At 49.9% G+C, this 142,502-nt stretch overlaps 3 protein-coding genes across 3 annotated transcripts in view; 1 reads left to right on the top strand and 2 right to left on the bottom strand.

Moving 5' to 3' along the window:
- Positions 1-45,793, bottom strand: part of CFAP221 (cilia and flagella associated protein 221) — a 69,496-nt gene extending 23,703 nt beyond the window's left edge. Inside the window, exons 1-14 of the mRNA XM_040979175.1 lie at positions 45,658-45,793; positions 42,824-42,924; positions 32,626-32,712; positions 32,341-32,439; positions 30,093-30,193; positions 14,186-14,289; positions 11,464-11,623; positions 9,656-9,776; positions 9,459-9,570; positions 9,171-9,279; positions 7,400-7,487; positions 5,620-5,709; positions 4,459-4,557; positions 1,049-1,154 (exon numbers count right to left, since the gene is read on the bottom strand). Of these exons, the coding sequence (XP_040835109.1) occupies positions 1,049-1,154; positions 4,459-4,557; positions 5,620-5,709; positions 7,400-7,487; positions 9,171-9,279; positions 9,459-9,570; positions 9,656-9,776; positions 11,464-11,623; positions 14,186-14,289; positions 30,093-30,193; positions 32,341-32,439; positions 32,626-32,712; positions 42,824-42,924; positions 45,658-45,793 (1,513 nt within the window). The remainder of the gene's footprint in view (positions 1-1,048; positions 1,155-4,458; positions 4,558-5,619; positions 5,710-7,399; positions 7,488-9,170; positions 9,280-9,458; positions 9,571-9,655; positions 9,777-11,463; positions 11,624-14,185; positions 14,290-30,092; positions 30,194-32,340; positions 32,440-32,625; positions 32,713-42,823; positions 42,925-45,657) is intronic.
- Positions 45,794-58,435: 12,642 nt separating this feature from the next.
- Positions 58,436-109,663, top strand: SCTR (secretin receptor). The gene is given in 13 exon segments (XM_040979158.1): positions 58,436-58,492; positions 64,832-64,952; positions 76,646-76,753; positions 79,694-79,797; positions 84,081-84,178; positions 85,428-85,560; positions 87,403-87,553; positions 99,824-99,884; positions 101,444-101,513; positions 102,884-102,975; positions 106,477-106,603; positions 108,693-108,734; positions 109,487-109,663. Coding segments are annotated over 13 exon segments (1,341 nt in total).
- Positions 109,664-112,598: 2,935 nt separating this feature from the next.
- TMEM37 (transmembrane protein 37) lies at positions 112,599-117,886 on the bottom strand. Its single transcript, XM_040979174.1, has 2 exons — positions 117,813-117,886; positions 112,599-113,418 (listed from the first exon to the last, which is right to left on the bottom strand). Exons 1-2 carry the CDS (start codon positions 117,831-117,833, stop codon positions 112,858-112,860), a joined length of 582 nt encoding a protein of 193 aa, XP_040835108.1. The 5' UTR covers positions 117,834-117,886; the 3' UTR covers positions 112,599-112,857.
- Between the last annotated feature and the right edge of the window lie 24,616 nt (positions 117,887-142,502).

Below are 142,502 nucleotides of genomic sequence, written 5' to 3'. Positions count from 1 at the left end.
ATCCTGCACCCACATGGGGAGTGAACCAGCAGATAACATGATCTACCTCTTTGTTTGTAGACCTACCTTTCCAATAAAAATGAATACATCTTTTTTAAAAAAAGCAAAGCAAAAAGAAAGACCCTTTGTAACTATTCACACATAACTCACTTTTTAAAAAATAAAAAACATTGCTTTGTTAGAAACTTTTCATATCAGAGACAGAAATAATACAGGAGAAAAAAAGTAAGTAATTTAAATGCTATGGACATTCTGGGAAAAAAAAATTACACAGGCAGATCGTGAGGGAGGAGTGGGGGAGGGAGTGTGGCTAGCCCCCTTGGGAGGACACAACAGTGTAAGGTGCTGGCTACGGAGGGGAGAAGACTGGGGAGGCCCAGAAGGGTCAGGTTGGCCCAGTGATGGGAAACAAGCCCACCAGGAGAAAGAGTAGGGCATGGCTTCGGGGCTTCTGGAAACTTCCAGAGACACCAACTGCTCTAAGGGTGGGGGTGCTGGAATTGTAAACAATGTGGGATGACCAAGAGGTCCCCATGCCACAACTTGGGGAATCTGTGAATGAATGTGTGTGTCTCCACCTGGTAGAGCAAGAGTTTCATGGGTGTGACTTCGGATCTGGAGGTGGACCAATTGCTCAGAGTGGTCCAGGCGGAGGGGAGCCAGGGTGGTCAAAGGGTCTGGATAAAAGGGAGGAGAAGGGGAGGAAGATGCAACTGGTGGCCGAAGCACTGGCATGAGAGTGACTGAGAAAGGGGTCACCAGCCAAAGAGCACCAGCCACCTCCAGATGCCGGCCAAGGCGTCCCGAGCCCCAGCTGCCCACACCCAGGCAGAGGTCAAGATCTTTCATCTCCAACAGTGAGACTATATGCTCATATTGCTTTATGCCATGACATTGGTGGTGACCAGATCCTGCGGTAACAGAAAATGGATGTGTGCTGTTCATGAGAACATTTTGTGTCTCTATAGCTAACATGCCGGGGCGGTGGGAGGGAGTGGTGGAGACAACGGCACCCAGTCCTGTGGTTCTCCACAGCCGTGTACATTACCTTTCTCCAGAGACTGCTTTTTCTTATTGAGCTTTCTCACCATGCTCTCTGTGACCATCTCACGAATAGCTGCTAGCATGGCCAACAGGCGTCGCTGAACCATCACCTGGAATGGCGAACAAGAATGACTTCCCATCATGGGTGGGTGGTTGCTTATGTTGGTCCTCACCCCAAGTATCTCTTTTCTGTATTCTGATCACAATGAAAGAGCCTAGATCACCACTCTAAGAAGTTACCAGGAGACTGACAGTGGGCTGCTCGGGACCTAACCTTGAGGTCTTCAAGGTCTGCGACAACAAAAGAACAAGCTGTCGTCTGGCCTTGTCACCACTCAATTTATGAGAGCTGCTTTTCTCCTAATTCCAGGATGGAAAGAGTGACTCGTTCTATATTCGTCTCTTCTGGATCGAGCTGAATGGACACACTTCCGCTGTGTTATTTTTGGAGGCAAAGGCCAAGTGACACAAATGATTCTGTCACAGCAGGGTTGTGAGAGAGAGGGCAGTGCCACCTTCATGCCCCTGAACTTTGTGCTCACAGGACTAGGACTGCAGGAGCGTGCCACCTGCTCACAGAGTTGCAGCTGAAGGCACCATGTGTTCAGGGACTCATACTATTTCCCATGGTATAAGCAAGTGTAGGCTTAAAAAACAACTTATGGACCCAGTACATGGCTCAAGCGCTGGGATCCCATGTGGGCGCCAGTTCACGTCCCAACTGCTCCACTTTACATACAACTACCTGTTTGTGGCCTGGGAAAGCAGTGGAGGATGGCGCCAGTCTTTGGGACCATGCACCCACATGGGAGACCCAAAAGAAGCTCTTGACTACTGGCTTCAGATTGGCTCAGCTCCTATCATTGTGGCCATTTGGGGGAGTGAAACAGTTGATGGAAGATTTTCCTCTCTGTCTCTTTTCTTTCTGTAAATCTTATTTTCCTTTCCAATAAAAACAGATTTTTAAAATTATTATTAAAAAGGAGAGCTCATAGCACAACGGGATTCAAAGATTTGTCCGGGTGTGTGGCCCTTTGGAACCCCACACAGCGTTAGGTTTCCTTGGCATGTGCTGTTCCATGATCTTGTAGAGGGTTTCCTTTGCATTATTAAGCAGCTCCCCCATGCTCAGTGCTAGACAAGACATCAGACACACAGTGGCGGAGTCACCCTTCACCAGCACCTGCAGCAAGCACCTGGATGGCTAAATAGGGTAAACAGGCATGGAGCAAACCAAACCAGAACAGAGGCATGAAGAGGGGGCTGGGAGGGCTAGAACCAGGGAGAAGGGTCTGCCCACTTAGGTGCAAATGATGTAGGGCTTTGGGGAGAGGCTCTCGGACAGGTGAGATCTGACCCAGATGATGAAGGTACAGGTCTTGGGCGGAGAGTTCTGAGGACCAGGGCCTGGTGCAGGAGCTCTAGGGGCAGGTGCGTAAGGGAAAGTGGAACAAGCACACTATGGCAGCCTGAGTACATCTGTGCATTTCCCATTGGAAGCCTTTGGAAGGTTCCAGAAGGGGAGGGTGTGGGTTTTTTTAAAGTTTTGCAAATGCTATTGAGGTGGTTGAGTGGGGCCTGGAAGCAAGGAGACTGTTTGGTCTGGTCTTGGTTGTGGTCTGGGTGGGGAGAGTCTGGGGATCTGGGCTGTGGTTAAAGCTGGGGAGAGGTCAGGAAGTCATTGGGCTGGGGACGTGGGAGGGGACTTCAAAAAGTGTGTGGAAAGTAGAAGTCCAACTAAATTCATTTTGTTGCAAGAAACAAAAACAAAAATTCAATCCACTCAGGTTTTGAAAAGATACATTTTTATGAGCTTTCTGAAGAACCCATATATGCATGGATTTCCAAACTGTTTGGCACCAGGATAATTTGATTTTCAATTCTGTTTCCTAGGACTTTTTTTTTTTTTTTCTTTTGAGACCTTTCACATTGACACTTAGGACTAATGGTCCTTGCTGAGGCACATGAGGACAACATGGAGCCAGCATGCAGAATCGACCCCATAAACACTCACCACATTTGTTGCAGGCTGTGGAGTTGGCCCACCTGTAGCAACCTGGTCAGCCAGACTCCCACTGGTATCTGCCTGCTCTCTGAGGCTGTGCCTTCCTCCCATGGAACACAGCCTTATGCTGCCAGTGCCCAGCATTCTGAGCCTCTTGGGGCTGCCCCCTCCCTGCCCATCAGCACAAACCATCCAGGTAGAACCCCAGGAGGAGACTGGAGCTTGGGTGAGGAGGTGGTCCCTGGCTGCAGTGGGCATGCTGGGTGCAGACTGAGAGTCCACCCACAAGCCAGCCTGTTTGTCCCTTACCACTCTGCTCACTCATGCCATCCTCACACCCACCCTAGGAGACAACCCTTCATAGTTCCTCCCAGGGTCTAGAGGAGCAAGCTGGAGCACAGAGGTGATGTCACTGGTCAGGATCAGAAGGGTCAGGTAGGCTCAAGGGTAGAGGGCAGAGGCCTGGCTTCTAGGAACTGGGTCTGAACCACCGCACTCCACCTTCTGGAAATGTGGCCCCACCTCCCAGGGATGAGATTTTTCAGATTAAACCTCCTCCTATACTGCCAGCATCCCAGATGGGCACAAGTTTGAGTCCTGGTAAACGCATTTCTGATCCAGCTCTCTACTAATGCACCTGGGAAGCAGTGGAAGAATGGTCCAAGTCCCTGTGCCCCTGTACCCACTTGGGAGTGTTGGATAAAACTTCTGGCTCCTCGCTTCACCCTGACCCAGCCCAAACTGTTGCAGTCATTTGGGGAGTGAACCAGTTGATGGAAGACTCTCTCTGCAACTCTGCATTTCAAATAAAGAAACATTAAAGAAAAGAGGGAAGACAGGGATTTGGACAACATACAGTACAAATATACAGTACAACATATGACACTGTGGACAGTTTAGAGGGTCTCCTTATTCCATCAATTGGCAGGTGAAGCTCAGGAACCTTCATCTGACCCTGACGAAGAGTGAGGAAATGAAATGGGAGAGTGAGGAAGCCACTGAAGGGGGGGGGGGGGGTGGACGTGTCAGAGCCATGACCTTACAACTCTTGCCGGGAGCCTAAGTTGTGTTCTCTAGGAATGCAACAAATCAAAATTCCATCATTTGGGAGGGACTCTGTGACCCAGCTGTTCCATGCTGGAGCACATAGACTCAAGAGAGCTGAAAACTTGGGTAATACAGCATTCACAGCAGACTTGTGCCTAAGCTAAAAGATAGAAACTACTGAAATTGCCATTGACCGACGAATACCTAAGGAAACTATGATAGATCCAGACAATGGAATACTAGCTGGCCAGCAAAAGGAATAAGGATGGATGCAGGCTACCCCACAAATGAAGTCTGAGAATTTGTGATGCTTGCATTGATAATGGAAGAAATCTCCATTTCAGCAGGGAGCTGGGACTCACCTTGCGTGCCGCCTGCTGAAACCGTCTTTGTGCCCGGAATCTGTTGACCCAGGTGTTATTAATGAGTGGGTCAAATTCAGGATGGAATTCCTTGGGTTTCTGTGAAAATAGGATACAAGCATGTTGTGTGTTTAAATGTTAGCTCCTGGCATTGCCATGGAGTCCAGATCCAATAAGACATGCACCCTCAGTGAAGTCATTATGTATGTGCTCTGCTATTTGGCAAGCATTTATTAAGCACCTTTAGCATACTTAGTATTATAAGCTCTGCAGTTAGAGTTGGGAAACGACACTGAAAGACCAGATTTGGGTGGCTAAGATACGGATGATCTAGCTGGGGAACAAGCATTGGGGACCACCCAAGAAAAAAATACATCACTCAAGATCAACTCCACAGGCAGGGGCTGGCATGGCATACAGAATAGAGGGGGAAAGGATAGACAAAGACTACTTGGATTGATTAAGTGTGAGACATGAAGGTTGAAGCCCAGTGCGGCCTTGTATGTAAGAGCTCCTAGCGAGACTCTGTGGCCAGATTCAATGAGGGGGAGAGAACAAGGGGGAAAGATAAATTCAGTGTGGTTAACCCAGTGCAGAAAATGGAGAGAGTGGTGGTGGGAGGTTAGAAAGGTGTTTTCATGGTTGAGATGAAAAGGTGGAGTTCCAAGCAGAAGGCATCAGTGACAGAGGGCATTTGGGTGGAAGAGGTACCACTGTCCCATGTCACGTTGTAAGGGTCATTAGGACAGGAAGCTTGGCATACCCCACGTTTGACCTCTGGTCTGGCATCCTTTATGCCTGTTTGGAGGAAGACCATGGATTTCCTTGCCATCCTCATACCACCCTTGAGCACCAGCAAAGAGGCTGAGAGAAAAGGAAGAGAGAGTGGAGAAAGGACAGAAAGGAGAAGCCAGGGAATGTGACGGTCTCAGCTTCTAGAAAGAGGCATATTTGTGGCGAGTTCTGATGCTTTCCTTGTAAATACACCACCCAGGGTTGGGTAGGGGGGTGGAAAGAAAAGTCCATCTGAAAATTCTCGTGTTATCAAGGGTTAGCGGTCTCTGAGTAAAGTGACTGCCCACAAAGTGTTCTTAGCAGTTCAAGAATAAGCCCCAAAAGAGCAGCCCATGGTAAAATCTCAAGCAAGGCAAGGTCACCCACCTCTTGCAGATTATGCACTACACGCTTCTGGCTCACTTCCGTCTTGAGTCGTTGAAACTCCTCATCCAGGACAGGGTCACCTCTGTCGAGCTGAGATTGACCAAACAGCAAAAAATGTTACAGTGGAATGTAGGGGCATCCAATTCTTGCCCCACCCGAAGAACTGGTGGACAGCAGTGGAGCATGTGGGCAAACCTGGCTGTACAAGTTGGAGCTGGGAGTGGTGCACACACACAGCAGCAGCACGGACTCAATTCCCTCCTTCCAAGGCATTCAAAGCCCACCAGTGGGGTGTCAGGGCACCAGGAAACTACAGGAGTCTACAGCTACAAATTTCATTGGAAAGGAATTAAAATAAGCATCCTTGGGGTCGACCATCTAGTGCACAGTGATTCTTTTCCACTTCCTGGACGGTTGATGTTGAGAGATGGTTTTGGGCCTGGAAGACTACCTGTTCCTTCCCTGGACTAACTATCCCCTCAGTGCCCTCCATCCCTGGCTAATCGCTCTTGGCCTCTTCTCCTTGAAAATCTGTACTCAGACACACAGAGCAAAGCCCATGTAAGGACATGGTGGGAAGATGGCCATCTGGGCTGAGGGTCCTGCCCTGGAAGAAGTCAGCACTGCCAGCTCCTTGATCTTGGACTCCTTCTGACCATGGGAATTGTGAGCAGTGCATGTCAGCTGTTCACAACCTCCAGGGCTGGGGTGATCACTACTGTGGCCTATGCAGATGCTAGGTGCTAATGCTGTGTATCCTACACTCCAGTCCAAACTCCTAAGACGTCAAGTCCCAGCCAAGGGCCAAGCCCCTATGTGGCCTGGGATTCGGCTACTACGGCCATGGGTGGTCCGAGCATCCTCTGCCCTCTCCATTGCCTGGAACTATCAGTCCTTCAGCAGTATAGGAAGGCCATGGGGTTGCTCAGCACCATGGTTCCCATCACTGAACCTACGTGTGCTGCCTAGGTGTTCCTGGGGGCAGCTCACCTCCCTTTCTCCGCTCAACTCCTCTGAGTGTCTCTGACAGGGGACTGTGGCTTGGGTCTGGCTCTGCCCAGGGATCCCCCAGTTTTCCACCTTTGGGTCTCTCTTCATTGTACCTTCAGTGAATAAACATACAAGGGCACCCCAAAGGATCTAGTGCAGTGGCTCAATTAGCCAACTCCTCCCCCTTAAGTGCCAAGATCCCATACGGGTGCCGGTTCGTGTTCTGGTTGCTCAATTCCCCATCCAGTTCCCTGTCTGTGGCCTGGAAGGACAGCAAAGGATGTCTCAACTCCTTGGGACCCTGAACCCATGTAGGAGACCTGAAGGAAGCTGCTGCCTTTTGGCTTCAGAGTGGCTCAGCTCTGGTAGTTGTGGCCCTTAAGGGAGTGAACTAACAGATAGGAGATCTTTCTTTCTGTCCTTTTTTCTGTAATCTGTCTTTCAAAAAAAAAAAAAAAAGATCTTAAAAAAGGGCACCCCATGTTCATCCAGAATTATAGTCTGAAAGTCTGAATCGGCCACTGCCTGCACCCTCACACTCTTGTCTTCTTCATGACTTGTCACGGTTGTCTCATGTCACCCATGCTCTCTCGTGCTTCTGAATCCTCGTGATCCTGGACGCTGGTCTCTCACGGCATGTGTACCTAGCCTTGACTTAGGGGAAAACCACTGCAGTTCTCATCAGCCTCCTCTCCCCCACACTGAACTATTAGTTTTTCTCCTCCTGAGTTGACATTTCACATATTTAAAATATGAGACACACACTACCAAGTGCAGCAGGAATTCTTACCTTGTACTTGTTGTATGCTTTCTGCCGCTCCTCAGTAAGGTCTTTTCTGAGTTTAAAGGACATATGATCTTTACCAAGATGCACCTGCCTGGAGTGAAAACAAAACAAAAAACCCAAGAATTTTTGGAAGCCACCCAGAATATCCATGTCTGATTCTGAAGTGAGATTGACTTCAAAAAGCTCATGGGAAAATGGAGTTTAAAAGATACATTTAGGGACCGGCATTGTGGTGTAGCATGGCAAGCTTCAACCCTGGATGCCAGCATCCCTTATGGGCACTGGTATCAAGTCCCAGATGCTACACTTTCTATCCACTTTCCTGCTGCAAACATGCCTGGGAAAGTAGTGGAAGAAGGTCCTAGTGCTTGGGTCCCTGCACCCATACAAGAGACTCAGAAGAAATTCCTGGCACCTGATTTTGGATTCGTCCAGCTTTGTCTATTGTACCCATTTGGGGAGTGAATCAGGAAAGGAAACTAAGGAGCCAGCGAAACTAAATATCAAGGTCCTGATGTTTAAGCAGACTCTGGATTCTCAGGGCCTCAGGGAGACAGATGACTCAAATCAGAAAGCATGGGGTGTGGCAGAGTCCAGGGACATCGGGGTAAATCTGCCTGTGTACTGACTGCTGTCAGGTGACGTGAATGCCTTGGCGGCACACCTCATGGAGGTGACAATGGGGATGCCAGAGAATGTCCTTGTTCTTAAGCGGTACATGGTCAAGTGCCCAGGGGCAAGGCTTCCTCATGTGCCCGGCTTGCCTTCAGGGAGCTTGGGAAGACCAGATGTCAGGGTGCATGTGTGTACATGCGCATGTGCATTGCCTGCGCACATGCAGCTGTATTCACGTGTATGTACAAGCATATACATGTGTTTGTTTGTATGCACATGTACACATGTGTATATGATGTGTGTGCACATGCATGTGTGTCAGGTGCCCCAGTCACATGGGCAGCAGGAGACAGGCACACCTTGGGAGCCCCTCAAGGTGAGAGTGTGTGGGGCCTGGCACAATAATTAAATTGGCTGATCTTCCCCTTGCAAGCACCAGCATCCCATATTGGTGCCAGTTCATGTCCCAGCTGCTCCACTTCCCATCCAGCTCCCTGCTTGTGGTCTGGGAAGGCAGTAGAGGGTGGTCCAAAGCCTTGGGACACTGTACCCACATGGGGAACCCAGAAGAAGCTCCTGGCTTTGGATCAGCTCAGCTCTGGCTGTTGCGGCCATTTGGGGAGTAAACCAGTGAATGGAGGCTCTTTCTCACCATCTCTCCTTCTCTCTATAAATCTGTCTTAATTTTTTTTAAAGTAAAAATGTATCTTGTTGTGTCTGGGAAGTGCGAATGCGGGGCTGCAGCACAGGCGGCCACCCCAGTCCACACTTTAGTGGCATGTCTGTAACTCCATGTGAGACCAGAACACACAGCTATGCATGTGATGCGCTGGCTCTATTCTGACAAGGCCTCTGGGGGCCAATGGAACAGGCCATGAGGGCTGCTGGTGGGAAGGTGGTGGGAAGGGCTGGGATGAGAACTGGGATGTGCAAGACACTCAGACTTCCCCCAGGGGCCAGAGGTGGGTGTGGGTAGCAGAAAGCAGGAGCCCCATTCACTAAGGCTTGTGATCCACTTGTGTTCTGAATTGTTGGGTCGCATTAAGGAAAGCATGTGGCTTGGTTGTGTTTGTTTATTCCCGTGAGAATCCTCACTCTGAAACAGAAATCCAGTCCTCCACTGGATCTCTCTGGCTGCAAGCGGCTGCTCCGGACTCACCACTTGAGGTGATTCTGCATTTCCTCATGAGCGTCTTGTCTGACTTTCTGTTCAAACAGCGCCTCCTTCATCTGTCTGGTTTTGGAAATCTCAGTGCCTTGGTCCAAAACTGCAAGTGGAAGCAAACTGCCATTAGATCAGTAATTGAATCAGCCTCCCTGGCTGAGAGAGACAGACCCATTTCTCATGGCAGAGCCTATTAGCTGTCTTGAGGAAATCTTGTTGTTCATCAATAATTCATGTCACCAACAGCCACCATCCCCAATCCGCCCACGGGTTGCCAGTTACCTTCTCGTAATTCTTTGATCTTGAGTTTTCCTGGTTCTTGGTTTAAAACAGTGGCCACGGCAAAGGGATTTGATAGATCAGCTGGAAACCTCAAGTTCTGGTACTCGATCTCCTGTGAGAGAAGTCAGTTGGAAATCTGTGTTACCTGGCTGGTCTGTCGTCCCACGTGGCATGTGGTGGGGACCCTGCCCATTCACCTTAATCTTTTGAGGAGGTTTCTTGGCTGGGGGTCGGCAGAAGTGCCTGTGTATGTTGGCTTTTTCTTGGGGAGCATTCACTTTCTTAGAGAGGGTGTTTAGTCGTTCAAACTCTTCTAATCTACAGTTCAAAACAGATGTTAAATTCGTATGTAAGCTGATAACTTGACACTCCTATTTTTACATTCCTTCCAATCATCTCGTTGACCTTCAGTCCATTTGTACACTGTCCCCCCCCAAATTAAATGTGTGTGTCAGAACAATGATCTACTAAAATAAATGTGCCATCATATGTTAGAGCATATTAGAGTATGGTTACATACGTGTGTGTACAGAGCCCGTTGGGACAGGCACCATGGCACAGTAGGCTAATCCTGCACCTGTGGTGTCAGCAACCCATATGGGTGGCAGTTCCAGTCCTGTCTGCTCCACTTTTGATTCAGCTTCCTGCTAATGACCTAGGAAAGCAGTGGAGGATGTCCCAATCCTTGGGCCCCTGCACCCATATAGGAGACCCATAGGAAGGTCCTGGCTCCTGGCTTAGATCAGCTCAGCTCCAGTCATTGTGGTTATTTAAGGCAAAGCCACCTATGTGCGGCAGCACGTGCTGCAAGGTGGCAGTCACAATCTGCTTCTGGTGATCTGATGTCAGAACACTTCTCTTGGGTTTAACTCTGTTTGCCTTTGGGCCCCAGGGGATTTTATTTTTACTCTGGGTTCCATAGCTAATCATGATTGACTCAGGATTTTAAGGAGGGTAATCCTCCTTATATTTAACACCAATGTGGAGTTATTTTATATTCAGGCATGAGGTTGATAGATGAGGTTTAATGTATTTAATACGTTCAACATTCATGTGTGAAGGGAAGGAGAGGGAACTCAATTGATTTCTTTATCACTCTAAAAAATACTGATCAGGGATGGCAGCTGAAGTACCAAGGGTTCAGCTAGTGTTTGGGATGCCCACAGACTATATCAAATTTTGGGTTTGAGTCCCAGCTGCTCTGCTTCTGATCCAGGTTCTTGCCAATGCACCTAAGAAGGCAGTGAATGATGGTCCCAATACTTGAGTACCTGTTACCCACCTAGGAGACCTGCGCGGAGTTCCTGGCTCCTGGTTTTAGCCTAGCTTAGCCTTGGCTGTTGTAGCCATTTGTGGAGCAAACCAGTGGGTATAAAGTCTCTCTTTTTCTCTCGTTCTGTGACTCTGCCATTATATATATAATATGATATAATATATAATGAATATATAATATAATATAAAATGACTAATATAATATATAATACATAAAATAAACCAATAATAATATAATAATGTGATAATATATAACACTATAAAATAAATAATAATATAATATATAATAAATAAAACAAACACATATATATGAAAATCTTCACCTATAATTTTGTTGGTCTGAATTTATTAAACTTCCAAGTAGACAGTGATACATGCACATGGTCAAATAGCTGGCACTGGACCTGGACAAAGCCAGGAGCCTGGAGCTCAATCTGGGTATACCAAGAGGTGACAGGGACCTGACAGGTAGAATTACCACCTGCTGCCTCCTAGGGTCTATAAGAACCAGAAGCTGGATTTGGAAGCAGAGCAAGGACTCAACCTAAGCACTCTGACTTTAGGATGTGAACCTCCCAAAGAGCATTTTGACTGCTACTCTGAACATCTACCCCTCTACTAACTTTGTGATAGGGTTCTAGCAGGTATATATATAGAGAGAGCTGAATGGAGAAGAATTGGATGCCAAAAAAAGCATTGAGAATAAACAAAACCATCCCAAAGAAGTCCATACGGCAAGGCCATGTTGGGGTAGCAGGTTCCGGTGAAGACGCATTGGTAGGGCTGGGAGTTGAACTCTGAGATCCACAGTTGCATCTTTATCTGTGCAGTTCCATACTGAAAGGGTGTAAACTTGACTGTCACATTCGTCTTTCCGTTGGCTGGGATTATTCCTGAAAGGAAAGAAAGGGTGAGAAGGTGGGATACCCTCTCTTTGCCACCATAGTTCAAGAGGTACAAGCCTGAGCTTCCTGTTTTTAACATTGGCTTTTCTTTAAATGCACCTGAATCAACCTCCACACGTGTATCCTGAGCTCATGTATTCTTCACTGCATTCATCTTTTGTCATCATTGTTTGGTGATGTCCACTATATAAACATGCACCTGTTCATCTGCATTAGCAGTTCAGGGTACAATTCCCAGAACCACAGCCTTGAAACCAATGACTAGATACTGTAAATGATAAGGAAAGACAATCACACACACACACACACAGAGTTTGTGCCCAAATAATTCAGTTTCTTATAGTTTCATGTGTGATTTGATTCTCTCCTTTTAGATCTTTAGGATGGACTTTCACATTGTGCCTTATTCTTCCTTCATACATTTGGTGCCAATGGGGTTTAGCATGTATAGAAAGCTCTCAACAAACAGGGGAAGAAGGGAAGAGAAGAGGGAGGGTCAATGCGCAGGTGTGATGGGGGCTAAGGTTCTCTTTGACTTTCACTAAGGACCCTTTCGTTTGCTCTCCAAACCAGACCTACCATCCCTGAATATTTGGTCCTTCCATTGTTCTTGCCCAGCCCTCCTTGTGCCTTGCACACCCTCCTGTCCGTGTGCTCCCTTCTCACTTCTCTCTCTCTCTTTCTCTTTCTCTCTTTCTCTCTCTCCCCCTCTTTCTCTTCTTTGTTTGCTCACCCATAATCACTATTCATTCATGCAGATATCCGAGCATCTACTGAGCACCAGTTCTGTGCCAGGGCACTGATTTAGGCCCTGGAGATACAACAATAAACCAAACACAGTCTTGGAACTCCTGGAGTATGTATTCCATCCAACAAAAAGAAAGGAACAAATCAATGTCACACATGGAGCCAAGTCGTGACCACAAACAAGAGCAGCCAAGCCGGCCATGGACCAGTAGGTGTGGCTGAGATGTATGTAACACGTGGAGACAAGGATGGATGGGGAGGCTCCCTGGCTATGAGAGGATGGAGACGAGGGCTGAGGGACAGGACTTGGCTTTTGGTGCTCCCTAGGTCTGACTTTTGCCTTGCCTATGGCTTGTAGGGATTATCTTGTTGTTATGGTCTGCCTTCCCCGGTGGCTCTCAGAGACAAGTCCCAGAGTTCCAGTGAGGACAGAGGGCCTGGATGGGACAGGTGGTGGGCTTCCTCTTCCTCATAAGTGTCTCTTCTCCAGTCTAGGTGAAGATCAAGGAGCCAGCACTCCCTCCCCTCCACACTTTGTAGGACAGACCTTTGTAACCCCTCCAGGGTGGGAGGGAAGGTTCTGCTTGTACTTGCGCAGACTTGGAGGCCAGTTGGAGTGGATTCAAGTACCTCCTTCATCACTTGCACTGGAATGGCCCAAGACGAGGAAGGTAACCTGACTGTGACTCACTTCCACATCTGTGAGATGGAAATAATGACTGCTGTACTTGGTGCAGTTGTGGTGCAGATTAAATGTGTTTGTGTCTTACTTAGGAGGCACCCAGGGTGTAACAATCTCCAAGTTTTACAATCATTATTATCCTGAAAAGTTTATTGTGAGAATATTCAACTACACTTAAAGTTGGAAATATTATTTTCTTTAGTATAATTTTAATAACCAGTTATTTTCCTTTCTTTTTAAAGCTCCAAACACCTGGAAACAATAAACCTCTTCTCTCTGGAAAGAAAATGAAGCCCTATTTTTCTTGACAATATGAGTAGTAGGTATCCTGTATTGAAAAAAAAAAAAAACACTCCACTTCTCCAGAAAACAATCTCTTTGGATTTCATAATTTAGAAGTAATTCAAAATATCTGCTATGAACATTTGTTTTTTTGACAAAATATGTGCTCGCAATGACAGGAGAGTTAGCAATCAACGAACACCCAGATTTGTAACAAAACTGCTTTAGCATTCATCTCAGACTGCTGCATACAAATATTTCAATCCTAGACCCACACAGCAAGAGACGGAGGGACACTGGGAAGCAGAAATCAGTCCAGGTGCATACTTTCACTTTCAAAGGTGAGGGAACCTACTTCCCAACCCTAGAGGTGGGGGCTTTCTTCGGGACATGCAAAGGCCATCTTTCCCGCCGGGTAGGAGGCAAATTCCTTAGACACATCACTAAGCCTCTGAAAGCTGGGAAGACCGTTTCTGATACCCCTGTGATTCAATTAAAAGGCAAATGTAAAGCCAGGGACATATTAAGAGCCCAAATCAGAATGAGACCTAACTAACTGTTCATGTCAAGTCTTGACCTTAACCAAAACTTACCTGCATATTTTTATGAATGATCTGCATTGTTTGCATTATTCAAGAGTACCCTTATTCCCAAATGCCCAATCCCAATCTATATCACGCCAGACAGCTGGAATTCGCTACCCTTACCCATATGAACAGAGTTGTACCTTCAAATGTGGCTTATTCTTTCTATAGGAACTGGAGACCTACTCTTTCGGTCCCCTGTGCGATCCAAGGAACTTCAAGGAATGAGCACCCGGAGGTGTTTCCTCTCCTTACCTTTTGTTGGCTCAACCACAAAGGCCTGATGCGACTCAATCAAGGTGATGTGGAATTCAAAATCCACAGGGCAACTGCACTGCAGAGGAATCACATAGGTTTTGCTACAAAGGAGATGGGCAAAAATAAACAGAATGAAAAAAATTATGATTTTTCTTATTAACTAGCTCCTTCAGTAGTAAGGGAGACTCAACATACACAATGAACAAAAATGGCAGCATCCAACACAGATCTAGCTGGAAACTATTTCTCTAAGGAATTTGATCCCATGAGGTAATGAGATGGTTATCCCCATTTTCTTTTCTTTTTAAAAATGTATTTATAGGGCTCAGTGCGGTGGCCTATTGGCTAAAGTCCTCACCTTGAAAGCGCTAGGATCCCATATGGGCACCAGTTCTAATCCTGGCAGCTCCACTTCCCATCCAGCTCCCTGCTTGTGGCCTGGGAAAGCAGCTGAGGATGGCTCAAAGTCTTGGGACCCTGCATCCATGTGGGAAACCCAAATGAAGTTCCTGGATCCTGGCTTCGGATTGGCATAGCACCGGCTGTTGCAGTCACTTGGGGAGTGAATCATCAGATAGAAGATCTTCCTCTCTGTCTCTCCTCCGCTCTGTATACCTGACTTTCCAACAAAAATAAATCTTTCAAAAATGTATTGGGCCCGGCGCGGTGGCGCAAGTGGTTAAGGTCCTCGCCTTGCACGCCCGGGATCCCATATGGGCGCCAGTTCTAATCCTGGCAGCCCCGCTTCCCTTCCAGCTCCCTGCCTGCGGCCTGGGGAAGCAGTCGAGGACAGCCCAAGGCTTTGGGACCCTGCACCCCCGTGGGAGACCCGGAAGAGGCTCCTGGCTTCGGATTGGCATAGCATCGACCGTTGCGCTCACTTGGGGAGTGAATCATGGGACGGAAGATCTTCCTCTCTGTCTCTCCTCTCTGTATATCCGCCTTTCCAATGAAAAAATAATAAAAATAAATCTTTAAAAAAATCTATTTATTTTTATTGTAAAGGCAGACAAAAATGGAGAGAAGGAGACAGAGAGAAGGATCTTCCATTCACTGGTTCACTCCCCAATGGCCACAATGACTGGAGCTGAGCCAATCCAAAGCCAGGAGCCAGGAGCTTCTTCTGGGTTTCCCATGCAGGTGCAGGAACCCAAGGACTTGGGCTGTCCTCCACTGCTTTTCCCAGACCACAGGCAGGGAGCTGGATGGCAAGTAGAGCATCCGGGACATGAACCGATGCCCATATGGAATCCTGGCTCTTGCAAGGTGAGGATTAGCTACTGAGCCATCATGCCAGGGCCTATCCCCATTTTCAGAAGAGGAAATTGAGAAACAAGAGAGGGGAGGTGGTCCCCACAAGGTAGCATGGCTCAGACTGAATGCAAATTGGCCATGATCGTTGGTGTCTACACTGCCACCATGGTCTTGCTCATCCTTTCCCTGATGTGTACACTAGCAGCACTCCTTTGCTGCCTCAGGAGTACTGGGAGGTCTAGACCACAGAGACTCTGAGTATTAAGAAAGAGGTAATCCCTACCCCCTCCCACCACACTACACATAGTTAGGCCTCAAGCATCCTAGGAAATATTGGGCCAACAGGCTGTGGAGAAAGCTCAAGGGAATCCTCAAACTTGGTAGAACTTGGAACTGGAGCCCTTTCCAGCAGGCACTGGGTGTCCTACATGGCTCTTGAGACAGAGTTTCCAGTTCCCTTGCAGTTCCCTTGCAGTAGGGGAAAGTTGTGCCCCTTTCCAATCATCCGGCTTCTCCTTGCACCTGCCATTTTGCTTTCTTCCTCTCCTTTCTTGTCACTCTGGCTTTCAAATAAATAAATAAATAAATAAATCCTTAAGAATGCATTATCTTTTGGACCCGGTATGGTAGCCTAGTGGTTTAGGTCCTCACCTATGTTTTTTTTTTTTTTTTTTTTTTTTTTAGCATTGTAAGAATTGCAGTTCCCATCCATCCTTCCTGTCTCCTCCACCTGTTCCTTCCTCCCCAGTGGGGGAAGACCTATGCTGCTATCATTGTCAGTCATTGCCACACAATTTAATCACGTCACTATAGGCTGATGTACTTATTTATTTATCTATTTATTATTTATTACATTGCATTATGTGACACAGTTTCATAGGCTCTGGGATTCCCCCAACCTCTCCCCGTGTCCTCCCCCCATGGTGGATTCCTCCACCTTGTTGCAGTATTATAGTTCAAATTCAATCAAGATTCTTTCATTGCAATGCTGATGTACTCATAACATACATACTTCCCACAGCAAGGATCTGCAAATTGCTAATTCTTGTTTGGCACCAGGGTTCTGACAGGTAAAGTTCTGCTCATTTATTGTAACTAGAGGCAAGCATCCCATGCCGAGTCTACTGGTGTGGGTGCATCTCCTCTCTGACTGATGGACTTTTGGGCAGATGGCACTTTCTCACCATCACAACGTGGATGCAAACGGCCCAGTGTACCTGTCACAGTGCTGTTCCAGGGACGACAGAAAAGTGGAATGGCTAAGTTCTACTGAAGTAAAACAAACAACTCCACCACATATGGCCTGCGTGGTCTTCAGAGCTCCTTTCAGCTTACAGCTCAGGATTTTCTGCAGATTGCCAGCATGTGAAGATCTCAGACACTAGACCAGCCTGATATGAGTTAAAATGTCATTTTGTTCTATTTCAACTCCTCTTTCTTACAGGCCAAAATCACTTGTATCTCTGGGAATTTCTTTGGGTTTCTTCTTCCACGAATTACCTGTATATATCTACCATATATTTCCCATCAGGTGGATTTATTCTTTAATCTATTTGTCAATTTTGACATTCCTTTTGTCATTAAATGCATTGTAGTGGTCTTTCCCAACCCATTATTTTTTTACTAAATAGCAATTTCAGTTGAATCAAAGTTTTAAAACCATCAGCTTTGTCCAGCTTGATTTTGGAGAGAACTGACATCTGTTTCAGACTGACAAACCTGACATGCCTCAAAATTATTCACGTTTAATTTTGCATCTTTCCATCAAATTTTACAAGTTCCTGCATAATGAGCTTACACATTTTGGCTACCTTTTTTTAAAAAAAAAAATTCTCCCCTACTTGTCTTGATATGATGGGGCTATCATGATAGAAGATCACAGACTGAGCAGCTTCAAAGCAGCAGAGAGGCAAGTCCAAGTTCATGACACTGGAGGTTGGGCATCTGGGGGAGGCTCACCTCATGGTTTGTAGGTGGCCACCCTCTTACCTGGTGAAAGGGTCAGGGAACTACTGTTTCATGTGTGACATGGTCATTCACATTCAGGGTGTGTTTCAACTTATATCTAACTGCTCCTTAAGGACCCCACCCCCTAACACCACCATCCTGGTGGTTGGGATTCAATATTTATTCTTGTCATCCATTGTTTAATTTGTGTCTACATTTATTTCCTTAAATGGCTGTTGTTAAATGGAAGTTTGCTTCATTTATGTCATTGAGGCCTAAATGCCATCGATTTTAAAGTCTTTATCCAACTGTCCTTAAAAAAAATCCATTTCACCCAAGGATATTTTAATGCTTGGGGTTTGGTTGTCTTTCTTGGCATATTTTCTTTATGAGTTTTGAAATTCGGATTTTCAGGTTCATTTTTGATCAAAACCACTTAATCTTTATTGAATTTGCTTGTTTTTGAAAATCAGGCAATGAGAGAGATGGGCAGAGAGCTCGCTCCTCATGTGCTGGGGAGTGTTCTAGCATCCATAGTGGCTGGGATTGGGCCAAGCTTTATGGTCTCCTAAGGGTGTTGCGGGGGTAGGGGTCCAACCTCTTGAGCCACCACTGCTGCCTCCCATGCTCTGTATTAATAGGAAGATGAAATTTGGAGTCAAGCTGGGACTCAAACCCAGGCACTCCTGTATGGGATGTGGCCTTTTCCTAAGTAGTGCCATAACCACTCTGCCAAGAGTGCACCAACTGTAGGTTGAGGCTCCTGCCAAGTCACTGTGGAGAGCTACGGGGTTCTCAGGCACTGGCCTAGCAGGCAACACGGTTCATCTGTTGATCAGCATTGGCCAGTTTTGCCTTCTTTCCTATTGTCCATGACAGGACATGATGCCTCAGGTTCGGGCAACAGGCAGTGGAGGTTTTCCAGCTGCCTTTCAAGGTGAGTGTGAATGCTGGGCAGCTCACCTCTTCCTCTGGCCTCAAGCACGGTCACTGGGACCCTATCATCTCTTTCCCCAAGCAGGGAGCACCACAGCCTGGCTGCTGCCTTCAGAACCCAGAGCCTGCACACCATGGCTTCCTCAGGCTATTCATTTAGCAGTTCCATTCTGTTCCCGCTCCTTGGAGCTGTCTGCCTTGTTTCTGAGCCTGACTATGTCTCTTTTCATAGTTAGCTTGTCATAGTAGGGGGTTTGGAGTAGAAGAGACAGACGTACCACAGGGTGAGCTCCTGCTGCCTGCCACCTGTGTCCTGCTGCCGGGGACCAGAGAACTGCCGAACAGCAGGAGTGACTCCATTTTGTTATTTCCTCACTTTGTAATGGTCTTGGAATGCTAGATCCAGTTATCTTTCACCCAGTTTCCTCATAATCTTTCACCTGTAATTGTTCGCCCAAGATAACGGTTGTCCTGGTGACCTCTGCCCTATCTGGCCCACATCCTGCTGTAAAACTCCCCCCACCCAGCCTTTACCTGCGGCTTAAATACTGCCTGAGAAAATAAAGTTTTCGGAGCTTGATCAGACCTCCTGTCTTGCTCCCATTCTTCGTGTCTCCTGTCCCCCCCAATCGTCGGTTCTCTCCCCAGGTCTCCGTTGAAGACCCCGCGGGCCGGGGCATCCTGCTTCTTATTTCCACAGGTGTTTGCTTTTATGTGCCTATAAGAGGAGGGAGGCTGGGGTCGGCGCTGGGCCTTAAGCAGTTATTTAAAAAAGACATAAAGAGTGGAGGGTAGCATTCTCAGATCATTTCTGTTTGTTTGGGCATCTTACATGGCTTGCCTTATTTTGGAAGACCCAATCTCCCCGACTGTGGGCCTAAAGCCAGAAGCAATGGAGACCCATGTGTCTAAATGACACATAAAGACAAAAGTCAATTTGTGTGAAGGCACATTTGAGCCTCAGATGTCCAGCCCATTTTCACACTGGCGAACAGAAGCCCACCCTTGCTGGAAGCTGAGACCAGCGCTGAAGGCCAGGGAAGCAGAGCAGCCAGGAGCTCCGAGGGCTATGCTCCTTTAGTCCCTTCCCTCCCTGTGCCTGAAGCTGCCTCCACATCCTCACCCTCTACCCCGATGCCAGAAGTTTAGGGAAAACAAAGTTTTGGAGAAAGAACTTAAGGACGCATTTCTCTGGGGACTGGGATGAAACTCAATGTGAGAAAAGTTGTAGGTGAGCAGATGTCATCTGTAGATGACAATATCTCACACACACACACACACAAAGGCACTTCAATAAGTTCATGGAGCAGGTGGGATGTCACTAGGTAAGCAGCAGGTAAGATGTCACTAGTATACCCACATCACCTCTTGGGGTACCCGGATTCAAGTCCTTGTTCCGCCTCTTATTCCAACTTCCTGCCAGCAGCTAAGCACCAGCAGGTGATGGCTCCCGTGGCTGGGTGCCTATCACCCACATGGGAAACCTGCATGAAGTTCCAGGCTCTTGGTTTCAGCCTGACCCAACCCTAGTATTTGGTAGGCATTTGAGAAGTGAACTAATGGATTGGGGAGGGGAGGCGGGGAAAATCTATCCATATATCTATGTGCATGGAAAATCTCAACATTTCACTAAAAATGCATATTATGAAGTATCTAGGTGTGGGTTTAAAAAATGTTTTTGCACCACAAGAAATTCATTGTCGAATCCCATTCTTCTAGGCATCTTTCAAGTACTCCCATTATTCCGTTCGTATTTCAATGATACCCTTTCAAGAAGAGAGTGGCAAAATGCACACAGCATAAAGTCACCATAATCATTTCAAGTGTGTGATTTGGTGGTGTTTATTACATGCACACTGTTGCCCAACCATCACCCTCATCCATACACCTGTGCTCATCTGACAGCTGACACTCTGTGCCCTTTAATCCCTGATTCCACACTCCCCTCCCTTTTGCCCCGCATCCAACATTCCACTCTCCTTGCCCATCAATTTGCTACTCCGGGTGCTTCCTGTGAATGGGATCCTACAATAAAATATACCTTTGAGAACTAAACAGTGACTTCGCTTGAAAGTGTTGCTATAAACAATAAATGTGCTGGACAAAAAGCTCCTTGACACTCTCCTAGAAGAGCAGTAATGTGTGAGGGGGGCGGGGGGGACGGAGTATAGGATGGAATTTAGGGTGGTTCAGCAGGGAGCGGTGGGAGTGGGTAGCCCAGAGAACAGACCCAGCTGGTGGTGGGTGTGAAAGCCAGTCAAGGGCAAAGAAGTAGCTCAATCGGATGTGAAGGGAGATTTAAAAAAAGTCTCCTGCAGACTGACTGCTGTTTCTGCTCAGAAAAACACAGCATTTATTGGGAAATGAGAGGACACACTGAAAACTATGGCAAGACTCTCTTTCCTGCAGAATAGAGGGTAGAAGACACCCCATGCTGACTACATTCAAGCCACGTTTCCTCCAAGCTAAATGACCTGCTAGAATGCCTGGCCTGCAAAAGCCAGTAGAATACCCAGCTGCCAATTAGTGGTTCCTGGAACTTATCCAGCAGCACTGCTCAACCGGAAGCTCACCAAGAGGCAGCATCCGAAGTATTTTCAAGCAGAGCAACTTGTGTTGAAATCATTTTGGTCATGGCATTGTGACATATTAAGAAATCTGGGGCATTATGTATTTTAAAGATCTTATTTTTATTTGAAAGGCAGATTTACAGAGACAAGGATGGGGACACACACACACACAGACATACACACACACAGAGCAAGAGTGAGAGCGACAGAGAGAAACATAGAGTGAGATCATTTATTCAGTGGTTCATTCCCTCCTCAAATTGACACAACGGCTGCAGGTGAACCTAGCCACAGCCCAAACTAGTGATTTCTTCTCAGTCTCCCACGTGGGTGCAGGGTTCCAAGATCTTAAGCCAACCTCGTTGCTTTTCCAAGCAACTTGTAAGGAGCTGGAAAGGAAGTAGAGCAGCCAGGACACAAACTGGCACATATGGGATACCAGCACCACAGGCAGAGGATTAGCTGGCTATCCCATCATGCCAGCCCCAAAGCAACATATTTCTAGTCTCTGGAGGAAAATGTAAAGGGGATTTAAAAAAATATCTTTTATCTTTCTGCATCTTTCTGCTAGAACAGGGGTCAGCACGGCTCCTGTGGCGTCTCTGCTACAATACTCAGCATTCTCTGCTGCTTTCCCAGATTATAAGTAGGGAGCTGGAACAGAAGTGGAATATCAGGACTAGAACTGGAGCCCATATGGGATGCCAGTGTGGCAGATGGAAGAGGATTAGCCTGTTCAGCACTGTGCCAACTCCAGGACATTATTCACTTAACAGAAACCTCTTTAAGAAGTATTATTATTATTATTATTATTATTATTATTAATTCAGTTGACTGATTTGCTAGTTATGGCCTCATAAAAAGTTGATAAGAATTTCGCAATCACATTCTAGAAATCAAAAAGTGTGTGTGCAGGTGCATAAGTGTGTGGAATTTGTGATGCTGTAGGAACAGCAATGACCCAATGAGGCTGCACTGCAGAGTTTCATAGGGGACTTTGCAGGAGGGACTTGGAGGAACACCCAGAAAGTTCCCTCAATTCGGGGAGCTGTAGGATCCTACACTCTGTGACCATCACCAAAACACTCGAAGCTGAGTACTTTTATAAGGAAGACAGGTCTGTTTAGCTAACAGTTTTGGAAGTTCAAGAGTATGGAGCCAGCCTTGGCTGCATCCCAGAACAGCCCATGGTGTCGTGGTGGGAGTGTGTGTGTGATAGCGAGAGATGCAGGAGTCAGACTTGCTGCTTTATTGCAATGCACCTCTTACCGCTTCTTGGACTTTTGGCTAAGATCAAGTGCTGTGTACCCTCCCAAGAACAAACTGAAGCCCAGAGAGAACTACATTAACTCCTTGCAAGGGCAGTGTCCCCCCAAGACCTGATCACCTCCCTGGGAGTCCATCTCTCACAGGTCCCACTGCCTCTCAACATGGCCACACTGAAGACCCAGCTTACAGAACACCAGCCTTTCAGGGGCACCCTCAAGCCATGTCCATATTATCTGGGACTGAAAGCTAGCCATCACTTTCGTAGTAAGTGCTTAGGGTAGACAGGTTCATTCTATCATGTTCTTAAATGTTAAGAATTGGAGGTTCCTCCATGAATAACCTTTCTTTCTTTTTCTTCAAAGATGTAATTGTTTGAAAGGCAAAATTATACACATAGAGATTTTCTGCCTGCTGATTTGCTCCCCAAGTGGCCTCAATGGCTGGGGCTGGGTCTGATAGAAGTCAGGAGCTTCATCTGGGTCGCACATAGGTGGCAGAGGCCCAGATGTTTGAGCCATCTTCCACCGCATTCCCAGACATATTAGCAGGGAACTGGATCAGAAGTGGAGCAGTAGAGACATAAAGTGGCACCCATTTGGGATATCGATGTTGCAGGTGGCTGACTTAACGCAGTATGCCAAATTGCCAGAGTCCATGATTAGGGGGATAGTGGAATTTCTGACAGTAATATAAATCTGCCTGTTGTCTGTTCCTGTTAGTAGCTTGGTAGTGTCACACAAGCTACAAAAGGTATCTGCTGTTGAAGGTAATGGGTTTATACAGAGAAGGAGACTCAAAGCAAGAAAGATGCCTCATCTTTCACTACTGTCCCTGATCCAAACACCCGTTTGCTCCAGATGCTGATCATCAGCTTGGGCTGCTCTTAGGCCCATGCAAACTCTTTTATTATTATTATTATTGTTAATAACATTGTATTATGTGATACAGTTTTATAGGCACTGGGATTCCATGCAAACTCTTGGGTAACCTGCATGGAGTCTAGGGGAGGAGACCACATGATATTCAAGTTAGGCTTCCATAAGGTCAATGTTGACTTTTTCATTTTTATGTTTTTTAGTCATCTCCGTGCTTTCTCCAGAATTCCTCTGGCATTTAACATTTTGTGACAAAACCATTAAAAGTCAACTCAGGTCTTCCACTGGAAGTTCCCTTTGTTGACACTCTCAAGTTGGTACCCACTTGTGTTAAAAAAGTGGGTGGGGGCAGCATGAAGACCTTTCATTATTATTAACAAAGATTTAGATGCTAAATGACTTTCATGTTGAAATTCAAAACAGGAATCTAGGTCACGATGAAAAACCAGAAGGTTCACAGGTCAGCAATGGGAGTGGGGATAGGGGGCGGGGGTGTGGCATGTGGTACTGGCATCCTGGCATGGGTACTGGCATGGCAACAACCAGTATCCCATATGGGTGTTGCTTCCACTCCCAGTAGCTCCACTTCCAGTCCAGCTCCCTGCTAAGGTGCCTGCAAAAGGCCATGGATGATGATCTAAGTACTTGGGCACCTGCATCCATGTGGGAGAACTGAAAGAAGTTCCTTGCTTTGCCTGGACCAGCTCTGCTTGTTGCAGCCATGTGAGGAGTGGATGGAAGATGGCTTTCTCTGTCTTTCCTTCTTTTTGTCACTCTGCCTTTGAAATAAACAAATTACAAAAAAAAAAACCTTAAAAAAATAGGTCAGCAGTGGGTTATTAATAAAACATACCTACAAAGAATGCATATTTGGAAAGTAAGGGTGATTGATCCAAACATCAATTTTGAAATATAGGTTCCTTCTAAATACCTAGGCTGGTGTAAAGAATAAATATGTTGATGAGTTCATGTCAGCTTGTTAGCAAAGGTGCTACTGCTCCATCAAACCAACCTTGCATTTGGGACACATGAAACAAGTGCTTAGCCTAAGTGTGGAATAGTACCCATCCCCCAATGTACTCAATGATGCCAGGAGCACTTTTTTCCCAAAGATAAAATGCTGAATTAATTAATTAGATAAGCAGAACTTCCACCCCCTGGTTCACTCCCTGAATTCCCGGGAAATCCTGGGACTAGAAACTTCCTCTGGGTCACCCATATGAATGGCAGGAATCCAGTTGGCTGAGTCATCACTGCTGCCTTCCAGGGTCTGTGTGGGTACAAAGCTGGAGGCAGGTGCTGAAGCCAGGAATCAAACCCAGTCAGTGATGTGGGAATGTGAGGTGTCTTAACCCAACCTGGCCAAATGCCTACCCCTGAAGGTCAAGTTTAGGGTCCCATCCTAACACTTTCATTTGAATCCAGCTGCAGCTGATTCTCTGCCACCTCATATAATGGCATGAAGCAAGATGGGGCTTGGTGGTTGTTGGTGCTGAGGCAAACTCTCCCCAGCAATCTTCTTTCCCACTGCTGCTTAAGAATGCACATCCCCAGGTGATGAGGGACAGTGAGAGAACCTGAGGGCCTGCATACATCACACTCCGACCTTGGTTAATTCCCACACTTGTCATAATGAGCCATGAACGGTCCCTATGTGGGGGGCGAAGCCTCCTTGCCAGATTGTTATACAGTGAGAAATGTTCCAGAAACTAATGGTTAACCAAGGCACCTCACTGCACAAAAGTTCAGCCGATGGGACCATAACTGGTCAGCTGACTGTCTTTGATCTAGATTTGAGCTACTGACTTCGTAGCAGCAAGACGCTTTTGAGATGAGTTCACGTGATTCTTTAGAACCATACATATGACAAAATAGAAATTATCTGTCTCGACTACAAGTACAGGGTCGCACTTAACAGCTCAGCCTGTTAAGTATGACATGAAGAATTGTTGCTATTGACTCCTTAGTTCTGTTTGGACTCATTTGGGCCTCAGAACAGCCCTGCATGGAAGGCACAACCATGAGCCGTTTCACAGATAATGATTCCAAGAGGTTCTATGACGTTGCCACTGCCCAGGGTCACACAGGTGACACGTACGGGATACTGGATGGGTGCCCAGGCAGAACGGCTCTGCAGCCTGAAGGTCCTGGGCTGCGCCATGCCACAGTTGCTCCCTTTCCATTTCTTTGGTGGAAATATTCATGGATCAGGTTGGTAACAAGTGTGAGTGGAGAGGGCTTGGTGTGTGAGACAATAAAAAATGGGGGGACCTGAGGCATATTGGGCAGTGTGTCAGGTTCCACTGAGTCCCAGCTGACCTGGCCATGCAGGACTGTGAAGTCAACGTTGCTAGTCCTTCTTTTTGATTTTTGAAAGAGAGGCGAAAAATCTAAAATCTGTCAAGTCTATCAGTTTTTCAGTATAGGCAACTGAAATGTTTTTTTAAAAATCTACTCTCTTCTGGGGCTGGTGCAGTGGAATATTAGTAAGCTAAGCCCCTCCCCGTGGCACTAGCATCTCATATTGGTGCCAATTCAAGTCTCAGCTGCTCCAATTCTGATCCAGCTCCCCGTTTATAGCTTGAGAGGATGGCTCAAGTCCTTGAGTGACCCAGAAGAAGCTCCTGGCTCCTGGCTTCAGTTTGGCTCAGTTCCAGCCAATGCAGCCACTTGGGGAGTGAACCAGCAGGTGGAAGATCTCTTTCTCTCTCTTTGTCTCCCCTTCTCTCTCTAACCGTGCCTTTCAAATAAAAATGACTATTTTTCAAAACTCCACTCTCCTCGACCCAAATATTGTGGGCCACCATTGTGTGGACCAAGCTAAACTTAAATCAGAGGTCACAGACCAGGGGTGAGCAGGTCACTTTCAGAATGAATGAGTGAGTGAGTGAATGTTTAAGGAAGCAATGACAAAATGATTGCAGTGGAACTTTGAGCTTTGGTGGGTCACGCCTCCTCACTATTTTCCAAGAACCTAAAAATACCTTAAAACTGTCTGGAGCTTTAGGTTTCCCACAGGGAAGAAAAAGAGAAAAACAAACATTGGGAAACAAAAGAAGAGAGTGGGGCGAGCTGACAGCAAAACAAGAGGCATGTGCCTGCTCTCTACAGGTGCACAGAAAACACCCCAGTTGCGAGGATGTGGGACTCTTGTACCTTGGCAGGGTGGATGTGGAAGTGTGCAGGCACTACGGAAAACAGTAGATCCATCCCTCACAAACCTCAGGTTGAAGTCCCAAATGATGCAGCAATTCCACCTCTAGACAGGTAAGTCCCAATGAAATACTTGCACAGCTATGCTCACCACAACATTAGTCACCAGAGCCAAAGGGCAGAAACAACCCATCAACAGATGCATGGAAAAGCAAAATGTGCTCCAGACAGTGCAATATTATTCAGCTCAAAAATATACATTTGGACACATACATGAACATACAACATATATCCTTGTGGACATTACTCAGTTACGTGAAATATGCCAGCCAGATAAAGACAAGTCCTGTAGGAGTTCACTAATCTGAGACACAGCGCAGACTTAAATCCATAGCAAACAGGAATATGAATGGTGGAGGACAGGGGTTTGCAGGAGAGGGGAGTTGAGGATTGCTTATTGGATGTGGAGTTTCCATTATTGCAAAACGAAAAAAAATTGTGGCGATTGGTTATACAACAATATACATAAACACTGTGGGCCTGTAACCTTAGAAATGGGTAAGATGGCAATTCATCTTATACGGTTTTGGCAATTTTGAAAACTACATCTTCAGTGTGTACACACAAGCCTATGCTCAAGCATTGCATTCAACATGCACATATTCATACATGAACACAATTGCACATGCACATGCATGTATACAAATGTGTGCACACATGCATTCCTTTCATGCAACTTATGCATGCACTCACACATGTCAATGCAAACACTCATGTACACACACATACACACTCAGATACATAAGCACACATTCATACACAGCAACTCAGTTAATAAACTATTCAGCCACAAGTTTCATTCTCTGTACAGAAAAAGGACTTTTTGCACAAAGCAGTCAGAGGGAAGCCCCTGGGAAGCCTCAGAGCAGAGACTGATGTCTGTATTATAAAGCAGCAGGTGTGCTGGCTTTAGTGCTTGGATCTATGCTATTCAGATGGGAGACCCAGATTGAGCCTCAGCTCCTGATCAACCAGGAGTTTCTGGGGAATGAACTAGGGGATGGGGGATCTTTTTCTTTCTCACCCTTCTGCCTTTCAAATAAAATGAGCATAAACTCTTTTTTAAAAGAGTCAGAAAAGACTAAAAGATACTTAAAAAAAATAGTAGAGACAACCCATAGGCCCATCAGCAGTAGAGCAAGAACTGGCACATACCCTTCCAGTGGACACACATGCGAGCAAGCCAAAGCGACCTGCATCAGCATGGATGGGCCACAATCACCTACTGGTGAAGTTTTAAACAAAATAAGAAAAGCAATCAACAACAGAACCTTCACGTAGAATGAGTTTACAAAGAATGGGACCTGGCAAATCTAAATGGTGTACTACTTCAGGACGCATGTCTATGTTTCCAAACTATTAAGGTACACGCAGGGAATGAGGACAACAAGATTCAGGAGGGTGACTGTGAAAGAATTGCAGAGCCAGTCTCGTGTTACGCCTTAATCCCGGTAGTCATGGCTGTTATTCCTTAAACTATACAAGTTGTTCTTCCCTGTTCTCTGTGTGTTGTTCACAGTTTTTAAAGCGTTGTTTAAAAGTGACAGCTAGCAGAGGTCATGAGTCACAAACTCAGCAGGGAGGTGTGCTGCTGGGCAAAGAGGCTCCCATGTCAGCTGCACCCAAGAAATGGCCGCGTCACTCTGGCAGCTCCACCACCATCAGAAGGGTGTAGATGTCCCTCTTGCTGTCCCATGCGGCTGGCCATTAGCACCTTCAATGCTCCTACTCAGTCCCTCCTGCACCTCACCTGCTCCTGTTTTTGCTGCAGGAGCTCCTGGTCATTGCCCATCCTTTGGGGGGCAAAGATGCATCTAGCATCTGCTAGCCCTTAAACAAAGTCCCAGAAATGAGCATTTATCTGGTTAAGAAACCCAGATCAGAATACTGGGGTTCAACTCTAGGTTCTGAAAAAGGAATTCAGCGCTTCGATGGCTGCAGTCCTCCTGCAAGGCGGTGGTGGTGGCTCAAGTTGCTGAGTTCCTGACACACACATAGGAGATCCAGGCTGAGTTACTAGATCCTGGCATCACACCAGTTTAGCTCCAGCTATAGTGGGCGCTTTGGGAGCGAACCAGCTGGAAGATTTCTGTCTGTCTCTATCTCTCTATATCTTGCATAAATACATAGAAGTGAATCAGAGAAATTACTCAATGATCCTGCCTCACCTGCCTGGCATGGACCACATTTGAACCAGAATCTGCCTGGTTATGCTTTTTGCCCTGGGTAAAATGTTCTCAATGTCCATCAGCGTGCACCTTACAGGCAGCATTCAATCAGAGTGGACAGAAGATGCCCTGTCAGCCCCCAGATGGCCAGGTATTCACTGCTTACTTACTGAAGTTACTGAGAAGTGGAGTGGGGGAGGGGTACAGGGGATGGGGTTGGGCAGGTGGGCTGGAGGTCTGGGAGATTCAGCATCATCTGTACTATCCAGTAGGCAAAGAAATATTTCAATACTGTGACAAATGGCATGGCAGCTATATGTCTATATCTAGCTGTTCAGCATCCACATTCTTTGTGCCTCTGGCAGTAGACATCTGATGAGTTAACTTATAGAAAGATCAAGGCATATAGTAAACTACAACTGGAATCATTGGCCATTTCCTAACAAGAACAAAGGGATGAGAAGAGGCTGCGATTTAGCTCCCGTAGTGAGTTTCTGTTAACTTTGTAATCCTTTCAAAAACAGACGTGGTGCTGGGATCCAGGTAGATGCCATAAGACTCAATCCTGGGTTGATCTGAGTATGCCCGGCTTCTGCAGCCCCTGCTGTTGTTCCACTCACTCCCAATGCCACACTACGCAGCTTCCAGAAGCTTCCTGTCCCCTAAAGGGGAGGGAGGCTATGGACCAGAAACCAAACATGGGGCAACCAGAACCAAAACATGCAGCAAATTCAATTCCTGCAACTGATGGAAACTCCCAGACTGAGCCATGCCTGAAGATCATACCTCTTCAGTCAAACCACTCTTCCCTACAATTCTCTTGCCTGCTTATGATATCAAAACATTTCTTGGAAAAATAGAGTGAGGGTCTGTCACAATGGCTCAGTGACTAAATGTCTTGCATGCACTGGGATTCTATATGGATCCTGGCTGCTCTACTTCCCATCCAGCTATTGGTTGTGGCCTGGGAAAGCAGTAGAGGATGGCCCAAAGCCTTGGGATGCTACAACAGCATGGGAGACCTAAAAGAAGCTCCTGGCTCCTGATTTCAGATTGGCTCAGCTCTGATCGTTGTGGCCATGTGAGGAATGAACCAACGGATGGAAGATCTTTCTGTCTCTCCTTCCCACTGTAAATCTACCTTTGTAATAAAAATAAATAAGTAAATAATTTTATTTTAAAAAGGGAGAGTAAAATAGAGAAGGAAGCAGTCACAGACAGCAATCCTGCACCTGCTGGCTCACTTCCCCTGAAAGCCTGCAGCAGCCACAGCCGGGCCAAGCTGAAGCCAGGAACCAGAGACTCCAACCGGGTCCTACAGCAGGGATCCAAGTCTTAGACCATCATCTGCTCACCTGCGGCCTCCCAAGCACACGAGCAGAAATCTGGGTTGGAATTGAGAACTAACTGACACTGGATCCAGGTACCCTGGTGTAGGAATGTGGGCGTCTCCACAAGACGAGGCTTGATTTACTGCGCAATAACACCTGCCTGCCTCCAATATTTTGACGTGGGTTTGTTTGCCTTTTTCAATGCCAAGTCTTGTCTAATCCAGGCAGAAAGATAAACTCCCATTAGGGTAATCGCCAAGCCTAAATGTTTACATACGTGCTTCTCTCTCAACTTGTCAAGTGTTTATGACATTTTTTGCTGATTTGTTTTCGCAACTCACCTTTCGCCCAGCAGAACATTGGATAAATTTATGAATTTGGGAAAGTCCAGTGAGTTCATGACAGGATAGGCATGGATGGGAACAAGCAAAGTGTCATCTCCCTGAAATTAATAAGACAAAAAAAAATCAATTTTGGGTCCAGCATGGTGGCGCAAGTGGTTAAGGTCCTCGCCTTGCACGCCTGGGATCCCATATGGGCGCCGGTTCTACCCCAGCAGCCCCGCTTCCCTTCCAGCTCCCTGCCTGTGGCCCGGGAGAGCAGTCGAGGACGGCCCAAAGCTTTGGGACCCTGCACCCGCGTGGGAGACCCGGAAGAGGCTCCTGGCTTCGGATCGGCCCGTTGCGCTCACTTGGGGAGTGAATCATCGGACGGAAGATCTTCCTCTCTGTCTCTCCTCTCTGTATATCCGCCTTTCCAATAAAAACATAATAAAAATAAATCTTCAAAACAAATCAATTTTAACCTTCTGAAGTCCATAATCTCTAAAGATGAACTTGTAGGTCCCTTAATTATTAACCTAATCTATATCCTTGAACTTTTTCTTAAGAAAAAGAGGAACAAATGACAGAGCAAAAAGGAGAATAAGAGAGTATCCGGTGCGATAGGTCCTTGCCTTGAATGTACCAAGGATCCCATATGGGCACGGGTTCTAATCCTGGGATTCCATATGGGTGCCGGGGGTTCTAGTCCTGGCAGCCCCACTTCCCATCAGCACCCTGCTTGTGGCCTGGGAAGGCAGTCGAGGATGGCCCAAAGCCTTGGGACCCTGCACCCATGTGGGAAACCCAGATGAAGCTCTGGGCTCCTGGCTTCAGATTGGCTTGGCTCCAGCCATTGTGGTTGCTTGAGGAGTGAACCATGGGATGGAAGATCTTCCTCTCTTTATATCTGCCTTTCCAATAAAAATAAATGAAGCTTTTTTTAAAAGAACAGGAGAATAAGAGGGAGAATGAAAACGTGAGAGAGAAATAGAGAGCATGTGTGCATGTGAAAATCTTCCAACTACTGATTCACTCCACAGATGCCCAACACAACAGGCAGGGCTGGGTTGGGCTGAAGCCAGGAGCCAAGAACTCAATCCAGGTCACCCACGTGGGTGGCAGCAATCTGATAACTTGAACCATCAACCCCAGCTCCCAGGGTCTGTCTTGTGGCAAACTGCAATCAAGAACTAGAACTGAGACTCAAGCTCAGGGACCCAATATGGGATGCAGGCATCCTTGCAGGCATCGCCCCGTCTCTCTATTTCACTCTTATTCTCATTTTCTTTTAATTTTTATTCATTTGAAAGAGCGGCAGACAGAGCGAGCGAGCGAGAGAATCAGATCTTCCTCCTGATGGGTCACTTCCAAATGTCCACAAGAGCCAGGGCTTTGCTAGACTGAAGCCAGGAGCCAGAACTCCGTCCCCCAGGTCTCCCATGTGGGCGGCAGGGACTTGGGTCCTTGAGCCGGCACCTGCTGCCTCCCAAGCACAAGAAGCACAGGAAGCTGGGCTGGCAGGTGGAGGTGAGCCTGACTCAGGCATTCTGATACAGGAGGGAAGGGTCCCAAGTGTGGCAGTTTAACCCAAAGGCTGACACACTATCTGACATCTTAACCATTAGGCCAAATGTATGCCTTCTCATTCTAATGAAATTTGAGGGATTTGGTCAACCTTAACAGTTCTCAAGGGGACATGGTTGACCTGGAATGTGGAGCAGAGGGGTGGGGTGGGGGTTACAGGTACAGTCCTAGGAGGGCTGACAACAGGTGGCGCTGGGTTCTGATGGGAGGCCAACAAGTAAAATCAGCTGAGTTTGAAAAGGTTCTTAAAAGCTCAATTGCATAGTGCCCTAGTTCAGGCTGCGAGTGTCCCCCCTGCCCTCCAGGGAGCTCCCCAACACACCAATCGGGGCAGCCCCCAGTGTAGTTAATCATACTACATCCCTGTATCTAGAGCAACACATTATTTAACAAAGCCTCCATCAGCTCTCAATCACACGTGGCAATGGAAGCTTTAGGCACAGGGCAGTGGGGAACCCGCAGCCAAGGGTATTTCTTGACCTTGCCCAGGTTCTTGGCAGATGAACACTTTCCCAACTGGGACCCATGTCACCAGGCCACAAGCCTCCCTGCTGTCAGCCTGCTGACCCGGGGCCACCAGGCACTGGGTTGAGAAAACGATCTGTGCTCATTCCATCTCTCCTCCTTCCACCTTGGCCTGTCATTAAAATAAAAATAAAATAACTTGCAGAAATGTACAGACCTTACAGTGAATGCGGACGCAGTCGTAATAGTAACGCCACTCATCTGGAGAAAACATAATGGTGACCTTGAGCGACAAGCCAGGGACAATGTGGTGGTTCTGAAAGACACGCAGGGTTTGGGGGGGGGCTGTTCTTGGGAGGAACTCCAGACCAGGCAGGCAGCAGCACTGTGTGTGTGTGTGACAACCCAGGCAGGCCTGAGACACAGAAGCCCACCACCTGGTCAAGGAGCCTGGGACAAGAGTGGAGGACACGCCCTCCACCACCACTCCCGTGGCACTCACCTTCTTCACATAGCTGATCTGGAAGTACTTGGTCTGCGGAGGTAAGATATGAATATGGGTGTCTTCATTGGAAATGTTGACCAGGTGCTGAGGAGAGAAAACATCAGAGGAAGGATGCTGTTGTAAGCAGTGCCACATCCACCTGTTCACACCCCAGCTTGTTCCCCAAAGGATTTGGGCAGGTATCATATATTTAAACAACAGCAGCAGCAGCAGCAGATTTTCAAGTATGTTTGAAACCAATCAAAGAATCCTAAGGTAAATGTAACAAATAAAGGCGAATGAAATATAACCCATGAACCTAATGACCCCCTTAAGGAAAATATCAGAGTCTGGGGCTGGTGCGGTGGCCCAATTGGCTAATCCTCCACCTGCAAGCACCAACAGTCCATAGGGTGCTGGTTCTAATCCCAGCTGCTCCACTTTCTGTCCAGCTCTCTGCTGTGGCCTGGGAAAGCTGTGGAGGATTGCTCAGTCTTGGAACCTGCTCCAATGTGTGAGACCCAAAAGAGGCTCCTGACTTCTGGCTTCAAATTGGCTCGCTCTGGATGTTTCAGCCATTTGGGGAGCGAACCAGCAAATGGAACTCTCTCTGTCTCTCCTTCTCTCTGTAAATCTGCCTTTCCAATAAAAATTAATAAATTAAGAAAAAAAAAAGAGCCTACAGCTCCCAAGGGCCCCTCCTCTGTTCATCAAACTCTCCACTCTTCTCTACCACTCTCCCCCCAGGCGGGGGCTTTGGGTTCTGTTTGCTGATCTCTGCCTCATCCTGAGATTAGCCTGAGCCCAGAAACCAACCCCAATGCCTAACAGGCTCTCTACTCAGCAGAGGACACCCAGACCAGACTGATAGGACTTCAGGAAAAAGACAAGCCAGGCTAGCCTCCTGCCCAGGCCTGGGCACATGACAAGGAGCATTCTCTGATGGCCACAGGAGAACCAGGAGGCGCTGTGAGAAGGCAGCACCACTGGCGGGGGGGATCAGTCCGGGCCCCAGGGACAGAGGTGAGAGGGAGGGACAAGAACTTTTGAGTTCTGGGACATCTGGGCTTTGTCGTCCTGGAGGCGCTGCATAAGAGTGGTCTTGGTGGAGGAGTGCGGGCTCCCTGGGGTCAGATCCACAAAGTGGTCCCTTCATTGATACTGTCTCAACCCAGATGTTTCGAAGAATGGAACTTGCATTATTTTTAACATATTGTTTACCCAATACTATGTCAATTAATTCCATAATGTTGTATATTGATACTGAGGTTTTGTTGGGGCTTTTAACTGACCGGATCTTTACTCTGTTAGCCCTATCTTCAGACTAGAGAAGGTCTCCCCAAGAGGCCACTGAACTTATCTGGACAATAAGACGCTGGACTTTATGCTAGATATGTGTTTGCAAGGAACGAATCTCAACTGAACTTGAACTGTGGTTATGCATCAAGGTGGAGGAATCCACCATGGGGAGAGGGGTATGGAGGGGTGGGGGGAATCCCCAGTGCCTATAAAACTGTATCACATAATACAATGTTAACAACAATAAAAAAAAAAAAAAAAAAAGAGAGAGACACTGGGAGGACAGTGTGTTGGGCCTTGCACATGCATAGTCCTTGGGGGCAGGGGGCGCTGTCCTGGCCAAGGGGTGCAGGAAGCAGCGAGGGGCAGGGCTTAAGGACCACCAAGGCCTTGAGCTGGGAATTCGGGGGCGGGGGGGTGGGGGGAAACTGGGAGTAGGAGGCTCTGTCGCCTGTCATTTACTTAAGAGTAATTTAGGAAGAACGGTGCCACACACAGAAGCTCATGCACTGGGTTTCACATGCTCCCCCAAGATACAGTTGACTTTGCAAGAGAGCAGTAATGTGCACCCAAGGCATGCTTCTTAAGCATGGAAAGACCCTGTATCCAATGTTGCTGCTCTAGAAACGGCTGCTGGAGGACAACCGTGGATGCTGCAGGGTCTTTCGCTTTGGTGGAAAATATTAACTGGACATGGTACCCAGGCATTTGTACTCTAAGAGGAATGAGAAACTGGGGAGCCCAGATGCCCAATTTCATTTCATTGCTTTTTAGAATTACCTGTAAGTGTTTTGTCTATTTTTATTTATTTGAAAAAGCAATAGATGGGGTGGGAGTGGGGTGCTGTGGAGAGGAGAGAGAGAGAGAGAGAGGTAGAGAGAGAATGCTATTGAGATTTTCCATTCATTGGTTCACTCCTTAGATGTCTTTAATAGCCAGGGTTGGGCCACACTGAAGTCAGGAGCCCAGAGGACTCCATCTGGGTCTCCTACATGATTGGCAGAGACCCAAGTACTCAGGCCAACATTGGCTGCTTCCTGTGGTGTGCACTGGTGGAAAGCTAGATTCAAAGCAGGTCCTCTCTTGGGAGGCAAGCAGTTCAAGCAGTGGCTGGCCTTGCTGCACCACAACACCCTTCTCTCCCCACCAGTCAGCCTTTGGCTATGAGTTCCAAGTATCTCTTGGGTCCCACATCCTGTTCTGTCAGTTGCTGCACCTGTTGTCAGCAAAGCTTCCATGTCAGAAGGACAACTGAGATGTCTCCGGCATGACAATATAACGACCACTTTGCTGGCATGCTAGTATGTGCCTGCGTGTGTGGTGGAGTTACTTCTCAGACTGTAAGCCAGCTAGGTATGGCAGGGGAGGCTTCCAGCATCAGTTTTGGTATGCACCTGACAATTAGAAATAACTTCATTGGCTTTGGACAGTCTGTAACACGTGGCATCATAGGTGTTAAAGCTCTAAGATCTGTTCTGGTTGCTTGGGCTGGCCCAGCTACTGGGATACTCCTGAGCGATTCCAGGGAAGACAAGAATGGCAATTGCCAAGACTGGGGATATAACCAGCACCTTTGGGTAGGGATTGACCCAGGTTCTGATTTGAAAAAATAAAGGAACCAAATCTGTGTGAGGTGGAGCAATTCCACATACATCCAAAACTTACCCAAATGTGAGGGACCATGAAATGACATCTGCATGTTCAAATGAGAGAGAAACTAGTAAGAGACTATCTTCTGAAGGAGGAAAATGATACAGATGTCATTTGAGATCATAAAAATGTATTATTTGGACACAAGTTTCCCATATTCACCTGCAAGAATTTTGACCCTGAATTGTTCACATGGATCAACAGGAAAAATAAGAAGTGATTGAACTAAACAAACAAAAAGGTGGCTATTTAGGCAACAGGAGGGCAGGGAGTAGAAGATGGTTTTCCCCTTCTATGGAGATGGGAATTAAGTGGAGACTGGTCAAGACATGGCAGGTGGCAGGGAAGGCAGCCAACAGATGGTGATGATGGTGGGAGAGAAACCCCTCTTTGGATGGGAACCCTTAAACCAAACACTGCCTGAGACAAGATTTACATTCCCCTCCTCCCCACCATGTCCCAGGTGACACGGAGTCACTGGACTGCCGATGACAGAACGGAGGGCAAGAGAACCAGAGCGAAAAATCTGCTCCTTGCACTTCAAGAAACAAGTTCAACAACCAAGTGACAAACTTTCCCAGTGCACTGGCAATACCTGGAGAGGCCGGCTGGGGATTTTGCCAAGCCCTGGGAGGACGAGTGAGGATGTTTGGGATGAGGATGTGGCCAATAGAGACTGCCCAGAGCACATGGGCTCTCTTGGGCTCTTTTCACCTCGTTTCTCTTATCTCATAGTCCAACAAAGCTCAGTGCCCAAACTACATTTCCTTTCTGTGTTTTTACATGCCTTATCAGTGAGTTAGCCCTATTTTTAGATAGTTAAAAATAATATCCTGAGGCTGGCCATGTGGCACCCTGAGATAAGCTGCCACCTGCAATGCTGGCATGCCACAGTGCACTGATGGTTTGACTCCCTGTGGCTTCCTTTCCCATCCAGCTCCCGTTGAGCACTTGGCAATGGCCCAAGTGCTCAGACCCCTGTCACCCATGTGGGAGACCCTGATGTAGATCCTGACTTCTGGCTTTGGGCAGGATCCCACTCATGCCCGTGGTGACCATCTGGAGAGTGAAACAGGGGATGAAAGATCTTTCAATCTCTCCATGCCCCCCTCCACTTGCATTTTGCATTTTAAATACATAAGTAAATCTTTTTTAAAAATTAAAATTATATCTTTTCAGGAATAAAATGGTAGAAGGCAGGCAGTGTTGTCCACCTGGAAAATCAACAGAAAGTGGATCTAGTGCTTGGGTTCCTGTCACCCCGTGACGGGTGTGGATGGAGTTCCTAGCTCCTGTCTCTGCTCCGGACCAGACAGAGTCATGGCGGCCATTTGGGAAGTGAACCAGTAGATGGAAGATCTCTCAAACACTCTCTCCCCCATCTCAACCCTGTCTTTTCAAATAAATAAATAAAATATTTTAAAACTAAAACTTATATTATCACTCTTAAAAAGGAATTTTTTAAAAGAAAATTTCTTTTATTTTCATTACAAAGTCAGATATACAGAGAGGAGGAGAGACAGAGAGCAAGATCCTCTATCCGATGATTCACTCCCCAAGTGAGCGCAACGGCCGGTGCTGTGTCGATTCAAAGCCAGGATCTAGGAACTTCCTCCAGATCTCCCACCCAGGGGCAGGGTCCCAAGGCCTTGGGCCGTCCTCGACTACCTTCCCGGGCCACAAACAGGGAGCTAAATGGGAAGTGGAGCCGCCAGGACTAGAACCCCCGGCACCCATATGGGATCCCGGCACTTTCAAGGCAAGGACTTTAGCTGCTAGGCCACGGTGCCAGGCCCACAAAAAGGAATTAAAATGGTATTCCTGACTTTTCAGTCATTACTAAAACTGGGAAAAAGAATAATCAAAGATATTATAAAATAACCCTTAAGGGGTTAGCTCCGTTGGGCTGGGTGTCCACCTGTGGTATCAGCATCCCATACGGGTGCTGGTTCACGTCCCGGCTGCTCCACTTCCCATCCAACTCCCTGGTTATGGCCTGGGAAAGCAGCAGAGGATGGCTCAAGTCCTTGGGGCCTTGTACTCACACGGGAAACTGGAGAAAGTTCCAGGCACCTGACTTTAGATCAGCTAAGTTCTGGCTGTTGTAGTCATTTGGGCAGTGAACCAGTGAACGGAAGATTTCTCTGTGTCTTTCTCTTCTCCCTGTAATCCTTCTTTTCAAATAAAAATAAATTTTAAGAGAAAGAAAGAAATTATTAAGAAAATGAAGTATCTAAAAAGTGTATTTTAAATGACTTAAAAGTTGATTTGAAGATATAACAAAACCCAGATACCCAAGTACTGCTCTGGAGTTGAGATAAAAATGTTGACAATCCCACTCTTTTTTCCACTTCCAGGGTCAGGAGACTCTGGATCCCACAGGATCTTGGTTCCCCTTTGGGGAGGCAGGGGGCTGCCTTCTCCTGGTCCCATAGAAGCCCGTTTAAGTGATTTGGCCTCCACAGGGCGCCATATAGACTCAAATAAAAGAACATCATAAACAAATAAAACCAAACCCACACAGCTGAAAACGAGCACATATCACGTAGTCATCACAAGTCATGTAGACTTCGCAGACATTCCCCTGAACTGATCGGGACTTCTGCACTGACGGGACCCACAGCCCTCTCACTCCCTTCTGTGTGTCTGGCCAAGCGTCTTCCTCTCTTCCCAGAGCGAGTAACAAACAGAAGCACCCTCTGGGGACTTGTGGCATGTTGGGGCTAACCTCTAACCCCTAACACTAACCTTAGCACCTCCCCAACCCCAACTCTCAGCCTTCAGGCTGGGGTCTTTCAACATCTCCCCTCTGCACCACAGTGTCTCGGAAAAGGCCATTCTTATCCTCCCAGGCATCTGGGCACAGGATTCAAGCACCTCTCGCTGTTTCTGAATGTTTTCCCTGAGGTGGGTGAAGCGGCCTCTGTAGGGAGATGCCCTGGTTTTCCAGGATGATTTCAGCACCCCCATCTCCACACACTTAGAAGTCACTGGCATTCCTGGTTCTGATTTTTAAGAAGCGAAGCCCTTCATGGCACTTAAATTTCTAGTTTTTCTTCCTGTTGTTGATTTCGTTTTGTGGCTTTTCATTTAAGGTGGTGTATAGTAACTGTGTAATGGGGAGTATCATATCCAGACATGAGGACACAAAGCAGTATGCATCTCTACTTCCAGACTAAAGATGGACTCCCAGGGAAACTGCTGGACTCTGCCATTGTCTATGCCTGCAACAACAGACTTCTGACTACTTATGAAGAACTATACTATAATAATACTATAATAATATAGGGGAAATCAGTGTGGGGGTAGGGTTTGGGTAAGGGGTGATAGAAATCCCAGTGCCTATGGAACTGTATCATAGAATAATAATAATAATAATAGGGTCCAGCACGGTAAACTAGCAGTTAAAGTTCTCGCCTTGCATGTGCTGGGATCCCATATGGACGCTGGTTCTAATCCCGGTAGCCCCACTTGCCATCCAGCTCCCTGCTTGTGACCTAGGAAAGCAGTAGAGGACGGCAAAGCCTTGGGGCCCTGCACCTGGGTGGGAGACCCAAAAGAGACTCCTGGCTTGCTCCTGGATTCAGATTGGCTCAACTCCAGCTGTCAGTACAGTTCTGGTCAGTGCAGCTGCTTGGGAAGTAAATCAATGAACTAAAGATCTTCTTCTTTATCTCTTCTCCCCTCTATATATCTGACTTTTCAATAAAAGCAAAATAAATCTTTAAAAAGTAATAATAAATGGAGGGGAAAAACAGTTAAAAAAAAGAAGAAGAAGAAGAAGCAAAGTCCTGGGACTTTTGCCTTGGTATAGTTGGCTAAGCTAAGCCTCTGCCTGCAACTCCAGCATTCCATATAGGCACCAGTTTGGGTCTGGGCTGCTTCACTTCCTATCTGGCTCTTCTACTTATGGTCTAGGAAGCAATGAAGAATGGTTCAAGTCATTGCAGTCCTGAACCCGAATGGAGATCTGGAGGACACTCCTGGTTCTTGTTTTCAGATCAGCCCAGCTCTGGCCATTGTGACCACTTGGTGAGTAAGCCAACAGAATAGAGATGCCTCTCTCTCTTGTTCTGTGTGTGTGTGTGTGTGTGTGTGTGTGTGTGTGTGTGTGTAGGTGTCTCCTGTCACTGAGATTTTTCAATGAAAATAAAATAAATCTTTAAATATTTATTTGCACATGGCCATAATGGCCGAAGGTAAGCTGATCTGAAGCCAGGAGCTTCTTCCAAGTCTCCCAAGCAGGTGCAGGGTCCCCAAGGTTTTGGGCCGTCCTCCACTGGAGCAGCTGGAATATGAACCTGCGCCCCCTGGGATCCTGGCACTTGGAAGTGAGGATTTAGTCACTGAGCCATAGTGCCAGACCCAAAAATAAAATACATCTTAAAACAAAACAAAAAAAAAAGCAGCACAGTTCTGAGGTCCCTATAGGCTATCACAGAGAATGGAAAACTAACATTACTATTTCAGAAAACCAGAAGGAACTGTTCGTTTACTTAAGATAAAGCTTCCCTGGCTACTGATGTCGTTATGGTTTGACAACAACCATGTCAGTCGTCTCATGAGAACATGCATGTATTATTGACTTACCAAATACAATTTCCTAGACAAAATCTTTCCACAGCAGGGAGAAAAAACGTTAAGGGGTCTTGGATTTGAAGCCACTAGAGATCGCTATCTTTAAGTTTGAAGCTAAACTGGGATGTTGTTCTCAGTGTGAATTCAAGTAAGAAATCTTTTCAAATCCTTGACCAGATCTGGACCCAACTCAAACATCAATGACCATTGATTGTGGTCCTTTTATTTTATTGTTACTATAAAGGCAGATTTACAAAGACAGGAGGGATCTGCTGGTTCACTCCCCAAGGACCGCAGCAGCTGGAGCTAAGCTGATCTGAAACCAGGAGCCAGCTTCTTCCCACAGGTCTCCCATGTGGCTGCAGGGTTCCAAGGACTTGGGGCATCCTCCGCTATCCCCCCAGGCCACAAGCTAAGAGGAGGATGGGAAGTGGAGAGCCAAGACACTAACTTGAGCCCATATGGGATACTGGTGCTTGAAAGTGGAGGACTAGCCTGTTGAGCCAAAGTGCCAGTCCCTATTGTGGTTCTGAACACATTCAGTCATTCCACTCCATTCCAATTCCAAGGTTTTTTCTTTTTTAAGATTTATTCATTTGTAGGGCCCGGTGCGGTGGTCTAGTGGCTAAAGTCCTCACCTTGAATGTGCCCAGGATCCCAAATGGGTTCCGGTTCTAATCCTGGCAGCTCCACTTCCCGTCCAGCTCCCTGCTTGTGGCCTGGGAAAGCAGTCGAGGATGGCCCAAAGCCATGGGACCCTGCACCCATGTGGGAGACCTATAAGAGGCTCCTAGATCCTGGCTTCAGATCGGCGCAGCACCGTCCGTTGCACTCACTTGGGGAGTGACTCATTGGATGGAAGATCTTTCTCTGTCTCTCTGCCTCTCTGTATATATGACTTGGTAATAAAAATAAATAAATCTTTTTAAAAATCATTTTTATTGTAAAGGCAGATCAGATTTATGGAGAAAAGGAGAGAAACAGGGACAGAAAGATCTTTAATCTGCTGATTTGCTACCCAAATGGCCACATAGCTGGAGCCAAGCCATTCCAAAGGCAGAAGCCAGGAGCTTCTCCTGCATCTCCCATTGGGTGCAGAGTCCAAAGGCTTTGGGCCATCTTCTACTATTTTCCCAGACCACAAGCAGGGAGCTGGGTTGGAAGTAGAGCAGCCTGGACTCGAATCTATGCCCATATGAGATGCTGATGCTTGGAAGGTAAGGATTTAGCCATGAAACCATAACACTGGGCCCAAATTCCCTACTTTCTTAAGGCAAAACCAAGATAAATGCATGATTGTTGGATTTATTTTCTTCCTCTTCTTTGGCAGACTCTTAAAGTTAGGCCATGGCCTTAAGCTTCACTTCAGTGGTGGGAGCAGGAAGTTGACTCTCCTGAGACCTCCCAGCATGTTATTAAAATGGAATCATTTGTACATTTTTATCTGTGTGTGTTGGCTTTAATGTTTGATAGGAGTGGTGTGATTAGAGTTTCCACTGCTCTTTTTTTTTTTCTTGGAATGAGCAAGATCATGCCAAATTAATCTCCAAGAAAGCAAATTCCATATCATTGGGTGTTAACTAAGTTACTTCTGCATGTTGGACATTGTGCTAGGTCCCCTTGTAAGCAGCAAAGACCTCTGCTCTCAGAGAGAATGAAGGTCAGCCTAGGTTTCACAGCATTTTCAGTCATCAGATCTTGCTTCTTATGTAGACTTAACGGATCATGTACAAGGGGAGTGACATGTATATAAAGCAATCTTAGATGTGACAATGACTTGGGACCTTCCAAGGCTAAATCCTACCTTTAAAGATTTATTTACTTGTATTGGAAAAAAAAAAAACCAGATTTACAGAAAGAAGGAGAGACAGAAACATCTTCCACCTGCTGGTTCACTCCTCAGGTGGCCACAATGGCCAGTGCTGAGCTGATCTGAAGCCAGGAGCTTCTTCTGGGTCTCCCAAACAGATGCAGGGTCCTAAGGCTTTGGTCCATCCTCGACTGCTTTTCCACATCACAAGCAGGGAGCTGGATGGGAAGTGGAGCAGCCCAGACATGAACTGGCACCTATATGGGATCCCAGCACTCACAAGGTGAAGATTTAGCCACTGAACCATTGCACTGGGTCCTACAAAAATCTCACTGTTTAGTATTTCATTTTTCTTGTGATTGTTTCCTGGGGGCAGGTGGGGAGGTCAGGGATGATAACAAAAGAAAAGGAGCTGAGTGCCTTGAGTGTGGACATCAGATTTGTGCTGCAGGTCAAAGGGAATTCTGCCTGGAATCTCCCGGGAAAGGGACAGCTCCTATATGGAAAAGGGATGATTCGGAAGGAGGGAAGCTGAGTCAAATTCTGCCCCTGTTGCCCAGTGGTTCTGCGTGCTTGAACACAAGCACTGCATAGCATTTGGCAATCTCAGCTTCCCGGTCTATATATAAGAGTAACAATGCAGTCATGAGAGAGTTTGCACCTGCCCAAGAACTCAGCTGGGTCCCATAAAACACAGAGTCCAGTCCCTGGCCACCGAGGGACAGCTACTCAGCAGAGGGCTAGGAGGAGCCTGGCAGGAGCCCTTGGCCCAACTTACACGGACACTCTGCCTGATTCCACTTCCCGAGTAACACACACACACGGAACATGCCGTCGTTTCACTCCCGTGATGAATGACTGCACCGGGGAAGTACCTACCAGAGTTTGCTGGTGTTGCTTTCCTACTTGATAGCCTCCAAAATGTACAATGCCAGGCCTCGCCTCTATGACCTTATTCTTCAGCAGTTTTGCATAAACCTCTAGGAAAACAAAGTACACAGGTAAAAATGAGACATACGAGGCATCAAAGGAACTACTAAGCTAAAGCATAGCCTATGAAATGCCTTTTAACGCATGGCATTTAGGGCATAAGAACGCGTTAGGTGCTGCCTGCCGCTGCCTACAAGGTTAACAGCATGTTCCACGAAAGCTTGGCTGCTGCTGTCTGCACGTCCCTTTGGAAGGCGCTGCCCTCCCAATATAGACTCAGAGCCGCTGTTTACTACTGTCTGAAGTAACAGGCTCTGCGTGTACGTCATCATCTTTGCAGCAAAACACCAGCTCACACCGAGCATGCAAGCACTGCATCTACTCCTTATGCAATGCGCTCAGCCCCAAGCACCCCAACACCAAATGATGAATATTACTAGTGTGTGTTTAACTTTCACAATCTGATTTCCTCTGAATGGAATTACAACTCTAAATAATCATCATGAAGGATGACACAGACTCAAATGGAGCCCTGTGCAATGACTCAAAGGCTAAATCCTTACCTTGCAAGCGCTGATATCCCATATGGATGCCAGTTTGTGTCCTGGCTGCCCCACTTCCCTTCCAGCTCCCTTCTTAGGGCCTGGGAAAGCAGTCAAGGATGGCCCAAAGCCTTGGGACCCTGTATCTGTGTGGCTCCTGGTTCCTGGCTTCAGATGGACTCAGTTCCAGCTATTGTGGCCACTTGGGGAGTGAACCAGCAGATGCTACATCTTTCTTGCCATCTCTCCTAAAAATATCTTATCTGCCTTTCCAATAAAAATAATCTTTAAAAAAGAAAGACTCAAATGGTTCTTGTTGTTATGGGAGGACGTTAGCTCTTGAAGTTTTGAGAGCAAGGTTCAAACAGAAGAGCTCACCATACCTATCATACCATCTGTGATGCTTTTCCCCAGCTCTGGTTTGGGCAGGAGCAGAGCTGTGCGGAGAAGGCACCCAGGTCCTCTGTACTAACACTTGTGCACCCGAGGGGCTCTGCATGTGTGCCTCTAAGATCCTCCCTTAAACTTGATGTCATTTTCACTTCATACATGAAGGCAGCTGAGTCTCGGTGAAGTGGCTTGACCACAGCAGGGGTTTGGGGGTGCCAAAGCCGATGATACAGACTCAAATAGAGCCTGTGCAACGGCCCAGGGTCAGTCTGACTCCAGTCACTGCTCTCCCTCAAAACAGACAGGTTTCTTACGGAGGATTTTGACTTTGGCTACATGCAGCGACTAAGAGCCATCCTATCACCCGCTGAGATTCTAGAATGCATCTATGCATCTGAAATGTTTGAGATATGCTTGGTGTTTTACTCTGCTCCCTTGGGCAGGGTGCAGGGCTGGAGGGGACGGAGTGTCACTGTCATGGGCTTTGGGCCATAATGAAGGACTTGGAATTGGATAAGGACGGTGGGTCAGAGAACTGCCCACCTCTGTAGGCTATTATCGGGTCTTTTTTTTTTTTTAAAGAACTGAACTTGCCATCATTCAGGAGTCATTTTAACTCTGAAAGATTTGGCTGGGGGAAGACACATAAAATGGAGGTGAGGTAGCTGGCATATTTCCTCAGAAATGGCCAAGGGCGCCAATTTACCCTCGGCAAGCGTTACAGCAGCAAGAGCCACACCACAACATTGTAGTTCTTTTTGTTGTTATTATTTCACTTTTTAAAATTTATTTTTATTGGAAAGGCAGATCAGATTTACACAGAGGAGAGACAGAAAGATCTTCCTATCCACTGTAAAACAGGACCCAACTTCGTATCTGTTTCCCTGAGCCCAAGGTGTCCTTGCCTGCCCTTTATCAAAGGGAGGGATCCAGCTGGCCTTACATACTTCTAATCACCGGACTCGAGTGGCCAGTGTTCAACTTCAATGGCCAGTGTTGTTTTAGGGTGACTTCTATAAGGGAACTGAGATCTGGGCAGAACGTAACTGCATGCGACGCCTACCTGGTCACCATCAATTCCCTAAAGAGCAGAGCATCATGGACCAATCACAAGGTCACAAGCTCCACTCACCAACCAGGAACCTTGCACATACACATCTCTCAGCCCCAATTATCTATCTACAGGAACCTTCACCCATAACTCCTCTGGGCGCCCGGGAGTGAAGTACTAGCTGCCCAGTTTCTTGATCTGCACTTTGCAGTAAGTGTCTATTTTCTTCAACTACCCCAATGTGAGTGAGGGGTTTTCTGCATGTTGAGTGGGTGGACCCAGTTTGGGGGGGTGGTCCTACAACAATGCATCCAACCAGCTTGGGGTGTTAGCCAGCAACACGGGGAGTCATTTGTGTAGAAAGAGCTGGGAATGTGGGATGGAGTTGGGTGGCCAGGCTCAGCTCTGACAGCAAAAGGGACCCAATGCCAATGAGAGAATCACAACTTTATTCTGCATGCAAGGAAGGGGGAGAACAAAGGTGAGCTAGGGTTGGAGTGGAAAGTGACAGGGAGCGGGTGTGACTGGGACAATACTGCTGGCCCCACTGGGGGTGAGAAAGCAGCAGTGGGGAACAGACACGAAAGATTTTAGGAAGTGGCAGCAATAACCCTTAGTGACTCCTTCACACTGCAAAACTCTATCACCCCAGTAGACAAATCTAAATAGAAGTTACCGTTCTTAGCAATAAAATCTATGCTGAGCCCATAAAATAATATCGGTAAATCAGCATCCAAAACCCCACTGGACTCTGGACGGCGGCCCCCTGGGACCACGTGGGGCGTTTTCTGTCTACTCACTGGATTCGAGGAGGTGATTGGACACTTCCCTTTTCTTGGGCTCCTCCACCAGGCTCTTCAGAAGGAGAGGTGTCATCGTAGGGCAGGGTTCTTTGACATTCTTGACTTCTCCACCGGGGGCACTCACCGTTGCCATTTTGTCATGAGCTCAAGGTCATTTCTCTGCAGGACACAGCAGCAGTCTAATCATTATGAGAAATCCATGCACCATCCCCCCCCTTCCCCTGCCACCTCAGCTCTTGACAAATGGACCTATTGTCACAGCAGTCACCTGTGAGCTGAGGTCCCCTGCCTCTTGGCCTTGCTGTTCACTCCAGTTCCCACACAGGGCTGTCCCATTCATCTTCTTACATCAACACAGACCAACCTGGCGTCAGGCCCCACGCTCCAAACCCTTCCGTGTGTTCTTTTTAATTTTTTTTCCAAGTGCTTTCTGCGCCTCCCCTCCTGCCCCCAATGTCTTCCTAAGGTCACTCTCAGTCAACCATGCCCCGAAAATGTTGAAACAGTGAAAGAGGGCTTTCCTTTTCGAAACATCTTCAGATAGCCTTCCTAGAGGTCTGCAACCATGGAAACATTGGGATTGGAGGAGACACTGTTGGCAGGGACACTGATGTTGGCGGGGACAGTGGCTTCAGAGGTCACCTGCGGGGGGGGGGTGGGAGGGTGTACCAGGAAGGAATGATGCTACAATTAACCAGGTACACAAACCTAGGAATATTCCTACGGGTCTTGGGGGAAGGTGGCAGGGGAGAGGGACTCTGGTAATGGAGTGGAGTCCGTTCTGTGAAGCCCCTGAACACAGCACCAAACAAGGCACGGTGGATACAGGGGGAAGGTGCTTTGTCACTTTGGGAAAAAAGTTTCTTTCAGCCACCCTGCCCCTAGGCCTTCACACCTGCCCCGCATTCACCCTGTCTCCAGCTCCTTCTCTTGGTCTCTCAAGGCCCTCTCTGGACGCCAGGCAGACAGCCTTTAGCTTCATCCTTCTGTGGGTAAGGGGTCGCCCCAGGCCCTCTCACCCACAACCACCTCCCGCTCTCCCCCATTTTACCCTTTGGGCCCGACTTCTCGGACCCGCGCCCCGGATGGCTGGGCACACACCGGGGACTCAGGGCTCCCCCAGCCCCTAGGTCAAAGGCCGCTCACCACAGGGCTGAGGAGGTTCTCTGGCAGGAATCAGCCGGCGCCCCGCAAGGGCGGGCAGCGTCGCCATGGAGACGCGGACGCGCTCCCACGGCGGGAAGCTGGACGCGACCAAATTCCCTCAGGATGTTAGGGGGACTCCGGCGGCCGTGGCCCCAAACTCAAAATCTGCATCCGGTTGCGAAGGGCTGGGAGAGGTCTGAGAAGCCTGCGTGGAAATAGGCGGCGCGACCTACGGTGTGGGAGCAGGACGGGTTTCCGAGGAGAAACGAGGCGGTCGTTGAGAGAGGAAGCTGAACCTCCTGAACACCCCACAGTGGCTCGCCCTGCAGGGGGCGGGGCGAGGCCCTCGGGGGCGTGGCCACCCACGTGCAGTGGGCGGAGCCTCCCGTCTGGCAGACAGGCTTTCTTGGGTGGCCTGGAGTGAGGCTTCTAACTTGGGGAAAATTCAAGCAAGCAAAAGCGACCGAATAAACCTCACTTCCTGCTGCTAATTGATCACCTCGTGGCCACTCTGGCTGCATCTATTACCCTCACCCCCGCGTATTCTTTTGAGGTTCCACACATCTCTTCTTCCCATAAATATTGCAGATTATACTTGCAAAAGATAAGTAATCTTTAAAAATGATCCCAACGCAGGCATCTTTAAAAAGTACACCGGTTTCTTAACGCCTTAACATATCTGGTAGTCATTCGTCCCTCGCATGCCATAAAACATTTTCAGAGTTTGCCCTTGTGCATCAGAATTCAAACCAAATTTATACTTTAAGATAGATGGGTGTGTCTCTTCACCAACAGATTCACCATCCATCTCAGCCTCTCTTTTCAAATTTTTTTTTTAATTTATTTGTGGAAATAACCATTTCTGTCCTTGATCATGATATTTAGCTGTCAGGAACATAGACCCGACCCTGGTCCCCTGCCCGGTTCTGTTCCACTCCACCTGTTCCCAACACCGATGGCTCAGGAGCCTGTCTTGTCTTGCTTGCTGCTTCTAGAGTGTGACTTGATGCTTTTTGTTGTCCATGGCTTCTTGCCTCTACTCTCCTTCCCATGCTTGCTGTGCTAAAGGTGTTGTACTTTTCTTCCCTTGAAATGTTCACCCCCCCCCCCCCGCCGCCACCAGCTTCCCATGCTCCAAAAACCTTCCTCTCCCCATCATCACCTACTAAAAACCAGTCTCTTCAAGGCGATCGCCACAGAGTGCCCAGCCTCGTGCACTGCTGGTACTGATGTCTTTGCTGGCAGAATTCTTGGAAGGAGGGGGCGTCTCTCTTTCTGGATCTCCCACAACCTTTGACACAGTGCTTTGTCGCGTGATTACTGAGCAGTTGTCCACCACAGGAGTGAGAAAGCCCGTGTGTTTATGCAATGGGTTGCTGTAGTTCTTCCTATCTTATTGCCCCAACAAAGACTGTGGATTCAAAACAGTCCCATGTTTCCCGTAGCCCCAGACCTTTCTGCCCCAACTCAGATCATGAGATATGTGTTTCTACACATTTTGAAAGTGGGTATTGGGTAACAACTTCAAAAATGATCTTAGATTGCCAAATTCTCCACCATAGTTAATACGTAGGTCCCAATGCAAGTAATTAATTCAATCAAATTCTGGGAAATGTCTGAAGCCACTGACGGTTCAAAACCCTAAACACGCTATGCTTTTCCCTATTTACATATTCCCATAATGAAGCTAATTTTTTAAACTACAGCACAGTAATAGATTAACAATCACAACTTCTTTTTTTGAAATTTAATTTTTTATTGGAAAAGCAAATTTACAAAAAGAAATAGAGACAGGGAGAAAGATCTTCCGTCTGCTGGTTCACTCCCCAAGTGGCCACAATAGCAGAAGCCGAACCAATCTGAAGCCAGGAGCCTCTTCCAGATCTCCTACACGGGTGCAGGGTCCCAAGGCTTTGGGCCGTCCTCGACTGCTTTCCCATGCCACAAGCGGGTAACTGGACAGGAAGTGGAGCTGCCAGGACATGAACTGGTACCTCTATGGGATCCCAGCACATGTAAGCTGAGGATTTAGACATTCAGCCACCATGCCAGGGCCAAGCACAATTTCATAGACTGGCACTGCAAGTTTTTTAAAACGAACTTATTTTTGATTCCTGAATGTTGCACTTAGTACTTTTCAGGCCAGGGGTTGACCACAGAGAACTGAAACTACAGAAAGTAAGGCTGTGGGTGAGGGAGAAAGGACTGTGCGGTTTAGTGAACCCTAAATCGCAGCCTCCTATCTCTAAACAGAACCCCAGCTGGGCTTGTGGTGTCTCCCAACCTCCCCAATTCCAGCAGTAGATCCAGATTCATTTGAGCCACTGTATAAGACTCACTTGCCTCTCCTGGCCCATGACTAACTTGGGATTGAGTATGAGACCAAAGTCTGGTCACAGAGGTGTTAGGAAAGACTTCTGGAAAAGGCTCCCTTTGTTTAGAAAGGCAGGATCTCTCTCTTCCTGCAGAGTGTGTAGAAATGAATCCTGGGATGGCCACAGCCATTAGTGGCCACGGAGGGACCCCTGCTTGATGGAAAAGGTGGCAATGTGAACAGGTGGGAGACAGAAAGATGTCACTCACCTCTCACCCTTTTGTCCTTGCATTCTATTAGCTATTTCTTGCAGCAGATGGCCTCAGACATAATGATTTCATTTTTTTAAAGATTCATTTTATTTTTATGGCAAATTCAGATATACAGAGAGGAGGAGAGACAGAGAGGGAGATTTTTCGTCTGCTCAATCACTCCCCAAGTAGCCACAATGTCCAGAGCTGTGACGATCCAAAGCCAGGAGCCAGGAACTTCCTCCACGTCTCCCACATGAGTGCAGGTCTCAAGGTTTTAGGCCATCCTCAACTGCTTTCCCAGGCCACAGGCAGGGAGCTGGATGGGAAATGGGGCTGCTGGAATTAGAACCGGTGCCCATATGGGATACCAGTGCGTTCAAAGAGAGGACTTTAGCCGCTAGGCCACTTCACCGGGCCTGGGCATAATTTGTAAACACTAGCTGCTCAAAGGAAACTCTGGCGTGGAAACTGATTAGGAATGTGGAATTTTGTGCTATCCCAGTCTACTGAATCAGCATCTACCCTTTCCCAAGATCTGCCAGGAGCTTCACATGCACTTGAAAGTTTTGTGAGTATCATGAAGCTCAAAACCACCTTACAATTATAAATCTTTTAGGCCATCAGGTATTTTCTCCATTCAAGTCAGTTTCACTTAGAATTTACAGTAGTAAAATCCCTTCAACTTCCAGCAAATGAATGTTTAGCATTGCGAATGGGGACAGATATGAACTCAATAAGTAATACGTTCTGGTGGGATATGAGATGAAATGTCCTTGCTTAAAACTTCTGCAAAGGCAGTGAACACAGCTGTGATGCTGTCAACCAAGATGCTGTCTGTGATGTCGCATCCCTTGTTGGAATCCTAGCTGCTCCAGCTTCTTGTTAATGTGCCTGGGACGGCAGCAGAAGATGGCCCAAGTACTAAGCCCCTATCATTCACATGGAAGGCCCACATGGAGTTCCAGGCTTCTGGCTTCAGGCCCATCCACTCTGGTGTAGCCATTTGGGGAATGAACCAGCAGATCATTCTTTCTCTTTCTCTCTCTCTTTGTCTCTGCCTTTCAAATAAATACAAGCTTTTTCATCTGTTTGCTTATTTAAAAGAATAAAAAACTTGGGCTGGCATCATGGCATAACAGGCTTATTATCATGTACCTGCAGCATTGGCAACACATATGAGCACCAGTTTGAGTTCCAGTGGCTCCACTTCCGATCCAGCCCCCTGATAATGTCCTGGGAAAGCGATGGAGGAAGTTCCAAGGTCTTGTACCTACATGGGAGACCTGGAAGAAGTTCTTGGCTGTCAACTTTGGATCAGCTCAGCTCTGGCAAATGCAGCCATCTGGAAAGTGAACCAGAGGATAAAAGATCTATTACTCTGTGTGTGTGTGTGTGTGTGTGCCTCTGACTTTAAAGCAAATAAACCAATCTTTAAAAAAAAAGATAAGTTTGTGGTGGGACCGACATTTGTTGCCAACAGTTAAACTGCCCCTTGAAATGCCTTCATTTCATATCAAAACACCTGGTTTGAGTCCTGGCTCCACTTCTTCTCCAGCTTCCTGTTAATAAGCAGCCTAGGAGGCAGCAGGATTCCTCAGATCCCTGTCACCCACGTGGGAGGCCCAGTTTGAACTCCAGTCTCCTGGCTTCAGGCTGGGCCAGCCTTGGCTCTGGCGAGCATTCAGGTAACAAACCAGTCGAGGGAAAATCTCTTGTTCCCTCTTTCTTCTCTCTCCACTTATCAAAAAAAGAGACAAAGGAAGGAAGTAAGGAAATAAAATGCTTTTAAACTATTTTTTCTAATATTTACTTTAAAGGCAGATTTTACAGGGAGAGGAAGAGAGGCAGAAAGAAATCCTTCATCTGCTACTTCACCCAAGTGGCTGCAATGGCCGGAGCCGAGCCAACCTGAAGCCAGGAGTGAAGAACTTCCTCCAGGTCTCTCATGTGGGTGCAGTCTCCCAATGACTTGGATCATCCTCTGCTGCCCTCTGAGGCTACAAGCAGAGAACTGGGTTGGAAGCAGAACAAGCAGAACAGGAACCAGCTCCCACATGGGTCAATGGCATCACAGGCAGAGGATTAGCTTGCTATACCACAGCACTGGGCCCCCAAAAGAAAAGAATTTCAGAAAGCATTTCAGAGGCTTTCCACTGTAAAGAATATTGAACTCAAACTTCTTCACATGTTAAGGGCTCTCTAGGACCACGCTGTTGGTCCCTCACTACTCCTCCTCCCACTCCGCTGTGCTCCTCTCTTCCCCTTGGCTGGCCAGGTAGGTTAAGGCTAACAGTAAATCCTTTGACACCTTCCCCACCCCCAACTCCCCATCTGGGAGGGCTTGTGACTGCCTCCTTCATTCGGTTGTATCCTTCTGACTTTCCACCCCCTATTCATCAGGTGTAACCAACTGGCTATTGTTTCAGGACTCTGTGTGTGGGTTCATAGAAGATGATGCAACACCCAGTAGTTGACTCATCCTCACTCTGTCCAGCTTCCTTTCTACATCAGATCTCGCTTCCTCTGCCACTCCCTGCAAGGCCATCTGAGGCTGCTCAGGGTGTGTGGCTTAGTGACACAGAAGCCTCCTTCTCATGTCTCTTGAGGCTGGCAAGTCCACCACCAAGCCTGCAGCAGGTATGCTAGCTGGAAGAGCACCCTTTTGGCTTCATCTTTGCATGCTGTTCCTCCCCTAGCAGAGAGCTAGGGATGGGGAGAGAGCTCACTGGGGTCTCTTGGGTGAGGACGCTGTAATAAAAGGCACTCATGGCCCAGTGTGATGGCTCAATTGGCTAAATCTTCACTTTGCAAGTTCCAGGATCCCATACAGGTACCAGTTTGTGTCCTGGTTGCTCTACTTCCCATCCAGTTTCCTGCTTAGGGCCTGGGAAAGCAACAGAGCATGGCCCAAAGTCTTAGGATCCTGCATTGGCATGGAAGATCCAAAAGAAGCTGCTGACAGGCTCAATTCTAGCAATTGTGGCTATTTGAGGAGTGACCCAGCAAGTGGAAGATATTTCTGCCTCTCCTTTCTGTAAATTTGTCTTTCCAGTAAAAATAAGTAAATCTTAACAAAATAAAAAACCACTTGAGCACTTCGTGACTTGATGCCACCATAATAATTTCCTGTCCCAGGTGGTTTCTCCCACTCAAGAGCTCAGACAGGACATAGTAGAGATGGGCTGTTTCTGCTATGCAGGGTCTGGGACATAGCTGCAAAAGCTGAAAGCTGGGAAGTGGAGTGGAGTTGTCTGAAGACATCAAATGGTGGCTGACAGTGAAGCTGTCAGCTGGGAGGCTGAACAAGACTCTTGGGCAACAGATCTGTAAGTGGCCCAGGCTTTTGTACCACACTGTCCCTGGGTTCCAAGGGCAGGTGTCGCAGGGAGAATAACCAGGCTTCCAATGCACTTCCTTTCATGAATGAGCCTTAGAAGCACTGCAGCTTTGCTTCTACCACCTTCTCCAGAGTGAGGCAATTGCAAAGGCTCATCCAGGTCTAAAAAGAGAAGAAAAAAGACTCCACTTTTGATGACAGAGTGTCAACATCCTAAGAGAGCATTCTCCACTCTTGCGGCATTGGCGGTGGACAATGAAGCCACCAGCATGAGGCTGTCACTTCCAAGGAGCACAGAGCCAAGAGAGCTCTGGATGGACCCAGCCTGGGCCTTGCACAGTCCGCCCTCCTATGCCCTGGCTTTCGACCTCGTCATTGCTGTGTAAGCCAGCTACAAATGTGTTTTCTATTATCTGAAGTCCAGTGGATTTTAATTTGTATATCCAGATAATTTATTGTTTTGAAGATTTATTTGGAAGGCAGGTTAATGCAAAGAACAAGTGAGAAAGAAAATGGTATTTTTTTTTTTTTCTGTTTGCTGGTTCACTGCTCTCTGGGCAGAACAGCTGAGAAGGGGCCAGGCTGAAACCAGGAGCCAGGGACTCCATTCAGCTCTCCCACATGGGTGGCAGGAGCCCAAGCACTTAGACTATCTTCTACTGCCTTCCCATGTGCCTTAGCAGGGAGCTTGCTCAGAAGTGGATCCTCCAAGATTCAAACCTGGCATTCTGCTATGGGATGCTGACTTTGTAAATGGACGCTTAACTTACCACACCACCTTCACAGTTATCTTCAACCTGCAGGCGCAAAGAGGAGTAGGATTTTTTTTCCCATTATATGGAGGGGATGGAGGCTTGAGGGCTCAACTTATTTGCTTATAGTCACATGGTGCCTGGCTGAACCAGTCTGAATGTGAACCCAGGTTTTCCAGACCCTAGGGGGTCTCTGGGAAGTTGGGGTGCCCTTGACTTTCTCCTGCGCCCTCCAGCGAGAGTGAGGCCTTGCCAGTGCTAGGAACAGCCTCTTTAGACGGCTTTATTTGCTTTCTTTTATGTGGTCTGTTTTAACTACAATATTTCATTTAAATATTCAAAAGGATGCTGACAGATGGAGGAGGAAAATAGAAAAAAAAAAAAAAAAGTGAAGGAAATACGGCTTCCCTGAGAAAGCCAAGCTGCATTTGCAGATTGTAAACAGTAAGACTGGGCCATAAAAACCTCATTAAAGTGTCAGCATTATGCTTTTGCACTGCAGGACTGAATAGCAAATCACACTTGCCCCATTATTTATGGCTTATCAATTATACATTAGCTTGGCTCCCAGGAAAGCTGGCATTCAGAGAGGAAGGATCCCTTTGTTTGACTGATTCAGCCCTCAAAGGGACAGCACCAGGGCATGGCTCCTTGCATAGTCATTTGGTAAAGACCTGTGAACAGGAACTCCCCAGGGTCTGTTGATTTTTCCCTCTTACTGGTGCTCTCTGTGCTCCACTGCTCCAAACCAGTCCCTTGGGCTCAAACACCATTTCCCTGGGGAAGACTTCGTTAGGTAAAACTCAGACTCTTCTAGTTAAAAGTGTGGAAATGAACATGTGTACACACACACACACACACACACCACACACCACACCATCACACACACCACACACGAGGAGGCAGGCAGGTGAGGGTTTCAATAACAGCTGCATCTAGGTGCCAGTGCTCATGTTGGGGAACTGTCTTTCTCAACACAGGGATTTTTTTTCCCATCCAAATTGGCTTCATCCTCATCAAGCTCTCCTCATGCTTTGGACCAGCTGCATCTTGCAATGAGCTTGACCCTAAAGCTGACATAGGTTTTATAGATGGCATTCCTATTGTCTGCAACCCTCAACCCCTCACAAGTGTTGAGTCACCATCCATACCTGACCAATCACTGTGGTGAGTTGGGGGAAGGAGGAAAGGAGAGTTGACTTTCCCTGTCTAGGTCCGGGTTATGTGATCCCTCTGGTCTTCTCTTGGTGGAACTCCCCCAACCATGTGGCCTGAGAGTGGTTGGGCGGGCGGGATGGTGGGGTGCGATCTGAGAGATTCTTCTTCTATTAGAAGACAAGGGATTTGGTGCCGGGCAGGCAAAAATCAACAGGGACCTAAGATGTTGAGTCTTACAAGAGTGCTAATGTCCAGATATACTTGATCTACAAGGACAGTAACTGACACAATTCAAGTTGAATGAATCCACCTGACTCGGTGTGGCCCTCTTGTAACACACTCTAATAGACTCAATGGTCATTTGTTGTGACACCCACCACCCACTGTACAGTTGCCAATGTCAGGCAGTCTGGAGGTTAGTTCAGTGTGTGGCTATGCCTGCCTGGTAGGCCTTGAATGCAGGCTTCAGTTATCTCCCAGGGCTCTGGGAGTGGGGTGCACTCAAAGCAGCCTGCCTTTCTGAATGGGGCTGAACTGGAGCTAACTTCCCCAGGCTTCTTTTGCCTTAGCATAACACCTGCTCCAGAAGAGGAAGTTAACTGAATGAGGCCTCATGTCTCAACAAGTGTTTATTGCTTTTGGGAAAAAATGCAAAATCATTAAAAAAAAAAAATCCAAAGCACAACATGTGTTTCAGGGAGTAATTAAAACCAAGATCTGCTGCCAAACCAGGGAAAGGAGGTAAAGACACCATCTGATTACTGTATAAGCACCATGCCAGCCTGTGCTGTGCACCCTCGGCTAACCACCAGAGATTGCGAAGACAAGGAAGAGTCACACCATTCTATGTGGGCCAGGCGGATGCACTCATGCACACACATGTGGATGGTGTTTGTCCGATGGAGAAAGAAAGCATCTTGGATGCCTGGGTCAAGTATGTGGCTGTAACTAGGAACCAGGAGTCAGCTCAGTGGCCCCGGAAGCCTCAGTGAGGTGGCTCGTGGGATTCCATGGATGCAGAACTGGCATAAGCCTTGATTGGCTTTTTGTAAGACTGGCATACATCTCCAAGACACTAAGACTTTCTACAGGAAATGCTGGGAAAAGGGGGAGAGGAGAAAAGATCTCCTTTGTTTTCAGCATTAGGGAAAATAACAACTTTAAAAAATTGCTTCTATCCTATTTCTGCTTTACTGGGGTTCTAGAAGTATCTGTATGAGACTAGTGGAGAAAAAGGTCAAGGTCTAGGAGAGAGAAGGGCTGAAAGGAATTTGGTCAAAGTCTGGTCAAGCAGGGAGTCTGTGTGGCTGACCCCTGGTGCCCTCTGCCTGCACACAGTCCTTCATTGCATCGCTCCAACCCCACCAGGGCAACGCTTTCTCTTCTGCCAGGCCCTGCCTCCTTGGCTCCCATCTTTTCTAGAATGTCGGAGGGTCAGATGTGTGCTCGCACATCCAAAATCCCCTACACATGGCAGGGGGGCACACAGAGGGTTAGTTTTTCTACCTACCCCCTTACCCCCAGCCTCTCCACTCCTTGCTACGAACTTGTTTTCTCAGACGGGTTATACAAAGCTGTCAATTGCATCCATGGCTTGTCAAGGGACCTTTCATAGAGTATTCAAATCCTCGTTTCGGGCTGAGACAAACATCTCCATTTACAGATGGCGAGGCTTGCTTGCCATCGGCCAGAAAGTTATTGAATTGCCCAGGACAAATGTTGTTTTGCTCTTTCCTCAGCTAGCATGAGCTTCCGGTCCAGAACACAGAATGCATTTTTCGTGTTGTCTTCTCTTTCTTTTCATCAAACAATGCACGGAGTTGCTACAGAGAGAGTGAGAGCAGCACAGAAGTCTGTACCGTGAACACCGAGCGTCCTTACCTCCTGTGTTGTCTGATGCATGTTCGGAGGGGTGGAGGGTTGAAGGGTTTGGAAAATAACTGTGTTCTTTTCTCCTTTCCAGCCTGAATGAATCTTGGACCCACTGAGAAATAAGATTGACATAGACAAGGTCAGGTGCCCCTTGTTAATGATAAACTTGCTTTTGGAGCTTGTGTTTTTACAATTCTGAGCAAGTAGGATATTTTTTAAAAGTTTGTTTTCATCAAAAAAGCATATCTTACAGAGAGAGGAGAGACAGAGAATGTCTTCCATCCTCTGGTTCACTCCTCAGATGGCTGCAACAGCCAGAGCTGAGCTGAGCAAAAGCTGGGAGTCAGACACATCTTCTGGGTCTCCCACACGGGTTCAGGGTCCCAAGGCTTTGGGCCGTCCTCTGCTGCTTTCCTGGGGCACAGGCAGGGAGCTGGATCAGAGGCAGAGTGACTGGGTCATGAACCAGAACCTCTATGGAATGCTGGAGCCAGAAGGTGGAGGATTAGCCTGTTGTGCCGGCAGACTAGCCCCAAATACAATTAAGAAAAAAAATGTAGTTGACTTTTATTTGGGAAGCAGAATCACACTCACAGAGGAGAGATGAAAGAGAGAGAGAGAGAGAGAGAGAGAGAGAGAGAGAGAGAGAGAGATCATCCATCCACTGGTTCACTCCTCAGAGGGTCACAATGGCTGGAGCTTGGACTGTCTGAAGGCATCAGCAGTTTCTTCTGGGTCTCCTGCCTGGGAGCCATCTTCCACTGCTTTCCCAGGCATGTAAGTAGGGTGTCAGATCCTAAGTGCAGCATCCTGGATTTGAACCAGTGCCCACATGGGATGCTGACACTGTAGACAGATGCCCAACCTACTGCACCAGAGCTCCAACACCCCTAGAGTTAGATAGATCACCACTTAGGCACTGGTAGGGCACAGAGATTTGGCCACCAATCTCAGACTTAGCCCATCTGGGGGCTCTGTGTGGGTGGATAAGCTTATCTAAGGAAGTTGAGGGGCGGGATCAGAACTCAGGTCAGTTCCTTATTTCAAAGGCTTCTCTCTAGGAGGAAAAGCTATTAACAGCTGCTGTCAGCCTGGGGCTAATCATATGCAGAGGCAGTGAAAGTGTGTATTCCCCAAGCACTCCCATCGTGGAGTGGAATTCGCTTCTGCCCTGCCAGCCCTCTCTGTCAAAAGGATATAGCAATACCTGCAGGTGTAAGGGACAATCAGTGAGCTGGTGTGCTTCAAGTGACTGCGCGAGAGAGGAGGAATGGGAGGAATGGGAGAACCGAGTAGGAGACAAGAAGGCCTTGGACCGGTCAAGGTCAGCGCAATCCCCAAAGGCTGGAGTTGCACCTGGCTCCAGCTGGTATCACTTGCTCATCAAAGGCTCCCTCCAGAGATGCCGCTCCTGAGGAGAATCTTCAATGAGCGCATCTGATTTGGGTAAGATAGAACAAGCTAAGATGGGCTGCCCTGGCGCCTGTCCACCTTGGGAGGTAGGATGTGACTGGATATGTTGTTAAGGGAATGAGACAGCACCGAAGTTGCGGGCAAGCCTATGTGGCTTAGGTCCGCACACCGTGGGCACAGCGTCTGCTCTGGACTCCAGGGAGAGGGCGGGTTCCACAGCTGGGCAGAGCCTGCAGGAGCAAGCTCTAAGCCCCTCTCCTGCCTCCGCCTCCTCCTCCGCCGCCCCCCCAGGCCGCCCCGCTCCAGCCCGCCTCCTCTGAGTGGACCAGCGCCTGCAGGGCAGGATCTTTATCATCAGGGCCCCGCAGCGTACTGTGTGCACAGCCACAGAACTCGCTCCAGGGTGGCCCAGCCATGGTTCCTCTGTGCTTTGCAACCGCCTGCAGCCCGGGACCGTGCGCGGGGCGCTGAGCTCGCCATCCGGCCCAGGCGCACCTGTCAGCTGTTGTAGTGGAGCGCGTGGGGCACCATGCGCCCGCTGTGGCTGTTGCTGCTACTGTCGCTTCTTGCCCGAGCTGTGCACACGGTGAGTACCGCGCCCTCCGCGGGCAGGGGGGAAAACGGCACGACTTGTCGCCCACGTCTCTGGTTCCACGCGGAATGGCGGTGGCATTGGAGGGAAAGGAGAAGCCGTTCTTTATCTGCTAAGTGGGAACTTTTGCCTCCACCGTACTCCAACAACAGAGGGTCTCTGTGATTTCCAAAGATCCCAGTGGGATGTGCTGTTTCTAGTTGGTAGTTCCCGGTTTACAGGAAGCCCCTCACCCTCCACTCCCTCCCCTGAGCCTCCCAACCCCTCCCAGACAGAAATCCCACACAACCCCTCCCTTCCCCACCCCTGCACCTTTCCGAACACAGATCCCCATCCACAATTTCCAAACAACCAAACCAAAGCTCAGAGAGAAAAACTTTTGAAAATTGTGCCTCTAGGATTGGAACTCCTATCCCCTAGCCTACCCCCTTCGCCTCTCTCTCCCCTCCCGGCCTTGACATTTCCTGCGGGGCTGGGACACCCGTGGGAAGACCTCCAGCAGCCCTGGCTCCGGAGCCCCCGGGTCTGGTGACTGTCCCTCCTGTCGCCCGCGGGACCTGTTGCTCCGCTGCCTCTCCTGGGCAGTTATGGTGGTGGCTGGGGGTGGGGTGTGGGGGTCGCTTTGTTTTTCTTTCCCACTGAAACCTCTGGGGAGTCCTGAGCTTCCGGCCATGGGGTTTGTGTTAATGAGAGAGTGGTTGCCTCCGCAAGGAAGGCAGGAAAAGGTTGAGGCAGGGGTTGACGCCAGGGGTCGGGGAACAGGGGGTAGATTCTGGAACCGTCCCTTCTTTCTTAGCATTCCAATGTGCGCACACTTGCCTCCAGGCCTCTGTTCCAAGACCAACTCCCAGTGCTATCTACAAGCCCTTGATCTGGGACTCATTCTGATGGCCCCGTCACTGTGCGTCCCGTCCATCCCGTCTCCTGCCTTTTCACTCCAGTAACTTGGGAAGATGCAACTGAGGGCTCACTCCTCCCAGCTCCCCCGCAGGCTTCAAGCCTCCCTCAGTGACCCGTGCTGGTGCTAGACCCATTGCAGCCACCTCCAAATTGGAGAGCTGCCCTCTAGGACCCTGGGGGCTAGCTCAAAGCAGGACACAGACATCAAGTGTGTTATTCCAGGGCTGAGGCTGGACAGTGGCTTTGGGGCCTCTCCCAGCCTCTTCTCTGCCCATAAGCTGCTTACCTGGGCTATCAGAGGAGACAGAAGTTGAACCAACATTCCTTTTCCCAGGGGACTTGTGGGTTACCTCTGGAACCCGCAGAGGGAGGAGTGAGAGACTTGTCTGGATTCCCAGCCACCCGTGCTCTGTGCATCAAGCATGGTGGATGTATGACATTTTGATGCACTCTATGCCTGTGTGATTATAAGATACTTTCTTGTGCATAAGATTACCCAGCTTCAATCAGGCCCAGGGTTGTGTTGTGGACTTTCTGGCAGAAAACTGCTTTAGGAAAGAGCAGTGGAATCGAATAAGCTTTTAGATTTTTTGTTTTCTACGTATTTCATTTGAGAGGCAGGCAGGCAGGCAGGCAGGCAGGCAGGCAGAGAAGACTCCTGATTGCTGGTTTGTCCCCCAGTGATGGGGGCTTTGTCCCAGGTCCAAATGGGAAGCTGGGGACTTGATCCAGATCTCCCAGGTGGCACGCACCTAGTCACTTGCGATGTGATTGTTTTCCCAGGGTCTATGTTAGTGTGATATTGGAGTCAGGAGCCGGAGGGGCAATGTACCCTGGTACTGCCATGTGGGATATGGGCATCTTATCCACTGGTCCAAATGCCTACTGCTCAAATAATTTTGTATTCACTTGGGACTTTCCTACTAAGGAAGATCACAGGCTTCTTCTAGACGAGTGTGTGTGTGTGTGTGCGAGTGTGTGTGCGTGTGTGAGTGTGTGTGTGTGTGTGTGTGTGTGTGTGTGTGTGTGTGTGAGTGTTGAGGTGGGGTGGTTACGCAGCCCCAATTGCTTCTTACTAACCCCTACAAACGCCTCTCCCTAGAGGCAGGTGTCAGATGGAGTGGTGCTAAAACTGTGGTTTAGCAGGTATCCACTATGGGCTCTGGTTCTAATTCTGATCCGGTTGGTGGGCTGCTGCTTGGAGAATAAGGCGGGTTCCTCCAGGCAGATGCTGTTGGGAGTGGGAGCAAGATCCTTTCCTGCTAAGGAGGCTGTGCCATGCCTTGGGCACTGCCTGGCAGTATCACTGGGCTCTACTGGATGGCAGCCATAGCGCCTGTCTGATGTGGTTACAGTAACGAGCATCTCTAACCCTGTCAGGTATTCTCTGCAGGGTGGTGGAGGGCAAATTGTCCCTGGCTGAGAACCACAGGTGTGCATTGGTACAGGGGCATTCACAGTGCTGGGTTCGGGGCTGCACTCTGATGCCTGTGACAAACAGGCAGACTGCAGACTTCTGTTGGGGGCAGTTCCTGGATCTCTGGCACCTTCGCTTGCTCTCATTTCTTTTCCTACCTTCACCCCTACCCCAGCTGATGGCTCAGAAACCTAAAATCTTTAGGTATGGGATAAGGTGCAAAGGAGCCTCTGGGGCACAGTGTTGCCTGTCCCTGTGGTAGAATCTCTCTCTGTTTCTGTGATTCAGCCTTTCAGATAGATAGATAGATATTCTTTTAAAAGATAGCACAAACTGGAGAGACCAGTTATGGGGAGAGAAGCATCTCCCTTTGCCTCCCTACCCCACCTGGCCCCCGTTGGCACCCCACTTCTATCCATTTCTGCAGAGGGAAATTTAGCCTCTCTCCCGGGCAGCCCCAAAGATGTGCTCAGATTTTATGCCTAGCATCCAAGGTCTGATAGAGCATCCCTGCAGCTGCCCCTGGCTGGCTCCCTGCCTCTGCCCTGAGCCCCACCCCCACCCCCGGGGAGGGCGTTCTCACCACTGACTTCCCTTCAGGCCCTGGGGCAACTGCAACCTCTGGCCAAAGCCACAATGCTCAGATCCCACTTACTCTGGGGATGAGCAGAACCTGCTCCACCCTGGGAGGACTTGGGAAGTGAGATTCCCAAGGGTCTTTGGGGGAGGTCTTCCTGGCCACCATCCCGCCATAGCCCACCTGGCTTCCTTACCCAGGCTCTCAAAGATGCCCTCTACCTCATACCTGACTGCCTCATTCCCTGTCCTTGCCAACACACGGGGTTTGGTTTCAAATTGTTGAGGATTTCAAGGATGAGTTTTCCTCTAACCTGCACAGCCCCCTGGTATTTGGGTCTAAATGGCCGCTCTGTCCCCTTCCTGCCTGTTCATCCTAGCCAGCTGGGATCATCACAGGCAAGCAGCCTGGGCAGTTCAAACAGTGTAACTTGACGTTCTTACTTTCTGGAGGTTGTAAGTTGTAAGTTCAAGATCAAGGTCTGACAGGGGGATGGGGGTGGGATTCCGTGTACTTCCTGGCATGCAGGTAGCTTTGTCCTCCTCAGGTGGTCTCCTGGGTGAGGGAGCTGTGCTGGGGGAAAAGGGGAGCATTTGTTGGGGATTCTTTTTGCAAAGACACCGTGATCAGGTTCAACCCTCGCAGCCACACTCAGACTGAACCCCCTCCTTGTGGGTCCTGCCTTTGCATGCGGCTGCGTTGAGGGTCAGGGCTTTTATAACTGAGTCTGCACTCAGTCCATTCCCCCATTTGGAGCTGGGGGGCTCTCCTGCCCGCTGCCCATTCCTGTACCCATTCCAGCCCGCCTGCATCTTCCGGAGCTTCCTCTGCAGGTGATACCATCCCAGCCACCTCGTTTGCTCTTCACTCGCCTCCCTTCTACCGGACTTTCCCCATCAGCTGTCTAGCTTGCTGAAGTCTAACCCAGCCTCTGGCCTTCTGCATCCTGACCATTCTAGCCACCAACCCAGGTCTGCCCCCTGGTGGGCATTGTCTTCCAAGTCTATACTTGATCTATTTCCCTATGAGCAGTCTCACCAATGACCGGCATTTTTGTCATAACCACCAGCACTTTTACAGCATTTTGTTGTAAAGATGTAAAAAGCATTGTAGAGTGGGCCTTGTGGCACAGTGGGTTGAGCTCCTGCATGTAGCACCTGTGAATCATATTGATGTCTGTCCAAAGCCTGGTAGCTCCACATCCAGTTGAACGCCCTGCTTGTGCATGTGGGAAACCCAGATGATGGCCACCCAGGTGGGAGACCCTGATGGAATGAGAAAACAGAAGGCCTCTGTGTATGTGACTCTCTGTCCTTATCTCCTTGGGATTCTGTTTTTCAGATAAATAAATAATCTTTTAAATGTGTATATATTTAGGGGTCAGTTTTGTGGCATAGTATATTAAGCCACCACCTGTAATGTCAGCATCCCATAGAAGCATTGGTTCTTATCCTGGTTGTTCCACTTCTCATCTAGTTCCCTAGCAATGTGCCCAGAAAAGCATAAAATGGCTCAAATGCTTGAGATCCTGCATCAGGGTGAAGCTCCTGGCTTCTGGCTTTGGTCTGGCCCAGCCCTGATTTTTGCAGCCATTTGGAGACTAAACCAATGATAGAAGATTTTTCTCTCTCTGTCTCTCATTCTCACTTTCTCTTCTTTTTATGATGCTCTGCCTTTTAAATAAATTATCTTTTAAGGACTAGCTTTTTTCTCATTCTTATTTTTCTATTTTACAAGTTTGCAAGTATAAGGCTTCCTTCCTCCCTCCTCCCAGTCCCCGCAATCCTCTTTTCTCCCTAGGGACCAGCTTTTAAGCTGTCACCTGTAATGCTGGCATCCCTTATGGGCATTTGTTTTTTGTCCTGGCTATCCTACTTCTGATCCAGCTCCCTGGTGATGCACTTGGGAAAAAGGAAGCTGGTCCACATGCAAAGGCCCTTGAACCCTTGGCTCCAGGCTTCTGCCTGGCCCAGCCCTGGTTGTTGCAGCCCTTTGGGGAGTGAACCAACAAATAGAACATCTCTCTCTTTTTCTATACTTCTTTTCTCTGGGAACTTCGCCTTTTAAATAAATAATCAAATGTTTTCAAATTGTATATATTTAAATAAAAAAGCATGATGGTTCATTTATATATAGAAATGCTTACTACAGTCAAGTAAATGAATATATCTGCCTCCTCTTATAGTTGCTATTTCTTTCTTGCAGTGAACACACCTGAGATCTATTCCTTTAGTAAGCTTCCAACAAGTACACAGCGTTACTAACTCTAGACCTCAGGTCACACGTTAGAATTTTAGACTTAACACCTCATGTAAATGCAGTTTTGTGTCCTGTATCTGCTAGCCTTCTGTTTCTATAATGAAACACCTGAGGCATGTATGTATAAAGAAAAGAGGGTTATTATGACTCAAGGTTGGGGAGGGCTAAGGTGTCAAGGTCTTACATGCTGATAGCCTTCTGGTCAACCACATGGGAGACCCACGTGTAATTCTGAATGCCTGGCTGGGCGCTGGCTATTGTGGGTGTTTGGGGAGAAGCAAGCGAGAGAATCTTCTGCCTGCTAGTTCACTTCCCAAATGGCTGCAACAGTAGAGTTCAGGCCAGGCTGAAACCAGGAACCTGAAAACATTTCTGGGTGTCACACATGGGTGCAGGGACCCAAGCAGTTGATCCATCCTGGGTTGCTTTTCCAGGTGCATTAACCAGGACTGACCAGCTACCTCCACGTAGAATCCTGAGGTACCACTGTGATGTACAATGGATGAAGTAAGAGCCTGTGCATCTTGTGGTCAGCAGGAAAAAGGAATGGTAACTTACAGTCCCTGTAAAAGGCAACAGACATATGAATAATTTTGAGATCTAAATGTTCAAAAAGCAGAACTTTGGTGTCCTGCTGGTTGATGCTCCAAACTGAGTTCACAGGCTGTTTAGAAGTCTGTTGTTTTTATTTCCAAGTGTCTGCAGATTCTCCTTGTCACTGGTTTCCAGTGTGATTCACTGGGTCCTGGGTTCTGTAAGGACCATAGGAGCTCAACTCACTCATCCATTCGTCTGTTCATTCATTCAGTTTATTAACCAGGTCTCAGGCAGCTGTGGGATAACAGGTGTCTACTCAGGGACAGAGGGGAAGCCAGGGCCATGTTCTGGTCATGCCTCGTCCTGCAGCTGCGTTTACCAGGTTTGTATTCATGGTGTCCGCTGAGGGACAAGGAGACGATGAAGTGTAAGTGTCGAAGCACTGGCATGAATCAAAACTGTGATTAGCCACGCAGATGGAGTGGCCAGTAACCACACTGAGGGAGCCAGCTCTGTTCAGGCATCTCCCAGGGGCGGGGCTCTGCCTCTCCCACTGTTGTGTCTCCTCTCCTGGAAGCCCAGTTCTTGGTGCAGTGGGGACAAGGGAGCGACACTGATGGACATCCTCATTCTGCACCTGCAGGTGGGCAACCTGCCCCGACTGTGTGACGTGCTGTGGGTGCTGCAGGAGGAGCGAGACCAGTGTCTGCAGGAGCTCTCCAAAGAGCAGCCGGGAGCCCTGGATGAGGAGCCACTGGTGCCAGGTACGAGGCTTGCCAGGTGCTGTGTGCACCTCTGCATGTGAGACACATCCAGGCTCACTGGGTTGGGTGGAGCTTGGACTCTGTGTGGGATGGGAGAGGAGGGCTGAGCTTACCGTGTTCAGTCATTCAGCTTGGATTGGTGTGGAGAGAAGTCAACACGTCCAGGCTGTGGCTGCTCTCCTTTCCTCTGGGCTGAGGACGCGGCCAGCGATTTCCCACCCCCAGATTCTGCGTGTGGATTTCACTCTGACATTGGTTTGTCGGCAGTGACTTTGCCAGGTCACGTGTCACCCATCCCTTCTCTCGTCTCTGCTGTGTGAGGCAGGAGGCCAGGCAGTGTGGGGGTCAGAATAACACTGGCCTCTGACATACAACCTAGAGGTGACTGCGTCTGCTGTTATATTGTAACATTAAGTGGGAAAAGTGAAAGTGCAGGTGCCTTGTAAATATTGTTTATTCCATTGTAGATCATAATCAATCACCCCTAAATATTACTGATTTAGTATTTACTTTAAAAAATATTTATTTACTTTTTATTGAAAAGTCAGATATACATAGAGGAGGAGAGACAGAGAGGAAAGATCTTCTGTCTACTGATTCACTCCCCAAGAGGCCACAACGGCCAAAGCTGAGTCAATCCAAGACCAGAAGCCAGGAGTTTCCTCAGGGTCTCCCACACGAGTGCAGGGTCCCAAGGCTTTGGGCTGTCTTTGACTGCTTTCCCAGGCCACAGTCAGGGAGCTGTATGGGAAGCGGGACTGCCAGGATTAGAACTGGTGCCCATATGGGATCCTGGCATGCGCAAGGTGAGGACTTTAGCTGCTAGGCCACCATGCCAGGCCACTTACTTGTTTTTAAAAGATTGTTTATTTGAGGTAAGAGTAACAGAGAGAGGTTAGTGGGGAGACAGATTTGCCATCATCTGGCTCACTCCCCAAACGGCTCCAGTGGCTGGAGTGGAGCTGCTTTGAAGCCAGGAGATTCATCCGAGTATTCCACATGGGTGCAGGAATCCAAGGCCTTGAACCACCCACCTCTGCTTTCCTGAGTACATTAGCAGGGAGCTGGATCAGAAGTGGAGTGGCCAGGGCTTAAGCCAGCAGTCTTATGGGATGTTGGTGCCACAAAGCAGTGGCTTCCCTCGCTATGCCAGGGCACAGTTCCCTGATGTATTATTTAAATGTCATTGTTATGGCCTTCCCTAATTTCTATTCTTTGCTCTGAATCATCTGAGAGTAAGTGGGGTGTAACATTAAAAAAAAAAAAACACCCCAGCAGAAGTTCCCAATGCATTTGGACATGACTTTCATCCCAACAGCATTATTCACTATAGCCAAGAGGAGGAAGCGACCCTCATGCCCATCGGCTGGTGAGTGGAGAGGCCAAAATGCAGACAGTCCTGGACAGACTGACAATATGGTGATAAGTCCAATAAGCCGGACACAGTTAGCCACTTCGGTGGTTCTGCTTACGTGAGATGCACGGACGAAGCCAATCTACAGGGACACCAGTTGGACTGGGTTTGTCAGGGGCTGCGTTGAGCGAGGATGGGAGTGGATGCGTGATGCACGCAGGATTCCTGTTATAGGGGTGGTGAGAACAGCTTGGAACTAGATAAAGGTGAGGGTTGTGCAATGCTATTTCATGAATGCACCAGACACTGCTGAACTGCACAATTTAAGCTTGATTGATTTGGAAGGCAGAGTTAGAGAGAGAGAAGGAGACAAATAGAGAGATCTTTCATCTGTTGGTTGAGTCAAGTCCAAGTCAGGAACCAGAGCTCCACCTGCATTTCCCACTTGGGTGGCAGGACCCCAGATTTAGGGGGGAAGGGTTATCCTCTGCTGAACCCCAGGAACATTAGCAGGGAGTTGGATCGGAAGTGGAGCAGTCATATGGGATGCTGGGCAATGCGGGTGGTGCTTCAACGTCCTGTGCTACCATACCAGTCCCAGAATGGTACATTTTAAATGGTAAATGATTATTTATTTTAGCTCAAACCAAAAAAATATGAAGAAAGAAAGGAGGAATGGAGGAAGGGAGGGCGAAGGAGGAGGAGGCAGACTTTTAAGTTAGACTGTGCTGTCTGGAACTAGCTACTAAATAACCCTGGGCCTCAATTTACACATCTGCTTAATGGGTTGACAAGAAATAAGCTTTGATGCAAAAACCCATGCAGTGAGCACTTGGCAGAGCCAGGTGAGCAAGAGGAGAGCATAAGTGGTGAGGAAGAAGGAGGACTCCCCGCCCCCATACACACATTTAGGAATGGGCTTGGCAGTGTGTGGCATGGCGGAGGGTACTGCCCTTGTCCCAAGGAAGGTGGTTGGAGCATACCACCAGGACGGGCACAGAGTACCAGGTGTCCCTGTTGGCTTCATGGGCACTTTCTGTCCTCAGGGTGGATGGTACTGCCCTGCTGCACCTGCAGACGGGAGGGCAGGAAGGAGGACAGATGGGGAGCCTGACTTCCCTGGGACCCATCTGGGTTGGTTTCCTACACTTCGTTCCCAGTCACAGGCTGCAGTGCAGGCACAGCTGGCTGCCTTGTGCTAACCGGGTTCTGGGAGAGACAAGAAGGGAAAGGCTGTGGGTGGCACCGGAAGCAAGTGTCCAGAGAGAGAAATGTGAATCAAACCTTTGCAAATTCATGGAAAGCGACGAAGGTATGAAGATGCTAGGCTGCCCCACCCTCACCCAGGTGTAGAACTGGGGGGTCTTGATCTGCTCTGGGCTTCCACCGGGGGGGAGGGGCTTTCCCAAGTGTGGGATGGTTGAGTGGAGGTCTGAGCATGTCTGGGAGTTCCAGGGGCCGCGTAGGAAAGGCAGAGCATAGGATGACCCCAGGTGCAGCAGGGGACGGGAGGGCCTGTAGTGGGGGAGAGCTGAGTTAGTGCACGACTGATAGGTTGGGGAGCTGAGACTTTGAAAGGGCGAAGGAGGGAGGGAGGGAGGGTTGGGGCTGATCTTCTGCGAAGGTGACAGGTGTGACTGAGGGTGCACCAGGCGAGAGGGTAGCAGGGGAGCCTGAGATCTAGGAGAGAGCCTCCAACAGCCTCCATCGTGAGTGTGTGTGTGTGTGTGTGTGTGTGTGTGTGTGTGTGTGTGTGTGTGTGTTGCAGATGTGTGCTTGCACCCAGGCAGCCCTCACCTCTGGGAGGGACCGGTACGTTTCCTTCCCTTGCTGGCTCCCAGCGCTGCGGGGCACTTGCCCCCAGGGAGGGGCATCATTTAGAGGCGCCTGACGCACATCACCCCCACCCCAATCCCCCACCATGTAGCCAGCCATGGAGACTGTGTCTGGCCCAGCAGAATGCAAGGTGCTGACAAGGGTAGCCTGGGGTGCAGCTAAGGCAGCCCCCAGGAAGAGGGCCTAGGAGTCCTGAGAGAGAGAGAGATGTGGCCCCAAGGACAGGGAAGGAGCCGAGGCCCTGCCTGTCACCAGAGCGGGCTCCCAGGCCTGACCCATGGGCCGAAGTGATGAGAAGAGACCGCACCCCTCTGCTCCCCAGCTGGCCCATCCGTGCATCGGGGTCGTCCGCTATGGACCTCGTGATGCTGGTGTGGGTCACAGGGAACGACCCCTCGTGTGTGAAGGTGGGAGTCTCAGTGCGACAGGGAGCTCCTCTGCTGGGTGTGTGTTGTGGGCTCTCAGCCCACTCGCACACTCATCCACTCATTCCATCAGTGCCAAGTGCTCATTTGCATCATTCGGCTGGGGGCACAGCCAGCTGGCCATGCCCAGTCCTTAGCTGGCTGACCGCAGAACAAGGCTGGTCCATCCTTTCTCCTTGGGGTTTTGTCCTGAGGCCCACGGTCCTGCATGGTGTACCCCGGGCTCCTTCGGGACTCCAAATCAAGCTCCATCTCACACTTTTTTGGGGGGGATCAGGTGTGGGGGTGGGCGTTGATTATACCCCGCTCTTCTAGACTTCAGGTTCCTTGAGAATAAGGGGGTGTCCTGGATTTGCAAGTGTTCGGAGATGTTTGATGAGGCCCTGGCAACAGAACCAAGGTCAGGGAAGGGACAGGTGTGCTAGTGGGTGACAGGCTCCAAGGCTTTGTACCACCCTGGAGCCAGCTCCGTATCCCTTCATACGGACAGAATCACCCACGGAGGCCAGCCAGCACTGCACCTGCTCTGGGCCCAAGCTGGGGTGACAGCAGCTGGGAGATACTCTGCTGGGGGTACAGGTTAATGGTTAAACACTTCCCCCCCACACACTGCTTCCTGTGTGGGGGTTAATGTTTGAGCCCCAGATGGTGGGCAGGGCATTGGAAACACCACGCGTCACCGAGTTGCCCAGAGCCCGGCACCCTGACCACAGATGAAAAATTTGGCCGCTCTAGGTTGTGGCCTACGTCCTCCTGGCCTTTTGTAGAAATGTTCTGGGGACACCGGCAGAGCTTTGTTTATGGAAGCTTGTACCCTCTGGCTACCGGCTGGCGTATTAGGGCTCTCCGGCTCTTCTCAGGGGAAGGAATGTTCCAGAAGGATGCTGTGTGTCCTGGTGATCAGACAATGCCTGGATCTGTGTCCCGCTCTCTCTCGGCTGTGTGTCTCCACTCTGGGCATGCTGTTCCCTTGTCATCTTGTCTGTTCCCGACAGTCTCCCCTTCCTAAGGACGGGGTGTGGTATCGGGGGCGTCCTGGTCCACCTTGACACTGCAAAATAAAGACCAGGGATCGGGCAGTGAGCACTCTGCTTCCCTCTATCCAGACACCAGCTGTTTTCTGTCCCTACAGAATTTGCCTCATCTGGACATGTCATCAGAACAGAATCATATGCTCAGTGACCTTCGGTGTCTGCCACCTTGCCACAAAGCTCCTTTCTCAGAGCCAGCCAGTGTGGCAGGAATCAGTTCTTAAAAAAACAAAACAAAATAAAACAAAAAACAGAGCCTGGCACAGTAGCCTAGCAGCTAAAGTCCTCTACTTGCATCCCTGGGATCCTATATGGCCACTGGTTCTAATCCCGGCTGCCCCGCTTCCCATCTAGCTCCCTGCCTGTGGCCTGGGAAAGCAGTTGAGGACAGCCCAAAGCCTTGGGACCTTGTACCTGTATGGGAAACCTGGAAGAGGCTCCTGGCTCCTGGCTTCGGATAGGCACAACTCCAGCTATCGCGGCCACTTGGGGAATGAATTAATGGGCAGATCTTTCCTCTGTGTCTCTCCTCCTCTCTGTATCTGACTTTCCAATAAAAATAAATCTTAAAAAAAAAAACCACCTCAGCCTGCTCCCTTCCTGTCCCCCATCCCCACACTATCCCCTAATGGCCCCACATACCCTTCCCCCTACCCTGGAGAGCCATCCCACTTACTACTCAGGGACCAAGCTTGCCTTGTGCTTTTCATCAATGTTAGCAAGCATTTGGATACCATTAAAAAATTTTTAAAGAATATTTGTTTTTATTTGAAAGGCAGATTTTTTACAGAGAGAAGGAGAGATGGAGAGATCACCCATGCACTATTTTACTCCCCATATGACAGCAGTGGCCTGAGCTAGGCCAGGAGCTCCTGCTGAGCTTGCTCCTGCTCTCCCACGTGAGTACAGGGACCCAAGGCCTTGGGCCCGCCTCCGCTGCCTTCCCAGGCCATAAGCAGGGAGCTGGATAGGAAATGGAGTAGCTGGGATATGAACCTGCATCCATAGGGATGCTGGAGCCACAGAGTGGAGGATTTACCTGATGCACCATCGACCCGGTCCCTAGATAATGTTATTTATTTATTTATTTTTAAGATTTATTTATTTATTGCAAAGTCAGATATACAGAGAGGAGGAAAGACAGAGAGGAAGATCTTCCGTCCGATGATTCACTCCCCAAGTGAGCACAACGGCCGATGCTATGCCGATCCGAAGCCAGGAGCCAGGAACTTCTTCCAGGTCTCCCACATGGGTGCAGGGTCCCAAAGCATTGGGCCGTCCTTGACTGCTTTCCCAGGTCACAAGCAGGGAGCTGGATGGGATCCATATGGGATCCTGGCATGTTCAAGGCGAAGACTTTAGCCGCTAGGCCACACCGCCGGGCCCCAATGTTATTTATTTTTAAAAATGCTTTTTAAAACAACTAAACTAGTGGATGGAGGATCTTTCTCTGCTTCTGCTTCTTTCTGTAAATCTGTCTTTTCAATAAACATAAATAGATCTTAAAAAAGAAACCACTGAACCATGAGTGCCGTTATTATGTCCATTGCACAGATGAGAAAACAAAGGCTCCAAGAAGCCTCGGATCACTCAGAACTACAGCAGGACTCTCAGCTCCTACATTTTAACTGCAAACCCTGGTGTTTTCTAAGGTGGCAGAAAGGGCTAAGAAACAGCAGGACCGGGGTGGGGGTGGGAGGGTGGCTGATATCCTTGAGCTTCAGAGAAGGGCTTTTTTATTTTTTTGCATTTAGACAGAAATGAGAGACGGAAAGATAGAGCTAGTTGATACCAAGTGATCCTTCGTGTGGTAAGAAGCAAAGCGCGTAGGGCCAGGAAGGGTTCCCCTGGGGTGGCTGCAGCGTGCTCGGCCGCCAGGATGCGAAGGACGCGCGGCCCTCTGTGCTCAGACGCTTGCCTGCTGCGCCCTCTAGTGGATAAGCGAAACAACCTGCTGCTGGGAAGCAGGTGCCATGCCCAGTGAAGGTCCTCATCCAGTGCGGCCTTTCTGCTAAGGCATCCAGTGACTCTCAGCTTGAATGCTTCCTACAGTGGAGAGCTCACTCCTCCAAAGACAGTTCTTCCTATCCAATACCTGTCTTCTCTTTCTTGGATCAAAGATCAACGGACTTTACAGCTGTTCTCCGTGCTGTGTGATTTGTAAGGCCTTGGCCACCCAGGACTTCAGTGCCTCCAGCCCCAGGTGGCCCCTGGTGTCAGAGTGTGCTCCAGCCAAACACCCACATATCCAGGGTGGTAAGACCGGGGTAGGGGGACCGTGGGGAAAGCAAAGCCTTTCTTCACCTGCACAATGAAAGTCAGGTCATTGTCAAAGCCAAGGAAAACTTGAATGTTCGTGGATGGACCCTGGGTCCGGCAGGCCCGAGGGGGTGATGTGGTGTAGCCAAGAAGCAGGTGGCTGTGCAGGGGAAAGAGGGAACGCTGACAGGTCCAGAGACTAGAAGGACCTTGGGGGCCCAGGGGAAAGGCCAGCAGGGGCAGTGGGCACTGGAGACATGCAGCACCCACCACCCATCGCCCTGGGGTTCCAACCCAGCCTTGGTCTTGGATTGTGAGCGGGGGTGTGGGAATGGCTGACTCTCAGCCCTCTGTCCCTGCAGCCTGACACTTCACACCAGAAATAATCCCAGGGTCTTATCAAACCATCCATGCTCACTTATAAATAAAGCGACATCTGGGCAGATGGATGGATGTGGGGAAGCACCCAGCTGCCTCACAGAAATATTAAGGTTCACTGTGCACCTGACAACAGACCATGAGGCTCCTTTCCTCCCCTTTCCCTGGCCCCTGGCCCTACCCTCTGGCCCAGACCTGCCCCTCTGGGCCAGCACCCTGCCCTGAGTGTCTGCATGGGGCCTGGCCCAGATCCAGGGTGTCCTTGAACACGAATGAGACACTCGCTGCCTGCACCAATGGAACAGTCTGGACTTTCTGGGTCTCCCTCCGTCTGGGTTGGCAAACTCCTTGGCCTCCATGTCCTCAGGGGCTCTCCCAGTTCTTCTGTGGTGTGAGATGCCACAGCATGGCTCTGCAGTGCTAGGAGATGAGCCCCAAGCTGGGCTGCCCCCAAGCGGTGAGGCACACATCTGTGCTTGGCTGGGGAGGGGAGAGGGATGATGGTTCTGCAAGGTTGTACGTGGTTTGGTCCTCTGTCACAACCTTGGGTCTGTTTACTCCATCCCCCCTCCAGTGGAGCAATCCAATCCTCTGGCCTGTCCCCAGGACTGGCTTAGCAGCAGCAAGGCCATCATGGTTTTCCTTCTGGAACATTCTGTGTTCCTGTTTCTGGAATTTTCCATATGCCTGTTTCTGGAACCTTCTATGTGCCTGTTCATCACTTTCCCAGGAAATGATGCTCCTTTCCTGTTTGCTTCCAAGCATGTGGATGACACCCCCAGTACCTATCTCCTCTCCCACTGGCCTGGGAGACAGAAAATTTTCCTTTCCCCTCAGAGACTTTGAACCAACTGGTAACCCAAGGAGGAAGGAAAGAGGGAAGAAACAAAACTGTACAAGGGTAAGAAAAAGACCCTAGGAGTGGCCAGCTCCCCACGCCGAGTCCCCACACCACAGGCCACAGGTGCGTGGATGGCCGCGGTCCTCCCTTCCCAATCAAAGCCCAGTTAAACCCTCAGCCTCATCCTACATAGAAGCTATACATCAGTAGAGACCTAGTGCTGATTGTTTGAAATGAATTCTATTCTCTTTTTTTTTCAAAAAGTGCATCTATTGGAATACAATGCTGAGCTGTGGATGCCGGGCATGCGCGGTACACTCCTGGCAATCCGAGGCGCCCTGAGCGGTTCCCAGCCTTGCTGCTCCACTACCCTGGGGCTGCCTCCTAGCGCTCAGCAGTGGCCCCCAAGGGTGGGACCCGTACCCAGGTGGGTGGGCTCGCAGCTCCTCTGGGTTCCTCCTCCCCAGCGTGGGACAGAGACCTTAACTTGACCCTGGCGCCTATCTTGAGTTCCGGCTGCCCCTGGCTCGGCTCCACCTCCAGCCAGTGGACCCCACTACCGGGAGGAGAGCTTGCTCCCCTCCACCACTCCCCCGCTGCCATCCTCTGCCAGCACCAGACCCGGTGCCGTGCGGATGCTGCCTGACCTGACCCAGCCCCAGGAATGCTCTCAGACGTGTTGGCATCCTCCGCCTGTGTCTGGCCGGCTGGGCATGCACTGGAGCCCTTGCCAATGCCCTGTGACCTAGCCAGCCTCAGCCAGCCCCAAATCCCTGTGTCCCCAAGTGAGGTCAGAAGTCCTTGCTACTTCAAGGAGGGGAGGCTCAGCATATGAACAATCATGAGTTAAGAGGACAAAGGGCGGCCTTGGCCTCCTGGGACCCCACCCTGGCCCTCTAGACCCTCAGACCCCCGTTTCCTTCTCCACCTGCCAGGTCTTCTGTGTTGTGATCCCTCCTAGCCCTGTCCATGCCTTCCTTGCCTGCTGGTCACCTCTCCGGACACCCACCAGCTGGGTTGGGGTCTGTGTCATCCACAGGTGGTCAGCCCAGAAAGCCACGTCCCTTCCCTCTCCTCCAATCACAGGTCCAGGTCGGCCAAGTTCCCCATCACAAATCACCCCAATAAGGCCTTTGTCCTCATTGACGCCAAACCAAGATCTGGTCAGCACGGGCCTGGACCGGAGAAGCCTACGGGAAGTCCAGTGCAAACCTGTGCCCAGAATGGGCTGTGCTGGGGGCAGTGGCAGCTGGGGTCTCCAGCCTTAATCCCACCATCTGATCACCAGTCACAGGGTGTGCTGAGGTCTTCAGCTCTGCCGGGCCTGCCGTGGAGGGTCCGGAGAGGAACCCTGGTCTATAGACAGGAGGGCTGTGTGGGCTGGAGGGGCCTCAGCCTTTCTAGGGTGTTCTTAAGATGTAGATTCCGGGACAGGAAGTTAAGTGTCCATTTCTAGAGTCCTGGTGCTCAGCTTCCAATCCTGCTCCCTGCTAATGCGCCTGGGAAAGCAGAGGATGGCCGGAGTGCCTTATAGGAGACCCAGATGGAGAGTTCCAGACTCCTGGTATCGGCTTGGCCCAGCCCCCGCCACGGTGGCTGTTTGAGGAGTGAACCAGTGGATGAAAGAATCCTCTCTCCATCATGCAAGCCCAGTGTGTGTGTATCACTCCACTTTTCAAATAAAAAATGTATGTATCTTTCTTTCTCTCTCTTTTTTTAAGATGCAGATTCCTGGTCTTGCCTTTGAGGGCCTGAATGGGATCCGAGTGTAGGATGTTCCTGGGTAGTTCTGATGTCCACTGACAGTCAAGGCCTTGGCAACAGGATAGGTGGCCCTGGAGGCTTCACTTGGATGGGAGGAGACAAAGGGGACATTTGTGCTTTCAGCCTGGCCCCATGAGGGCCAGAAAATAGGCTCTCTTTAAAGAAAGTGGGGGGTGTCCTCCCCCACTGCATAGGTCCCCAGGAGCCACTGCAGGCAATTGGTCGCCTGGGTTTTTTGTGAAAGGGATCAACTCTGGGAGGGCCCGGGGTGGTTAGGAGAAAGCATAGCTCTTAAAGATGGCAGTTGTCACAAGTCTGGCCAAATAAGGAATGAGTGTGGGCATTCAGCTGCTGGGTCCCTGTTGCCCCCGCGGGAGACCCAGTGGAGCTCGGGGCTCCCAGGTTGAGCTGGCTCAGTCTTGACTAGTGTGAGCATGGAGGAGTGAACAAGAGAATGGAAGATCTCTTTCTTTCTCTGTGTATGTGCATATCTCCTGCCTTTCAAATAAAATAAACAGATAATGCCATTTTAAAAGTAAAAACAAAAAAAAAGCATAAAATATCCACCCCAACATTCTCTTTACTTGGTGAGGGCACAAGGAAGATGGTCAATTTACAGAAAGGCTCAAGGTATTGTACCTGCATGGGGAAGCACATTGGCCAACAGGTGCACAGCTGGCTGGATACAAGTGGACAGGAGGGAAACCGACTGTGTCTCCTCTGGACAAAGCGCTCCTCTGCCTTTGCACAAAAAAACCGTCTGCACTGCTGTCAGTCCTGTTGAAAAGTCGCTCAAATACGTTGAAAGGCCACCAACGCGAAAGGCTCAGACAAGCCAGGAAACTTGCGCTGTGCTGCAGCAGCGCCCCCAGCAGGCCTTCTGGTTTATGGCAAAACCTCTCCCTGACCAGAGACGGGATTTGGGAATCTGGCTCTGAGCTTCCCAGCAGCCACATGGAAAAGATCAGCACCCAGAGCTTCACTCACAGGGACGGGCTCAGTTCCCTGCTGTGTGGGGCTTGGGTTGTAGCTTCCGGCAGGGACCTCGTAGTGGAAACACTGTGAGGTTAAAGGCGGCGTCCTGGACACAGTGGTGCCAGTGTGTAGTGGTGGTGGTATAGCAGCTCCCGTAGGTAGAAGCGGGGTCTGTATGCTGGCAGGCTCAACATCACGTGGGAACCTTGTTAGAAATGCACACTCCCAGGCCAGCCCCAGCGCTTGCCAACACTCCATGTTTAACAAGTCCCGTGGCGCCTCCCACAGGAGGTGTGTAGCTTAGGGGTGCTGGGCTTTGCCCTCCACTAAGTGAGCATGGCTGGGAAAGCCTGAACATGAGCTCGTGTCTGCCCCCATGGCACTCCCACCCCAATCCAGAGTCCCTGGACTCAGGGCCTGGGGAGGCGAGTGTTTAAAGCTATCCAGGGGAGTTTCAACTGCTGCCAGGAGAGAGCCCCCCCACACACCCCGCCTGCCACCGTTGAGCTGTTTAATACAACTGAGGCCAACAGGTGCACCAGCTTCTGCTTCAGAGAGCCATGCCTGAGCTCTCGCTTGGCTCCCTGCACTCTGTTTCTTCAACACAGAGCACATACCGTGGGCATGGCCAAGTCCAAGGGTACAAATGCACATGTGCCGCCTCAGCTGCCATGGGCGGCTGATCGTTAGGAGCCAGCACTAATGGGGACTTTATGATGGACCGGTGGGCCGGGGCGTGTGATGGTGGTGGTGGGGATGACAGGGTGGTAACATAGGCTGCGAGCAGAGGTGCAGCCCTCCCTGCCTAACGCTGCGGCTCTTCCCTGCAGGCTGCCAGGGGCTGTGGGACAACGTGAGCTGCTGGCCGTCCTCTGCCCCGGGGAGGACAGTAGAGGTGGCCTGCCCCAGATTCCTGCAGATGCTCTCCAGCAGAAACGGTAACCGCTACTCCCACCTTCCATGGGCCTGGCCGGGGGGAACCTTCTCTGGATACCCACGGGCAGGGTGGTGGAGGAACATAGGGAGGAAGCCTTGGGGGAGGGGGAGGATCTCTTAGAGGAAACCGCAGGGTTGAGGGTCTCCTTGACGAACCTGCTGGAGTTCAAAGTCATCACAGCCACCACTGTTCTGGATCAGTCGTCTTTTCTCCAGGACCGAGAAAGAGGGACCCCAACGGAGACAAAGAGGTGTGGCAGTTTGCCTTCAACTTCACAGCCAGCCGGGGAGGAGGCACTAAGAACTCAGTCCAGGCCCTCTGACCTCAGGCCACAGCCGGGGAAGGGCGACCCGGGGTCAGGCGCGATGCTGGCTCAGGCCCACTGGCCCCTGCCCTAGGTGAAAGCCTGCCCCGGCCTGGCCCTGCTGTCCCTGCTTCCTTGTGGCAATGAGACACTTCATGGGATCAAAGAACAGGTGACTTAACCTCAGAAACCCTCCTGTCCCTCAAAGCCAGGGAAGAGAGGAAGACCATGAAGGTGGAGACTGACAGAGTGGGGAGAGGAGTGTGGGCCCTTCTCAGCACAGTTCTCTAGGGCACGTGGATGTATACATGCAAATGCCCACGTGCACATATATGCACAATTGCACACATGTGCATATGTGTGCATCAAGCATGCCCACGCACACACGTGTACGCAGATGTGGGCACACCTATACACAATGGTCACCTATACACACTTGAACAGGGTGCACACCTGTGCACTCACACATGCAAACACCTGCCCCCTGAGCTCCCAGTTCTACTCAGCCACGCTGCACACCCCGCAGTGCAGGAATGTGGCAATCGTGGTGAGGACCAGTTAGATTTCATTTCTCTGGAGGTCTGTGCGCTTAAAGCCCAGACCAGGCATCTTCTTCCCATGGGAGCACCCACATGCCAGCAACCCCCATCTGTGGCTTCCGTTTCTAGTGAAGGGAAAGGGCGGACAGGGCTCCTTCCCGCATTCCCTCCAGGAAAACTCAGACTTAAGATAAGGGATGCAAAGGGTCCTGTCATTTCTTTTCCCTGTTAAGTGCTTGAACCCCTGCCTTCCTCATCAGCGAGAAGACCGCTGTCCCCCTTCTGGAGGCACGCCCCACCCTTGAATTGCCCCCGGTTGAGCGGTTGAGCGGGGATCCGTGGTTAATTCCAGAAGTCCAGAAGCCACGATGCTGAAACAGCCTCTGTTGAAGTTTCAGTCCATAGCCACACGGTGTCGCTGTGGGGTTGTAGGGCTGCTGCCCCTCACTGCCCCTTGGTGGTGTGTCTGTCCCACAGGGTTCCAGCACAGGTGCCCCAATTCCAGGACAAGGCTTTGGGGGTGATGGGGAGCTACTGTTGGGCTCCTGGGCCCTCTGGTGGCTTCTGAGTGCCCTTAACTTGCTTTGCTGTTCCTTCAAGCTAATCGTGGGCCACTCTGACACATCTGCCTGCCTAATTCCCTAGATTTCGTTCCAGAAAACAACTGCTTCTTACCCCGACTCCAAGCCCCACCTACTGCTACTTCTGTCTGGGAATGTGGAAAGGAGAAGGTGGTGGTCCTGTAGGACCCCCAGGATGTGAGAGGGCTGGTCACAGCCTGGATGAGCCCCATGAGCTGCTTACCCATACACTGGGCTTGCTATTCCCAGGAAGCAAGGAGATGGGATTCAGGCAGCTCTGTCACCCACAGGGGGCACCGAGTTTGCAGCTCTGGCCTGGCTGGCTCCAGATCCCTGCTGCAGCCTTCCAGAGCCTCCAAGGACCCTGAGGACACAGGGTCCTGCCCAGACCCACAGGGAGAGGGCCAAGCAGGAGGGCACCCGGTATCCTGGCTGCTGCCAGCAGAGCCTATGTGTTTCTATAGCTCAGCAGGGCTTGTTCTACCCTAAGCCCTGACCACCAGTGGCCCAAGGTATTCATGGCAGAAGCAGGCCAAGGCCCAGCTGGGTCTGTTCCGGAGGCCCCGGACAGGGCTACCTCCCACCCCAGCCAAACCATTCCAGCAGGAGTTAGGGAACTCAATCTCGGCCACCCTAGGAACCAAGGACAGGATGTGGCTGGGTCACACAACCCAAGGAGGGCAGCTCCTCCCAGTGCCAGAAAAGGCCTGTGCTGGTGGTCTTTAAGCACCTGCTGTGGAGGCCCTCCCCTCCTCTGTGGACCCTTAATCCACTCAGTCGGCTAGCCAGTGTGAGATGGTTGGGTCCTGGACCAGTGAGGGATGGGTGGTCCTGAGCCAGTGTGAGATGGTGGGTCCTAGGCCAGTGTGAGATGGTGGGTCCTGGGCCAGTGTGAGATGGGTGGTCCTGGGCCAGTGTGAGATGGGTGGTCCTGAGCCAGTGTGAGATGGGTGGTCCTGGGCCAGTGTGAGATGGGTGGTCCTGGGCCAGTGTGAGATGGTGGGTCCTGGGCCAGTGTGAGATGGGTGGTCCTGGGCCAGTGTGAGATGGGTGGTCCTGGGCCAGTGTGAGATGGGTGGTCCTGGGCTGTGAGATGGGTGGTCCTGGGCTAGTGTGAGATGGTGGGTCCTGGGCCAGTGAGGGAGGGGTGAGTCCTGGGCCAGTGAGGAAGGGGTGGGGTTGTGAAAGCATCTGCCCCTCACACAGTCATATGCAGAAGGGCACAGGGCAGTGACCAAGGCCAAAACAAGGCTACTGTTTCCCAACTGTGGTTTCATCCATGTGGCTGTAGGACCAATAAATCTCCATCATTTTCATGTGGTGCTCTGCCTAGAAGGTTCCATTTCAGGATCCCTCTGTGGGTTTTACAATATCCAGGCTGGGAAATCTGCCTGGCACCTAGGGGCAAGCGGTTGGATGTGGCTTAGTGTCCCTCCATACAGTGTAGAGACATCACATCTGCATGTCACCCCAGTGCCGGGCCCCACCACTCACTGTAGGACAACTTGGCCCCACAGGTTCCCTGTTCCGAAACTGCACCCCGGATGGCTGGTCGGACACCTTCCCCAGGCCGGACCTGGCCTGTGGGGTAAGCGTGAATGACTCTTCCAATGAGAGACGGGTAAGCCTGCCACTCTATCCCCAAGCACCCGGGAGTGGGGAGTCCTGAGAGGATATGGTGGAGCTGGTCTGGGCGGGGACAAGGCCCTGGGGGGCTGCGCTCTGCCCACCCTCCCCAGCTCACTTGAAGTCCTTTCCATCAGCTTTATCAACTTCACAAGACAATGTTGGTCCACAAGATGCTCGGTGTTGGATCCAGCTCTGTGATCCACATGGTGACCCCACATGCAGAGTCAGCTCGTCAGAGAGGGTCCCAGCCTTGACCTTGGTGGGGCTGGGGAGGGCTTAGTTATTCTTGGCCTCAGTTTCTTCATCTGGGAAATGAGGCTAATAATCGTTTGGGCCCCCTAGACTTGTCAAGAGAACTACATGGATTAACAGCAGGACATACTGAGATGGTGTCTGGCCATAGTAAGTGCTCGATAAACACCCTATTCTTAATGGTGTATCCTGGCTCTGAGACACAGGGAGTGGGTGCTCTCCCACCTGTGAGCTGTGGACAGAACTTTTTCTTCCCCCCGAGGGTGCCCATCTACTGGTTGATCTCACAAATGTTTGCAACAGCCAAGACGGGGCCAGGCTGAACCCAGACACCTCAAACTCAACCCAGGTCTTCCTGTGGGTGGCAGGGATCCCAGTCCTTGAGCCGTCAGCTGTTGCCTCTTGGGGCGTGCACTAGCAGGAAGCTAAGGTTGGGAAGAGAGCTGGCACTCTTAACTGTTGCTGCATACACTCGCCCCACGGCAAGGGTTAGGTCAAGCTCATGTTCCTAATATATACTGTTAAGTGGCGTATCCCCCAGCTTCCACCCATACCTGTAGCCGAGCTCCCTAGAGAAGGGAGGGTTGACAAGCTTGCGTGTCCTTGGAAGACAGGATGGGCTGTGTGAGAGAGCCATAGAGCGAGCAGGGGAGGCAAAATTAGGGGAGGAAGGATGTGATTGGACCGCGAGCCACGCCTCCTTTAAGACTTTCTCTGACTCCTTTTTCCATGATCATTCTGTCTGGCTCACTGTGGAGGAGGGCAGACGGGGAGCAATGTGAAGGATGCACCTGCTTCCTTCCCAAGACTGGTCATCCAGGTGGAGGACAGACATGAAGTTGAACCTTGCACGCGCTGGTTAGTGTCCTGGCTGCTCCACTTCCCATCCAGCTGCCTGCTTGTGGCCTGAGAAAGCAGCAGAGGATGGTTCAAGGCCTTGGGACCCTGTACCTGAGTGGGACACCTAAAAGAAGTTTGGCTCCCATCATTGTGGCCATTTGGAGAGTGAACCAGCAGATGGAAGATCTTTCTGTAGATCTGCCTTTCCAATAAAAATAAATTATAAAAAAGACATGAGCCTCTCACCTTTGAGTGCCTCCAGGTGATCAGTAAAGGGGCTGCACAAGGATTGCTAAGAGGGTATGTGGGGTCATGGGCTGTTCCTTCTGCAGGTAGCCATTGCTCCTCTCATGGACACATACAACAGCAGGAGACAATTGTGCATCATGTCTGGGCAATCCATAAACTCAAGAAGGAACATTCTCTCAAGAGTGGCGGGACAGCAGCTCAAAAAGGGTGCTCTGGGCTGCATGTAATTGAAGCTTCCAAATGGCTGAAAAAGCAAATGTTGGCTCAGCACTGGGAAAGCAGAGAACAGGCAGCAGGATTTTTGGGCAAAGCCACCCTGCACCATTGCCCAGGACCTGGTTGTGTCCGTGTCCCTTGCTCCTGTCCTGGGGGCTCCTTCCTAAGGCGAGAGGGACCACCTGGCTTCCTGGGACTCTTTCTAAGAGTAAGGAAGCTTCCCGCCCCCGCCCTCAGACCCGAGAAGTGTCCCAAAAGGGTGTTGGTTCATGTCCAGACTGCTTCACTTCCCTTCCATATCCCTGCTAGTGGCCTGGGAAAGCAGCAGAGGAAGGCTCAAGTGATTGAGCCTATGCACCCACATGGGAGACCTGGAAGAAGCTCCTGGCTCCTGGCTTTGGACTGACGCAGCTCTGGCCATTGAGGTCACTAGGGAAGCGAAACCATGGATGAAAGATCTCTCTCTCTCTCTCTCTCTCTCTCTCTTTTCTTCTGTGATTCTGCCTTTCTAATAAAAATAAAACAAATCTTAAGAAGAAAAAAATGCTGAAAAAAGCAGTGAGTATTCACAAATCCGTAGTCCAAAATTAACGTCAACTAGCAGGCGCCCTATCTCCTTACAGGGTGTTGTTTAGGAAAGCAGTGGATGAAGGATCTCTCTCTCTCCTTCTCACTCCGTAACTCCATCTTTCAAAGAAAGAAATTTTTAAGAAAAATAATTAATAAGGAATAAAGACAAGAAGTCTGTATGTGTTCAGCTCAGGCGCGGTTCTCTGCACTCACAGTCGGTTGAGTTGCACTGCGGAGAGCCGTACCTTGGAATGAATTCCTGGAGTAAAAGTCAGGACAAAAGAAATGCATGTGTCACAGGTTCGCGACACATGTGTCCTCATTACCAACCACAAAGATTGAAACAATTTTCACTTCTACTATATCCTTACCTAAATGGCATGTTATTACTGTCCAGCATGTTGATTTGGCTGGTTAAAAAATAAAAGGTCTAGTGCTAATGTTATCATCCTCATGTCCTGGGTTCTTTTAAAGAACCAAATCCAAATCCATAAGCAAGGCTTTGAACTGTACATGTCATGTTTTAGCTTTTCCCCATTATCCTGGGACAACTTAATTGCTTACAAAGGTGAGACAATAGGGGTAGGCGTAACAGCTAAAAATGCTACGGAGGACATCCCTGTATCACAGTGCCAGGTTCAAGTCTTGGCTCCAGGTCTCATTCCAGCCTTGCTAGACAGCAAGGGATGGCCCAAGTACTTGGGTCCCTGCCAATCATGTGGAAGACCTGGGTTGAGTTCCTGGCTTCTGGCTTCAGTTTGTTTCAGTAAGGTCTGTTACAGGCATTTGGGGAATAAACCAGCAGATGCAAGATCGATGCTGGCCTCTGTCTGTCTGCCTGCCTTTCAAATAAATAAATAAACAAGAAGTATTGAAAAGGCAGTGAGCACTTGGTCCTTAAATGTAACCAAGTCAAAACTGGAGTTCAGGGCCTGGTATGGTAGCCTAGTGGTTAAAGTCCTCGGCTTGCACACACCAGGATCCCATCTGGGCGTCAGTTCATTTCCCGGTGGTCCTGGTTCCCATCCAGCTCCCTGCTATGGCCTGGGAAAGCAATAGAGGATTGTCCAAAGCTCTGGGACTCTGCACTCGTGTGGGAGACCTGGAAGAAGCTTCTGGCTTCAGATCTGCTCAGCTCGAGGCATTGTGGCCACTGGGGAATAAATCAATGGATGGAACAACCGTTCTCTCTCTCCTCTGTCTATCTGACTTTCCAGTAAAAATAAATATATCTTAAAAGAAAAAAAAAAAAGATTGGAGTCCAGCCATCAAAACCACTTAAGCAGATCACTCAGAGCATGCTCCACACTGGGGACCCTGGGTTGATACCAGGTTCCCCATCCCCAGGTACTGGGGCAGTTGGAAGGCTGAGTGCGGCTTCTCCGCTTGTCTCCCTGCTCTCCCCCAAATACAGGAGGAAAAAACCGAAATTTTGGAAACAGCGGTCTTACCCACTTTCCCCTAACCCTCAGTCCTTCCTACCCTGGTCAACTATGTAAATGCTGTCAATTAATAATAATAATAATAATAATAATAATAATAATAATAAATACTGGAGTTCAGAGAGGCCATGGCTGTGTTCAGGAGGGGGAGGTTTAAAGTAGCATCAGAGGGCCCGGTGCGGTGGCGCAGTGGTTAAGGTCCTTGCCTTGCACGCCCGGGATCCCATATGGGTGCCGGTTCTAATCCCGGCGGCTCCTCTTCCCATCCAGCTCCCCGCTTGTGGCCTGGGAAAGCAGTCGAGGACGGCCCAAAGCTTTGGGACCCTGCACCCATGTGGGAGACCCGGAAGAGGCTCCTGGCTTCGGATCTTCATAGCATTGACCGTTGCGCTCACTTGGGGAGTGAATCATGGGACAGAAGATCTTCCTCTGTATATCCGTTTTTCCAATAAAAAATAAAATAAATCTTAAAAAAAAATTTAAAAAAAAAGTAGCATCGGAGGAGCCCCCATGAGGCTGTCCAAAGCCACACTGCCACCATGTTCTGAGTCTGTGAACTGGTGTCCTCGAGGGAGGAACAGAACAGCAGTCAGGGTTGGGCAGTGGGGAGGGAGGTCCAAGTTGCCTGAAGCGGGGACATGGAGTCTGAGGACAGAGCCTGACCGTCTGGTGGGCAGGTGGGGTTGACATGTGTCTCTTTCTCCAGCACGCCTACCTGCTGAAGTTGAAGGTCATGTACACCGTGGGCTACAGCTCCTCCCTGGTGATGCTCCTGATCGCCCTGGCTATCCTCTGTGCTTTCCGGTGAGAACTTGCTGTTGGCTCTCTGTCCCCTACCCTCCCCAAACATGGGGACAGAGAGGGGCAGGTCTGAACATATAGCTTGTTACCTCTCAACGCAAAGCTTACATTTATTCACAGCTAAGCATCGCTGAGAACTTGCAGCATGATGCCTGGTGAGGGTAGCCAGCTGGGGATGGAGAACTATGATTGGCCAGGACTATCAGAAGGGTGAAGAGACAGAGCTATTCCCACCCAGAGCTGGTACAGGTCATCCATTAGAAAGGCTGGTGCTGGAAGAAGTAGGTGAGGAAGCAAGGGCTTGGGGAGGTGGAAATGTTTTCACTGTCCAGCAGCAGGTGGTCTTTGTGCATGGGGTCCGTAATCACACATATGGACTACTGACTGATAGTCAATAGCTGAAGCTTACTAACAGCAAAAGACTTTTTAAAAACACTGAAGATCATGTAAGCATAAGGAAGGAGGATCTGCAGCAGGATATGGTCTACGTGCTAACGTGCAAGGGGAGTCCATTCATAGACGATGTGTTCTCCTAGCAGGCTACTAATGATAAACAGCATAGAGGGGAAGAAGCACCTGTCTTTGATCCGCTGTCAAAGCTTGAGGATTAGGAATCCTGTGCCCATGCTCTCCCATTCCACCTGTCCCAGGACCTTTGCCCTAAATTCCTGGAGCTTTCTCACAGGTTCACAGCTGGTTACAGCTTCACACCTACGAGGTTCCCCATTGTCCTCTCCTAATCAATTGTCTCCCTACAAGGGAGTTCCTAAGCCCATGTTTTCCAGCTGCTTCAGAGCTTCTGCCCTGAATTCTCCGAGTTTTCTCACAAGATTAGGTTGGTTACAGTTTTACATCAGTGAGGTTTCCCATCCACATTTCTGTCTCCCGCAGAAGTGTTCCAGGTTGCAGAGCTCCTGGGTGGCAGGTGGGGGCTGCTTTGTCTCTACGGCCTGTGTTTTCTGAGCATCTCATCCCTCCCATTCTGGTTCCTCCCCGCCACCCCCCACCCCCAATTCTGGGAGCTGAAGGTGGGGATAGGGGAGGACAGAATAGCTACTGTCCCAATAAACCCAGTGTCTTGATTTAATTACCACGTAAGACAGAGCAGACTGGAACTTGTTAACAGCAAGGTGGGGGTGTCCACATCCATGGCCTTGGCTTCTTTGCCCAGCATGCTGAGGTGGGGTGGACCTGTCCAAATCCCAGCCCCTCCAGGCTCTGACCCCAATGGGCCTACTTCCTCTCCCTGCAGGAGGCTGCACTGCACCCGTAACTACATTCACATGCACCTGTTCGTGTCCTTCATCCTGCGTGCCCTGTCTAACTTCATCAAGGATGCTGTGCTCTTCTCCTCCGATGATGTCATGTACTGCGATGCCCACAGGGTAACACCCTTTCACGAGTGGGTGGGGGGAGGCTGAGGGTGAAGCCAGGTCAGGTTGTTTGACCTCAGAGAGAGAGGAGTGTCCCAGCTATCCTATCCACCCTCTCCAAGTCCCTGCTGAAGCTGCAGCTAATGCTTGTCAGGGTGGGGGGCCAGAGGGTTAGGCTGTGCCAGGAGGTGCAACACGTGTGCTTAAAAGGGTACACATGAGCACAGTTCTGCAGGAAGCCTGCTCAATTCCCAGTGTCTAGGAGTGGGCAAGGCAATGCCTCCCCCTGCCAGTGCCTGGTTGGAGACAGTGGTCCAAGTATGAAGAGGGCTGGGGTCGATAGGCAATGGTGAGCAGGTGTCAGGATGTTTACGGTGAGACCACAGTACTTTGTTTACTGGAACCCCCGTTGTCCCCCTTTTGTCATTCTTGCTGTGTCACTTAGGAGTCTCTCCCTTCCTGCAGGTCACAGAGCAATGTCCTCCAGTTACTTACACTGACAGGGTCAGGACAGGGGGCAGAGCTGAGTCCCACCTGAGCAGTTTATAGGTGACAAAGACGCCCCTGGGTGAAGACAAGCCTGTTTCCTCTTTCTGCTCTTGAGTCTAGGTTTTTAACTTTGAACTTGAAACTTCATGGTTACAATGTAGCCACTGCAATCCCCATGGGTCTCATGCCTTGGTTCCAAGCAAGAGGTAAAGGGAATCAAAGGTTAAACCTTACCTCCCCACTCTATTTTGGAGGCTTTGCAAATGCCTCCCGCCAGGGACATCTGGCCGTAATTCACTGGCTAGAGCTATGCAGGGTGAGCACACCTAACCATCTAACCATAAAGGAGGAAGGAAGTGAAATTGTATATTATTATTATTGTTATTATTATTATAGTCTGTTGTAGCAGAGGCCACATGGCAGAAATACTGGAAATTGAGATTGGGTCAGCTGGTCTGCTTGCCTCTTTGTTCATGGTGTGTGTGTATGTATGTATGTATGTACATATGTGTGTGTTTTGTGTATGTGTATTGTCTGTATATGTATGTGTGATGTGTGTGTGATATGTATGGATGTATAGGATGTGTATGGGTATGTGAATCCCTCCAGTAGGATCCAGACTCCTTCAGGAGCTTTCTGGGATGACCCCAGAACATCAGACAGGAAGTTGGCATCAAAAATTGTGAACTTAAATTCTGGTGCCAGCCCATCACTGAGCAGCAGTGGATATGTCCAGCAATGACCAGCAGGATGCACCAGGGCTCAGAGTCCCTGGAAAGGCCACAGGGCAGGACCCACTGTTGGCCGCAGCACCAAGTGCTCCTCCTCCCTTGCAGCCATCCCATGGCCATCCCAGACTGTCCTCTCCCCAGGGACAGTTCATCCTGAGGACAGCTTTGGGTCTCTCTAGGGAGACCCAGCTTTGGCGCAGGTGCAAGAGTCAGACTGATGGAGCTGCCTCCTCCAGGGATCCCTGGCTAAAGCCCAGCATGATGGCCTCCCTGCCAGGGGATTGCAGAAATCCCTCCTCTCTCTCTCTCAGCCTCTGATCTCTTGTAAGAAGAGTGAGGTGTTTGAGTAGGGACCAGCAGTTGCACAGTTGAAAGAGCATCTCTCCCATGGGGCATGGCAACCACTTCCGGACCTGGAACTTCATCCTCACTCCTGCCATGATTCCTTGGTCATCTTGACTGAGCCACTGCACCTGTAGCTTTGCACTCTTAGAGAATAGTGTGGTCCAAAGTGATGGCCTTGAACCCTGAGGATTGCTATATGGCCTGACTCCTGCCACCTCTGGCATGCGATGGCTTCCTCTGTTGCTAACCATGGAGCCTGGGCTCACCTGCATCTCCCTTCTCTCTCCAGGTAGGCTGTAAGCTCGTCATGATCTTCTTCCAGTACTGCATCATGGCCAATTATGCCTGGCTGCTAGTGGAAGGCCTCTATCTCCACACTCTCCTCGTCGTCTCCTTCTCAGAAAGAAAGTGCCTCCAAGGATTTGTGGTCCTGGGATGGGGTACGTTTTTCTACAGTGGTAGGAGAGCTCTTGGTGTTGGGCTGGGAAAGGAACCTTGTGAGCAAGGCAGAAGGTTTGGCTTCCAGTTCTGGCTCTGCACCTAACTGACTGGTATCATCTTGGATACCTGTTGTCTAACCCTCTGGGTTCAGTTTATCTACCTGTCAAGTGTGAAAGAATAGCTAAAATGTGTCCCTAATTTCAGAGTTTCCAAAGGCTTTTACAATGTGACACCATCCAATACCATTCGGTCATCTTCCTAGAGCCCATTCTTGTGTCCTCTTTCTAGCTTCCTTTCTCCAACCTGTTCAGATGCTCTTGACTACTGGTTATTAGGAAATCTGGCTTTCAACACTAAGGAAATTTCCTAGGCCTTTTGTGACATCACTGAGTTTCAGGGCTTGTACTTCCCATGTAATTAAGTCCCAGCAGCTTCTAGAATGCAAGCTTCCTTGCTACTAGCTCTGGCAATGGAAAGAGACCACGTCCCAGTGTTCTCAGCAAATGTTCTGAGGCTTAGTGTTCAGATTACGCAAACCTCATACATTCTTGAACCAATCACAGAGGCCTGTAAGAACAGAGTATACTACCCTAGCCACATAGCTTCCCCATGGACATTTAGGATCTAAGTTCTAGAAAGGAGGAGCATGGTAACAAGATAACCAAGTACAATCCTGTGATCTTTCTCCCTTATTTCTTTTCTGCACGGTGAAGATGACAACAGCTCCCATTTCCAAAGCACTTGCTTTGTGCCAGAGAAGAGGTGTAACACCTTACAGCTCTTGTTTTATCATCACAATCACCTCCACAGGCTCCTCAGAGACCTCGGCTCAGAGATGTGACATCACTACTCAGTTCACACTGTAGACAAGACCAGGATTTAATCCAAAGCCCTCAGCTCTCATTTTGCCATTTACAAACACCCATCCACTCATCCACTCAACCTTCTATCAATCCAACCATCTGTCCTTCTATCCAATCATCCATCTGTTCAATCAGTCACTTACCTATCCCTCTATCCATCATCTGTCCACTCATCCATCTACATATCCATCCTTCTTTCCACCCATCTACCCATCCACTCACCCACCCATCCAGCTATCCTTTTATTCATCCAACCATCCATCCATCCATCCATCCATCCATCCATCCATCCATCCATCCATCCATCCATTCATCCACCCATTGCTTATTTGAGCCTATGACTGACTCACAGCCTTACAGAAATGACTATCAGCTTCATTTGATTTCTCCCTCGTGCCTTTAATTAAGCATTATCCCTGCCAGGCATGCCTACCACTGCCTTTTCTGCTTGTCTGAATCCTTGTGTACATGGGCTCTGCCTGCCGTGGGACCAGCAGGGAAGCTGCTGGAGCTGGGAGAACACACTGAGCTCTCTTGCTTCTGAACTTTTACAGCCTAATTAGCCTATGACCCTCTGCCAGCAGGGTTTCCTAGGACTGTGCCCAGGTCTGCCTAGGCTGGCAGTCCCAGCAGGTCTGACCAGGTCCTTGCTTTATGCATGACCACTAAATAAGCATTCAATTTGGAGCCAACTCATTGAGCTCTGAATTTCATATTTATCAGGAATTAGCTTTATGAGCTTGGACAGTTTCTCATCCATGGTATCAAGATAATAATTTGTTCAATTTTTTTGAACACTTCTTTTGTTCAGGAATTACAAAAGCATTGAGATTATCTCCCAATAAATGCAAAATACAAAAATAACCATAACAATAGTAATAATGATGGCCAGCTCCATCTCTCAAGGGCTGTGTAGCTTAGGAGAAGACAAAATATCATGGTGACATTTGTCTGTCACAGATCAATAAGAGGTTTAACTAAAATAGTGAGAACCTTTCCACCTCAAATATGTATTGATCTTTTATGAGGTCCCTTTAGAAACTATGGGAAAATGGAATTTTAAGGCAAGCTTATTTTGATGCAAGGAAGTTTGAAATCCATGCATGGCTTTTTTCTAGTGTGTGCTTCCCAGGAAATGTATGAAAGACATCCCACATGCATGGACTTTCATTTTTGGCATCCAGACAAACTTAGGTTTTAATTCCATTTAGCATGCACTTTCTGAAGTGTCCTCTTAAGATAGATCAGAACTTGTGTTGTGGGAGCTGGGGATTGAGCATAGAAGGCAGCAGCTGGCTCCTGCTCCCCTGGCCTGCATCTCTGCAGGACCTGAAGGAGGCTGGGAAGACCCAGTGCCGCCCCCACCCCAGGTCTGTGTGTTGCCTTTCTCATGCAGAAGCTACATTCTTTCCCAGCTCGCACAAGATTCCCCAGAGACAGGTGCCTACCTGTACACATGCAAAATTTTGCAAAGCAAAATTGCTTTTACTCTAATCCCATGATTGAGCATGTTATGGGAACTCAAATTTACTGCCCCATCCTACCACCCCACTTCTGAAAGTAGAATTTTGAATCTTGTTTCTTTTCCAGGAACACATAAGCAGGCTTTGTATTATTTCAAACCTTCTACAAGCCTTTGCTTTGCAGCTTTGAATGTATTTGTATTTTATTTTAAAGGCAGAATCAAAGAGAGAGCCACTGGTGGCTGCTGGCTGGCATTGGCATTCCTTGGCTAGGGATGCCTTCCTCCTGTTTCTGCCAGCATCTTTACATGGACTTGACCCTCTCGTCTCCTCTGAGTGTCTCTGATAGATGACCTGCTGATGAAGCTGGCCGTCATGTTGATGTACGGGGCATCCTCATTCTGTGTGATCACATTGTAGCTCATGCAATGTAATGTATAAAGATCCCGTTTCCAGACAAGACCCCCTTCCGAGGGCAGGGTTGACATGAATTTGGGGAAACGCTGTTCCACCCAGTATGTCAGCTGCTGTTCCGCCTAGAGCTCTCTGCCCTCCTGCCTGATGAGGGCTGGCAGTTCTCCAGACCCACGCAGCCCCCTTGATCTGTCAATTGCTTTCCCCTCCTTCCACAAGTCACGTTGCCTTCACTTCCTGTCGCTCTCTCTGTGGTTCACACTCTAATTGCTTTAGAGCACATCCTTTGGTTTCTGTCCCACAAATGGTACATGGAAACGACATGCTTTGCATGATATGGCTGAGAATACCTTCGCTGCACTTCTATATCCAGTCATCATTTTGCTGGACATAGGATCCCAGGTTGATAAGCCATCCCCCCTTTTTAAAAGCTGTGTGTTTGAGTATTTGGTGTTATGAAAAACACCATGCCATTTTGCTTCCCAATTCTTTAATTTTAAGATTAATTTTTAATCTCTCTGTCTCTCTGTCTCTCTCTCTCTCTCTCTAGTGTAGGATTTTCTGTTTTTGAACTGCCCCAGGGAGGTGCTCTGAGGCAGGTCTTTTTTCACCATTTGGCAGGAATGTTCTGGCCCTTTCAGAGGGACACGCATACCCTTCATTTTTGGAAGTGAATTTTCTCACACTGTATATTTGATCATATCTTTCCACCTGGTCCTTACTTCCTTTTTTTAATCAGCTAGTGTATGTCTTGGAATCAAACTCTCATCTAATTCCTTTCTTCTTTTCTGGTTTCTTTGTCCTGCTTTTTGAGAGATTCTAAGTCTTTATTTCCCAGACCATCTGTTGAATTATTATTAATACATGTATTTATTTGAAAGGGAGAGAGAGAGAGAGAGAGAGAAAAGAGAGCTCTTCCATCCGCTGGTTCGTTTTCCAGATGCTGTCAATAGTCCGAGTGCTAAGCCATACCAAAACTAGGATCCCAGAACTCCATCCAAGTCTGCAGGACTTGAGCCGTTACCTCCTGTCTCCCAGAATGTGCATTGGCAGAAAACTGGATTGCAAGTGGAGCAGCTGGAACTGGAACCAGATATTCCAGTGTGGAATGCAGCTTGCCCCAAGGGGAAGCCTAAATGCTATGCCACAATACCTGCTTTTATCCATTAAACTTTAAAAAAAAAAAAGTGTTTTTTTTTTTAATTTATTTTCACTTTATTTGAAGGACAGAGAAAGATCATCCATGTTCTGGCTCACTCCCCAGATACCAGCAACAGCCAGGCTGGGCCAGGCTGAAACCAAGAGCCTACAAGACAACCTACATGGGTAGCAGAGACCCAACTATTTGAGTTGTTACCTTCTGCCTCTTGGGGTGCACATGAGCACCCTGGAATAGTGAGAGGAGCCGGGACTCAAACCCAGGCACTTCAACATGGACATCAGGGGTGCACATGAGCACCCTGGAATAGTGAGAGGAGCCAGGACTCAAACCCAGGCACTTCAACATGGACATCAGGGGTGCACATGAGCACCCTGGAATAGTGAGAGGAGCCAGGACTCAAACCCAGGCACTTCAACATGGACATCAGGGGTGCACATGAGCACCCTGGAATAGTGAGAGGAGCCAGGACTCAAACCCAGGCACTTCAACATGGACATCAGGGGTGCACATGAGCACCCTGGAATAGTGAGAGGAGCCAGGACTCAAACCCAGGCACTTCAACATGGACATCAGGGGTGCACATGAGCACCCTGGAATAGTGAGAGGAGCCAGGACTCAAACCCAGGCACTTCAACATGGACATCAGGGGTGCACATGAGCACCCTGGAATAGTGAGAGGAGCCAGGACTCAAACCCAGGCACTTCAACATGGACATCAGGGGTGCACATGAGCACCCTGGAATAGTGAGAGGAGCCAGGACTCAAACCCAGGCACTTCAACATGGACATCAGGGGTGCACATGAGCACCCTGGAATAGTGAGAGGAGCCGGGACTCAAACCCAGGCACTTCAACATGGACATCAGGGGTGCACATGAGCACCCTGGAATAGTGAGAGGAGCCGGGACTCAAACCCAGGCACTTCAACATGGACATCAGGGGTGCACATGAGCACCCTGGAATAGTGAGAGGAGCCGGGACTCAAACCCAGGCACTTCAACATGGACATCAGGGGTGCACATGAGCACCCTGAAATAGTGAGAGGAGCCAGGACTCAAACCCAGGCACTTCAACATGGACATCAGGGGTGCACATGAGCACCCTGGAATAGTGAGAGGAGCCAGGACTCAAACCCAGGCACTTCAACATGGACATCAGGGGTGCACATGAGCACCCTGGAATAGTGAGAGGAGCCAGGACTCAAACCCAGGCACTTCAACATGGACATCAGGGGTGCACATGAGCACCCTGGAATAGTGAGAGGAGCCAGGACTCAAACCCAGGCACTTCAACATGGACATCAGGGGTGCACATGAGCACCCTGGAATAGTGAGAGGAGCCAGGACTCAAACCCAGGCACTTCAACATGGACATCAGGGGTGCACATGAGCACCCTGGAATAGTGAGAGGAGCCAGGACTCAAACCCAGGCACTTCAACATGGACATCAGGGGTGCACATGAGCACCCTGGAATAGTGAGAGGAGCCAGGACTCAAACCCAGGCACTTCAACATGGACATCAGGGGTGCACATGAGCACCCTGGAATAGTGAGAGGAGCCGGGACTCAAACCCAGGCACTTCAACATGGACATCAGGGGTGCACATGAGCACCCTGGAATAGTGAGAGGAGCCGGGACTCAAACCCAGGCACTTCAACATGGACATCAGGGGTGCACATGAGCACCCTGGAATAGTGAGAGGAGCCAGGACTCAAACCCAGGCACTTCAACATGGACATCAGGGGTGCACATGAGCACCCTGGAATAGTGAGAGGAGCCAGGACTCAAACCCAGGCACTTCAACATGGACATCAGGGGTGCACATGAGCACCCTGGAATAGTGAGAGGAGCCGGGACTCAAACCCAGGCACTTCAACATGGACATCAGGGGTGCACATGAGCACCCTGGAATAGTGAGAGGAGCCGGGACTCAAACCCAGGCACTTCAACATGGACATCAGGGGTGCACATGAGCACCCTGGAATAGTGAGAGGAGCCGGGACTCAAACCCAGGCACTTCAACATGGACATCAGGGGTGCACATGAGCACCCTGGAATAGTGAGAGGAGCCAGGACTCAAACCCAGGCACTTCAACATGGACATCAGGGGTGCACATGAGCACCCTGGAATAGTGAGAGGAGCCAGGACTCAAACCCAGGCACTTCAACATGGACATCAGGGGTGCACATGAGCACCCTGGAATAGTGAGAGGAGCCAGGACTCAAACCCAGGCACTTCAACATGGACATCAGGGGTGCACATGAGCACCCTGGAATAGTGAGAGGAGCCAGGACTCAAACCCAGGCACTTCAACATGGACATCAGGGGTGCACATGAGCACCCTGGAATAGTGAGAGGAGCCAGGACTCAAACCCAGGCACTTCAACATGGACATCAGGGGTGCACATGAGCACCCTGGAATAGTGAGAGGAGCCAGGACTCAAACCCAGGCACTTCAACATGGACATCAGGGGTGCACATGAGCACCCTGGAATAGTGAGAGGAGCCGGGACTCAAACCCAGGCACTTCAACATGGACATCAGGGGTGCACATGAGCACCCTGGAATAGTGAGAGGAGCCGGGACTCAAACCCAGGCACTTCAACATGGACATCAGGGGTGCACATGAGCACCCTGGAATAGTGAGAGGAGCCGGGACTCAAACCCAGGCACTTCAACATGGACATCAGGGGTGCACATGAGCACCCTGGAATAGTGAGAGGAGCCAGGACTCAAACCCAGGCACTTCAACATGGACATCAGGGGTGCACATGAGCACCCTGGAATAGTGAGAGGAGCCAGGACTCAAACCCAGGCACTTCAACATGGACATCAGGGGTGCACATGAGCACCCTGGAATAGTGAGAGGAGCCAGGACTCAAACCCAGGCACTTCAACATGGACATCAGGGGTGCACATGAGCACCCTGGAATAGTGAGAGGAGCCAGGACTCAAACCCAGGCACTTCAACATGGACATCAGGGGTGCACATGAGCACCCTGGAATAGTGAGAGGAGCCGGGACTCAAACCCAGGCACTTCAACATGGACATCAGGGGTGCACATGAGCACCCTGGAATAGTGAGAGGAGCCAGGACTCAAACCCAGGCACTTCAACATGGACATCAGGGGTGCACATGAGCACCCTGGAATAGTGAGAGGAGCCAGGACTCAAACCCAGGCACTTCAACATGGACATCAGGGGTGCACATGAGCACCCTGGAATAGTGAGAGGAGCCAGGACTCAAACCCAGGCACTTCAACATGGACATCAGGGGTGCACATGAGCACCCTGGAATAGTGAGAGGAGCCAGGACTCAAACCCAGGCACTTCAACATGGACATCAGGGGTGCACATGAGCACCCTGGAATAGTGAGAGGAGCCAGGACTCAAACCCAGGCACTTCAACATGGACATCAGGGGTGCACATGAGCACCCTGGAATAGTGAGAGGAGCCGGGACTCAAACCCAGGCACTTCAACATGGACATCAGGGGTGCACATGAGCACCCTGGAATAGTGAGAGGAGCCGGGACTCAAACCCAGGCACTTCAACATGGACATCAGGGGTGCACATGAGCACCCTGGAATAGTGAGAGGAGCCGGGACTCAAACCCAGGCACTTCAACATGGACATCAGGGGTGCACATGAGCACCCTGGAATAGTGAGAGGAGCCGGGACTCAAACCCAGGCACTTCAACATGGACATCAGGGGTGCACATGAGCACCCTGGAATAGTGAGAGGAGCCAGGACTCAAACCCAGGCACTTCAACATGGACATCAGGGGTGCACATGAGCACCCTGGAATAGTGAGAGGAGCCAGGACTCAAACCCAGGCACTTCAACATGGACATCAGGGGTGCACATGAGCACCCTGGAATAGTGAGAGGAGCCAGGACTCAAACCCAGGCACTTCAACATGGACATCAGGGGTGCACATGAGCACCCTGGAATAGTGAGAGGAGCCAGGACTCAAACCCAGGCACTTCAACATGGACATCAGGGGTGCACATGAGCACCCTGGAATAGTGAGAGGAGCCAGGACTCAAACCCAGGCACTTCAACATGGACATCAGGGGTGCACATGAGCACCCTGGAATAGTGAGAGGAGCCAGGACTCAAACCCAGGCACTTCAACATGGACATCAGGGGTGCACATGAGCACCCTGGAATAGTGAGAGGAGCCAGGACTCAAACCCAGGCACTTCAACATGGACATCAGGGGTGCACATGAGCACCCTGGAATAGTGAGAGGAGCCAGGACTCAAACCCAGGCACTTCAACATGGACATCAGGGGTGCACATGAGCACCCTGGAATAGTGAGAGGAGCCAGGACTCAAACCCAGGCACTTCAACATGGACATCAGGGGTGCACATGAGCACCCTGGAATAGTGAGAGGAGCCGGGACTCAAACCCAGGCACTTCAACATGGACATCAGGGGTGCACATGAGCACCCTGGAATAGTGAGAGGAGCCGGGACTCAAACCCAGGCACTTCAACATGGACATCAGGGGTGCACATGAGCACCCTGGAATAGTGAGAGGAGCCAGGACTCAAACCCAGGCACTTCAACATGGACATCAGGGGTGCACATGAGCACCCTGGAATAGTGAGAGGAGCCAGGACTCAAACCCAGGCACTTCAACATGGACATCAGGGGTGCACATGAGCACCCTGGAATAGTGAGAGGAGCCAGGACTCAAACCCAGGCACTTCAACATGGACATCAGGGGTGCACATGAGCACCCTGGAATAGTGAGAGGAGCCAGGACTCAAACCCAGGCACTTCAACATGGACATCAGGGGTGCACATGAGCACCCTGGAATAGTGAGAGGAGCCAGGACTCAAACCCAGGCACTTCAACATGGACATCAGGGGTGCACATGAGCACCCTGGAATAGTGAGAGGAGCCAGGACTCAAACCCAGGCACTTCAACATGGACATCAGGGGTGCACATGAGCACCCTGGAATAGTGAGAGGAGCCGGGACTCAAACCCAGGCACTTCAACATGGACATCAGGGGTGCACATGAGCACCCTGGAATAGTGAGAGGAGCCGGGACTCAAACCCAGGCACTTCAACATGGACATCAGGGGTGCACATGAGCACCCTGGAATAGTGAGAGGAGCCGGGACTCAAACCCAGGCACTTCAACATGGACATCAGGGGTGCACATGAGCACCCTGGAATAGTGAGAGGAGCCGGGACTCAAACCCAGGCACTTCAACATGGACATCAGGGGTGCACATGAGCACCCTGGAATAGTGAGAGGAGCCAGGACTCAAACCCAGGCACTTCAACATGGACATCAGGGGTGCACATGAGCACCCTGGAATAGTGAGAGGAGCCGGGACTCAAACCCAGGCACTTCAACATGGACATCAGGGGTGCACATGAGCACCCTGGAATAGTGAGAGGAGCCGGGACTCAAACCCAGGCACTTCAACATGGACATCAGGGGTGCACATGAGCACCCTGGAATAGTGAGAGGAGCCGGGACTCAAACCCAGGCACTTCAACATGGACATCAGGGGTGCACATGAGCACCCTGGAATAGTGAGAGGAGCCAGGACTCAAACCCAGGCACTTCAACATGGGCATCAGGGGTGCACATGAGCACCCTGGAATAGTGAGAGGAGCCGGGACTCAAACCCAGGCACTTCAACATGGACATCAGGGGTGCACATGAGCACCCTGGAATAGTGAGAGGAGCCAGGACTCAAACCCAGGCACTTCAACATGGACATCAGGGGTGCACATGAGCACCCTGGAATAGTGAGAGGAGCCGGGACTCAAACCCAGGCACTTCAACATGGACATCAGGGGTGCACATGAGCACCCTGGAATAGTGAGAGGAGCCGGGACTCAAACCCAGGCACTTCAACATGGACATCAGGGGTGCACATGAGCACCCTGGAATAGTGAGAGGAGCCGGGACTCAAACCCAGGCACTTCAACATGGACATCAGGGGTGCACATGAGCACCCTGGAATAGTGAGAGGAGCCGGGACTCAAACCCAGGCACTTCAACATGGACATCAGGGGTGCACATGAGCACCCTGGAATAGTGAGAGGAGCCGGGACTCAAACCCAGGCACTTCAACATGGACATCAGGGGTGCACATGAGCACCCTGGAATAGTGAGAGGAGCCGGGACTCAAACCCAGGCACTTCAACATGGACATCAGGGGTGCACATGAGCACCCTGGAATAGTGAGAGGAGCCGGGACTCAAACCCAGGCACTTCAACATGGACATCAGGGGTGCACATGAGCACCCTGGAATAGTGAGAGGAGCCGGGACTCAAACCCAGGCACTTCAACATGGACATCAGGGGTGCACATGAGCACCCTGGAATAGTGAGAGGAGCCGGGACTCAAACCCAGGCACTTCAACATGGACATCAGGGGTGCACATGAGCACCCTGGAATAGTGAGAGGAGCCAGGACTCAAACCCAGGCACTTCAACATGGACATCAGGGGTGCACATGAGCACCCTGGAATAGTGAGAGGAGCCGGGACTCAAACCCAGGCACTTCAACATGGACATCAGGGGTGCACATGAGCACCCTGGAATAGTGAGAGGAGCCGGGACTCAAACCCAGGCACTTCAACATGGACATCAGGGGTGCACATGAGCACCCTGGAATAGTGAGAGGAGCCGGGACTCAAACCCAGGCACTTCAACATGGACATCAGGGGTGCACATGAGCACCCTGGAATAGTGAGAGGAGCCGGGACTCAAACCCAGGCACTTCAACATGGACATCAGGGGTGCACATGAGCACCCTGGAATAGTGAGAGGAGCCGGGACTCAAACCCAGGCACTTCAACATGGACATCAGGGGTGCACATGAGCACCCTGGAATAGTGAGAGGAGCCAGGACTCAAACCCAGGCACTTCAACATGGACATCAGGGGTGCACATGAGCACCCTGGAATAGTGAGAGGAGCCAGGACTCAAACCCAGGCACTTCAACATGGACATCAGGGCATCCTAACCATCATCTTAATGTATGCCAAACGCATGTCTCAACTTGTTGTTGTTGTTGTTTGTTTGTTTATTTTTAACCTTAGGAAGGCTCTTCAAACACAAAGTATTCATTACTAGAATAAAGCCGCACTTAGGTTTCCAAACTTTCTAGCACCAAAGCAACATATCTTTTTGCTCAGATTCTGCATGCACATTTTGCAGTGCCCTCGCATACTCTTCTTCTAAACCCACTTTCTGCTTTTTCAAATGTTACCTGTTTACAACATCCAGTTCATGTCTCCCAGATGCAATCTTTCCTCTTTTCTCTCTGACCACCACAATCCCTGTTTTGTTCCAGTTACTTGTGCTCCCCAAATGGCCCATGTCCTGCGAGTTCCTTTTCTTAAGTTATTTTGGTCTCAGTTTATGATATAATCAGATGTGGGTGACCTGGGCTGTCTGTTCCTATTTAGGAATGAGTCACATCAAAGCGGATGGAGATTTGGGGTGGAAGGAGTGTGTCCCTCTAGGCAGACTGGACTGGAAGTGGCACTCCTCTGCCCCAGCCTTGCTATCCACAACCCCTCTAGGTCTGTTGCCCTTCATGTCAGCTGGGAACAGCCACAGGTTGTGTATTCAGCAGCCACAGGTGGCCAGTAGCTGCTGTCCTGGCCATCACAGGTGGAGACCATCACATAATTTCTGTGATGAGCCCAGAATCCTCTCCTCCCTGACACTCACTGGGCTGGAGCCCCAGTTCTCTGTGAACTGGAACTCAGTAACGGATACATAGCTCGCTCTGAGGGTAGCTCATCTGTGCCATCCTGACTTCCAAACACAGTCATCCTCTGTCTCCTGAGTTAGTTCTCAGGGCACTCCTGGCACCCTTGAAGTACTGAGAGATGCTTTAACCCAGGATGGCAAAGAGGTCTCCATGGAGGCCACATGCTGGCACCTGCTGGCGTAAGCAGCTGCCCTGTTGCTCATCCACATATTGAAAGCTGAGGCCTGGGTGGAGCTGGTGTTCACATGCAAGCATCACCTGTGACTCTGGCATCACACACGAATGCAAGTTTGAGTCCCAGCTGTACCACTTCTGATCCGGTTCTCTGCTAGTGTACTTGGGTAGGTGGCAAAGGATGACTCAAGGATGAGCTCCTACCACTCATGGAGGAAACCCAGATGAAGATCCTAGCTCCTGGTTTCAGCCTGGCCCCACCTCAGCCTTTGTGACTATTTGGGGAGCTAACCAGTGGATAAAAGATCTCTATCTTCGCTTCCCTCCGCTTTCTCTGTTACTCTGATTTTCAAACAAAGAAAAAGAAAAAAAGAAAGAAAGAAAATTGAGTCTTTTGTCTTCAGCCTCTTCTTCCGTGCTTCCTCTTCAGGTTCTCCAGCTGTTTTTGTGGCTTCGTGGGCTGTTGCCAGGCATTTTCTGGAAGATGCTGGGTAAGCTGCTGGAGCAGAGGCAGCAAGTGCATTTGACATCCCCCAGTTTTTCAAACAGCAGAGGGACTTCCTCAGTGTTACCCGGAAGAGGCCTCTTCCCCCAAGGCATGCCCACCAATCCCTGGGGTGTGGGTCTCCAGAAGGGCCTAGCACCCTCAGCCACACCGGCATCTCCCTGTCTTAGGCTCCCCCCTGACGGCGCTGTGTGTTCAGGTCAGCAGCTGCAAGACCCCAGGCAGGTATTGCTGGGTGGGGAAGCTCCAGGAGGCACCAGACCTGGGATGTCCCTCCCCTCTGCTGAGCAGCTGCAGGTGATGGGCACAGACTAGTCCTCTGCTGTTGTTTTCAGAACAAATGAGGCATGGGGAGGCCACTCTGGGAGTAGGCACAAGGAACGCAGGCTTGGAAGCAGCCCAGGGAGAAGGGTCATGGCACGAATGAGTGGAAATTATTTTCTCAAGGTCATAAAGACAGAGCCAGGAGAGTGAGTACAGAAGGAGGATAATGCCTACACGTCATAGTGCAAAGTCAGCTCCAACTTGTTGTTTCAAAATACAAGTCAACTCCTTATCTTGGTGTGGAGGACAGGTTCCAAGATCCTTGGGAAATGCTTAAAATTCAGCTCTTACTTAGGCTGTGCTTTTTCCTCTACAGTCACTCTTAAATGCAATTTAAATTAGACATCAAAGGTTAACAATATTAAAACAGAGAAGTTACAGTAATGCACCAAGAAAATGGCATCCTGATTCTTACTCTTTGGGGCTGTTGTTAGGTAAAATAAGCTTTACTTGAACCCAAATACTTGGCATCATGTCAGTCAATCTGATAACTGAGCCCATGCGTGAGTAACAGGCAGGCAGCGTATACAGGATGGATACGAAGGATGAAGAGCTGATTTCTGTTCTGGTGGGAAGTAGTAAGATAGCTCTGGGTATTGTCACACCACACAGGGGTGCAGTTTAAAATGAGTGATTGAGTGCCAGAGTTTTCTCTGTGATGTGCTCAGACGGCAGTTGGTTGCAGATATACAAAGCTTAGGAAGTGAAAAGTCAGATTAGAAGTCAGGGCTAAGGTAAAAATTATTAACTCGCTGAATTTGCTTCTTACAAAAGAAATCACGATTTTTTTTTTAACTTCTCTGGAGAAAGTGGAAAACTCTATTAATGTTTTCTATTGTCCCTTGTGACAAAAATCAGCCAGGCCACTGCATGCAGGGGTCACAGGTTTGTCACCCAGGCCCCTGTGGCATACCCTGGCCTCTGGAGGCAGCTGAGCTGATGTCATGCTCCTGGCAAATCCTGACAGCTGGGCTTTGGGACCCAGGGTCTTTGGCTCCTGGGCTCCTGCACTTGTGTGTGGAGTCAGGTGGCTACCCTGTTAGCCTAGTGGCATGGTGGTACTCCCAAGTGGCCCCGGACAGGCAGGTTCCAATAGCTGCCAGGACTCAGGCCACACAGACTGGGGGGCTTCTGTACATAGGTCCACTTCCGGGAATGAGATGTGATTGGGCAGCCCAGCACCCTGCTCCTGACCGTCCCTAGCTGCCCTTCCTTCTGTAGGTGCTGGGACATCAACACCAATGCATCCATCTGGTGGGTCATTCGAGGACCTGTGATCCTCTCCATCCTGGTGAGTGAACATCCTCCTCTCAACCAGGAATTGGGAGGGTGGATAGAGACAGTGGTGGGCTCCCTGGTGGGAGGACAGGGGTCTGGACACAGGGCTGCAAGCTCATTCCCACTGCCAAGAGGCATGAATTGCAACCTCCTCGGCCCCTTCCAGTGACTGGTAGCAGCCTGGAGTCTGGAAGCTCTGCCCCCTAGTCAATAGTGGGTGGGAGTAGTGGTGAGTGGCAGGGCAAGAGGCCAAGCCTCACAGACCCCTCTCTTGCCCAAGTAGCCCCTAAACTGCCTCCTGGCCCTAAGCTGGCTGCCTCCCAAGGATGTCCCTTGTGTAGATTCAGCCTGGTGCTTCCTGATTTTTTTTTTCAAAGTGTTCTCTTATTAAGCTGAGCTAGAGTCATGGGGGAAGCAGGGCACAGCTGTGGTCTGGGGACTCTACAGTGGGGACAGTCCCTGAGGGATGATCTGGGGTGATTGCTGTGGGCAAAGATGGGGAGGGGACTCCTGGCTGCCCTTGCCAACCACTTGGGAACTTGTCACATGTGGTACAGACAGAGAAGAAAAAGAGCTCTTATCTGCTGGCTCCCTCCCCAAATGCCTGTGCCCACAGCAGCCAGTTGCTGTGTGTGTGTGTGTGTGAGAGAGAGAGAGAGAGAGCACTCAAACAGTATCACAGCTGCCTCCCAGGGGGTTGGACTCAGGAGACCAGCATCCCTATGCCAGCATTCCCATGCCAAACGGCCATCCCACCTTCTAGGATATGTGAACAAGATCCCAACAACTGCAGTGATTCAGGAAGAGAGGTAATCCAGGGTGGCTTCCTGGAGCCAGTGACTGAGCCACCAACACACTCCACAAAGCTCTGAAACAGGTTCTCAAAGTGTGGTCCGCAGACCAGCAGCTTTTGCCTCTGGTCCCTGACCACGCCCCTCACAAGAGAGCTCATGAAACCCACCAAGTCTTGGGGCTCTCAGCTAGGTTTGCTGAGCCCTAGGCTGCAGGGTGAAGCCCCAACCTTCCGTACCCTGAACCCTGGGACCACATGCTGGTCTTTCCCCTGGACAACCACGCTCCTCTTCCTCATCACGTGGCGCATTTCCTGGGAGCTGCTCAGGAGGACAGATGCCTTGGGCTGAGCCAGGCGTGTGTGACAGATCTGCAGCATGTTCTGACACTGGGCGTGGGTAATTCATGGAGCCCTAGGCCGTGCAACTGAGCCAAGCGGGGGGGGGGGGGGGGGGGGGGGGGGGGGGTTGTGGCTTTCTGCCAGAGCCTCCGGGGAGGGCAAACAGTGGTCCAGGGAACACTGGGGTCCAGAGCGGAGGTGAGGAAGCCAGACGATGCCCTCAGCCCCCGTCCTGGTCTCATATTCTGCAGGTGAATTTCATCCTCTTTATAAACATTCTGAGAATCCTGCTGAGAAAACTCAGAACCCAGGAGACAAGAGGAAATGAAGTGAATCATTACAAGTGAGTGCAAATGGGAGGGCAGTGTGCTTAATCAGCCAGCCCATTAGCAAGCATTGATTGGGTGCCGATTGTCCAACTAGTGCTGGCTCCGTGAAAAGGGAGACAGGGAGAAAACATGTTGGCCTGGTCCCAGGATGTATGCATACAAGGTGGCCAGGGGTAGGGAAGGAGAATGCCTGGCACGGTGTGTGTAGGGGAGGGTGGGAGAGGAGGTCTCAGGAGGGAACCTGCAGAAGTGGGGGTCTGCAGGGAAGGCCTCAGGGACCCCCTGTCACACTTGTTCGGGAATGCTCCTTGTCCAGGGGAAGAGAGCTTAGTTCCCAGCAGCCTTGCAAGGAGATAAGATCTAGAATGGCTCGAATGCCTTAAGATGTCACAGAGGAAGGTACTAGTTGGCCAGGGCTGCCAACCACAGGTTTATTAAACAAACCACCTACCGGTTTATTCTCTCCCCATTCTGAGGGTTGGCAGGGACTGTGCCTGGGGTCTTTTCTGAAGCATGTCTCCTCAGCTTGCAGACAGCAGCCTTCTTGCTGTGCCCTCACATGCAATTAATTTTTTTTTTGAAAGGCAGAGTAAGAGTTAAACAGAGAGAGAGAGAGAGAGAGGGAGAGAGAGAGAGAGAGAGAATCTTTCTTCTGATAGTTCACTCCTGAAATAATTGCAGTGGCTTTGGGCCAGGAGTTTCATCTGGGGCTCCCACCTGAAAGACAGGGGCTCAAACACTTGAGCCATCTTCTGCTACTTTTCCCAGTCACATTAGCAGGGAGCTGGATTGGCAGTGGAGCAACTGGGACTCGAACCAGCACCCATCTGGGATGCTGGTTTTGTAGGCAGTGATTCCGTTAGGTTTTAGATGCACTTAAGGTTCTTATGCAGCTAATTCCTGTAGTCCAATTCTCTCTCTTTCTTTAAGATTTATTTATTTTTTATTGGAAAGGCAGAGATACAGAGAGGAGGAGAGACAGAGAGGAAGATCTTCCTTCTGATGGTTCACTCCCCAAGCACCCACAACAGCTGGAGCTGAGCCAATCCGAAGCAAGGAGCCAGGAGCTTCTTCCAGGTCTCCCACGTGGGTGCAGGGTCCCAAGGCTTTGGGCCGTCCTTGACTGATTTCCCAGGCCACAAGCAGAGAGCTGGGTGGGAAGCAGGGCTGCCGGGATTAGAACCGGCACCTGTATGGGATCCCAGAGCATTCAAGAGGAAGGCTTTAGCCACTAAGTTATTGCACCGGGCCCAGCCCAGTTCTCTTTTTAGGATAAATTCACCGCAAGCCGAAAATCTCAGACGCAGCTAGGTGCTTAGGAGATCCTTTATTTCAACAGGGTCGGAACAGGACTGGTTGGTGGGGAACAGGAAGGGAAGCGTCTCTCCTGTCATGGTGGCAGGATGGGAGCTGCAAGGGCAGGATGGGGAAGCAAAACGGAGGAGGATGTGGGAGAGCCAGGAGAAGGGGAGGAAGGGGAAGTAGGGAAAGGGGGCACACGCGGAGGATGTTTATACAACCCAGGTGAGTCTGGCAGGTGTGGGGGGCGTGGGGAATTGGTTGGGAGCAGGGGCTGTGGGCGGGCCCCTGGGGATCGGTGATGGAGATGATCTGAGCCACAAGTAGGTGGGTGGGGACTGGGAGAGGGACCATGATGGAGAACGATGGGCGAGGCTCTCAGGTAAGACGCCATTTCATTGGTGGATAACCAGAACGACACGAAAGTAGAGTCAAAATGGCTGAAGCCTTCAGGACCCATGTTTAAGTCACTCCTCACAGATTTGACTCATATGCCATAACAGTGGCCCCGATTTCCTCTTCTTATAAGGACACCAGTTGTTTGATCGGGGCCCGTTCTAAAGCCACCATCTACAAATGCGATCATACTCTGAAATACTGGGGGGTTAGGGCCTGGAAATGCACGGTTGGGGGTAGCGCGGCACTGCCAACATACAGGTGTTAGGCTTTCTCTGCGAGAGCCAGACAGTGGCTCTCAGAACTTGTGTCAAGTTGCTCTCAAGTCGAGGCAGCCAGGTGGCGTGGAGCAGGGGCCTAGGAATCAAACCGCAAGAGAAAGTGGAGGAGGCCAAGTTATAGCTGAATTTTACATGAACAACAAGTAGTGCTTTTTGTGTACTCACATTAAAAAAAAAGGTCTCCTTTGTGTATCTGAAATTCAAATTAAGTTGAATATCCTGTTTTTGTTTCTTTTTTAAATTCCATTTGAAATGCAGAGAGAGAGAGAGAGAGAGCTTTCCCTCGCCACTTCAATCCCCAGATGTCTCCAATGGTTGGGGCTGGACCCAGACTGAAGCTGGGAGCTGGGAACTTGGCCCAGGTCTTCCACATGGCTGTCAAGGCCTTACCTGTTATCTCCCTGGGTTTGCTCTAACAGAAAGCTGGAGCCAGGAGCCAGAGCTGGGAATCGAACCCAGGCCCTGTGGGCATCTGAACTTCTAGGTTGAGCACTCACCTCCATCTATGTCTTGATTGCTAAATATGTTGACCCTGGGGAGGGAGTATATTTGGCCCAGCCATTAAGATGGCTCTTGGGACATTCACATCCCATATCAGAGTGTCTGAGTTCGAGTCTCTACTCCCCAATCCAGATTCTTTCTGACTTGCACCCTCTAAGGCTAACTAGGTGACAGCTTAACTGGTTAGATTCCTACCTCTTCACACTGGAGTCCTGGATTGAGTTCCTAACCTGGCTTTAGTTGGACCCAGCCCTCCTGGGTTGTTGTGGACACCTGTGGGATAAACCAATACATGAGAGATCTGTCTGCATTTCCAGTGAAAAATTAAGAAGTTAAATGTTGAGAGCTGGTGTAGCTGCTTAGCATTCTAATCCTCCACCTGCAGTGTCAGCGTGCCATATGGATACCGGTTTGTATCCCAGTTGCAGTTCTGATTCAGCTTCCCACTAATGGCCTGGGAAAGCACCAGAGAATGGCCAAAGTCCTTGGAATCCTACACTCACATGGGAGACCTGGAAGAGGCTCCTGGCTCCTTGCTTCGGATTGGCTCAGCTCCAGCTGTTGTGGCTGTTTGGGGAGTGAATCAGTGGATGGAAGATCTTCCTCTCTCCTCCTCCTCCTCTCTGTATATCTGACTTTCCGATAAAAATAAGTTGAAGTTGGCACCCCTGAAGTGAGAAGAAAATACCAGAGCTTCTGACCTGTTAGCTAACAAGGAAGAGCGTTTTCCATTGTTAAACAACCTGGCCCCTATCTTTCTCCCAGCTACTAATTTATAAACAAAGTGGTTTGCCGTGGGGAATTTCCCGTTGCTTTCACCGGTAGGGATACGTGCTCAGGGAGTCTGGGAACTGTCTGTGAGTTAGCAAATGTTGGATCTGGGTGACGTAGAAGGGGGATTTCTGGAATCTTACTTGACAGCTGAGAAATCTGGGAACTGGAGATGGCCGGGGGTGGGGTGGGGAGAGGGGAGAAGGGCTGTGTGCCTCCGAAGAGGGAGCCCGGCAGGGAGCCACGGGTGTGTCCCTGTGTCCCCAGGCGTCTGGCCAGGTCCACCCTCCTGCTGATCCCGCTCTTCGGCATCCACTACGTGGTCTTCGCCTTCTCCCCTGAGGATGCGATGGAGGTCCAGCTGTTCTTTGAACTAGCCCTTGGCTCCTTCCAGGTAAGCTCTGCGGCTGGCTGCAAGAAGAGGGATTCATTTCTCTCTCCCTCTCTCTCTCTCTCTCTCTCTCTTTCTCTCTCTCTCCCACCACCCCGAGAAATGGAGACCACGGGCTCTGTAGGCCACAACTTCCAGGAGTGAGACAAAAGCTAGGAAGGGATCAGGGGTAGGAGGGGACACTCTGGGTGGGTTGCATGGTCCCCCAAGAGTCAAGTGAGGGGTGGGAGATAAGCCTAATATGGACTGAAGGGGGAAACCAGAGAGAGAGAGAGCATAAGAAAAGCAACCCCTAGGCACTTTCTATGGTACAGACACAGGCAGCATAGAGAGTAGAGGTGGGGGCCTCACTCACCACCAAGCCTAGCAGGTGGATGGCCACGTGTGAGTACGGAGCAGGCAGGAGATGGGCAAGAGTAGTGTCATCTCACTGGGAAACCAGCGGAAAATGCCCCAGACTGCTCCATCCCCAAGCCAGCTGCTTTGGCATTCTGCTTAGAGTCCTTAGAGTTGGTTAAGGCAGTTTCAAGTCTTGGCCTCTAAGGAACAGGAAACTGGGGGTGGAGGTGCCTGGAGGCCGCTGGGTTTTGTAACAAGAATTATTTGAGCCTTTAAAGCCAGATGGGTATACAGCTTAAAACTGACTTTAAAAAAAAAGAAGTGGAAAATCACCTGCTAACCCAATAAAATATTGTGAGGATTTTTTTTTCCTAAAAAAAGGAGGAAATTTGTTTATTCAAAAAGGAGCCTCAATTTGAATCCTTAAACTTTACAAAGTCATTGTTTATTTATTCAGTTATTTCCTTTCAAAAATAATGTGAGGTTGCTTTGAGAAAAAAACATAGAAGACAAAAAAATAAATAGATTGGAGGAAGAGGGAGAAAAAGAGTAGAAAAGTCAATTAAGTTTATACATAAGAACGGATCAATTAAGTCTGATAAAGGTGGCAGAGGTGGGCTGTACGTTTGACTTGGAGTTTCCCAGTAGGCAAAGAGAAGACAGTAATCATTGTTTCAAGATTTACCTTTTTTCTGAATAGAAACCGACTGCCAGGGGAAGGCAGGTAAATATAAGGTCTGGGGCTTGAGAGAAACTGAGTCCACCCTCAACCATGTGCATACACAGCTGCCCAGCAGAGCCTGGCGGCATCGTCCGCTTCGGGGCAGTTGTGCCTGGGGCCTTGCTGTCAAGCAAAGCATTCAGTAGAGTCAGGTCTCGTCACTTGGAAGTGCCAAGTGCCCCTGAGCATGGGTCTACTCTAGATGGACTGACTCAAAGATGCTCTCTAAGATAGGAAATAACCAAGGGCTGGCCTGGGGTGGGGTGGGATGGAAAGGGTAACTAGAGACCATCCCAGGTTGGGATTGGTCCTCCAGGCCTCTGTGGGGAGGGTGCCCTATTCTCAGGCCTGTTGGTGAGGGCTGGTGGCTGGGCTGCGGCTCTGCAAGAGGGCTGAGCAGAACCGGAAGTTCATGATCTTCAGGCTTTGTGGACACCCCAGACAATCCCGGACAATCCCAGACTCTGCCCTGCCAGGATCCTACGGGAGGCAATATCAAGAAACCATACCAGGCCCAGACTCCAGCAAGCCCTAGACGCATGGAACCCTGACCAGGACAACACATGCACCTGTCCACTAAGCTGAAAGGTTCAGGCCATTGCTGGCTGGCAGCCCGTGACCTGTAGAGTGTGTTCTTCCATGGCAACGAGTTGTCCTGTGGTCTCTAGGTTCACAGCTGGTCTTGCAAATGCCCAGCAGGGGCTCTCCCTTCACTGATATTGCTCCCCTCCTGATGGACACTTCAGGGACCACCTCTCTCTGCAGATGGCGCACGTCAGCAGCCTTCACTTTACTATCCCACATGCATTGGACAGGGCTGAGGGGAGGCAGGAGCTGAGAGGGACCCACAATCTGCTAGCAGGTGCTGCCAGCATAGCCCAGGCCACTAGCGGCAGCTGCAAAGAACTGGCCCTGATGCCCACGGAGATCAGAGAGGTGGAAGGGGAGGGGGAAATGGACAGGAGTTGTCTTGGTCTGTTCCCTGCTGAAGCCCCTGTATTAATTTGTGATCCTCCACCCTCCCTCCTGCAGGGGCTGGTGGTCGCCGTACTCTATTGTTTCCTCAATGGAGAGGTGAGTGTTCTAGGGGTGCCCCCTGAGACCCAGTGAAGCAGCAGGAGCTTCCTGGAAAGGGTGGGGGAGAGGGGAAAGATAAGAGGGGACAGGGAGCTGGGCCATATGTGCGAGGGGCAAGCCTGGGCTCCCAGGGGGCTTTTACCTCCTGGGGCACAGCAGAGTCACCTGTAGGGCCATGATGGCTGGGACCTGGGAGTAGGTGTTCAATGAGTGTTCTGGTGACTTCTCTCCATGGGCATGTATGACTCTGGCCTTTTACGGAGTGTTCAGGTCACCATGGAACCCATGCTGCTAGTTGAATATGGGTCTTGCCCAGCAGCCAGGCCTCAGTGTGCCTAATACTGAGTGCTGCCCATGTACCAGGTTTGCCACATGCCTGTGGCAATGACCCCGATGATTTCCAGAAGCCAACAGCAAGCCCAGCCTCAAGGGCTTGCTGCTGCAGAGCTGAGGATCGGGAAGGAAATTTCCATGGAAGAAACCATTGGTTCCCTGTCAGGTTATCATCTACCCAGGAGCCAGAGTTTGAGCCCTGGGGTTTGGCGACACATGGTGGGATGAGCTGGCAGGTGCTCTCTGTCCTCTAGAAATGTTGGGGGCGGAAATGACCCGCCTGAGTGATCTGCACATGACAGGTTGCCAAGCTGGGCTGGGCAGCAGCAACAAAACTTGTGCAGAGGCCCTGGGGATGGAGTGGGGTGCAGGCCTGGGCTGTCATTCCTTTCCTGGCTGACGGTGGTCTTGTGCAGGTGCAGCTAGAAGTTCAGAAGAAGTGGCGGCAGTGGCACCTCTAGGAGCTGGCGCTGCGCCCGGTGGCTCTCAGCTCTTCCTACAGCAATGGCACAGGTGGCTTCATCCCTGGCATCAAGGCCTGCCCTGCAGAGCACAGCCAGGACACCCACAAAGCCAACAGGGCTTTCATGTGAAAGGCCAACCGGGACATGGCTCCCAGACATCCCTGGAGGACAGTAACCTCAGGCTGTGAAGACTTCAGAACTGAGCAGCTGCATTTGGGGCACCACAAGTGGGAGGAGGGCCTGGTATTTGGGGGCCCTTTGTGCTCTTCCGGGAAGAGAAGTTCAAGGGTGCACAGGAGGGGGTGGGGATTTGGTCTGCAGCTGTTATGTTCGTTAGCTCTATGACACAAAGGGAGAAGGCTGCTCCATCTCACACCTGACTCTGCTGGTCTCAGCTCAGGGCCAGGACAAGCTTACACACCATGGGCTAGTTCCTGTTGGTCCTGCACAGAAGTTCACTGTCTGTCCTCTCACTAGAACTAAGTTGATCTGATTAAGTCTCAGGTATCAGGGGAGCCGGAGGCTGCTGGCATGGTGTGAGCATGCCCAGTGAGCAGGTGCAGCAGGACACGGGGCATGACCTCATTTCACAGGTGAGAAGCAGGTTCATTGAGGCTCTATAAATGCACCCAAGTCACTCTACGAGGTTGGCGGACAAGTGTGCAATCCAAGGCTTCTTTAGTTCACATGCCCACGCTCGCAGCCAGGGAAGGACTAGCCCCTATCTCTCCCCTCATTTCACTAAAGATCTTGAGGACGTCCGTCTCATCTCTCCCTGTGGCTCTCAGTTCTCTTCCCTTGGAAAAGCATCTCACAGAAGTTCACAATAGATGAAATTAAAAGTTATTAAGAGGCCCGGTGCAATAGCTTAGTGGCTAAAGCCTTCCTCTTGAATGCTCTGGGATCCCATACGGGTACCAGTTCTAATCCCGGCAGCCCTGCTTCCCATTCAGCTCCCTGCCTGTGGCCTGGGAAAGCAGTCGAGGACGGCCCAAAGCCTTGGGACCCTGCACCCGCATGGGAGACCTGGAGGAAGTTCCTGACTCCTGGCTTCGGATCGAGCTCAGCTGTGACTATTGTGGTTGTTTGGAAAGTGAATCATCAGAAGGAGGATCTTCCTCTCTGTATATCTGACTTTGTAAAAAATAAATAAATCTTAAAAAAAAAAAAAAGTTATTCTGGGAGCCGCCATTGTGGTATAGCAGAAGAGGTTGCCAGTGTCCCATATGGACAGCAGCTCAGGCTCTGGCTGCTCCACTTCCAATCTAGCTCCCTGCTAAAGGTCTAGGAAAGCAATTAAGGATGGCCCAGGTGCTTGGACCCCTGCACTCACGCGGCAAGCCTGAAAAAGCTCCTGGCTCCTGACGTTAGCCTGGCCCGGCCCTGGCCGTGGTAATCATTTGGGGGTAGAGAACTGAGGGATGGAAGATATCGCTCTCTCTGTAACTGCCTTTCAGATAAGGAAATAAATCTTTAAAAAAAAATTCATCTGTCATAAAAAAAAAATTGAAATCCATGCAATTTTTTTTTCATGGTCTGCATTTTGCACAAACTTCTTGAAGAACTGTCACATGCATGGATCTCAAAACTGCTTCCTGCCATACTTGAGGGCAGAAGGGTGAACTGTGGAAGGAAAAGAAGCAACTTCTCCCTAGCCCCAAACCCCAAGGGCGAGAGGAAACAAGAGGAAAGGACAGCTGGCCTGTGGCCTGTGGCAGGCTGCTCCAGCCCCGCCTTTGCCTGGCTCTGCCCTCCCCTGCCTTTGGTCCTTGCCCCTCTGCACCAGACAAGGTCACCCCCTTTGCACACTTCCCGGCCTGTGTAGCTGAGGACTTCTATTCCTCGGAAAATTCAAAGTTCCCAGGAACTTGGACTTTGACCTTGGTTGTTCAACCTTAGAAGCTGCCATGCCACACTGCCTGACTGGGGGAGTCTCATGGAATAAGAATTTTAAAAAGGTAAAACCGATCCTGATGGAGGTGGGAGCTGGGTGCAGTGAAGCCGCTGCTGCTGCCTGCCTCGCTTCTGGCTGCAGCTGTAACAACGCACACCTGGAGAGGCAGCAGGGCACGGCTCCCTTCCATCCCACGTGGGAGACTTGGATTGTGTGTCTGTGGAAGGAACCAGCGGCTGGAAGGTCCGCATCTGGCTCTGTTCGTGTATCTATCTCTTTGGAAGCAGATAAACAAAACTTTTAAAGAAAGAGAGAAACCTTATGTTTTGACTTGCTTCATAAAAATTCCACTGAGGCAGACAGCGGCACCCAGTCCAGTCCTGAGGGGAGTCTAGCCATAAAAAGGGCAAGGCCAAAACCCCATGCAATTGGTGGAAACCAGAACTCAGAATTCACCAGGAAGGGAAGAGGTGGGGGTGGGGGTGTGGCTGGTGTAGAAAGTAAAGGGTTGAAAGCAAACTTGGCCTCTGGCTGAGCTGGAATGGTGCAGTGCAAGGGAGGCCCATGAGGCTGGGCCACTCAGGGTGTCCACGTCCCCCTCACCTCCCTCCACCCCTAACCCCTGCCCCACATCTGTGGATGACCAGCATGGTTGTTAATTATCACCCAAGGCCTGGGTGTACCCCGCACTCCTGCAGAGCTCAGGGGCTCTAGATCTGTGCTTTCTGACGGGCAATCTAGGCCTCCCACAGGTCATGTGCAGAAGGCAGACGCCCAGCCCACATCCCAGAGGTCGGCTGGGAGTCAGTAGGGCCCTCCTGGGAGGGTGGGCCCCACAGCAGGGTTCTGACAGCTGTGCGCAGGACACTGGAGCAAATTCTGCAAGACCCCTCACTGTCATGCCCCAAGCTAAATCCAGAGAGATGTGCCTGGAGGCCCTTGCAAGTGACAAAAGAAAGTGTAGCACAGAGCCAGCCGGCCCCAGTGCCAAGAAGAACAATCCATTCTTAGCAACCTTTGGCAGTCTACCGCCTCTCCCAGCATTCAGTCAACCCAACAAGTGTGAGATGAACTTGGCTCTGCAGCCAAGGCCCGCACCCCAACTACCCAAGAGGGCTTCCAAATCTATTCCAGTCCAAGAGAGACACACACAAGAAAAAGACTTGCAGCTGAGTTTTCTTCTCCTATAATCATCATCCTAATAGCAGTGACGGGGCCTGTGACAGCTGGTGGCCCAGAGACACACCCTCCTGGCCTTCAGCCCTGCTGACTGCCTCAGGGGTCCTGAGCCTGGATGACCACTTAAAGGTCAGTGGCCCCACAAGCCAGCAGCTTCAGGATTATTGCCCCACCCCACCCCTGCCAGAAGTGACACTGGACCAGTCCCATGTTGACCACATCTCTCACAGCCTGTCTAGAATTTTCCTGGCTAGCCCCAGGGCTGGGTGATGCTGTTGACGTGCAGGCCGCTGATGCCGTTCAGGAAAAAGAGGAAGGAGGCGGTGAATTCGCACCAGAAGGTCAAGGTGAAGCCGATGAACGTGGCCTGGTTCCTGAGCAGGTTCACGAAAGTCAGAAGCCCCCCGCCAGACAACACGAAGGCGACCAGAAGCAGCCTGGAGCCTATGGCCCACCTGGACCGTGCGTGCTTATCCTTGCACACCTGAGACACCATGAGCATCTCCAGGCCAAAGATGGCAGCCACCACGGCCAGCGTGGCCATGCTACGGGCCAGGATCATGCCCACGGCCAGCCCGGGCACCTGGCTCTGACTCAGGTCTCGGAGGCAGTGCAGCCCAGTCTGGTTGGTGGCGGTGCAGAAGTGCCACAGGCCGAAGAGACGGTCCTCAGCAAGAAGCCAGCGCCCGTCACAGATGGAGACTGAAGAGATAACCACGGCCAGTGTCGCACAGGTTATGATGAGGGTCCGGATGAAGGCTTCGAAGAAAGATCGGTGGGGCTTCCTCTGGGGGCCCCACAGCCTCTGCACCTGGAAGACAGCAGGGGGTACGGCATGTCAGTGAGGGCCCTGCGTCACACTCCCTGCCATCCCACTCCCCACAGCCCGGTTTTCTGCTCCACAAGGCTCCACGGTTTTCCCCCACAAGGCTAGGAGGGTGCCCCCTACTCGACACCCCTGCTGTCCTGTCCTTACTTCGTCACCTGTCTGTACCCCCCTTGGGCTTTCTTCCTCCTGGATCTCCTCAATGGGTGGAAAGTCCCCAGTGACCGGGCAAACCTTACCCTTGCCAAGAAATCCCGTCTGGCCAGACTCATGTGACCTTGAGCATGCCACCCGTCTGGGGTTCTTTGCACTCAAAACAAGAGCACTGCCTGGCAGGGGCAAAGCATGGAACATGAGCCTCTAGTGGCCATAAAGGCTGGCTTCCCTTCTGTGCCCAGCCCACCTGCTGCTGCACTGTCCACACTCAGGCCACTGGCACTGCCCACTCTTCTTTTGTTTTCCCTCACAATTCAAAAGTGACGTTTGCTCCTGGCCCAGCCACAGAATCCATCCCAGAGCCGGCCAACTCAAGGATTGGGTCTAGGCATAGGAAAGCTAACATAACAGCTCTCCCCTGCTCCCTGACTCAGCATGGTGCAGCTCCACCACCTCAGCAGCATTGCCCCTCCGCTCGGGTCTCCTGGGCAAGGTCACAGTCCAGGGCACATCATGGGGACACTGCTCTCAATCCCCCTGCTACCGCCATACCTAGGAAGCAGGAGTGCCTAAGATTCCTTACACAGACACCAGGACTGCCTGCCTGCCTGCCTGCCTGCCTGCCTGCCTGCCTGCCTGCCTCTCCTACTGCCCAGCTCATCTCTCTGACTGTGCGGCTGGCTCTTCTCCCATCCAAGTACTAACCAGGCCCGACCCCGCTTAGCTTCCGAGATCAGACGAGACTGAGCGCGTTCAGGGTGGTATGGCCGTAGACATCTCTGCCTCTTCTTCCCCCTGTGCCTCACGGCTCCTGTCACCACCCCCTGCCCGCTCAGAGCTCAGCAGATCCCGTCTCAGGCAGCCTGTTTGCTCCCTGCAGATTATCATCTGTCCCACTCGGACGCGGTGTCCTCTAGGCAGGTAGCCTCGCCCACGGTGTCTAGACGCTGCCATGTGCTCAGTATCTGGTACTATGTTGGACCCGGGCACTCAGTGGGCACTCCAGAGCCAGTCAGGAGACAAATGAAGGCTTGAATTTACAACCAGCTCTAGGCCAAGCCGAACATTTCAAGCATTTGGGGGAAGCGACCAACAGAGGGAAGATGTCTTTTTCCCTTTGCTTTTCCAAGAAGATGAAAATAAATAAAAATGTATATAGAAATGACTCAAGGAAAAACTTTAAAAACATTTATTTATTTGAAAAGAGAGCTGTATCATGTATCTACTGGCTTACTGTCTCAATGGCTGCACAGCAGGTCTGGGTCAGGCCAAAGCCAGAGGGCAGAAGGCAAGAATTTCATCTTTGTTTCCCACAGAGCTGGCAAGGGTCCAAGGACTTGAGTCATCTTCCGGTTTTCCCAGGTGCATTGCCAGGCAGCTGGATCAGAAACAGAGCAACCAGGACTCCAGCCATTATGGGATGCTAGCATCATAGTCAGAAGCTTAACTGGCTGTGCCACCACACCTGCCCCTAAGTGAAACTTTGAAAACCTCTGAGGGTCCAGCACTGTAGCCTAGCAGCTAAAGTCCTTGCCTTGCACGCCCAGGATCCCCTATGGGTGTTGGTTTGTGTCCCAGTGGCCCTGCTTCCCATTCAGCTCCCTGTCTGTGGCCTGGGAAAGCAGTCGAGGATGGTCCAAAGCCTTGGGACCCTGCACCCATGTGAGAGATCCAGAAGCTTTGGATCTGCTCAGTTCTGATTGTTGCGTTCACTTGGGGAGTGAATCACTGGACGGAAGAACTTCCTCTCTGTCTCTCCTCCTCTCTGTATACTTGACTTTCCAATTAAAAAAAAAAAAAAGAAAGAAAGAAAAAGAAAACCTTTGAGCCTATGTGTCTATTCTTCAGACCAAAAAAGGCGTTTGTCCCAGGGCAGTTTTTTAGCCTCTTTGGTCTTGTTTTTCACATCTATAAAATGGAATTGGTGCCACTTTCGGGAAATCGGTAGCCATGAAGCACCTGACCAGGTTGCAGTGCCGTTAGGGACAGACACAGAGGACAAGTCACAAGGCCCTCCTCAGCCCCACCTGCCCGGTGCACTGGTCTTAGGCCATCACGTACTCACACACAAGAAACAGCTGATCCTGTTTTGTCTCTCCCCTTCTCACGGCAAAGCAAGGCTTCCTGGAAACTCTCTGATGGTCAATAAAACTTATAAACACCGAGGGAGATCACGCATATGCTGATGCACAGCACAGGGGCAGCTCTGGGTTAGGATGGCTTTTAATACTAGTAACCATGACAACCCATGTGAGCATCTTTATTCCTAGTCACCCCGGGCTGCCACACCTCTGCTGGCTTCCAGCAAGACAAGGTCTGAAATCTTGTCCCTGGGAGGCAGCCAGCCAAGCATGGCCAGCAGTAGTGGACAAGAAGACAGTGGTTCCCACTCCTGACCTGCAAGCCTTCAGCCATGTACTTCCGGGCAAGCACCTGAATTGCAAAGAAACTTGACTTTCTGCGACCAAAAATAGCAATGCAAGCACGCCCACCCCTTCTTTTCAACTGTAACCCGAGATGACTCCCAGAGGCCTACAGAATGGGGTCCCAGGGTCCCACTTGGGATGAGTCCAATACTATGGTTGTGTCCTTTGCTGTGCCCCAGAACTTCACCTGTTCCTCTCAACCAATAGCACCTGTAAGTGAACACTTTGGGCTCCTCCTTGTTCATTCCTCAGATCTGCAGCATGGTGCCTGTATTTTTTGCCTGTCACCCACCTTACACATTCCAGGCCCAGGACAGTCATCAATTGTCCCCAGCATCAGTGTCTTAAAATGCCTTCAACAACCTGTGCAGGGGTCAGCTTCCCACAGGTCCCTGAGCTGGTTTTTGTAGCTGTTTGACCTCTAGCAAGTCAGCACGTACCCTCTCCATTCTACAGCTCAGAGAGAACTGAACACAGAGCTGCTTTTGTCTCAAAAACATTAAAAAAAGAAGAAGAAGAAGGAAAAGTGCTCATTCTAAAACAACTAGACCTGAGTTTCCTGTTACTTTGGCACCAAAATAAATGTATCTGTATATGCCATTTTTCCACTGGCTTTTGGAGGTACTCGCCTCTCATGGTTTTTGCAAGGTTGAAAAAGGTAAGGGCTACAACCAGGCCAGCTTAGCACCCCAGGACCTCTCTCAGCTCTGAGCATAGCCACCTGCACTGATGGGAGGGACCCTCATCCCCTCCAGCCCTGCACCAGCTGCCACCTGCCGCCTCCTGGCCCTCCCCGTCCCCGTCCTGCACGGACCACCACCTGGTTCTGCTCACTTTTCTCCCAGCCCCCTCCTCCCCCCCCAACTCCTGTTCAACCCAGCTCAAAGTCCTTCTCTGCCTGCCCCCTCCGGGTGTTCTTGGATGAAGCTTTTGCACGTCTTCCTTCAGCACTCACTTCCTCATCGCATTCCTTGTTTACAAGTCTCTCTCTCCCACAGGCTGAACTGAATGTTCCAGATCCCATCCTTGCCAGGACTTGTCCAGGGCAGCTGCAGGGGTCAGATTCAAGACCCTGCAGCAAAGCAGAGCAGAGGAAAGCAGCGCCTCCCCCTTCCCTACCCTACCATGCAAACCCAGCAAGCAGGTGTCCTGGGAGTGGGCGTCTCCTGTTCTCTAACAGAAATGCAGGCTGAGGCTCTCAGTGCAGCTCTAAGGCTAGAATCTGTCACCTCTGCCCACCGTGGACACAGTCCTCCCTGAGCCTCAGTGACTTCATCCATGAAATGGGCGCAGCACCTGCCCCATAGAAGCTGGTCAGCGGGTAAGAGGAGGCTCCCGGCCAACGCAAACAAGCCAGCGCTTTGGGGAGGGGGTGTCTGCTCTCTTCAGGGCCGCTCAGACCCCCATCCCACTCCCACCAAGGCACAGAAACCCAAAGGCGGCTGGAGGGAAAGGTAGTCTTCCTGGCTTCCACTCCTAGAAAGTTCTGGCTTCGTAGGACAAACCTGGTCCCGTTACATAAGCCAGACCACACCTGGCGAATCCCACCCACGGCTCATTGGTGACCCCAGAGGGACGCGGGAAAGTCCTCCCCGGGGCAGTCTCGGGGACGTCTACGGGAGCCTGGGCACACCTCCTCCCACCCCCCGACAAGGGCTGTCTGCGCCATCCATCGCCTGGGACCCTACAGGTGTGCAACAGGCTGCCGGAGCCCGCAGCAGGTGCGAAACCGACTGTGCGTCCCAACCCCCGTACCGGGCAGCTCCCCCGCGCGGGCGCCCACGGGCCCCGGGCTACCTGCACGCCCACGGCAGTCATGCTGGATCCGAGCGGCCACGCGCCACCGCCGCTTCGCTCCGGCCCGGGCGCTGGGCTCCCGCGGCCGCGCAGCGCGGACCTCTCCCGGGAGCCGGGCGGGGCGGGGCGGAGCGTTCAAGAGTCGCGGGGCGGGGACCCCGGCGCTCCCTGCGCCCTCGGCGCCGCCGGCCACCGCTCCGGTTACGCTGAGTCAGCGCGGGCGCCCGGAGGAGCCTCTGGGTTCAGGGAGGTGGATCAGCCCGGCACTCTTGCACAACGACGGAGATCAGTGAGGGCCCGGGCAAGGAGGTCTCGCAGGCAGCCGCCCGGGGGTCCCTGGGCTGCGGGTGCCCGTTAAGTCTTGGGTTAATGAGTAAGCCAGCGCCCGAGCTAGGCTACGGGCGTCCATTCCCTCAGGGGGACTTAGGACAAATTTTTTGATGGAAGAGGTCGGGGTGAGGGCTCTGATGGTGGTGTCCAGGAGGCTGGGGGCGGGGGAGGGGAGGGGAAGAGGTAGGCCTTGCAGACCCCCCTGCCTGATTCCCCAAACAACCCCCTCCCACTTGAGCTGGTCGTCCCAGACAGCAGCAGCTCCTCCCTGTGTAGAGGCAGTCCTTCCCACAACCCCCGGAAGGAGGGCCTGGTGGGCAGTGCTCAGGTTAAAAGGGGAAGCAATGGTCAGGCTCAATGACGTGCACCTGCCAAGAGGATCTCCTGCATGCTCAGGCGTGTGCAGGGGTGTGTATGGTCCGGGGTGCAGTGTTGGCAAGGACACAGAAGTCTTGAGTCAGTAGAATTCAGAGCCACGTGTCAGCAAGACCACTGGAGAAGCAGAAATGACTTAAGAATAAAAGAGGAAGTGGCTATCCGGTTCCCATCTCTAAGAAGGCTACGGATGGAGAGTCCAGAGTTGCCCAAGGACCCCCGTGGCCTTAGGCGCTTGGGGGCAACCATGAATCCACAGTAACTCTTCTTGGTGTCCTCCCCACCTCTGGGGAGAGGCAGAGAACTCGTGGGGGGTGGGCCAGCGTGGTGAGGGGCTGGGATGTTAGCGTCCTCAGGGGTTCAAACCAGAGACGAGTATGAGTGATGGATTGAAATGCCCAGCCTGCCCAGCCTTGAACTTTGTCTGCATCATCTCCAGACAATGTGAGAGGTTTGACACCTGCTGGCACCCTCTTTACATATGCCTGCTCCAGGGTCAAAGAGGAGAGAAGATGTAACGGCCACCCCCCAACCCCTCTCTGGCCATTCCTTAGAGTCTTGCAAAGCAAAGGGCAGGGACACAGAACTCACGTGTGTATTAACCAGCAGATTCATCAGTCAGCACACAAACACTGTCTCACCACAGGGACTTTGTACTTGCTGTTTCTTGTCCCTGAAACTTCTTCCAGTGCCCAGCACAATGGTTCAGTGGTTAAAGTCCTTGCCTTTCAAGTGCCGGGATCCCACATAGGTGCCGGTTTGTACCCTGGCTGCTCCAGTTTCCATCCAGCTCCCTGCTCACAGTCTGGGAAAGCACTAGAGGATGGACCAATGCCTTCAGACCCTGCACCTGTGTGGGAGCCCCAGAAGAAGCTCCTGGCTTCAGATTGGCTCAGCTGCAGCTATTGCTGCCATTTGGGGACTGAACCAGCAGATGGAAAACCTTTCTCTATGTCTCTCCTTCTCTCTGTAGATCTATCTTTCCAATAAAATAAATAAATCTTAAAAGACAAACAACAACAACAACACACACACACACACAAAACCACCACCAACAAAAAACAAACAGGGCCTGGCACAGTAATCTAGCAGCTAAGGTCCTTGCCTTGCCCTGCTTGTGGCCCAGGAAAGCAGTTGAGGATGGCCCAAAGCTTTGGGACCCTGTACCCGTGTGGGAGACCCAGAAGTTCCTGGCTTCAGATCTGCACAGTTCTGGCCATTGTAGTCACTTGGGGAGTGAATCATCAGGCAGATCTTCCTCTCTGACTCTCCTGCTCTCTGTATATCTGACTTTCCAACAACAACAAAAATCTTAAAACAAACAAAGCCGTCTTCCTCCATACCCGGAGGCCCACCACTATCAAAGGCCTGGGGGTCAAAGCTTGGGGGTCGCCTTGTCAGGCAAGCCTATTAGGATCACCCCACTGAAACCAGGTGTCTGCTCTGTGCCTTTCCCTCCTATTGTCTCCCCCAAACCCATTCTACTGTGGACAAGAACAAAAATACAAAAGTTCCATGATCTTAATCGATGTTACTTACAACTTTGAGACTTGGGCAATGTTCTTCTGTTTAATAAAATGAGCAGCAAGAAAAGTGTTTGAGGAAGAGTAGCGAGTGGGGGATTATTTCAGAGTTCTTTCCTGTCAAGGCAGGTATGGAGGAGGGAGGAGGAGAGAAGGGAAGTCTACCGAGCAACACAGAATGGATTAATACCAGGTTGCTTTAGGCTTAGCTTCTAAGGCAGAGGGCAGTTGGCTCACTTGCTGGCTGAAATGGACTGCCTTGGGCAATGTGGTGTCCTTTCTGTAAATCTTGATTTCTTGGAAGAAATCAGAAACCGCCTGATGGAGTGGCACTTGAGGGTGAGTGACTGCTCTCTGAGCTTCTGCTTGGGGTATGAGGGCTGGTGCAGGACCTTGGTCCCAAGCAGGCACCTGCTATGACTTGGATAGATCAGCTGCAAAAGCCATAATGGGCCCCGTACTTTGGTGTGTCCCCATGTCTGGTCCCTCAGCTCAAAGCCACGAATGCCTAGTAGGTTGTCAGCACAGTCCTGACCGGTGAGGGAAGAAAGGACTTGGACCTTGGGGAAGAAATACCACCTGTTCTACATTTCCCTTCTCTGGCTTCCGTGGTTCAAGTCCCATATGTTCCATCTCCCTCCTTTCCTCTGTCCCCTCTAGCCTGTGTGACCAACTCCACTCTCACCCTTGTCCCTGCAGATACCTTCTCGTCTCCTTCCCAAACCCCACAAGACTGGGACCAATTGGCCCCTGCCCAGTCCTCCTTGCACCTTCACTCCCTTGGCTGCAGCCCCTCTGGCCTGCTCAGAGCTCTGGTGCAGCCAGCATTTCGCAAGCACCCCCACCTTCCCTCTTGCCACTCTTTATGATGTTGTCCGTGGGTATTTAAAAAATGGAAGAATGAAAAAAAAAAAAGGAAGAATGGAATGAAAAGACAGCTTTGTTTGGTGCCAAAATATTGTTCAAAGCCGTGCCTTCGAGTTTTGCATAATAGGCATTTCCCCTAAACTTTTGGAAGGGCTCCTTGTATGCATGGATTTTCAGAAACATTTGCATCTGGTAGCTTATCCTTTAGCTGCACTTTCCATGAGCTGGTTGAAATATTCCACCCCTTCTTGACCCCTAGTCTAACTTACCTGTGTCTTCCTGCGTATTGTCCCGTTCCTATTTTAAACATGTTAAGCTCAGGGAGAGCCAGAACTGCTCCAGGCTCAGTCCCCAGTCCCTCCCCTTCTCTGCCTCCCTCTCCCCTTCCCTTCCTTTAAGTCTTGAATACACTCTGGACAAACAGCTGCTTTCTGTGAGCCTGGATGTTCTAGCAGATGGGGAACCATCTCCTTTCTGGTGCTGGGAGGAGCTCATATGACTAAATAAAGCCATGACATCGTTGTGGCCAGGTGATGGCACCCCACGGCAGTGAGAAGATGTGATATTTTAAAAGAGGACAGGAAGGGGATAATGCCCTGACATAGTACTAGATTTTGAGTGTGGCTGATCAAAGCTTCTGTAAACATACTTGTCTGCTGATTGGCCTAAGGTGTAAGTTGATTGGATTATGCAGTGCTTAAGTTGATTGCTTTGTAATATGCACCACCTGAGTTGATTGGAAAATCCCTGGCTGCATTGCATCAATGGGAGCATAAAAACTCCCGGCTTTGACCATGCGGGGCAGCGGTTCCTGGAGTGTAGCGGAAGTTGTTGTCACCAAGCTTGGCTAATAAAGACTCCTTCTAACATCCTACATCGTCTGGTGTGATCTCGCTCTCCCTAACAATCATGAGTTAAGTCCCCAGTATGGAGCAGGTGTGGTGGTACAGCATGTGGCACTGTTGCTTGGGATGCTTGCATCCGGCATCACAGTGCGTGGTTAGCTGCCCGCCCCTCACTGCTAGTGGAAGGCAGAGATGATGACACAAGTACTTGGGTTCCTGTCACCCTCATGAGAGACCCGCGTAATCCTGACTCCTGGCTTTGTCTGGCCTGCCTCTGACTGTTGTAGGCACTTGGAGAGTGAGCCAGCCATGGAAGATTTCTTTCCCTGCTCTCCCCATACTGCTCTGTGTATCTCTGCCTCTCAGATAAATAAAAAAAATTTTTAAGTATTCATCTTAAAAAAATGCTATGGGATTCAGCATCACCAGTGGTGGTTTAAGTCACTGTGCCACAGCACCAGACCCAGTTTATAATTGTTTCGGGTGGTGGTTGGGGGGGTGGTGCTGGGTGTGGGAAGAGGGAAGAGGGGGCAGGGGCTGCTGTTGTTCTCATGGCCTCTGGCTCCAGGAAACTTTAGATGGGAGGCTCGCCTCTATCTCTGTTGCCAGAGGGCCATAGCCTGGGGGAAGGAGAATTCTGAGCTGAAGAATTTCCCTTGGAACAGTTGGGGTGTGGACATGGGCGGGTCTTTGGGCTAGAGGGGGTTAGGATAGTAGTGGGGTTAGCACTGAGTAGCCGCCTCTCACAGCTCCCTGTGCTGTTTCAAAGCTGCCTGGTCCTGCCATTCCACCTGTGCCTTTTGCTTCGGCTCTCTCCCCTAGAGCACTGCATGAGGCCTTAAAGGGAAAGCCCCAGCCCCACTGCCTTGCCCCTCCTCTGTTTCTGCAGCCTGCCTGCACCTACCACCGCCTCCTTTTTCTTTTCCTGGATGGTGGTCCCGATCGCAATGGGTTCCCTAGACTTCCCAGCCAGGCCCTCCATGCCTCAAGCCTCAAGCCCTGCATTCCAACCTTGATCTCTCTCTTCACACACTGGATTGCAACACACACTTTGTTTTTAGCATTTCTAGCATACTTGGGGAACTGCGGGCTACCCGCTCTGCCTCTGTGGCTTGCAGGAAGTGCCAGCCCCCTACACCTGCTGCTGACAGAGGTGAGCTGCTGGGGAGCTGCTGGGGAGGGGCCAGGATCCAATGCAGATTGAAGCCAAGAATGGTCCCAGCAGGAGCCAAGTCCCTTTCCTAAACAGTTGTTTGCATTTCACCTATGGGGCTCCTGTCTGGCTTCCCGCCCCCCCCAAAGGTTCCTGCTTTGTTAGACTTGGCGTGTGGACAGGGATGTAAGTGGTACCTTTGAGAAATGGCTTTTCTGTGAGGTCCTCACTGTCCAAAAATCAAGTCCTCCCTTGACGCAGGAGCCCTTCTCTTTGCAGACTAGGACAGGGGGCTTGTTGGCTCCTTCTGAGACACTGAGTCTCTGGGGGACAGCAAGCAGGTGCCCACAGGTGCCCCCAAAGTCATTGCATAGAGCAGCCTGCTAGCAACAGGGAAGCCCGTGTCCTCCCTCCATCAGGGCAGTGGGCATAAATGAAGCACCTGATTTTGGCTGGTGAAGGTGGAATATTGATTGACATGGGGTTTGCTTAAGCTCAGGGGGCAGGACCAGAAAACTCTCTCTATTGCTATCCCCAGAAAATGTGTGAGATCTGCTGTTTCCAAGGAAAGCACGCTGTGTCCAAGCATCCAGCAGAAGCAGGTAAGGGAAAGTGGGGGTCTCTGGAGAGATCCCAGGAGATTGGTCTGCCTGGGGATCAGGGGGCAGGCTCCGGGTCAGGGTCTTTGTGTGCTGACTTCCTGCTATGCCTCGACTTGTTGACTTGTTATTATATTGTCAACTCAGCTGTTGAAATTTTCTGGCTTCTCTCTCTCTTTAATGTTTATTTGGGAGCTATTGTTGGGGTGTAGTGGGCAAAGCTGCCACCTGCGTTGCTGGCATTCCATATGGTTGCTGGTTCAGTTCCAGCTATTTCACTTTCAATCCAGCTCTCTGCTAATGCATCTGGGAAAGCATTGGAGGATGGCCCAAGCGCTTGGGCCCCTGTACCCTTGTGGGAGACCAGAAAGAAGCTCCTGTCTTCTGGCCTTGGACCAGCCTAGTCCTGGCTACTAAGGCCATTTGGACAGTGAACCAGAAGATGGAAGATTCTCTCTCTCTTTCTCTCTCTCTCTTCCCCCACCTCCCATCCCCCTGCAAAATCTACTGCTCCCTTCCTTCATTCTCGCCTCCCGCCGCCCCAGGCTACACATTAACTAGGAACTGGATCAAATGCAGAGGTGAGACTCAGACCTAGGCATTCTGATAAAGGATGTATGTTTGCCAAACTGTAGCTTAACCTGCCATGCCACAAATGTTTGCTCCTGGATTTCTGTTTGGTCTTGGGAAAATGAGATGCCAGCATCATCCCGTCAGCGGGTTTGTTCGAGATCCAACTGCTTCATTTCTGACCCAACTTCGTATAAATGTACCTGGGAAGACAGCAGAGGATGGCTCAAGTGCTTGGGCCCCTGCACTCATGTGGGAGACCCTCTTGGAGTTTCTGGTTTCTGCCTGGCACAGCTTGGCTGTTTGCTCATTTGGGGAGTGAACAAGCAGAGTGAAGATCAATATTTTCTCTCTCTCTCTTTTTCCCTTTCTCTCTCTTTCCCTCTGCCTTTCAAGTAAACATTTATTCTATTTATTTGAAAGACAGAGGTACAGAGAGACAGAAATAGAGATACAGGAAACGATCTGTCACTCATTGATTCACTTCCCAAACAGCTGCAATGGTCAGGACTGAGCCAAGTGGGAGCCAGGGGCCAGGAGCCTAGAGCCTCCTCCAGGTCTCCTAGGTGGGTACAGGAGCCCAAGTACTTGGGCCATCTTCTGCTGCTTTCCCAGGCCATAAGCAAGGTATTAGATCATAATTAAAGCAGCCAAGACTTGAACATGGGTTTCCAGTGCTATAGGCAGCTGCTTAACGCACTATGCCCACAATACCAGCCCTGATGGAACTCTTAGAAAGTGGAGTCTGGAGGCAGGTTCTAGGTCATTGGAGGTGTGTCCTTGGAAAATGATACTCCAAAAAGAATGGTTTTAGAAGTCTAAATGTGGGGGGCCATGCTGTGGAGTATCAAATAGAGTTGCTGCCTACTATGTCAGCATCCCAGGTAGGCCCTGCTTTGTGACCCAAATGCTCAGCTTCTGGTCCAGCTCCCTGCTAAAGTGACTGGGAAGGCAGCAGAAGATGGACAAGTGTTCCAAGTGCTTGGACCCCTGCACTCATGTGAAAAACCTGGAAGAAGCTTCTGGCTCCTGGCTTTGGGCTGGCCCAGCCCTGGCTGTTGCAGCCATACGGTATATGAACCAGCAGGTGGCAGATCCCTATAAAGCTGCCTTTCTAATGAGTAAATCTTTAAAAAATAAAAAAACAAGAGACTGAATATGGACCCTATCTTTGTTTCTTTCTGTTTGCCACCAGATCCCTTCTTCATCATGGCTGTCTGCCACTTTCATAGAGACCAAACCAATGAGTGACCTTGATCTTGAACTTGAAGCTCTGAAACTAGAAGCTAAATAAACCTTGGCTCCTAGCTTAGTTGCCTCAGGTCTTCCACTATAGTGACGCATACTTGACTCATCAAAGTTTACACAGCATCTTATGGGAACAAAACATTTTTATAGACATGTGGTAATCAAAGGATTGACTGAGTCTTTGGGACAGCAAATTGTAGGAAGGTAAATATATTGGGAAACTGGTGGTAGACAGGGCTAATTGATGAGGTTTATCTCACAGGCTCCTCTGGGGCATCTCCAGGTTGATGAGCGCCTAGAGCCTTTTCTGGTGCTAACCTTTGGTCCATCCTGATAAAGAGACCAGGGCAGGATAACTAGACTGCTGCGTGTTCTGCTTTAAGGCAAATAACATTTCCTGAATTTACCACCCCTCAGTTGCTTTCAGCTCAAAAAATCCTTTTGACATAGTGGCATGTTTGGGGATGGTGTATTTTTTTTTAAAGGTTTATTTATTGGGGCCTCTGTGTGGTGTAGCAAGCTGCTGCCTGAAGTGCTGGAATCTTTTTTTTTTTTTAATTGTTGTTAACATTGTATTATGTGATACAGTTTTATAGGCACTGGGGATTCCCCCCACCCCTCCCATACCCTCCCCCCATGGTGGATTCCTCCACCTTGTTGCATAACCACAGTTCAAGTTCAGTTGAGATTCATTCTTTGCAAACACATATCTAGCATAAAGTCCAGCGTCTTATTGTCCAGATAAGTTCAGTGGCCTCTTAGGGAGACCTTCTCTAGTCTGAAGATAGGGCTAACAGAGTAAAGATCCGGTCAGTTAAAAGCCCCAACAAAACCTCAGTATCAATATACAACATTATGGAATTAATTGACATAGTATTGGGTAAACAATATGTTAAAAATAATGCAAGTTCCATTCTTCGAAACCTCTGGGTTGAGACAGTATCAATGACAGGTTCAAAAAATAACCAACAACCAAATAAAAATTACAAGTTAAATCAAGGCAAACATGTGGTATCTAACCTTTGGGATTCGCTCATTTCCCTTAGCATTATAGTTTCCAGTTGGGCCCATTTAGCCACAAAGAACTGCATTTTGTTTTTTTTAATAGCTGAGTAGTATTCCATGGAGTAGATGAACCAAAGCTTTCTTATCCAATTTTTTTTTTTGAATCTTATCTGGATGTGTTGTTAGAGTTCTAGCTGTCCCATTTCCAATCCAGTTATTTGAAAGACAGAGTTATTGAGAGAGGGGAAGAAATCTTGCATCTATTGGTTCACTTGCCAAAAGACTTCAGTGACCAGGTGGGGCCAGGCTGAAGTCAGGAACCAGGAACTTCATCCAGGTCTCCCAAGTGAGTGCAGGGGCCTAAATACTTGAGTCATTTCCTCCTGCTTTCCCAGGCACATTAGCATGGAACTAGATCAGAACTTCAGTAGCTGGGACTCGAACCCAGTGTCCACAGGGGCTCCTGGTGTTGCAGAGGGTAGCTTATCCCTCTATGCTGCAGCACTTGCCCTAAGGGTGGTGTATTTTCCACACTTCAAACTTACCTGCCCGCCACAAACTGTTCTTCTCTATAAGAGACTGTCAGCACCAGAGACTAGAAGCAGATACCTCGTCTAAGCAGATGCTGTTACAAGACTGTCATAGCAACCTGCTCTTCTCGGGGTCCTTTGGTTTTCCCACAGGTCCTTTCCACTCCTGTCCCCTGTGAGATGAAATGCAAGCCCTCACTACCTTGCTGGGTCACAATGTATGTGTGCATTTTTTGGTGTGTGGATACTCCTCAAGGTATGTGATTAAAATCTGTCTTTTCTCTGGCTCACCTGTCTTGTATCGGTTTTGGTTGCAAAGATCCTAACCAATGAAAGGAGAGGAAAAGACTTGCCTTGATACCAGCGGATGACAACTGCCCATCTCCTGTCCTGTGATAAGGTTGGTTCTACTTCCTGGTGACTTTCTCCCCAGACCAGCGCTCCCTAACCTTGGCTGCTCAAGAGAATCCCCTGAAGATGCCGTGCCCTGCCCTAGCTTCCACCTGCCATGGAAGTGCAGATTTAATGATTGGGGCTGGACAGCCATGACAACCAATTGATAGGAACAGTCCATGACCATTGTTCCCAACTCTTTGAGTTGTGACTGGGACACACCCAGCCCCAGAATCTTCTCTAATATTTTCCAGCTGGCCTTCCTCCATTGACCTAGAAGTCAACTGGGTGTGAGGAACTCATTAAGTGGCAAGTGGATCAGGTATGCCAGTTCCTGCAGGAGGAAGGCTTTTCGTGTGACATAACTGATTTGCGGCAAGACAGCCTCATCCTCATTCTATCTAGTTGTGTAGGAAAATGACAGGAAGCTTCCTGGGTTTTGGCAGAGGCCAGACCCTAAGCCAGGTTGCTAACATTAACTGTTCATTAACATTGCTTCAGGGGGTTGACTTTTTCCAACAGTTTCCTTGACTGATTTGAAAGCTGGATAGGAAGTGTGCAGTAGTCAAGACTTGATCCAGGCACTTCGATATGGAAGGCAGGAGTTCCAAACAATGGCTTGTCATCCAGCTTCCTGCTAACATGTGCCTGCGAAGGCAGCAGAAAATGGCTCCAAGTAATTGGGCCCTTGTTACCCATGTGGGAGATTTGGATTAGATTTCTGCTTCATGGCTGTTGCAGTTCTCTGGGGAATGAAGCAGTGAGTCTTCAAATCTCTCTCTCTCTGCCTTTAACATCAATCAAATCAAATCAATCAATATTTTAAGCACACACACACCGTTGCCACCCCAGGCCAGTGAACTCAGCATCTCTGTGGAATCGGGCACAGGCATTTGTTTTTGCAGCTCCCCAGGTGATTGAAGAAGCAGCTGTGGCTGGACCACCAATGCTTTCTCCTTTCCTTGTTATCTTCCTCCACCCTGTTCTCTTCTTTTGTGCCCTCAGAGATTTTAATCTTGGAGTTTTTCTTGTGTGTGAGTCACCTTTATGTCACTATAATGAATAACTCGAGACAGACAGCCCAGCTTCATAGTGGAAAACAGTTTATTTTGGCTCATAATTTTTGGAGGCTGAAGTTCAAATGTTGTGACGTAGGCATTGGGGAAGGCCTTGTGCAGAATAGGGAGAGCAGGAAGAATCATTTGGGGAACTAGGGAATAGGAGGGGAAGATACTCTTTATCTTCCAATGAGGCCACCTGGTTTTGATCATGGGGCCTCCATCCTACTGATCTAATGCAATCTAGTCATGTCCCATCTCCCCGCCACTCAACACCGTACCTGGATTAAGTGTCTACTCACTCAGTGCCAGTAACTTAGGACTTTGGGGTCTAAAGTTCTGCATGCATTTTGGGCCCAACCATAGTCAAAGTGTGGTCTTTTATGTACCATCATTCACAAAACAATGAGGGCTTAAGAGTTGGGGGCTGGGGCTGACTCCTCCTCTATGGTCTGCGTATGCCTAGGAAATCTAGGCAATCAATCCTGTGTCTTACATCAGACAGGTGTGATCCTTGCTTATTCATCTGCTGCTTTCTTGGCAGTTTCAGGATTATCTAACACACGAGAGAACCTGGAAATAAGCCCTGCTAGACTTCTTTTACAGTCAGTCCTAAGTCTATGCTGAATTAATTTGGTGCATTGATGGATGCTCCCATGAGGAATGGCTGACTCACACTTGCTGAAGACAGCAGGGAGCCTCAGCCAGTTAAAAGTTTCTCTCCTGGCCCAGTGTGATGATTTGATTGGCTATTTCTGCTCCTGCAAGCACTGGCATCCTATATGGGCCCCAGTTTGTGGGTTCATGTCCTGGCTGATCCATTTCCCATCCAGCTCCCTGCTTATGGCTTGGGAAAAAATATCAGAGGATGTCCCAGAGCTTTGGGACCCTGCACCTGCTTGAGAGTACTGGAAAAAGGTTCTGGCTCCTGGCTTCAGATTGGCTCAGCTCTAGCTATTGCACCCATTTGGGGAGTGAACCAGAGGATGGAAGATCTTTGTCTCTCCTTCTTTCTGTAAATCTGCCTTTCCAACAAAAATAAAGACATCTGAAAAATAATGTAAAAAGTTTCTCTCCACCAGGGAGGGACTCTTGGTGAGGAGTGATTTGAACATCCCATCTTGGACCCTGTGCTCCTTCCTGCTTCTCCTTCCCCACAGTTCCCGAAGTACCATTCCATTAGCCACCAATCAGATGTAACCTGGCACTTTACCTGAGAATCCCACTCCCCGGCCCCTCCCCCGAGTCCTACCTGTGGCTCAGATAATCTCAGTCCCCAGTCCCAGGAGCCAGCACACGGCCAGCACACAGCCTGCACGGCTCCTCACTTCTCCTTCCCCCTTCTCTTTTCTCTTCCCTTCTTCCCTGGCTCTTTCCCGTCCCCCTCCATCCTGTCCCTTCCCCTGTCCTGGCAGCCCCCATCCCGCCACCAAGGGCAGGAGACGTGTCCCTTCCAGTTTTCTTCCCCCAACCCTCCCGCTCTCGTTCCTACCCTGCTGGAATAAAGGACCTACTAAGCACTAGCTGTGTCTGGGATTTTGGCTTGTGGTAAACTAATTGTGAAAAGAGGACTTGGCTGTGGGAATTAGCTGTGCATAACAACGTAAGATTTTTAAGAAAGATTTATTTTATTTTCATTGGAATGGCAGATTTACAGAGAGAAGAGAGAAGGAGATACAGAGAGGAAGATCTTCCACCCACTGATTCATTCCCCAAGCGACCGAAATGGCTGGAGCTGAGCTGACCGGAAACCAGTAGCTTCTTCAGGGTCTCCCACATGGGTGCAGGGTCCCAAGGCTTTGGGCCGTCCTTGACTGCTTTCCCAGGCCACAAGCAGGGAGCTAGATGGGCTTCCGGGTTTAGAACCGGCATCCATATGGGATCCTGGTGCATTCAAGGCAAGGACTTTAGCCACTAGGCCACAGTCCTAGGCCCAATGTAAACAGAACTTTAAGTGCATTTAAAACCTAACACTCTTGGTGGTACCTGAAGGGATCAGTTGCCATTTGCAGCACTTCAAAAAAGTTTATAGAAAAAAATGGAATTAATAGAGAAGCTTCTTTTTGTCCCAAAAAACCCCACGTTGCTCTTAAATTCCTGCATAGCTTTTCATAGTGAACATTTTCCACAAGCTCTTTTTTAGTAATCGGGTACTAGACACCACGATAAGCATGCTAGAACAGTCAAGGCACACTCCAACCGTGTTCTTGACTTGTTTCCCATGACAACCCCTCTAGGCAGGTTCTACTTTTTCTACTTTCTGGAGAGAAAGCAGACACACTAACAGCCCAGATAGGCCCGTTCTAGGGTTAAAATCCAGGCCCGTGTCTAGGGACGGATGGTGCTCAGGCACCACCAAGGTCTGTGTTTGTTTACAGAGCCTTACAGCCCTACCACAGGCATTTCCTCGAGGTCTTCCAACCACTTGGATGGCCCCCAGAGAGCCAGGAAATGCCTCCCTCCCAGCAATAGCTTAGCTGGGGGCTGGAGCCAGCCAGCCCTGTATTCCCACCCCATGTCCCGGGGGAAACTTAGCAACAAGTGAGGAATGGCTACCATTCTTCCCTACCTTGTCCTCAGCCCCCTGGCCTCAGGCCACCAACAGCAGCCACAACAACAGCGTGGTCTCAGGGTCTCAGAATCAAATTTGTCTGTGTGCAGGGAGCCCCAAAATCCCAGCAGATCCCAGCACCTCTCCCTGCCTCCGTGACTGTCAGGAAATCAACCAGGCTTCCTGCTTCCGGCCTCCGGATGCACACCTGGAAGACACACACGACTTAACAGCCCCAGTATCTCCACTGTCCCTTCCTTCTGCACTGCCCCATCCCTCTCACAGCCAGGCCACCCTGCCCAAGGAGGCTCCACCTTAGAACCCCTCCAGCATGGTTCAGCCATAGGTTTGAAAGTTGGATGTTTTTTTCAAAGGCATGGTCCTTGGAGTGGCGCTACTGGGGAATGGTGAGACATGGAGGAGATATGGTGCAAAGGGAGATACTTGGGTCATGCAGGGTATGGTCTGAGCGACCCACATTCTCACAAGAGTGTTGTTGTCAAAGCCCAACCTTTCTCTGTCTCTCAACCCCATGCCTCACCATGTGATTTTTTTCTTTTATGATATAATTCCATAGGCTCTGGGATTTCCCTAACCTCTCCCAAAGCTTGCTCCCCTGCCTACTGATTTCCCCTATATTATTGTAATAGTATAGTCCTTCAGAAGTAGTTAAAAGTCTATCATTCTGCTATTTAAGTGTATCCTGACATTGTAGGTATGGACAATGGCAGAGAATCCAGCATTTTATTGTCAAGCTATATTTAATGGTTTTGTTGGGAGTCCATCTTGATTTGGAAGTAGAGATGCATATTGTATTCTATCCTCACATCTGTATATGATAGTCTCCATTACGGAGTTGTTATACGTCCCTTGATACCATCCAGGCCTGCTGAGGTCTTGGCCACCCCTTCAGGTGGGCGGCACCAGCATTGCCCACCCATTTCCTAACTGATTGAGACCACCAATGGGGAACATCTTACCTGTAGGTTCCCCGCCCAACAAGGAGGGATCAGGCAATGCTTAAATTTCCAAGACCCTTCCTCAAACCTTTGGTGTCTCTCCCTCTCCTGTCGAGAGACACCCCCCTTCAGGCTTTCTCCCCGGAGGTGCTTCCCCTTCCCTCTGCCTTCCCTGCTCACCTGGTCCCTTCGCAAATAAAACTTTTCTATCTGCAACAGATTCCCGGCTTTTTATTTGTATACTAAGCTGAGGAAAGAACCCACCACACATTTCTGGTAACAGCCCCCTTAGATGAAAAGCTCTAAAACAAACTCAACAGCAGGAATAAAGTTAAAAAATGTACTGACCAATGAGTTGCTGAAGAAATGAAAAAGAAAATGAAAAACCTTCTTGAAGGAAATGATGCTACCATATGACCTATGAGTCAGTGAAGAATTTAGTAAGAGAAAAGAAACTATTTTGAAAAAATGAAAATAAAAACAAAAATATCAAAACCCATAAGGTACAGCAAATACAGTATTGAACGGAATATTGATCTTACATTTTGCATAAAGGTTGCCTTCTACCAGGGAATATGATATTTATCCTTTTGGAATTGACTTGTTTCACTGAGCATAATGGTCTCTAGTTGGGACCATTTGGTTGCAAAATTTCATTCTTTTTAATGGCTGAGTAGTATTACATGGAGTAGATGTAGCACAGTTTCTTTATCCACTCCTCTTTTGATGGGCATCTTTGCTGTTGTAGATTGTGCTGCTGTGAATATAGGATTACAGATCCCTTTCTCATACGAAGACCTCATTTCCTTTTAATATATTCCCAGAAATGGGAGAGCTGGGTCATATGGCAGGTCAATTTTCAGTTCTCTTAGCACTCTCCATATTGACCTTCGTAGCTTTTGTAAGAGCCTACATTCCCATCAGCAGTGAAGGAAGGTACCTCTCTCCCCACATCTACACTGGCAGGTGTTGTTAGTTAGGAATTCTGAATGTAGGCCAACCTCACTGGAATTAGGTGGAACTGCAGTGTGTGGTTTTTATTTGTGTCTCCCTGATGGCTATGGAGCAGTGAGCATTTTTTTTATATGTCTATTAGCCATTTTAATTTGTTCTTTTGAGAAATGTCTGTTCATTTCCTTCATCTATTTCTTCCTCGGGTTGTTTGTTTTGCTGTCACTGAGTTTCTAAAGCTCTTGGTAAATCCTGGATTTTCGTCCCCTGTTGGTTGTGTAGTGAGCAAAGATTTTCTCCCATTCTGTTGGTTGCTTCTTCACATTGTTGATCATCTCCCTTGCTGTACAGAAGCTTTTTAGTTTGATGTAGTCCCATTTGTTCATTTTGGTTTTGACTACCTATGCTTTTGGTGTTTTTTTTTTTTTTCCAAAAAGTCTTTACTTATTCCTATCTCTTGAAGAGTGCTTCCTATGTTTTCCTGTGATGGTTTTATGGTTTCTGGTGCACATTTAGGTCCTTGATCCATTTAGAGCTGATTTTTGTGTAAGTGACAGGTGAGGCAAGGTCTTGCTTCTTACCTCTGCAGGCTGTTGTGCAATTGTCTCAACAGCATTTGTTGAAGAGACCAGGCTTTTTCCTTGGATTGTTTTCACCCTTCTTGTCAAACATGGTTGACTGTACATGTGTGGGTTCCCTTCTGGTGTTTCAATTCTATTCCATTGATCTTCTTCTCTGTTTCTGCACTAGTACCAGACTGTTTTGATTATCATTGCTCTATAGTATGTCTTAAGGCCTCAAATTGTGATTCCTCCAGCTTGATTTTTATTTTTGAGGATAGCTTTGGCTATTCGTGATCTCTTATGCTTATAGATGAACTTTTGTATCTTTTACTTCTAAGAAGAAATTTGTTGGGATTTTAATTGGGATTGCATTGAATCTGTGTATTACTTTTAGTAATATGGACATTTTGATGATGTTGATCCTGCTGATCCAGGAACATGGTAGGTTTCTCCATCATTTAATGTATTCTTCTATTTCTTTTTTTAATGTTTTATAGTTTTCATCATAGAGGTCTTACACATATTTGGTTAGATTATTCCCAATGTGTTTAAGATTCCTCTTGACTATTTTAAAGGGGAATATATAATTTCTTTCTCAGCTATGGAATTATTTGTGTATCCTAGTGCCACCAATTTGTGTTCATTAATTTTGTATCCTGCCAAAGTCTCTTATAAATTCCAGTAGTCTCTTGATTGAGTCTTTTGGTTCTGTTTAGAGAATCATGTTACTTGCGAACAGGGATAATTTCAACTCCTCATTTCCAATTAAAATTCCTTTAATTTGTTTTTGTTGCCTAATAGCTCTGGCAAGGACTTCCGATATTATATTGAATAGCAGTGATGAAAGTGCACATCCATGTCTAGTTCCAGATCTTAGTTGAAAAGCTTCTGGTCTTTCCCTGTTTAGTATGATGCTGGAGGTTTTTTTTGCATGAAGTTCTCTTTTGTATGAGACCAGTGCCAGAAGTGGGTACACAGCCCAGGACCATTCCCATGCAGGGATGGGTGTGTATAATACATCATGGTTCCTGGGAAGGACCATCAGCCTGGGTTGTCTATGCTTGAGGGCCTTCTTCCCAGCAGAAGGAAACACAACAGGTGGACACAGAAGCTCCAGAAGAAACTGAGATTGGAAGAGCAACACCCATGTTTCCGGATCCAGCCCCGGTGGGGTGCAGTTTGCTGTGGGAGTTGAGACTACACTGGAGGGGGAAGCTCCTAAGGGTGAATGAAGCCTCCAGGCCAGGAGAGGGGGTTCCAGGGTAGTTGTCATCCTCACATTTGCCACATTGATTTGGCTGTTACCCTGACCCCTGCGACTGGAAATACAGTGCTGCAGTTTTAGTGTGCACCTCCCCCCCTAAATTCACTTGTGCGACAAATAAGCCCCAAACAGGTAATTTGTTGATCTTTGAAAATGGAGCTTTGGGAGGTAACTGGGGTTCAATGAGATCAGGGAGGCAGGGGTGCCAGCAAGAGGTCAGTGGTTTCCTAAGAGGAGGAGAAAGTCGAATCCCACCCCTGTCACCCTCCCCCCATGTGGTGACTACCCCCACCATATTAAGATGCATCAGAAAGGCCTCTGAATTATGAGAAATACATACACCTCTAGGTTTGTATAAACAGTTGGTTTGTGGTGTTCTATTGAATAGCAGAAAATGGATGAAGATAGTTGGTATGCCCAGGATCTATTCTGGTGCGTATCCCAATGGCTAAGCTCTCTTAGCCTCTCCTGAACAGGGACCAGCACTGGAAAGGACAGCCGACTGAGCTTCAGTTTACCCAGGCTTGGGCACCCTGGCAGAAGTACACCTGACCTTCTCCCATGCCATTTGTAGCTCTTGGTTGTGTTGACACTGGATGTGCCCTGTGTCCCTCAGTAGGTAGCAGAGCATGTGCTGGCTGGGGGCTGGGGAAGACAGACGGCAAAGGGCTTGGGTGGGGGGAAGGCAGGTGGCGAGGACCTGAGGATGCAGTCTTGGGGAGGGGAAGGCTAGGGGCATAACACCGGTGGACATGTGTGGACCTAGGAGCTCACCTCTATGCAGGTGGAGCGAATCTAGGGATTGCCTTATGTGCTTGGTCCTGGGTGAGGAGAGGAGAGCCCAGGTCAGCACACTGCTCTGATGTGCTGGTGGACCAGGCCTGGAGACTTCAATGGACCTGGATCTTGGATGTACGGAGGGTAAGGCACCAGGCCAGCACATGTGCCAGGAGCTTGAGACCCTGTTGGGCAACTGAGCACCAGACCAGCACACATCCACTGGGCTTGCGAAGGTTGGGCTGGACACGAGGATTGTGGATTGATTAGGGAAAGGAGCAAGAGGATATGGGGTAGGGAGGACCATCCTGCGAGTATCTTGCAAGTGAGGCATGACTTCTGAAGGACTCCCAACGACAAGGCCAGTGTAATTGTAGGTAAGTGAGGGGACTGAGACCTGGTGGTTTAGAAGGGAAAAACCAGAAGTCTTTTATGTATCAGACGGATGTCCCAGCCCACATGGGAGACCTAAACTGGGCTTGTTAGTATAGAATACTGTTGACCACCATGTGCCAGCCTGGGCACCTATCTGGCAGGGCTAAATCGCAGTATCTGAAAGTGAGTGTTGGATCAGGGAATGGGTCACATCAGCTTGGGCCATGAGACCAAGAAGCACACAAAAGAACCAAGTCCGGGGTTAGATTCTGTGGGGGGTAGGTGGGCCCAACCGTACAGAATACCTGATGGATAGCTTAAGATTTGGGATGGTGATGGACTGAGCTAGGAGTGACCATGGAACTCAATGACACTTACCAGTACTGCGCCTGGGTACAAGCAAGGCAGATCCAGGCTGCAGCACCCATATAAACACCCTAAAACAGGGTGTGGGGTAGGTTGGGCCACAACATCCACCAGCTCATATAAAAATCAGAACAGATGAGGCAGGCCGCGTCAGGTGAGGGCCTAGCACCCACTGGCATGCATAAAACCTGGGTCAGAGAGTGACTCAATGGGGGGAACCTGGGAAACTCCCCTAGTGGGTCATAGTTCCTGCTGGTGAGTGCATGGTCTAGGCCTGGGTGTTGAGCAGGCTGGGCAGTATAGCTCCATCTTTCGGCAAGTGTATGAGTTGGTTTCGAAAGGGAGCGGACAGGCGGGGCCGAGCAAACCATACCTCACTGGCAAGTGCAGAAACCAGGATGGAGTGCAGGTCATGCTGTAGCAGGCTATCATACCTACCAGTTTGCATGAGCTGGGGATGGGAGCAGACTGAGCAAAGATAGGTTCTAGTGTCTGCCAGTGAAAGTTGGGACTGGGGGCCAGCCAGGACAGGACAGGCTGCAGCACCCCAAGGCAAAGGCCAAGACAGGTGAGGGACTATGACAAGCTGGGTCAGAGCAACCACTGGCGCGCACAGGATCTGTGACTGAGAACAGGCCTGGTTGGAGAGCAAAGGGGACATCCTGGCTGGGTGGTGGTTCCCACTAGTGAGCTTGGGGACCAGAGTGGGGGCTGCTATCTGGTCTGGACATGGCTGCAGTGTCCCTCGGCATGGGTGTGGACTGGGTCTGGGGTGTGCCAGACTGGGCTAGACTCCAGCCCAGCACCACTGGTGCTTGTGAGAACCAGGGTGGGTATAGGACGAGCTAGATTAGGTCTCTCCACCTGCCGAGCCATGCTTGAGCTGTTTCTGCGTGTGGATTGTGCTAAGCTGGGCTGTAGCACCCAACGTAAAAAAACAGAATAGATGAGGGCCAGTCAGGAAAAGTGACTATTCCTGTTAGTACAGGAGGTGGACTAAGTAGGGCTGGCCCATGACCACATGGGTATTTGCGAGATCTGACACTGGGAGAGGTTTTGATGGAGGAGTTTGGGAAACTCCTCTGTTGGGACACAGTTCCTGCAGGTGAGCGCAAGAATCAAGAAAGGGGGCAGCCCAGAATAGGCCAGGTAATGGTACCTATGGGCATGCCTTTGGCTCAGGTCTGAGGTGAAACAGGTTGGGCCAGTTCATATCACCCACTGGCAAATCTGAGAGACAGAATGGTGTGTGGGTCATGTTGGATTGCGCCGCAATACCAGCCAGTTCACATTAGGGCTGGTTCATAATACCAGCCATTTCACTGGGGGCTGTCTTGACTGGCTAAGGCTGTAGTTTCCACCAGTGCGAGCTGGAACTAGGAAGAACCAGGCCAAGCTAAGCTACAGCACCCACTGGCAAATGTTGAGGTAAGGCAGGCCATGGCAGACTGGGCTGTAGTGCCCAACCAGCACACATGAGACCTGGGAGAGAGTGGGCAAACCCAGTAGAGTAGCTACAGCAGGCTCCCCTGCTGGGTCACTATTCCCACTGGTGAGCATGAGACTGGAATTGGAGGCAGACCGGGCCGGGCAGAGCCACAACACCTGTTGGCCTGCATGAATTGGGACAAACCAGGATGAGCGGACAGTATCTACTAGTGCAAGCCTAAGTCAGAGGGGGTGTGGGTTGGTTGGGCTTTACTGCAGCATGAGCTAGTGGATGGTGGCTTGGTGGACAAACTGTCATGCTAAACTGCAGTCCCACCTGGAGAGTGTAAGATCCTGGAGTGGGAGTGAGCCCATGAAGAAAATAGAGGGCCCCTCCCTCTTGGGTTGCTACTCCCACTGGTAAGCACTAGAACCAGGACTAAGACCAGGCAGGGCTAGATAGAGAGTGGCACTCATGGCACCAGTGTGGACTGGAAAGTGAGGCTGGTTTGGTTGAACTAGGCTTCAATGCCCATTGACATGTACAAGAGCTGAATTGGATGTGGACAGACTCTACCAGTCTGCTGCTCATGCTGGCAAGCATGGGAACCAGGACAAGGGGCAGGCCTGTGGGAGTTATTGTGAGTTGCTCCAACTAGGTCACAGTTCCCACTGGTTTGTGTGAAGGTCAAGTGTGCAGTGGGCAGAATCAGGCTGGACTGCAACATCCATTCGTTTGCATAGAAGACAGAGCTGGAAACAACTGACCCAGCAATTACAACTATCAGTGCGCGTGTAGGCTGATGTGGGCAATGGACTGTGCCAGACCCTGTATTGACAAGCACACACAAGAACCAAGTCTGGGATCACCTCACATAAGGTGTCTTTGGGAATCCCCCCAGTTGAACCACTGGACTCAGAACCCCAACCATGGAGAGATTTGCAGGTTCCAAGGCCTGACTGTGGAGTGCATGTGTCAGAGCTGGGCCTCCTCAGTGGCTTAGTTGAAGCAGTGGACAACATATTAGGAAGCACATGGAAGAAATGGCAGTACATTGGAGCCTGCAGAGGATACCTGGTACCATAACAAAAGATGGAGGACAGAACAAGTCGATCAACTACCCCAGCCAAGACTTGGCAGTGAATACCTAGGCAAGTAGAGTCTCTAAGGTGGGCTATGTCAGCCAGGACTCTGGAGAGATTTCATTGTGATTGGAGTGGCAAGATCGGCAACAATACAGAATTATTGAACTATCAAAATCACTTGAGCAGGACCCTTGGAGCATGCCCCTCACTGGGGACCCTGGGATGGCTGGGAGGCTGTGTGTGGCTTCTCCCCTTATTTCTCCCCTTCCCACAGATTCAGGAAGGAAAGAAGAGAATGTGAAAACAATGGTCTCACCCACTTTCCTCTAGTCCTTGACACTTCGCACCCTAATCAAATATGTAAAACTTATCAAAAATAAAATTTAAAAAAGATTCCCTTTGGGGAGAAGATTGACTTTGGGGAATGTTGGAGAATCCTTGGGAAAGACTTTGTCTGCAGAGAAAAAAATTACAAGGCTCAGCCCAGGACAAGCTACCCAACTTCTCTGTGCCATCTTTTGTTAACCTTGTTTATGCCTCTTAGAGTTTCTGGAGGTTTGCAAGAAGGCTTTTGGGGTAAGGAACCCCCCTTCACACTCCCAACATACCTACCCAGGGCAGGGCCCAACTGGAATTTCCCCATGAGTAGATCCAACAATAGGCTCCAGAATGCACAACCTATTGTTGGTTCCCTGTATTCTTATTTTGATGATCAGGAGCTTACTTTTTTTTTTTTTTTTTTTCATCCTCTTGCAGCAAAAAGGCTGTATTTGGAGCTACCAGGTTAAGGGAACAGCTCTGTGATGCTGTTGGAGATGGCTCCTCTCCAACTCTCTCTGACCATCCATCCTGAACAAACGCGTTCTGTTTCTGGCTTGTCCTCTGGTATGTCTGCAGTGTCATTTCCACCTTGATCCTCACCAAGGCAAAGAGAAGCAAAGGAGGGGAATCCAGGAGCAAACGCACAGAAAGGATTCTGGCTGGGGGATGTTGGGGGAAGGGAGAGTTTGCATCAGGTGGTTAGCTCAGTGAGGTACTGATGCACTGCCCTGGCTTTTGTCCGTGGCTCTGATCCTGGAAGCGAGTTGAGATTTCCTCATAGCATAGTGGTCCCTGGGAGGTCAAACTGCACAGATAGCAGCTGAGTACAGAGCAAGCCACACACAAGTGCAGGTCATGTTTTTCTTGCATTGACCTTGCACCTGCCATTTTTAATCTAAATGCTTCCAGTTACTAAGGTTTATTGTATCCTTAAGACCAAGTTTGGGAAATAGAGAGGCCATCCCAGTGCCCATGTGGACCATAGAAGATATCAACAAAGGCCCTGAGTAGTAGTTTCAAAGTCCAGAAGAGGTGAAATATTTCTTACCAAACCCAGCAGAGCAGAAACCCCTAGTTTAAGGGGAGCTGGGAAGGAAGTCTGATTGAGTTAGGCATCTGGTCCTGGATACCTGCTTGCAAACACAGAATGAGGACTTGCTGTCACCTCGGTTGTTCCCTGTCCCAGCCACAGCCGCCCAGAGGCACAGCTTCCTGTGTCCCAAGCCCTGCCTTACAGGATGAGGTACAGGAGTCTGCAGACAGAGGACACTCGATGGGTGACCCTTGGTCCCATACCACAGGGACAGGGACCAGATCTCTCAGATTCCACTGCACCAGGATCCGTTTCAGGGCTCAATGATCTGCTAGTCATCCTGAAATCCTTCAGAGCATTTGGACCATGGACCTGAATTTTCATTTTACTCTGGGCCCACAACTGCCAGTCCTGCCTAAGATCACCGAACATGCAAGTTCAAGAGCAGATGGGCGAAGTCAGGGGTGTAGCGCTGGAGAGGGCAGCTGCGTGGGCCCCTCCGTTTGCCCTCTTGTTTGCAAAGCAGAGCTGTTTCCCAGTTAATCTTGGCACACTCAGCACCGACTTCTGTGGGTGGGACACAGCGGCATTCTGCACATGCCTGCTGAGTGAATGAGTGAAGGGATGGATAAAGAATGAGAGCAGCAGGGAAGGGGGCTGGAAGGCGCCAGTAGGGGATTGGATGGGGGGTTTACCCTGATGTGTTTGGACTGTGTTTCAGTGTGGGTATTTCCAGCACGGACCAGAACTTCCCTTGCAGCTGCTGGGTGGAGCAGAAAGCTCCAGGGTCATAAATCTGAGACCTTTGGCCTCAGACAACAGCAACAGCTGGGGTGCTGCATGCCTGGAGGCATAGCATCCTCTGCAGGGCCTCGGGTGCTTAGGAAAGCACTACCTTATCACATTTGCCCTTTCTGCCCCTGAGGCCATGCTGTCCTGCTCCAAGATCCTCCTTTCTTCCTGCTGTGTGCTTACTGCCCAAGGGGGCCACGATGAGACCAGAGAGAGCATTGTTTCTCAGACCTAAGTGTACGCTAGCAATACCAGGAGGGCTGTGTAGATCCTCTGTAAAAGCCTTGCCTTCTCTGAGATGCTCCCCCCCACGCCCCCACCCCCAGCAACCTGAGCGTTTGCTTGCTGTGAGGTTGGCGCTGGATTCTGAGACTGTTGGACCAGGGGCTGCCCTCTGAGCAACAATTGGCACGTGGGTCCAAGAAGGAGGAGGCTAGCGCTGGGACGTAAGTCCCCGTGCCACCTGAGTAGCCTGTTATCCTCTTACTTACTGCCTCTGTTTTCTCATCTGTGAAATGGGAACAGTAATAATGACCAACTCAGAGTCCTTCTGATGTAATAAACTGTGGGTAAGGCACTTGTTGCAGTGGCTGTCATCTATAGGTGCTTAGTAAATCTTAGTGTGTGTGTGTGTGTGTGTGTTTAAAGATTTATTTATTTCTTATTGCAAAGTCAGATATATAGAGAGAGGAGGAGAGACCGGAGAGGAAGATCTTAGAACCCATATGGGATCCCGGCACACGATCTTTAGCTGCTAGGCCACTGCGCCGGGCCCTAAATCTTAGTTTTCCAAGCTTGGGATAGTAGGCACGTGTGCAAAGATCCATCATCTTTCTCAGGGAAGGCGTCACTCATAAATCAGAGCTTTCTTGCCAAGTCCTGGGTGTGCGCCAGAATCATTTCCAGTGCAGGACTGAGCTTCGGCGTGAAGTCTGCTTGCTCTGCTGGAACGTGGGGACCCAGGCCTGTTTAATGCTAAGGGCTGGATCTCAGTTTTGTTGGCGCGCGGGCCCCAGGGGCAAGCAGAAAGTCCCTAGGTGTCGCTACAAGTTCCCGCAGAGAATAGCCGCTCCGGACTCATTTAACTGGAGCCGACCACTCAGAAGACCTACCTTGGCCTCAAGCCTGGTCATCACCACTACTTAAGCTAGGTGCGCCTCACTCCTGCACCACTACAGCGGCCCGCTATTTGGTGGACTGATGAAGCTCACCAGATGAAGCTTTATTGAGCAGATCTCAATAAAGCTGGTTTTAGAATCATTCTGTCTCGGTAGCCCCGCTGTTTTGGTGTTTTGCTTTTGTTTTTACTCTTTTAATCTAAACAGTTGAGCTGAGGGTCTCTCCCCTGTCTTGGGGAATGCAAGCTAACGTGGAAGGGAGCAGGGGAGCTGAAAGTCCATGTGTTTGGAGAGCTGGTCTGGCTGTGCTAGAATCCTTATAGATCTAAGCCAATTAATGGGCATTCTGATCATGATGAGTTATTCCTGGATGCAACTCCACTCCAAACTTTCTTAGATCATAAACTGTCTTAGAGCCAACTGGCCAGCCAATAATCACCTTCCCTGGGCTGATTGACAGCTGCAGGGACAAACCGTACACTGATATGCAAATGAGGAGGCGGTCTGTGCGGAGGATGGACTACCCCCACCTTGTCATACCTGCGTGGAGAATCTGAGACAGGGTGACACACACCAGGGACTGTCACAGTTCCCTGGGACTCTGCCCTCG

Source organism: Ochotona curzoniae, unplaced genomic scaffold (genome assembly GCF_017591425.1).
Source record: "Ochotona curzoniae isolate NIBS_2020 unplaced genomic scaffold, NIBS_Ocur_1.0 contig_3037, whole genome shotgun sequence".
Lineage (NCBI taxonomy): Eukaryota > Metazoa > Chordata > Mammalia > Lagomorpha > Ochotonidae > Ochotona > Ochotona curzoniae.
The sequence above is the reverse complement of the archived record's forward strand: the minus strand, read 5'-3'. Positions and strand labels throughout refer to the sequence as shown.

Excerpts from the sequence above, each read along its gene's own strand:
- TMEM37 (XM_040979174.1), bottom strand. The coding sequence starts at position 117,833 with ATGACTGCCGTGGGCGTGCAG. Across the intron at positions 113,419-117,812 it reads TGACTGCCGTGGGCGTGCAG|GTGCAGAGGCTGTGGGGCCC; the intron begins GTAGCCCGGGGC and ends GCTGTCTTCCAG.